This window comes from Eptesicus fuscus, chromosome 23 (genome assembly GCF_027574615.1).
Source record: "Eptesicus fuscus isolate TK198812 chromosome 23, DD_ASM_mEF_20220401, whole genome shotgun sequence".
NCBI lineage: Eukaryota > Metazoa > Chordata > Mammalia > Chiroptera > Vespertilionidae > Eptesicus > Eptesicus fuscus.
In genome coordinates, this window is record NC_072495.1 from 9,404,026 (window position 1) to 9,507,243 (window position 103,218).

Here is a 103,218-nt window from a genome sequence, read left to right on the forward strand (position 1 = left end):
TCACAGCCAATTGGCCTGGAGGTCAATTCCCCCCAGTGATACCAACAACAATCAAGGCTTAACTACAAGACTGTGCACACAGCCCACAACGGGGTGCACCAAGAGTGTCCACCTCAGGTAACTGGGGAGGCTGAGCCACTGGGCCCTATAGGACACCTACCACACAAAGCCACTCTATCAACTCAGGGAAGCAGCTAAAATGCGGAGACAAAGAAACAGGTCACAAATGAAAGAAATGGAAGAAAGCAAACTACTGGATATAGGGTTCAAAACCACGGTTATAAGATTTTTCAAGAATTTTCTAGAAAAGGCCGATAAATTTAGTAAGACCCTTGAGGATATGAAAAAGGACCAACTAGAAATTAAGCATACACTGACTGAAATAAAAAATAATATACAGAGATCCAACAGCAGACTAGAGGATCGCAAGAATCAAGTCAAAGATTTGAAATACAAAGAAGTAAAAAACACCCAACTGGAAAAGCAAAAAGAAAAAATAATCCAAAAATATGAAGATAGTGTAAGGAGCCTCTGGGACAACTTCAAGCGTACCAACATCCGCATTATGGGGGTGCCAGAAGAAGAGAGAGAGCAAGATACTGAAAACCTATTTGAAGAAATAATGACAGAAAACTTCCCCCACCTGGTGAAAGAAATAGACTTACAAGTCCAGGAAGCGCAGAGAACCCCAAAAGGAATCCAAAGAGGACCACACCAAGACACATCATAATTAAAATGCCAAGAGCAAAAGACAAGAGAATATTAAAAGCAGCAAGAGAAAAACAGTTAGTTACCTACAAGGGAGCACCCATACGATTGTCAGCTGATTTCTCAACAGAAACTATGCAGGCCAGAAGGGAGTGGCAAGAAATATTCAAAGTGATGAATAGCAAGAACCTACAACCAAGGTTACTCTACCCAGCAAAGCTATCATTCAGAATTGAAGGTCAGATAAAGAGCTTCACAGATAAGAAAAAGCTAAAGGAGTTCATCACCACCAAACCAGTATTATATGAAATGCTGAAAGGTATTCTTTAAGAAGAGGAAGAAGAAGGAAAAGGTAAAGATAAAAATTATGAACAACAAATACATATCTATCAACAAGTGAATCTAAAAATCAAGTGAATAAAAAATCTGATGAGCAGAATAATCTGGTGAATATAATAGAATCAGGGGCATAGAAAGGGAGTGGACTGACAATCCTCGGGGGGCAAGGGGTGTTGGGGGTGCGGGAAGAGACTGGACAAAAATCGTACACCTATGGATGAGGACAGTGCTAGGTGGGTGGGTAAGGGCATGGGGTGGGGTGGGAACCCAGGTGGATGGGAGCTATGGGGAAGGGGATAGAGGAACAACTGTAATAATCTGAACAATAAAGATTTAAAAGAAAAAAAAAAAAGAGTATACTGAAAGATTACAAGTACCATGAGGGCAGGGACAGCCATTTAAGCTGACCAGTCTGTCCCTGGTGCCACCCTAAGCCTGGGAGGAGGCCACAGAGCAGGACAAGAGAACGGGGAGTTCAAAGTTTTACCCTTTGCTGCATTGTTGTTGGTCATCATCAGAGCTAGAATATGGGTTTGGTTTTAACCCCACTTCATCAAGAAGCAACTTGAGCCCTAACCGGTTTGGCTCAGTGGATAGAGCGTCAGCCTGCAGACTGAAAGGTCCCAGGTTCGATTCTGGTCAAGGACATGTACCTTGGTTGTGGGCACATCCCCAGTAAGGGGGTGTGCAGGAGGCAGCTGATTGATGTTCTTTCTCTATCCCTCTCCCTTCCTCTCTGTAAAAAATCAATATATGTATATTTTTAAAAAGCAGCAACTTGAACTGGACTCGCCTGCTATTGTCAATAAAATCCTGGTTTCCTCCCTGAAACACACTTATTTCAAATATGAACAGTTGTAGAATAATTGGATTTGCATATGCATGTATAATCTAAATGATAAGGCTTATTTGTATCTCATTTTAGTAACATTGTTTTGTTTTCAACATTTATATAATGCCTTCTATTGATTGCAGTTAAATGCTATTTTTTATATAGGGCAATAAGGTTTTTTTAAATTTTTATCTGAATGAGTTGATTTAATAATATAGGTATGTGCACATATGACAAAAAGTGTGACATGCTATTCAAATAAGTCAAATTATTCTTTAGTGGACTGGGATCATTTATCAAGATGTGGCTTACTTGAGTGATGTAAGGCTAGGGTCATCCAATGAGCTTCATTACTTTGCTGACACTGTCTGCAACAATTACACAGAAGATGTTATTTTTCTTAAGAGAGGAGCAAACTTCTCCTCAAATTCTTAAAGGGCTCTGTGATCCAAAGGTGATCACTATCTTCACAAACTACTACTGCAATTCAACTCTTTTTGCTCTGATTCCATTGCTCACCAAGGAATCTTCTGATTCCTAATTTACTAACAGTACAAATTTTGCCAGATCCCTTGACTAAAGGAAGGCAGTGTTCTGGATGGGAGATTCAAAAGGAAATACAGCCCTAACTTAAAATTGACATCTGGTTGCCAAATCAGTCTCGTGAAATGGGTCCAGCAAGACTCTGTGTCCTTTGATCTGATCATGCTTTTCAACTTCAAGCACAGAGAACCAGCTCAGACGTGAAGCGTCTCTTTCCTGGTTCACCCCCCTCTCAGAGAGCAGGGGCTGGGAGTCTTGTGTAGGTGTCATCCTTAGTGCCTAGCACGGAGCCCGCTGCAGGGGGACAGGCCATAGGTGTTTGTTGATTAATGCACACAAACAAAAGCTATTTACCCACAGTAGGGGAGGGGTGTCGTAAATAGTGTGACATGCAAACACAGGGACACATACATGCGTGGCAGCATTTCCTTGGGTTACTGAGACCGAGGAAGAGTCACCCAAAAAGTGCAGAGTAGCAGTGTTTTTAATGAGTTTTAACCCAGAATACAAAACAAGGTGCTAGCTGTGGCCTCAGTGTTAGTACAGCTATACACAAAGGCTTTCCTCCCCCCCTTAAAGGCAAGTTACAAAAGTGTATCAGATGGGATGAGACATTCCAGGCTATTTCTGAAAAACTATAACCTCTTCACCCACCCCCACCCAAAAGGAATTCAAATTCTGGGCCTTTGCTGATCCAAGAGATTGTGTAGGAGAATTTCTTTTGAAACTTTTTTTTCTTGGTTTTGTTGTTGATTCCATTGAACGCCCAGTCACTGGGTAAGGAAGGAAGCCAGTGTGGTTCTTTATGAGTTCTTCTGAGGAACTTTGACTGTGACCTGTAAGGGGATGCAGAGAAGCGGTTACATCTCCGTGCTGACCTGCAGGCACCTTCCGAAGAAAGGGCTTCCTTACTTCTAACATCTGAACCACCATCTGGCCAAACCCAGGAACCACTAGGGCTATGTTCTGTATGAGCGCACACTCTGCCTTCCTTACCCCAGTCACCTGGGATTGTCCTGGGATGGGGGATGAGGAATTCCTACTAGCATCTAGATGCGGGGGGGCGGGGCATCGTATAAGGCCCGTAAAATCATTTGGTCTGACTCTGCCAAGGCAACCACAGGTGGGACTCGAAATTCAATAAATCTAGGAGCTTTTTTCATAGCAACAGAAATTTATATTAAGTGAATTATATTAAGCGAATGATGTTATACTAGTAAATGTCCAAATTGTCTTTGGCAGAGAAAAGGTTCCCCACCCCTGATCTAGAGGGTAAAAGTCCAGGGATGTTGCCCAACAATCCTACACTGCACAGGTCAGCCCCACAACAAAGAATTCTCCAACCCCAAATATGACAGTGCCGAGGCTGAGAGACCCTAACCTAGATCCATATTTTTCCCCAAAAGAATCAAAGGGAAAAAAACAATGTGCTGAAGCTTACAGGTATCTCAGTGTGTTAAATGGGAAGAGTCCCTTCAGATGGCTTTGGGGTTGAAGCCCAACCTTACCCCCTACTGGGCAAGTACTTCATCTCTACATGCCTTGTTTTCTCATCTGTAAAATGGGCTAATAACAGTATCTACTTCATGAGGTTGCTGTGAGCACAAAACGAGGTGACATACCTAAGAAAGTCTAGCACAGATTCTGGCACAACATAAGCACTTAGTAAAAATGAGTTTAAAAGAAGATGTTTTCTCGTTGGTCCTCCCTGCAAACTTGACTCCTATCCTGAAAAAATCCCTATTTTTGTTAGTATCATCACTTGAGTTCCAAATTCAAAATACAGGACTCTTTATCACAAGCACTAAGCACAGTGCCTGGAACAGTGTGAGTGCTGGCAGATGAATCAAATGCTGCCACTTCTTTCTACAAAAGCACATACTCCCCCCCCCCCCAAAAAAAAAAAAGAAAATAATAATAAATTTAAAAAAAAACATGCCCAGGTTTTGGGGTTGGTCCCTAGTGGGGGGCATGCAGGAGGCGACCAATCAATGATTCTCTTTTGTCATTGATGTTTCTATCTCTCCCTCTTTTGTTTTTGTTTGTTTTGTTTTGTTTTGTTTTGTTTTGTTTTGTTTTGTTTTGTTTTAAGACTGTAGGCAGAGTAGTAGTCCAGTCTCTAGTTCTTTCTCACGGGACAGAGCACAGACTGGGTCTTTACCCTATTTTGTAGCTTCTCTAGCTTAAAACAAGAAATTAGTAATAAATACTGATGGTCTGTCATGATGGAGAGGGCTGAGAAGGTGCCCATACTCACGGTTTTCACTTCAGTGTATGCCTGCAGGCCGTACTCTCCCAGCTCCCGGCCATTCCCAGACATCTTGTAGCCACCAAACGGTGACTGGGCCCCAAACACATCATAGCAGTTGATCCTATAATTTGAAAGAAGATTTCAGAAATAACTTTTCGGGGATATGTGTCATACCCCTCAGACCTTTGTTGCTCTAAAATTTTACTGAGGAAAAATGAATGGGAAGAAGAATAGTAATAACCAGCCACATAGGAGTTGAAAGCAATCTACAAGACATAAAGCCGTACGCCATCTTCATCCTTCATGATGTGGTCACAGATGGATGTCAGTATAACAGGGAACACCACGTGACAGCATCTCGTTTTATTAACCCGTTTTTGCTAATTAGATGCTAACCTTTTTTTGTTGCAATTTTTAAAAGTTTAATTGAATTTAAAACTCACCATTTTAAGGTGTCCAATTCAGTGTTTTATAGCATATTTACAGTGTTGTCCAAACCATCACCACTAAGTAATCCCAGAATATTTCTATCACCCCAAAAGGAAACCCTGTGCCCTATAAGCTGTCACTTCCCATTTCCCCCTCCCAACCCCTGGAAGCCAATAATCTACTTTCTGACTCTATGGATTTGCCTATTCTGGACATTTCCTGTAAGTGCAATCACATACTACTAGAGAGGCATGGTGCATGAAATTCATGCACTGGCAGGGGTCCCTCAGCCCAGCCTGCACCGTCTCACAGTCTGGGACCCCTCGCTCCTTATCATCTGCCTGCAGCGGAGGTGGGAGAGGCTCTGGCCACCACTGCTGTGCTTGTCAGCCGTGAGCCTGGCTCCTGCGTTGAGCCTCTGCCCCCTAGTGGTCAGTGCGTGTCATAGCGACCGGTTGTTCCGCCAGTCATTCTGCCGTTCAGTCGATTTGCAAATTAGGGTTTTATTATAGGATGTGGCCTTTTGTGTCTGGCTTCTTTCATTTAGTTTCATGTTTTCACGATTCATCTATGTTGTAGCTTGTGTCAAGACTTCTTTCCTGTCTGTGGCCAAATAATATTCCATTGCATGGACAGACCACATTATGTTTATCTATTCACCAGTTGATGGACTTTTATGCTGTTTCCACCTTTTGGTTATTGTGAATAATCTGCTATGAACATTTGGGTACACTTTTCTGTGTGGATGTATATTTCTACTTCTTTTGGGTATATACCTAGGAGTGGAATTGCTGGGTCCTATGGTAATTCTGTGTTTAACTTATCGAGGAATTGTCAGACTGTTTTCCATGGTGCCTGTAACATTTTACATTCCCACCAGCAATGGGCAAGGGTTCCAATTTCTCCACATCCTCACCAACACTTGGTATTTTCTGGATTTTAAAATTTCAGCCTTCCTAATGAGTGTTAGGGAGATGCTAAACTTTTTAGATCCTGTGAAGGGTCCTTAGCTCTGGTCCCCCACCCTTGTTACAGTTTGGTAAGGAGCCCCCGGTCATGCATCTGCTGCCCAAGAACTGCACAAGCATATGGACTGGAGGGAAGTTGAGTCTCCTGGAGAGGGGCAGGGAAGCTGTCATCTGTCTGCTGTACCACACACTCCCTGAGCCCAGAGCAACTGAGCCCAGTACCCCAAATTCTGGGATGTAAGCACTGGATTCTGGAAGACCCTGGCTTTGGGGATCCCTGCCTGGGCGTGAGGGGCTGCTGGGAGGCTCTTACCACACAGTGCCAGCCTGGAGCGCTTGGGACAGATAATTGGCTTTGTCCAAGTCCTTTGTGAAGACAGCTGCGGCCAGCCCATACTTGGAATTGTTTGCTCTCCCAACGACTTCCTCTATGGTCTTAAACTTCAGGATCTGCATCACTGGCCCAAAGATCTGTGGTGAGAGAGCAGAGTGGGAGGGCGTGGCAGACATGGAACCACCTACTATCCAGCTTTTAGAGTCCCCAGAGGCGCCCTAATAGTTCCAGAGACAACAGCTCCCAAGCTTACTGAAACACAAAAGGAAGGAAGTTAACGGGGTCAGTTACCTCCCATGTGCCACGTGCTTTACATATGGATATTATTTCTAAACAATTCTGCAATGTTTGCATTACTGGCATGTCACACAGACTTAATGTCTAAAATTTAAGTCAGTCATTCAGCAAGGCACACACTTGATGCTGAAGAAACTGAACAAAATACAGTCTCTGCTCTCAAGACATCACAGGTTTATCTTGTACTTTCCCTGCCCTTTTCCTGGAATTAGCCATTTCTTCAAGGAATCCTGGTTCCTTTGTGTGAAGAATGGGATTTAGAAACCAAGATGCAGGAGCTAAGTGTGCTTGTAGCTGTCGGGGTGTGGCTGCTCTCAGCCCTCTCGGGAAAGCACTGGGGAAACTCGAAGTGGTCAAAGTGTCATCAGTAGCCCTGAGAGGAGAGGGACGAGATCAGACGTGAATTGTAAATAACTTGTCCTAGGAACAGAGCCAGGATTTGGCCCAAAGCCAGCTGTTGGGGCACAGTGTCCCGATGTTAGACTGAATTATCCACTTCTAAGAACATTCCCCAGAGCTCTGGCCCCGGGCTAACCTCCTCCTTTGCGATGGTCATGCCATCTTGCACATCTCCGAACACAGTGGGCTGGATGAAGTAGCCTCGGTCAGCAGCCGCCCCTCCACCACACAGCAGCTTCGCCCCCTCCTTCTTCCCAGAGTTGATATAGCCAAGGACCTTCTTAAACTGAGTTTCATCCACCTGCAGGAGAAGGAGCCCAGAGTTAGAGATGCTAGAGCCAGACCTCGCCTAGCTTCAGGCTTAGAACCGCACTGACAAGGAGACAACTGGGAAATGAATAAGCAAGGCTAAGAAAAAAGTTCAAACAACCTCATTGGCCCTCAAAGAACTGCACAGCAAACCCTCTGGTTTTATTTTTCAACTATGAAATTACTAAAAATTTAAAATAGTGAGAAAATACACTGATGGCAAAGGTATGTCGAACACACTAATATTCATACAACTATTAGAAGAACTAATAAATATGTTCTATGTCTCAGTCTTTAAAAAGGAGGACTATAAGCTGGTACAGCTCTTTTGGCAAGTAGTTTATTAATATCAGTCAAAAATTAAATGCTCATACCCTTTGACCCAACTATTTAACTTCTAGGAATTCATTCTATATATGACAAAGGGACCTAAACAAGGACATTCACTGGGGAGCACTTTGTAAAAGCAAAAAAAAAAAACAACCCAGAAATCTAAGTATACATTAGTAGAGGGGAGGGTTAATATAACTCAGGTACATCCGTATATTGAGCTGTCATTAATAATAGATCTGTGAACTGACTGACATAGAAAGATAGCCTAAGATATTTTGTAAAGAGGGGAGAAAGTTTGTAGAACAATACATAGTACATAATCCTATTTTTGTTAAAACATATAGAAACCTAACTCTGTGTGAGTGTGTTTACCTATGGAAAATAGACATGAAAGGGTACAAGGGGGAGGGGGATCTTACATGTTACTTTAAACACTTTTTTACTAAATTGTGTGTGTGTGTGTGTGTGTGTGTGTGTGTAAATGTACCATGGCTTTTTTTAAAATTCTTTATTGTTGAAAGTTTTACATGTCTCCTTTTTCCCCCATTATCACAAGCACTAAGCACAGTGCTCCCACCCCTGCCTGCTCCCACCCCTCTAACACATGCCCCCACCCCATTTGTTTTATTAAATTTGTATATAAATTTGGAAAGCACTTTATAAATTACATATACATAATAAATACTAAATAATTAAATATCCACAAACCACAAAGAAAAACGAGAGAAAAAGAGATGGTGAGATTCATTAGCAGCCCTATTCAAATAGCTAAAAAGTAGAAACCACCCAAGGGTCCATCAATAGATGCGTGGATAAACAAAATGTGGTACACATCCATTCGATGGAATATTCAGCCATTAGAAGGAATGAGCTATCAAGTCATGAAAAGACAGGGAGGACGCTTAGATGCACATTGCTAAGTAAAAAGAGCCAATCTGGGGGCCGGGGGGGGAAGCCCATCAGAAAAGACTTGATACTGTATGATTCCAACTGCATGACCTTCTGGAAGAGACAACACTGTAGGGAATTAAAAAGATCAGTGGTTGCCAGAAGCTGGGGGGAGGGAGAAAGGGAAGAGCAGGTGGGGCACGGGATTTTTGGTGAAACTGTTCTGTATGATAGTGTGATGGTGGACATGTCTTAATTTGTCAAAACCATAAAATGTGAAACATCAAGGGTGAACCCTAAGGTACACCATAGACTGTAGTTAATAATAACGAATTAATATGGGCTCATCACTTATAACCAATGTGCCACACTAATGCAAGATGTCAGTAACGAGAAACTAGGGGGGTGAAGGGGGAGTTAGGGGTATATGGGAACTCTATAGTTTCTGCTCATTTTTCTGTGGGGGTTTTTTTATAGTCTACTAGTAGCCCTGCACCAGTAGCTCGCTGCCGCCCTCCAGTAGCTCGCCGCCTGCTGCCCCCTCATAGCTTGCTGCCCTGCCCCCTCCTGTAGCTCTCCGCCGCCTGCTTGTAGCCAGTAACTCGCTGCCACCCTCCTGTAGCTCTCTGTCCACTGCCCCACCCTCCTGTAGTTTCCCCTTACCCCCGCCCTCCTCATAGCTTGCTGCCCTACCCCCTCCTGTAGCTCTCCGCCACCCACTGGTAGCTCGCTGCCCCACCCTCCTGCTGATCCATGATTCAGTTGTTACTCGGTCGGTCGTTACGCATCAAGGCGTAACAACCATTTGCATATTACATCTTTATTATATAGGATTAATTTTTTTAAAAGGTTCCTTGGCCGTCCTGGTGCCTGGGGAGTGAACACCCGCAGCACAGACACCCTCAGGAGGATGGAGCCTGCAGAGAGGCACCCATGGGCCCTGGAAGTAGGCTCAGGGCCATGTGGGAGCAGGGAGCATCCCAGACCCTGCAGACTCCTTGTCCCTAGGAGGGGTGGCTGGAGGAGGCCAGTGCAGGGCCCTGTGGAGAAGCAGCCCAGGGCAGGTTGGGTCTAAGGACAACGCTGGAAAAAGGACCAGGATGCAGAGGAAATGGTAGAGAGGCGCTGTATTTCTTTTTCTTATAATTATCATGGACTAGAGTTTTATTGATTAAAATGAACACATCTTCCTGGTTAAAAAAATTAAACAGCTCAGAAGAGCATAAAGTGAAGTAAAGACCCTCCCCTCTTCGTGTCATGACCCACGACCCCACTCCCCAGAAATAACCATAGTTAACAGATCTGCGTGTCCTTCTGGTAGATGTATTTCGTAGGTGGCCAAGGTCTAGGAAGCAAGCATTCCCTTTTGCACAAACACTGCTAGTATTTACTGTGTATATGTAATTTACAAAGTGCTTTCCATCATTAATTTCCACTCCGCAGCCTCCTTGAATTATGAAGGGCAGGTGCTAAGGATGAGCGAATGGCAGCTCAGAGAGGCCATGTGGCTTCTCAGGGACGCACAGCTGGTACATGGCAGAGCCTAGACTTTAAGCCATTCCTGCCTGACTCTGAGTCCAAGACCCCTTCTACTTCTCCCTGCTGGTTCCAGACACCCAGACCCGCCTGTGGCTGCCGGCTTACCTGCGGCCCCTGCTCAGTCTGGCTGTCAAAGGGGTTCCCAACCACCCGAGACTTGGCCCGGGCAACGCTCCGCTCCACAAACTCAGCATAAACATCCTCCTGCACAAAGGTCCGGGAGCCCGCACAGCAGCACTGGCCCTGGTTGAAGAACAGGGCGAAGTGGGCCTGCTCCACGGCCCAGTCCACTGTGGAGGCAGAGAGACGGCCCTTAGGAGAGGACGACGACCCTGGCCCCAGTGGCTGCCCACCTCCTTAACCCTTTCACGCCACCAACAGCATGGCGCCTGCTGGGTGCCAGACCATGTGCCGGGACAAGAGGGACCAGATCTCTCCCTTCTGTAAGTGTGGAGACCAAGTGGCAGACAGACACGGTCACAGTGGTGCCGAAACCGGGGGCAGCTGGGGGACCAACCCAGCCAGACTATGGCGGGCAGGGAAGGGCAAGTCTGGGAGCTCCTCAGTAGGACCGGGGAAAGGATGTCATGGAAGAAAAGTGGTCTGGTCTGAGAAAGCGTGGGCACGGCTGGGCACGAAGCGGCTCAGCTGGCTGGATTACAGGGAGCAGAGAGGAGAGAAGCGGGAGAGGCTGGGTCGTGCTGGCTGGAGGGCCTGCTGAGGAGCCTGGCCTTCATGCCAAGGCCCTGGCCCAGAAATGGAGTTGATGGACATGAGGACTGCTAGAGTGAGGGAACACAGCATGGACAGCTAGTGGCTCCCTTCATGGCCAAACCTCCTCTCCCCGCAAACTTACTATCAGCATCTGACATGATGATGTTGGGGCTCTTCCCCCCCAGCTCCAGGGTCACTCGCTTGAGGTTACTGTTCCCCGCAGCAACCTGGATCAGGCGGCCAACCTGCCGGGAAGCAGAAACAGAGACCAGCTCTCAGTGGGAGGAGGAAGAACCAAATGCTCTCATAGACACACAACAGAGGACCCCACGACTCGAGTGAGACGCTAGATTATGAGAGACCTGGAGAATGTCGCCAAATCTGGCCGTTCACGTACCATCGCTGCCCCACCCTGCGCTCTTAGGATGGCAATGACAGTAATGACACAGCAGTCATTGCTGTGTGGCTTTTACACACTGAGCGCCACTTACATACCAGGCACTGTGCTAAGTGCTTTGTGTGCATGGAGTTCAATCCTCACAATGGCCTCAGAGGAAGGAGCAATCCTGTTCCTTGATTTAGAAGTGTGGGAGCTGCTCTTGCCAGTTTGGCTCAGTGGATAGAGCATCGGCCTGCGGTCTGAAGGGTTCATTTCAGTCAAGGGCACGTGCCCGGGGTGCGGGCTCGATCTCCAGTGTGGGGCGTGGAGGAGGCAACTGATCAATGATTCTCTCTCATCATTGATGTTTCTCTCTCTCCTTCTCCCTTCCTCTCTGAGGTCAATAAAAATATATTTTAAAAAAAAAGTTTGGGAGCTGCATCTCGGGCTGCATCTTACTCAAGGTCACACAGCTGGTTAACATGGAGTCAGAATTCACTCAGGCAACAGTCTAGCAGAATTCAAACCCACTACCCTGCCTCCCTCCCACGATGTGTGCAGTGTGGTCCCCTGCGCACGGCACACTGGGAAGGACGGGGTGCTCCTCGCCTCCACATTCTCAGCCTGGCACAAAGCCACCGCTGACCTATCCGTTGGATGAACACATGCATCTCGAATGCATCATCCTTTCGGGATAGTGAGAACTTGAACCAGACACCCAGCAGCTTGAGGTCCTGGGGACGCCTTACCTCGGTGGAGCCTGTGAAGGCCACTTTGTCCACATCCATGTGGGAGGCGATGGCAGCCCCAGCCGTGGGCCCAAATCCAGGAATAATATTAACCACGCCCGGGGGGAAGCCAGCCTGTGTGCACACAACCAGGAGACACCGGGCATCATTCTCCCGCTCCAGGGCCTGGACAGAGGAACACACATCCCTTCCCAGAGACGCCACGGCCGTGGGACCCGGACATAGGTGAGCAGAAGTCGGCTTATGGGGAACCGCTCTGGGATGCTAAACAGTACAGCAAGAAACACGTGTCTCGGAGTTCCCTACGGCTGTTGTCGCTCCCCCCATGGTATTCACTTAGAACCATTTCATTATTCACAGGGGTCTTACAACAAAGCCCAAGGCAGGAAACAGGAAAGATGGGGCCTCTTTGGCTGAAGTGTGGTGACGGGGTGCTTAGCCCCTGCTCCACAAACACCCCTCACTTTGGACTCAGGCCCCTCCTCAGAACTCTTGTAGAGACAGCCTGTAGAAGAGCACCCAGAGGTCCAGATGGACGGCCACACACCTCCTTTATCAAGTTGGCCACGTAGAGGGCGGTGAGTGGCGTCTGCTCAGCCACCTTCATCACAACCACATTTCCAGTCGCCAAGGCAGGGCCCAGTTTCCATACTTGCATCAGGAGCGGGAAGTTCCACTGCAGTAAACAATAGTCACTCCCGAACCCAAGCCACAGAAAGTGACTCCCCAGAGAGCAGCAGTGACTTCCCTGAACCCCTTCTTCTGCCCCCCCCCTTCCCCAACTCAATCGTAGCTTTAAGACAGATGGGTGAGGCAGGGTGAAATAGGGACTCGCTTTCCTGAGTGCTTCTTTGTACGAAGCTAAACTGTTGTATTCAGTCCTCCCTGCCCTTCCACCCTAAGACAGGTCTGTGTTCCCTTCCACTTTGCAGATAAGGAAACTCAAGCTTAGGGGGACAGTGACTCACCCAAGGTCACAAAGCTCATGAGTGGCAGGGCAGGGCCCTGAATCCAAGTTGGCTTTGTCAAAGCCCACATTCGCACTCCCGAGCCTGCTGGAGACTGCTACACCTCAGGGCGCTCCCAATAAACTCCACTCGTTTATTATAAGGCCGACACTCACCGGGATGATCTGCCCACACACACCCACAGGTTCATGGCGGGTGTAACTGAAGAAGTCCCCGTCGATGGGAATGGTTTTCCCATGGTACTTATCGGCCCAGCCAGCATAATAACTTTAAAAGAAAAAGTCCAAACTTAATGACTGTCAGGGACCCCTGTAAGTCCCAGCAGAAAGAAAAACCTCAAACTGTCTACCTGGGTGTTTCTGATAATTGCCCTTGCTCTTGGCTTGTTCCCAGAACAACTTAACTGCTAAGGTCACAATAACCCACTCTAGGGAACTAACCTCTAATTCCCAGATTCACCTGGGATGCTCATAAAAAACACCGAATTCCAAGAGCCCACTTCCAGTTTTCTCAATCTGGCTCTCTGGGGTGGATGCCCAGGAATCCGTTTGTTGTTTTTTAGTCTATTTTTATTGATTTCAGAAAGGAAGAGAGACAGAAACATCAAGGATGAGAAAGAATCATTGACTGGCTGCCTCCTGCACACCCCCCACTGGGGGTCAAGCAGCCCGGGCATGTGCCCTGACCAGGAATCAGACCGTGACCTCCTGGTTCATGTCAACCGTCAACCACTGCACCACACCAGCCAGGCATGGAATGGACGTTTTTAATAAACATTCAGATTTAATAAACCGTGACTGCTGCACCGGCCCAGCATCTGACAACCATGGATCAGATGTGGTAGAAACGTGCAAACCCATCTAACAGAGCAGTCACCAGAAAAGTCATCAACTGGGCCCCAAGCTTCTCAAAGCTAATTACCTGGACACAGGGACACAAGTGACGCGGCAAATCGGGAGAAAAGAACAGCATGTGTTTATGGCATGTGATGGTTAAGTTTCCAAGGAAGTAGGAAAAATGGAAAACAAAACATGTAAAAGAGCCCTAACCGGTTTGGCTCAGTGGATAGAGCGTCGGCCTGCGGACTCAAGGGTCCCAGGTTCGATTCCGGTCAAGGGCATGTACCTTGGTTGCAGGTACATACCCAGTAAGGGTTGTGCAGGAGGCAGCTGATCAGTGTTTCTCTCTCATCAATGTTTCTAGCTCTCTATCCCTCTCCCTTCCTTCCTGTAAAAAAATCAATAAAATATATTAAATTAAAAAAAAAAAAAAAACATGTAAAAGAAAGATGTCTGAAATGACTGTCTGACAAAGTTAGCCTGAGAACAAGGTTGACCAGGGTTTGAGCACGGGTTTGTGATCCTGGGAGAAAACTAGCCAGGGAGTTGCCAACCTGTACAAGTTAAGGCGTCGCTGTTCTCTTCCTCCCAGGTCTGTACTACATGTGTTTTGCACGCCTCAGAATAGTTAATCAGCACAAAGGCACACTGCTGCAACCTAGAGAGGCGAGGGCGCTGCCCGAGACTTGCCAGGCTGCTCTCTCTGGGGCATCAAGGTTCTCGATTTGGGGACTGTTGACATGTGGGGCTGGATGATTCTTTGTGGTGGGGAGCTTTCAGGTCGGCTTTTATTTCAGGAAATCTGGTGCCTTGGAGGATATTTAGCAGCATCCCTGGCCTCTACACACTAGATGCCAGCAGCACCCCTTCCCACCCAGTTGTGACCACCAAAAACGTCTCCAGACACTGCCCACTGTCTCCCCGGGACAAAACTGCCCTGGTTGGGAACCTGTTATATTGCCAACCCCGGCTTTCTTGGCACTGCTTCTCCTTCACCTCGGTCCACATGGTCATGGGAAAACAGCTGTTATTTGCACAGTGATCTCTAAGAGACTGAGAATGCCACTTGGTCTGGCTAGAATCACAGACAGAAGCCAGTCCCAGTGTGGGCAGTCAGATCCAATCTGCAGACTGGCCTGAAGGAGGCTGGTGGTAGTCGAGAAAAGAAAGAAGCTAGGGGTTGGGAGTGGGCAGCAGTGAGACCTAGTGGCTTTAAGAGTTCTGACTCTGGCCCGGCTGGTGTGGCTCAGTGGTTGAATGTCAGCCTATGAACCAGGAGGTCACAGTTCGAATCCCAGTCAGGGCACATGCCCAGGTTGCAGGCTCAATCCCCAGTAGGGAGCGTGCAGGAGGCAGCTGAGCAATGATTCTCATCATTAATGTTTTTCTCCCCCTCTCCCTCTATGAAATCAATAAAATTCAAAAAAAAAAAAAGTGTTTGTTGTTTTTTTTAAAGAGTCCTTACCCTGTGTGGTCCAGATTAGACTGAGTCTCTGCTACTGACAAAGAGCTCTAACAAAGCTCCCATTCCTCATCTTTTATTTCTTGGTCACTAAAATGTTTATGATCAAATTAACACAAAGGAAGGAAATAAAGATTAGGGCAGAGATAGATGAAATGGAGAACAGAAAAATAGACAAAATCAACAAAGCCAAAAGTTGGTTCTTTGAAAACATTCACAAAATTGACAGACTTTCAGCTAGAATAAGGAAAAAAGGGAGACAACATAAATACTAAAATCAGAAATGAAAGTGAGGATATTCTGATCGACCTCACAGAGATAAAATGGGTATTAGAGAATACTATGAACAGTTGAAGCCAACAAATTGGACAACTAGGAACCTTTTTTCTGCCAAGGGCCATTTGGATATTTAAAACATCATACAAAATGATCAACTTAAACATTAGGCTGCTATATTTGGTCAAATATTTAATTAACTCACCCCTAATGCCTTGGCAGGGCCAGACCAAATGGTTTCGCAGGCCTTATACATTCTCTACCCCTGACCTGGAGGATGGACAAATCCAACTAAAACGTAAATTACCAAAACTGACTCAAGAATCAAGAGAAACATGACTAGACTAGAGGCCCAGTGCACAAAATTCACACATGGGTGTGGTCCTTAGGCCTGGCTGGCGATTGAAGCACGAGCGTCTGGTGTGGAAGGGCAGGGCCCAGCTGACCTCTGGGCCCTGGGCAGCACCTAGGCCCCGGGTTCCCCGCGCGCCCCCCCCTCCGCCTGAGTCATGGTGCCCGAGTCCCCATGGGAGATATAGCGAACTCAGCTGGACACCACATGCCAGGGTGCAGTGGGCCTCTGGGCTGCCCCACAGCGCCACGCGGAAGCCGGGCGGGGAGCGCACTCTCTCCCAGCTGGCCTCGCAGACCAGCTCCTGCGTGAACCCACAGGGAGCCCGACTGGCCCCTGCAGTGCCGGTAGCTGCGGCCCGGCTCACCCGGAAGAGGCTGCACAGGTGCAGGGCGGGCTCCTCGCAGGCACTCGGCACCTAAGCGCGTGGGCTTCCCCAGCACGCGAGCCCTGGCATCCCAGGGGAGGGTAGCAGGAGGAGTGAGAGTGAGGTCAGCGGACACCCGCATTCTCACCGCACCTTCGTCCCCATCACCCCAGCCTCCAGGTAGCTGGCAAGAGGTCGCAGCGCATCGCCAACTCCCGCCGTGTCCCGCGCCATCCCCTGGTGGTCAGCACATTATAGCAAGCGGTCGAACTCCCGATCTGGTCAAACGACCACCCGAGGGGACAATTTGCATACCATGGGAGTTCCTCTGGGAGTTCAACCAGGGGGCAGGGTCGGCCAGGGGAAGGGAGGCCAGCGGTGGAGGCAGGTGGCTGGGGGGAAGGGAGGGAGGCCCTAGCCAACGGCAGCAGCAGGCAGTCAGGGGAAGGGAGGGAGTACCCAGCCGGCACCCGGTAGCCACTAGGGACCCTACCAGTGCACGAATTTCATGCACTGGGCCTCTAGTATAGGATTATAATTTTGGTACTGAGGGATTTTCCCAAGATGGAATCCAATAGAACACATTTCTCCAAGTCTCATGATCCATTTACATTATCCTATTTCTACCTCCCCAGTTCTCCCTCCCCTTTGGCACAGCCAGAACAAAGACCAGGAAGCCTGAGGCCCTACCGAAGACATTTGAGGACCATGTCCAAATCCACCAGGTAGGAGATGATATAGGGCTTGCCATTATCCAGGGTCTCCAAGGCCTAAGAAAAGAGAACAAGATCAGCACAGACATGCTGGCACAGGAATGAAACAAAACAAACCAGTGACAAGCAGCACAGAGGCTCAGCAGGGGCTGAGAAGGGCTGTGGCCACTCTGGGCCACTGAATTTCGCAGCATTTCTGGGCCAGTGGCCCTCCCTCTCCAAAGGCAGGGAGATGAGGAGAATGATGCACCAACTTCTCATTCAGTCATTTCACAAACACATTGTTTTCAGTTTCTGCTCTATGCCAGATCCAGGGGCTGGGAATACAGAGACTAACAAGGAGCTTCCAGAGCAAAGAGCCAGTGAAGAAAGACAGGAATCATCAATCACATGGGTTAAGAGTACTAGGAAGGCCCTGATCGGTTTGGCTCAGTAGATAGAGCATCGGCCTGCGAACTGAAGGGTCCCAGGTTCGATTCCGGTCAAGGGCATGTACCTTGGTTGCGGGCACACCCCCAGTAGGGGGTGTGCAGGAGGCAGCTGATCGATGTTTCTCTCTCGATGTTTCTAACTCTCTATCCCTCTCCCTTCCTCTCTGTAAAAAAGCAATAAAATATATTTTTTTAAAAAAGAGTGCTAGGAAGAAGAAGGCCAATCCAGTCTGAGAAACTCCAACCTGAAGGACATGTAGGAGGTGACTGGGCAAAGGGGGAAGGTACAAATGGCGCTGAAGGGAAGAACACTCCAGGCAGAGGGAACAGCATGTGCAACAGCCCTGATGCTCAAAGAAGCTTGGTAGTCGAGAAGTTGGGCGCGGGCAGGTGAGCTGAGCCATGGTCCAGCATGAGTTAGGAGATGGAGCCAGACCAGGCAGGGCCTTGCAGGCCACGTTGAGGAAACAGGACTATCCTGAGGACACAGGATGCCATGGAAGGCCTCGGAGTGGAGCTCCACGATATAATCCGCCTTCTAGAAGGGTCACTCTGGCCGCTGTGTACAGAATGGATAGGCGAGAGGAAGGCATACTGCCTCCTGGTTTCTTCTGCCTCTGGCAGCCAGGGAGAAGGATGCGCAGGAGAGGTGTCCATCCCTGGGGGTTTCTCTCCTGGGAAGGCTCCCCAACATGGCCCTCCTCTCTCCCCTAGTCTCCTCCTTGCTTAGCCAAACCCACTGCATCAAAAGAGACTCCTTTGGTTGGTGCAGCGGCATATCCCAAAGGGACCCAGCCTCTGCCATTCTGACCAGTTACCTGTCAGCACTGTGGCCCCTTCCTGGTTGTCTATGGGATGCTCTGAACCCATTCGCCATGTGGGATAAGAGGGAAGGGGGCTGAGAACTCACTGCCAGGTAGGTCCGGTCCCGCTCAATCAGGTCAGCCAGGCGGTTCAGCAGCCGGCCCCTGTCGGAGGCATCCATGCGGCGCCAGGGCGAGCCCAGCTGGAAGGCGGCCCGAGCAGCCTTTACTGCCCTGTCCACATCTTCCTGGAAGACACCCAGCAAGGGAGCTCAGGCCTTCTGAGCAATAGCCACCCCCAAACACTGCCCACCCCACTGCCCAGCAGTCAATGCCTGTACAGAAACCTGCCCCAACGGTCCGTCCCAGCCTCGAAGGGCTCGCCTTTCCAGGGGTCACGAGGGGAATGAGGACCCTGGCCGTTTCCATTTCTGTATTTTCATTTCAAAATCCCGCAATGAGTTTTGGAGGGAAAGGCACTCCAGGGTCAGTGCTTAGAATGTGACCATGTTCTCCCTTCCTAAGAAAGCAAGCTCCATGAACTTAATTACCCATTCCTTCTCAGACAGTTGGCAGTGCCCAGCAAATGCAGGGTTACCAGCTTCCCTCTCCTTGGGGAAGCTGTAAATCAACCCAGACAAATCAGCTACCACTTTTGATAAGAGAGATCTGTCTCAGGAAGTGGGGAGCACGGTTCTCATTCATCACGTTTGCTGTCAGACGACCCTACCACCCAGAAGAGTATTCACATTTGCTTTCAGCAAAGGCAGCAGGCCTTAATCATGACTGTAGAAGACTGTCTTAAAGCAGAGGGAAGGAGGCATTCTTGAATTATTTGTAATGCCGTTTCTATTAAAAATACATATTTTTATTAAAAGTAATTAACTATTACTATTTAATTACTATGCGTATATATAATGAAAACAAAACATACTACCAACACCAGAGCTAGATCTCAGGAAACCCAAATTCTACTCAACAAGATTTCCATCTAGCTCTGGAGAGACTGGAGTAGATATCCTCAAGTTCAATTCCAAGTCTACAACCCACAACAGTATGAAGTAGTGAATTCACGTACAGTCTAGCACCTTTGTCTGCAAGGAAGAGTTTCTGTTGATTCATTTACTCAAAAATTTTAATTGACTTTTTTTAGTTATGAAAGCAATACACACACGGTAAAGTTTCCATCATACAAAAACATACTAAGTAAAAAATTAAATTATCCTTGCCTACCCCTTCCCTGAGGTAAGCCACCAGTTCTCACCTTGTCTCCTTCAGCTACTTGACAGATGATTTCCCCAGTGGATGGATTGATGGTGGGGAACGTTTTCTTGCTGACGGCATCATGCCACTCATTGTTTATGAAGATCTACAATGAGAAGGCAGAAAGTTCTCAGGACCGGTTCTCAACCCGAAACTGATATTAAACAAAAAATCAGGAAGAATATATAAATTAACTCAATGATGTGACCACGAGGTTAAAAGCCACAGGCCTTGAAGATTATCCGAGCTGGAGTGCCCACTCTGCCGACTGACCTCGGGTGAGTCATTTGATCTTTCAGTGTCTTGGTTTCTTTGATCTGAAAAATGAAGAGTTATCTTCCTACCTATCAGTTGTGTAACATCACCTCAAAATGGTGGCTTACACTGACTTACTATTATCTAACAGTTGTGTCCATTGATTGGGCTCAGGTGGTTGCAAAGTGAGGGTGCCTGGAGCTGGATGTGCAAGATGGCTTCTTCCCTTGCATCTGGCACCACATGGCTGCTTGGGCTTCCTGACCGTATGGTGGACTTAGGCTAGTCAGACTTCTCGCATGACAGCTGGCTTGCCCAGGAAGCATGTTCCAAGAGACCCGGGCAGATGCTGACAAGCTTCTTAAGATCTAGCTCCAGAATTCACATGGCCTCGTTTCTGACACCCAATTTCATTGATCAAAGTGAGTCACAGGCTCAGTCCAGACTCATGGGAAGGGAGAGAGGAGGCCCCACCTCTCCTTGGGAGGAGCTGCAAAGAATTTGCAACCATCTTTCCTTTAATACACTGGTGCACAGGGCTGTGGAGAATCTAGGTAGATTATTCTTTTGTCCACTCAGCAAATGTGAACACCGGCAATGAGCCAGGCACAGTTCTAAGGCTGAGGACACAGTGGAAACCAAACCCAATGAGGACCTTTCTCTCATGGAGCTGGCATTCTGTTGGGCACAGAAAATAAAGCAGCAATCAAATACACAAGCAACCTCAGACTGCCAGGGCGAGTGCAAAGGAGAAAAACCGGATCCAGGGACGGTTCTAGAGGGTGGGGGGAGATAGGGAACTTTAGCTGGGATGACTGGGGGGGGGCCTCTAAGGAGCGGGCATTTGACTAGAGCCCTGACTGATAAAAAGGAGCACCAAGCAAAGCCAAGGTCATAGCTCAATCCAGGGCAGAGATTCGGGGCCAGCAGGGCCCAGGGAGGGCTGGCCCAGCTCCATGCTCAAGAGTAGGGGTCGAGACTAGAACCCAGATGAATTCGGGCACTTTTCCTCCTACTTGTGTCCCATGGGGCAAGGCACATCACCTCCCTGAGCCTTCGGGAATCACTATAGCAACCCTCATAAAGGGCATGTGACAGTTCCCAGTGCTTGCGGCCAGCCTCCCATGGAGTAAGTGCAATGCTGTGACAATGTCGGTGGTGACAGCAAGGAGCCAGTCAGGAAAGGGGCGACCAAAGGTCACTTTCCCAGGCTCAAATTTGGTATCTCAGCGCAATCCCTACCCCGCCATCACGGGGGAATCCGCAGCTGTGCATCTATAGTAAAAGGCTCTTGGCATTTGGCAGGAGAATGTGGGTAAACACCAGTCAGATTCTTTGGAAATATGTTTGTTGTGTGGTTTCAGATTAGTTGATCATTAATCTTAAGGAAAATGACACCTTTTTTCTTCCCAAAGGAGAAGAAAAAAGTGGGTGCTGGGTAGTTTCCAGTGGGGGAAACAGGTGTGGCAGAAAGAGCTCAGCCCGAAGCCAGGTAGACCTGGTCGGCTGTGCCTGGTGGAGCCCTGCACACCCGTCCTCTCTGAGAGTCAGCCTCCGCCCCCTGGGAATATGGAGGAAAGGGATTCTCATGGGAGGAGTAGAGCTAACACCTGGGGAACACGTCTGGGGTGTAAAGTTCCTAAGCCACCCCTCCCCCCGCTCCTAGTGGGGTCTCACCCCTGCACATACACTACTCTAGACCCTGTGGCTGTCTCGGGCGTAAGATTCCTAGGAGCAAGGGCCAGGTCGGTCTGTATCGTTCTGTGTTGTTCCCTGCACAGCAACATACTAAATTAGTTTGTCCTAGAAAAGTTCTCATTGTTATTTTGCAAAGATCATGAAGGATGAAGCAGAGAGGTGGGCCAGTCTGGCTTAATTCCCACTGTTCTCACCCCTGTCCCCCCGGATCTTGGACTACGAAACCTGGAAAGACCACTCCCTGGCACCCATCTGCCTCTCAAAGCCCTGAATTTGCTGGGTCAGTCTCCATGGTTGAATTTTCAACAATCCATCCTCCCTCCAAACTGATAAGATAATCCTGGGTTTGCAGGAACCTGGAATCTTCCTTCTGTTTAGGGTTCCCATTTCCCTTCTGGAGCTGGCCTTCCTCTCTGGGGAGGGGCCAGGGCAGGAAGGTTCTGGAACCGAGCCTCTGCGGAAGTCCTGCTCCCAGTGAGGAGTTTCAGTTATTTCTCTTGAATAAGCACAAGGGCAGAGTCCAAGCCAAAGGTGTCATAATCTCCTGCCAGAAACCCAAAGCTTGACTTACATAACACGCGTAACTCAGTCACCCTGGGAGGGGGGCCTCCCAGCTCCCACTTCCTCATTCGTTTCTAGAAGCAGAGCGACACTCTAGCCACGCGTCGGGATTTGACACTTTGAATCTGGACTGTTGGCAAAACTCGGAGAGGTTGGATTCACTCATCCACAGTCAGTAAGTTTCACTGAGTGCCAGGCACTGAGTGAACGGCCAAGTCCTGCCTCCTGTGCTACCATCCTGGGCAGGAAAGACTCAGTCAACCAGGAAACCAACAAAGTGAGAAGTGGACACAAACAGGCAGGAGTGAGGAACAGACCTCAGGGTCAGAGGGCAACAGAGGGGGAAGGGAGAGCAGAGGGGCCTCTGGGCGTGTACCTAGAGCTGCTAGTGCTGGGGCCTGGAGGGAACAGTGGGCGTCTAGTCTGTAACTCACTCTCCTCCCTCAGGAGGGGCAGGAGGGCTGGGGAGGGGCGACACGTTCTTTCCCATTCCCTGCTACAGGAGCACAAGCTGTAAACAGAGTTTCGTTAATGGTAACCATTCATGCCCTCAGTAAATATTTACTGCGCAACACTCAATACTCTAATCTCAGTGCTAGGAACATAGCTCCTCCGTCCGAATTTCAAACAATCCATTCCCTTGTCCCTGAAATATTTACATCCTTTTCCTGACCATAAAGCCTGGTCATGAGGCAGCAGGTGGCTAATGGCATGCACACTAGAGTTGGTTTTCTCATCTGTAAGATGGGACAGCAGTAACGCCTGGCTCATAGAGTTGTTGGTAGAATGCAAGGTAAAATGTAGGTACAGGCCTTCGGCACATGGCCTGATATAAGTGATCAAAAATCACAGGATTGGGGGATACCTACACATGTGCGCAAGACACACATGCTTCACTTTGTGTACTGAGGATGTATTACTATTGTAATCAGAAAATTCATATAGAGAGATCCTTTCCTAATTCCCTTTTTGTCAGTTTTCTCTTTAGTTCCTGAGTGTTGTGGTCAAGAGGCTAAGAATAGAGACACAAATTTAATTCGCCCCAAACCCTCATTCAGGAAACAAATTACAACTCCAATAGCACCCACATAAAATGGAGTTACATCACATTATCTTGAAAACTCAACAGCATCGTTATCCCCACTGCCATTGAAGGCTGCGGTAAATGTGGAAGGACCAGTAGTCATGAGCTAGGCAGGTGCTAAGGGCGCTTTTAGGATGACACATTTCATCCGCACAGCTTCAGAAGATGTCAGAATATCTCCTTCTGGGGAGACTCCAGACTTCAGACTCCCCAACAACTCACTGAACTTCAAGGAACTGATAACCCCAGGGAAATGTCAGCTTTGTATCCAGAGCCCCTGGTAAAAGGTTCAGTAGTTTAGGATTAGGCCTTGGCATTCTTGCCAGCAAGGTTTGCAATAACTCAACACTGAAAACAGCCCTAGCCAGTTTGGCTCAGTGGATAAAGTGTCGGCCTGTGGACCAAAGGGTCCCGGGTTCAATTCCGATCAAGGGCACTTACCTTGGTTATAGACTCCTCCCTGGCCCGGGCCCTGGTTGGGGCACGGGCAGGAGGCAACCAATCAGTGTGTTTCTCTCACATCAATGTTTCTATCTTTCCCTCTCTCTTCCACTCTGATAATCAATGGAAAAATATCCTCAGATGAGAATTAAAAACAAAACAAAAAACACAGCTGCTAGTGCTAGGAGCTTTAAGAAGAGCATGCCAGCATACTGGGAGACTGCAGTCCTTGGGGAGAATAGGAACATGTGAAAGTACTCACTGTGAGAGAGAATGCAGATACGTTGTTCAATGAGATAGCTTCAGAACAGAAAGTGCTAGAATCTTACTTATGAAAAAAAAAAAAATCTGGTGCTCTCTCTCTCTCTCTCTCTCTCTCTCTCTCTCTCTCTCTCACTCTCTCTCACACACACACACACACACACAAATACAGAGGAAAATGTCTGCAAGATCACAGCCCAATATTTGCTAACAGGAAGTGCCTTAGGGTATGGGGAAGTTTTACAAAACTCTATGCATTTTTATACAGTGAGTCCATGTTACTTTTATGATCTCCAAAAATCAGATAGAAAACAGCCACAGGTGCCCTGGCCGGTGCGCAGTGGTTAAAGCTCAGGTCTGTGGGTTCGGTTCCAGGTCAAGGGCACATATCTCAGTTTCAGGTTTCCCAGCCCCTGTGGGGGCGCTTGCAGGAGGCAACCAATCAATGTGTGTGTGTGTGTGTGTGTGTGTGTGTGTGTGTGTGTGTGTGTGTGTGTCTCCGCCTCCTACCTCCCTTCCACTCTCTCTAGAAATAAATGGGGAAAAAATCCTCTAGGGTGAGGTTTAAAAAAACAACTTGGAAAAAAAAAAGCCTCAGGAGAATTCACTCCCCCAACTTACATTCCCAGATAAATTTGGAGAACAGGACTCAGGTTATCCACCAGACCTGTGTTTGTACCCTTTTTCTCACCTCCATGTGGCCACCAAGGTTCGGGGGCTGAAGCCTCTCCCTCCATGATATTTCTGATTGATCTTTTGATAGTCAAGTGTTTCAAGCATGAACTTCTTACACAGCCTACACCAAGGGAATTAAAGCTGCAGCACTTCTGGCTGGTGTTATACAAAGGACACTTTGTTTTTATTCTCTGGAAACATTCCCTAACATCACGTGGACGTGCCTTTACCCATCACCTGTGTGCAGCTTTGCAGCCAAACTCTGGGCCTGACATGCTATTGAAAGTAGCCACCTGGGGGCCGACTCTCCCTTCAGTGCCCCCCAGAGATGCATCAACAGCACCATAGGATGGTCTAGGTAGGAGCTTCCTCTTGGGCTCTAGATGTGAACCCCAACTCTGCCACTGACTTCAGCCTTGAGGCAAGTCACTACACCTCTTTGCAGCTCAGTCTCTTCATCTGTAAAATGGAGATAACCACAGTACCTACCTCCAAAGGCTGTTGTAAGGTAAATGCTTAGGATGGTTCCCGGTACAAAAGGTTGTGCAGGGAACTAGAAGCTGCTATTTCTGTAAGTGCCTTCAGGAGTGGACGAGGTCCTGTGCTAACCCCCTTCCCACTTCACAGAAGAAACCGGGGCGCAGAGAAGGGCAGCAACTCCACTTGTTGCACACACAAAGGAACTCTCTCTGACTGACTGACTGCCTTCTCGGTGAACTCCCACTTTACCCAACACAGATCCAAAGAGAGCATCACAAAGCCCTGTGTGAACAAGGCATCGCCGGTGGGAATCGGTGTTCCCTGGAAAGCCCCTCCTTGGTTTGGTCCCAGAAAGCCAGCTCCTTGGAAGGCGGACACTACCGGGGCCTGCACAGGGGCCTGCACCGGGGCGGCAGTCCCCCACCCTTTCCCCACGCCCAGCGGTGAGGATGCTGCGGGCGCCCAACGGCCTTGGCCAACGAACCTTAGCTGGAAAGCCCCCCCGCCCCCCGGCCCCCGCCGCCCTGGTGTTTCCTTCCGGAGCCCCTTGGGCAAGAGCATGAGTGGAAGGGGAAGAGATGACCAAGGAAACGACTTAGAAGTTCCTGCAAAGAGGGACGTGCAAGAACAAGAACGTCGTTCGAGTGGGTGACGATGAACACCCTACGCAGACACAGGGGCGACTGAGCGGCCTGGAGGGCAAGGCGGCAGGAGGGAGGCTTGGAACACCGAGGGGGGCGCAGTTCAACCGGCCGCGGAGGCGGTCGGTCACAGCCGGTTATGCAATAGGGGCCGCCCGAGGCGGGGAAGGGCCAGCGGGCTCGCAGGGGGGAGGCGTGCGCCAAGTCCAGCCGCGGCTCACTAGGTAAACTGAGGCCCAAAGAGGCCTAGGGCCTTCCCCCCGGCGGCTCCGTCCCTGGAGAACAAAGCGCCGGCGGCCTCACCTGGTTGTAGAAGACTTCGGGCTGCTGGTTGGGGGCCGGCACCGCCTGGGCGGCGGCGGACAGGAGGCGGCGGCCCAGGCGCGGCGCGAGGCCCGTGGCGGCGAGCGCAGCTGCGCGCAACATGCTGCGGCCGGAGCGGGCGGCGGGCGGCGGGTGGCGGGCGGCGGCCGAAGGCTCCCGGCGTCCACAACCTCTCCCCGCCCCTGCGCGGCCGCCAACCCGCAGGCGCGGAGCGGGGCGCGGGGGGCGTGCTCGCCGCGCCCCCACGTTCGGGGCGGAGCTGCCCCGAGGCCGCAGCGCCCGCGGAGGACAGGTTGGGATGGGGATGGAGAGCCGCTGCCCTCGGCTGATGCCCTCCCTTGCGCGCCCCCTCTGTGCCCCGCACTCCTCCGGCGTGGCCCCGCGTGTGTGGGATGCCCGACCTCGCGCTTACTGCGCCTGAACCTAATGTGCACAGGCCTGAACCGAGCGCCCCTGGCCTGACTTCCGGGGCCTTCCACTCTCGTGGGGGAGACCGAAGTTAAACCGAAGGCGAGCGGTTTCAGAGGGTGACAGGGATGAGAAGGGAATGAATAGGGTGGAGACAGGGTTGGGGCAGAAGGCATTGATTTTTAGATCCCACGGTCAGGAATGACATGTGAGACCTGGGTTGTAAGTTAAAGATCTAAGAGCATTGCAGGGGGAGGGAACAGCAGGTGCATGGGCCTGCAATTGGGATCACCCTGGCACGTGTCAGGGAAATGGAAAGAATGGAGCCAAGTGAATTAAGGGAGAGTGAGGGGAGGGAGGAGAGGGGAGGAGGGGAGGTGGGCGGGGCCAAGGCAGATAGGGCCTTAGAGGTGGTGGTAAGGAGTTTAGAACGGAAGGATGACTTAATTTACATCTTAAACTTACCGATTTCTTAGTCTGCGGAGAAGGGACTACAGAAAGGCAGGGCTGGAAGTTAGGATCTTGCAAGCTGTTTTATTCCATGGACATCCGGGAGCTGAGCACTGAGGATGCTGGGAGGAATGAGACGCGTTGAATAGTGAGGGGGATGGGTACTTGTCCAAAGTGTGCATTCCAGCAATATAACTATCAGCAAAAGCCCAAGGGAGAGGTGAAGAGACCTGGCAGGAGGTTTTGACAGCAGAGGAGCAGAGGAAAGGGACACATCTCGGCAAGTGTCTGAGTTGCTGTTTGAGGCTCCAACCCCTGGACTGAGGCCAAAGAGGTGGACCAAGGCCCAGCTATGAAGTACCAGGCAAAGGTGTTGATCCACAGTCTGAAAGAAACCAGCCGTGTGTGTGTGTGTGTGTGTGTGTGTGTGTGTGTGTGTGTGTGTGTTCTTGTTCCCTTTGAAGCGCTAATGTGATCACCAAAAGGATATCATGATAGTTAACAGAGCTGCCAAACCACTTTGCCATGAAAGTCCAGTGCCTAACCACAATACAGTCCCTGTTCCCATTGAGTCACGTTCCCCTACAGGCAGAAAGGAGGGACCCAGGCGCTTTTCTTAGACCCAGGCGCTTTTCTGATGTCAACACCTGGTTCCCAAAGTCACAACCAGCGGAGAGAAAAAAGCATTAAGGTTGGCACACGGGAAAGTGTTGTGGGCTGAGCTCTGTTTCATTAGCTAGAATTCAGTCGTTTCCATTCCTCCATGTATAGGAGTCTGGGGAAGTCCGTCAGGCTGTATGCCCAGAGGAAGGGGAAATAGGGTTGGAGATCTGTTGCAGAGATAAACTGAAAAATGAGTCTCTCTCTCTCCTCTGAATGCATCCCCAGCCCCACTCCCCCTTTCCCAAAACAGCTTGCTCTTTTCACTTAATACTGTGTGTGGGAGATGGCTCTGTAACAGCACACCGAGCTCCCCTTCTCTTTAACAGCTACACGGAATGCCATCAGATACATGTATCACTTTTATTTAATGAACTTCCGGTGGATGGACACATTTACTTGTTCCCAATCTTTTGCCAATTCAAACAACTCAGAAATGTATATCCTTGACATACTTGAGAAAGTCATAAAAATAGAACCGCTAAGTCAGAGGACATTTACAATTTAAATATAGGTGTTATTGTATTACAAGTCATAGAGGTTTGATTTATGCCCCGCCCTCTGTCATGACTGTTTCCCCACACCTTCACGGATACATTTTATCAGATTATTTTAGCCTTGTTAATCAGGTGAAAAACAGCATTTCTCTATCACATTAATTTACATTTATCTTCGTAGGAGTGAGCTTGAGCGTCTTTGCCTATATGAAGCCACGTGTTCTTCCTCTGCTATAAGCTGTTCATTTTTTCATTGGACTGATGGTTGGTTTCTTTAAAATTTATTTGTAGGTGTTTTATAGATATCAAGGCAATTAACATTGAGTCTGTCATATATGATGCAAATACTTTCTGCCAACCCTCATTTATCTTCTTATTTAGTTTATGCCTTTTGTTTTTGTTTTACAGGGGTTTTTTTGTGAGGGGAGTTGGGGGACTTTTTTTTTTTTTTTTTTTTGCCAATGCTTTGTTTTTGTGGGGGTTTTTTGCTGCTGTTGTTAATCCTCACCTGAGGATATTTTTTCCCGGTGATTTTTTAAAATATATTTTTATTGATTTCAGAGAGGAAGGGAGAGGGAGAGAGAGATAGAAACATCCATGATGAGAGAGAATCATGGATCGGCTGCCTCCTGCATGCCCCACACTGGGAATTGAGCCCACAACCCAGGCATGTGCCCTGACTGGGAATAGAACCATGACCTCCTGGTTCATAGGAAGATGCTCAACCACTGAGCCACGCCAACCGGGCTTTTCCCATTGACTTTTAGATAGAGTGGAAGGGAGGGAAGGAGGGAGAAACATCGATGTGCTGAAGCCCTAATATAATTGTAGCTCATGTGCTCAGTCTGTCCAAATCATTAAGTACAATTTTAACTCTCAATCTAGAGTTCTGACAGTCTGTGTTGGTTCTTTTCTCTTTTCCACCATTCTTTCTGTTTTCTTGCTCTTAAATGTCTTTGTTCTGATTGTTTTTTAAATCTCTTTTTCTCTGGGTTCAACTTTCTCTCTTGTTCTCCACTATCCCTCATCTGTGGACTCACTGCCAGAAATGGAGCTGACAAAGCAAAGTATCCTTAGAGGGCAAAAGAGTGAGCAGAATAGCCACGTGGCACCACAGAGGGCAGTATAGATACAGACCTAGATGTCTCTGAGAGTCTCTCTTTTTTTTTTCCTTTTTTTTATATTAAGGTATTATATGTGTACATATCTTACCATTGCCCCCCCCCCACACTCCCATACATGCCCTCACCCCCCAGTGATTGGTTATGCTTATGTGCATGCATACAAGTCCTTCAATTAACACGTCAGCCTGGGCCTGTGCCGCATTTTGCTCTGACTACAGACAGGCCCTGGCATCCTCAAGGCCTCCCTAGGAAACCCTGAAGGCCTGGGTGGTGACAGACAAGGGCCATCTCTAGGCAACCACAGAGGAGAACACTGGAACCTGTTCTTTCAGCATAACTTCCAGCTGCTGTCCTGAAGGGGCCCCACCCAAGCAAATTGCTTGGAATTGTCTCTTTCCGCCTCTGGGAACACAGGCAGTTTGTGAATGCCAAGACCACAATTCGATGCAGGGGGATGAGGAGAAGGAAGAGCAGGGAAGGATGAACAATCCCGCCAGCGTTGGCATCTCCGGTGGAGCCCTGTGGTCCTGTGACTGGCAGGACTGCTGGGGAGGGCTCAGTCTAGCCCCCTTGTTTGCCACGAAAGCAGCAGAAGAATGTGTGTTCAGTTGTTTTGGGGGAGAATAAGCTGTGAGAGGAAAAGTCGTTAGTATGTTATGATCACATTTTGTTCCTTTCCCCAAGACAGGCTAATAAGGCAGGTTCACAGGGATGGTGCCAAGAGGTGGTGCTCCACAGATAAAACTGGTCAGGCACGATCAGTACCCCAAGCTCACTCCTGCCCAAGCGCGCACCCCCAGGCGCACACTCACTTCCACCCCAGAGAAGCAGTGCCCAGGGCAGCACCATGTTGCTTACCACGCAGAAACGCCCATTGTTTGCTGAAGGTGCAGAGGAGCTTTGGGACCTTTACTCATTTCTTCTGAAGGCCCTGCCCCACCCTTCCTTTTATCTGATTAAAAGTTTGCAGGTGGTTCATCTGGAGCCCTCTGCAGTGTCAGACACTGTGAGCTGGCTGCTGTCCTCGTTATTCCTCTTCGTCCAGGTGAACTTTGAAGAACAGGGGATAATTTTTAAACTCAAGTCAAGCCCTGTCAACCCACTACCTAAACTCACTGTGCTGTCACATTTAGAATCAACGGCAAACTCCTGACCAAGGTCCCTGTGGCCCCTCATAACCGGGCAGCCTCTCCTCTTTCTGCTCCTCGTCCCAGACACCCTGGGCGGCATCCCAGCTCCCCAGGGCCTCTGCATTCACAGGTCCTTCTGGAGCACCTGCCCCGTCTTGTCACGCAGGTCTGGAAAGAGCACTCCCCTGAACCCCCAGTTCCCCAACGGCTAGCAGTGCCTACCACACGGCCCACCACAGTCTCGGGCACTCACCCCCTTCCCCCCCCCCCCCCCCGACACTCAAGATGTGAGCTCTGAGAGCAGCAACTTTACCTGCTTTCGTTTCCTGCACAATCCCCACGGCGAGGACGGTGCCGGGGCCCAGAGTTGGGGTGCGCTGACAGTGTGAGTGGGGCAACTGAACAGAACTGGAGACCTGGCTGAGGGCTGGAGCCGTGTCCCTGTGACTTGACCTTCTGCAGGCAGTGTTCGCTGCCCCACCTTTGCAGCAGAGTATCTGAGGGAGGCGTGGGGTCACCCCGCAGCATGGCTTGTTTTCATCTCGGCAGCCGCACTAGCCTGTGAACTGGTTAAGCAAGGTTAACCTCAGAGACCACAAGAGAGTTTCTGAGGGTCATGTGCCATGTCGGGCACTGGCCAAGGCAGTCCCAACACCCTCCTTCCTGCTGAGGCCTGGAGCAAGAGCTCAGGCTGCTGCAAACGTGACAGGCTTTGAAAAGGTTCTCTACCAGCGTGGCTGGTGCCGTGACAGCATTAGTTTGCGGGTTTGAATTTAACTGGACCTTCCATGAGCAAAAGCATTGTGGCTGGAGAGGGCCTGCCTCCCCAACTTACCGGGGAGCCCTTTCACCAACCCCCCCTCCCCCGCGAGACTCTCCAGACCCTGAAGGCACATGGCTCTGGCTGACGCAGGTGGGCACTCTTGGGTGAAGTCAAGTCTGCAATGCAGCAGACGGGGGACGGTCCCCGCCCGGCTGGTCTGACCTGAAACGGGCCGCTGTTGGCCAGATCCCCGTGAATTATGAGAGTAGCAGACGGGTCCTTACAGCTCGAGGCTTATCTCCGCACGCTACCTGGGCTCCTGGGGCACCCATTTCTGGAAGAACCCAGACCTCAGTCAGTGAGCGTCACTGCTCTTCCCAGGGGAGGACTCCGCTCTCTACATTGCAATGGCGTATAATCTGCCACCTCCCCTCCCCCAACATGTTCTAGCTACGGAGTGGATGGGACTGTGGAAGGCACAGGGGTCCTCAGAAAGCCATGGTCCTTTGGTGACGTTCACATGAGCAGTGGTGGTGGCCCACGTGTGGGCAATGCACTGGGCGGATCCTGTGTAAACACAAGTGTGAGGAGACAAATGACTGAGACAGAGGGCTGAAGGGTGAACCTTTATTCTCTTTGTTAAAATCTTTATTGTTGAAAGTATTACTTGTCTCCTTGAACCTTTATTCTCAATTCCTTTTGTATTATGTATAGACATTCAGGAAGTCTCTGAGATGTATTTCCTTATTCTTTTGTGTTCCCAAAGTCCCTTTACAAAGTATCTTAATTAGTGTTCTGTGTTGTGGATATTCAAATGAAGAAAATCAGGTGGCAGTAGCTTCATGATTTCAGCTTCATTTTCCCAGCAGCCACCAGCCTGGGTCTTCAGATGCAGCCCATCACGGCTGCCCCTCTGCTCAAGGGGAAGGGTCCCACAGAGCAGGAAGCCCTCCGTATCGGGGTGCAAGCACAGGTACACCATCCAGCAGGGCTCCTACTATTTACCTGGATCCCCACACCTTAGCACACACTGCCAGAGGGAGAGGGCGCAGGCCTGCCTGCCAGCACTGAGACTGCAGACCAGCTTCCCAGGCTCTGTCCCGACCCCCAGCCCTCAGCCAATGCCCTTCCTCCTTGCCTGGCACCAGGCTTCTCACCGAAACGCCTCCTGTGGGGACCCAGAAAGGTGTGTGCAGTGACTGTCCCAGGATACAGCTGCCAACAGGGTGCAAAAATCCCATGTACCAGGCCTTTCAAAACGCATCATTGAATGTTTGGGTGTCTTGGCCGGCAGGGTCGTTCCGGGTCCTGCTGTCCTGCAGCCTAAATGCGGTTCTTCAACTCCATCTTGGCTACCGCCGCCCGGTGCACCTCGTCAGGGCCATCGGCAAAGCGCAGTGCTCGGGCCCAGGCGAAGAACTGAGCCAGCGGGTAGTCGCCGCTCAGCCCTGCTGCTCCGAAGGCCTGGCAGACAGGGCAGGAGGGAAGGGAGCCCTGGTGAGCCATCATCTGACAGCCCTGGGAACCGTGGCCTGCACAGAATGGCTCAGAACAGCCATCTTCCCGGGAGTCCCCCACACCTGTGTGACACCCCCGTGGAAGACTTCAGGTGGGGCCGTCCCATGGACACCAGGCCCCTCACACCCCCTCTGGTAAATACCCGGTAACTTCTGCCCCCGGGAAGGCTCTACGTTGGGGCCAGGTGTGAAGCTTTGGGAAGGAGACATCCCGCATGGTTGGGAGGCAGGGCTCTGGTGTAACAAGGACCAAGTTCCCATAAATCTGAGATCAGCTACCTCCAAGCCAAGTAACCCTGGACAAGCCACCTCACTTTTCTGTGCCTGCTTCCTCCTGTTCTAAATGGGAGTAAGAATGTGGCCGTCCTGGCAGGGCTGTCCCGAGGCAAAAACGGAAAAGGACTGCATGGTGAGTGTGTGACGACAGGCGACTGTTGGGAGTTCACAGGAGGTGGGGCAGCTGAAGGTGAGGGCGCTCTGCCTGTGTTGTAAGTGGTTCAAAGAGCCCGCAGGCCACAGTCTGCTCACCTGAATAGCACGATCAATCACGCGGTATGCCATGGAAGGGGCCACCATTTTAATCATAGCAATATCTAACGCTGCAGCCTGCAAGGAAGAGGAGATGAGAGTAGATGGGCAGACCCGGGGCAGAATGCTTAGAAGAACAAGCAGTTTCACGGGAGCTGCAGGAACATTGGCCAGAACAGAGACCTGAGGTCCAGCCGGACCACAAGCTCCGGGAGGCAGCCCATGCCCAGCACCTGGGAGGAGGGAAGGCGCAGTGGTGGGGACTGTGAGGGTGACTCAGGATGTGGTGAGGTGTGAGCAGGTGCCTGGTCAAGGACAGACTCGGGCACACAGATGTCTTCCCAGATGGGGAGCATCACCAGCTCACTCTGAAGGCAGAGTGGGGCGTGGCTTGTGCTTCGATCGCAGTGTCAGCCAGCTCCGTCTCCAACCTGACAGTGGACCTAGACCAACCAGGACTCCGAGACCACGCTGCAAGACTCTGCCCTGTGTTGGGGCATTGGCGCCAGGCCCGAGAGCCTCCACCATACCCAGCACTAGAGCGCCAAGGAGCTGGGGATTTGAGCCTGTGTCATCCCCCCTCATTACTGAGGCCTCTTGGCTAAGGGTTAAAGGCTGTCCCAGGGAGAGCTGGAGAGGGCAGAGGTCAATGTAGGCATCGTGCCATTCAAGGCGCTCAGAAAGCCATTTAAGGAATAATGTCAGGCTTGAAAATAAAGCTGCTTTTGTGGTGAATTCTTAGCCTGCCTGATACCTGCACTGTCAGGGCCTCGTAGCCTGGGCTGGGGCAGAGCTGAGGCCAGAGGGCCGTGTGACTCTGTCAGGCCCACTACCTTGGGCCCAGTTCACTGGCTGAGTAAATGGGAAGCCCAGTCCTATTTTAGTGTGCCTTTTCCATGTTTGAAAAAGTGCCCAAACAGTTCCAAGCAGAGTTGAAGCAAAGTTGTTAATGTCAACGAGCCAGGCTCTTTCTCCAGGGTTTGCTGAGTGGGGAAGGAAGGCCAGTGGTTGTAGATTCCCAGAACGGATTCCCTCGTGTGACCGACCTCCGGACCCATCATCTGTGAGGCCCCTTGGCCTCCTACCTTATTTCCTACCACATCCATGAGGTGCGCAGCTTTCAGCACCAGCAGCCTGGCCTGCTCAATCTCCACGCGCGACTGGGCGATGTCTGCCAGGAGCGTGCCCTGCTCCACGAGGGGCTTCCCAAATGCCACACGGGACTTCACCTGTGGACACAAGAGGCACAGCTTGAGACACCCGCAGAGCAGGTGTGTGGAGTGCACAGGAGAGGGCAGGGAGCGGAAGCAGGAGTGTGTAGCTCAGCCGGTTTGCCAGCCCTCTAGTCACAGTCCATTTCCAGGGAGAAGATCCAGACGCAGACAGCATTCGTGTACGCTGCAGAGCCAGTCTACGCGGTGGCTGCACAGGTTACTTGCAGGAATTCCTTTACTCCAGCAATTCAGCCCCTTCTGGGCGCCAGACAGGAACAGTTCTTTTGGATCTGAGCCAGCATCTGGCCCAGGGCTATTCTGAGAATTAGGTGATGACTGGGCACCTCACACAGGTGAGGGAGGGTGCCCTCTGCTGACCAAGGCCCAGCTTTGCATCTGGGTGCTATGGTGGGCAACTGTTACTGCAAAGGACACCAGCAATCAGAAAAGCTTCTAAGGGATTCTTTTAGGTTGTTGTTAGTTTAGTTTTCGTTTTTTAAATTTGTTTTAACTAAAAACAATTTATATATATATATATATATGATTCTTTTAGGTTGTTGTTAGTTTAGTTATCATTTTTTAAAATTTGTTTTAACTAAAAACAATTTATATATATATATATATATATGTGTGTGTGTGTATATATATATACACACATATATATATACATATACACACACATATATATACATATATATATATATATACACACACACATATATATATTATACCTCATGGCAGAAAAAGTATAAATTTTCAGACAAAAATAGAAACACCTGCTATCCCATCATCTAGTTACTTACAGTGACTATTTGGTGGCTATTCTTCTAGGCTTTTTGTATGCATCCTATATAATAAAGCCTATATGCTGTGTCTGGTCGTCCATTCAATCAATCAAAGCATAATATGCTAATGATATGCTAAGGCCACTCAGCCACTCGCTATGTGATGTGCACTGACAGCCAGGGGGCAGACAGTCGACCAGTCAACCAGTCGCTATGACGTGCACTGACCACCAGGGGGCAGACGCTCTGACCAGTAGGTTAGCTTGCTGCTGGGGTCCAGCTGATCAGGACTGAGCAAGATGGGCCGACCACGCCCTAGAGCCCTCCCACAGTCCCTCCCTGGCTGGCCAACCTCCTGCATCCCTCCCCAACCCTGATCATGCACCGGTGGGGTCCCTCGGCCTGGCCTGCGCCCTCTCGCAATCCTGGACCCCTCGGGGGATATTGGAGAGCCGGTTTCAGCCCAATCCCACAGGCCAGGCCGAGGGACCCCACTGGTGCATGAATTTGTGCACCGGGCCTCTAGTTTTTAAATAAAAATGGAGTCATACTCTATTGCTTTGTAACTTGCTTCTTTTCATTTAAGAGTATACAGTGAACATCTATGTTAAGAAATCGATTTCTACAGGTTCATTCTGGAGTTTCTGTGCATGCCTGTACCAGGGTTTATCTGACCAGGCTCTAATTATTGGTCTTACAGATTGTTCCCAACATTTTGCTATTATGCTCAGTGCTGTGGTGAACCTCCTAGTATCAAATCTTTTGTAGACTCCTAATTAGTCCCTTGTGGCCAAGTCCTGCGTGTGCAGCTGCCATGTTAGTGCCCCACCCCTCCTGAAGACGTGGGACACAGACTGCCCTACAGCAAGGCTGGTCTGCGTTCCAGTGCAGGGTGGGGCTGAAGTGCCATTCTGAGCCCTTAGAGAAGAGCATTTTATTTAGGGAGGAAAAAATTAGTCAGCCTCAACTCAAAAGGCTGTAAATCACAGAGGTTTGCTCAGTAATCCAAATGCACTGCATTGCCTCTGATCTTCATGTAGTTTCTTATCAGAGATTTGTTTGGTCTCAAGGGTTTGCTTCAACTTTGTGAAATCGATACCGCTGATGTAAATGCTCACTCCCAGCAAAAGCTCTCTGTTGTGTGGGCTTCCAGTCCTTGAGGGGGGTTACCCACTTGAGAGGGTCACAGTAGAACAGTTTTCTGGACATGCTCAGGGAAGAGGATGGTGCAGGGCTAGCTGCTAGAACTCCAGGGACATAAGCCACTGACGAGGGTTCTTTCAGGTATCTGATTTTTAAAGATGAGTGAGTGGCAGGAATGGCCCTTGGCAGCCTGTGACCCTTTGGACCTTGGAACCTTGCCCTCTGCTGCTACAGAGCCCAGCCTTTCCCTTCTGGCCACCGCAACAGAGTAAGACCCATTCTACTCCAACTTCAAACTTCAGCAAAGTAGCAGATGCAAAGCAAAGACAGGGACACAGCTTCCTGGCAAGAACATCACCTTGCTTCACCTGCTAAGTCGGCTCTCAGAAAACAGTTAGGATTTAAGGTCCGATAGCAAAACAGACAGCAGGCTCTGGGTCAGATCCAGGCGCAAGGGGAAGCACTCACGCGGGCCTTCATGAGCGCCAGGGCCCTCTCCGAGTGCCCGATCAGCCGCATGCAGTGATGGATCCTGCCCGGGCCCAGTCGGCCCTGGGCGATCTCAAAGCCTCGGCCAGGGCCCAGGACCATGCTCTCCTTGGGGACGCGCACCTGCTCAAACAGGACTTCACCGTGGCCACCTGAAAGATCCAAACGGTTCCTCCTGAGAGATCCACCTACCTATCCATGTTGGATGTGTTTATCCCTTGCCTCAGTTCAAGTCACCTGCTGGCAACTTTCCTGCCTCTTACTCAGCCTTCTAACTGGGGCATGGTTGGGGAGTAGGGCAGGAAGGAGCCTATCAAAGATGGAAAAAGAGATCACTGATTTACAAGATCAAATGAACAGTCTGCCAGTCCTCTTGTAAAACGCAATGACTACTGTAAGCGAACCTGCCTGAGAGTATGGGACTCTAACTGTGTAGCGACCCCTCAGTCACTGAGAGGGGACACGTGAACGCTGTTAGCAGACAGAAGAGGACCTCCGGCCTGGTCCTCCGGGATCTAGAAGTCTGGAGTGCACTTCCTACCACTGTCCTGAGGGACCATTTATCTCACAGATTCTGGCTTACCTTCTAAGTTTAGAGGAGAAAAAGAAAAGCATAAACTCCTGTATGAAATTTGCCGACGTGGTTGATATTTTGGAAACGAAAGGCAGGAGCACGTGGCCCTCCGGATGTCATCATGCCCTTAGAGGTGCCGCATCCAGATGTTTCCCAGGCCCAGACTCACACACAGACGGAGAGGCTTGGGCGCTAACCTGGCGCATCGTCCAGCCCATACACCGTCAGAGGCCGGATGACTTTTATCCCCGGGGTATCCATGGGAACCAAAAGCACGGACTGCTGCTGGTGGCGTGGGGCGTGCGGGTCTGTTTTCCCCATAAACACGCAGAGTTGGCAGCGAGGATCCAGGATGCCTGCCAGGAAAGGAGAGAGACAGACCCTCACCATCTGACGCCAAGGCCAGCAGATCTCTTCACAGACGCAGTCCTGGTCCAGGAAAGCCAAAGCCAGCAGCCGACAGAGCTCTTTAAGATTCACATAATCAGATGACTATGTGCAGGTCTGGACCAGGAATGAGAGCGGCTGGTTTTCGTCCCAGTGAGGAATGAATCCAACATCATAAGAGCAATTTTTTTAAAAAGCGCCACGCAGAGTTGAAAAATATAAAGACAAGAGGCAGAAAACTGGTACTCTGTCCCTGGCAGCCATTCTGCTGTTCCCATAGACAGCGTGAACATAATGGCTTTGGGCACGGGCTTCAGAATCAGGCAAATCCTGAACTCTGGATTCCCTACTTCCTTGGCAGGGGGGAGTTGGTACCTTACATCACTTCTCTGACCTGGTTTCCTCCCCTATAAAGTGGGGGTGATGATATGACCTCCTGGGGAGGTGTGGGGCTCAGTGAGGTGCGGTTCACACAGCACCGATTGGAGGGCCCTGCAGAGTCAGCTTGCGATGAATGCCGGGTTATCACTAGCTTTCTGATGTAGCCCCTGACCTCGCAGCAAGGAGAAGCCACTGCGGAAGTGACCTTCTGCCTCTCCGAGGGCAGGATGAAGAGAGTGGGGGGAGCAGGTGAGACATTCCTAGAACTGTCGCCGGTGCGGTCATCCCGGCCCACACAGAACCTCTGGTTCTCCTGGGGTTGGCTGGGAGCAGAGACAGCATCTCTTTTGCATCGACTGGGAATGAAGCTGCTATCCTGCTTCAGCAGGGCAGCGACAGACATGCTCATCCCACAGACCCACTGAAGTGTGACTGAAAAATGAATTTTCGGCCAAATACCTGAGATCCACCACTTGTGACCGTTGATGACGTAGCAGCCATCCTCCTCTCTGATGGAAGACTCAATGTTGGTGGCGTCTGATGAGGCAACCTGAGTGAGAGCACACTCTGCTTAGGGATGGCAAGGTTCCCCACGCGGAGTCCACCTGGGGCCTGGCGAGGTGGGGCCCGATGAGCCCCTGTGGGTGGTACCTGAGGCTCCGTCATAGCAAAACAGGAGCGGGCCTTGCCCTCCAGCAGCGGAGTCAGCCAGCGGGCCTTCTGCTCCTCCGTGCCGTAGCGCACCAGGAGCTCCATGTTCCCCGTGTCTGGGGCGGAGCAGTTAAATATCTGAAAAGGAAACGCATAAAGGTGACTCCGGGTCCATGTTTAACACTCCAGATACCCAGGAAGTGTGTACCAGGGCATCTTCCAAGTCACAGGCCCTCTGACACCCTGATCGAAACTTCTTCCTCTCCCCAGAGAAACGCAAAGACACAGACGTTCTGCCCTCCCTCACCAGGAGAAGTTACGTTTGTATCTGGGCTCCGGAGTCCAGCCCAAGCTGGAGGAAACGCTATCCGCCCAGGAGGGTGACCCCCAGGCTGTGGAGGACAAGGACATCCTCGCGCGCAGAGAACGTTAAAGAAGGTACCTCGGGAGCATACAGAGACATGCCCATGAGTTCACACAGATGCGCATACTCGACGTTGGTCAGTCCTGCTCCGTATTTTCTCTCGGGATCAGTCTCCAAGGGCAGGAAAAGGTTCCAAAGTCCTTTGGCCTTGGCTTTCTCCTAGCATGGGAAAAGTAAGTCAGGGAAGCACAGTGGATGGCTTAGTTTCATTCTGGCCTGTGAAAATAATGAAAGGGACCAGAGGGAAGAGGAAAGACAGCCAAAGAGGAGGTGTGTGCCAAAAATAATGATGCGAGTCCGCACCATCGGGCTGGATCTGGAGGTGGCATGAGCCCGAGGAGACCTGGGACAGCCAAGTCCTGGCACTGACGTCAGCCATCAGTTCACTCCCCCAGTCTGTACTTCCCAGACTCCCCCGTGCCCCACCTGCCATCACCGTGGGCATTACTAATGTCATGACAAATCTGAGAACATGCTCCATGTGGACAGGAGACTGGAGGTTCCTCAGCACACCTGATAGGGACCAGGCCCAGCACACTTGTCTGCAGCCGCAGTGGCTCTGCTCTGGTGCATGAGGAGAACCCTGAACCAGCATCTACTGTCTTCTGAGGCTGGGTCTTCAGCCCACCCCCCGTCCATGTTAGCAGCTTGCTAACAGCCTTGGCTCCTTAACTGGCCCCGAGCTGGCTTCTGTGGCTTGCACCAAGACTGTAGGCTGAGACACCAGTGTCCCCCAGGCAGGCAGAGGGCAGACAAATTATGGTGCACCCACACTGCAGAACCCCTTGGAGGTCGATCTCCAAGTGCTGGCATGCAAAGGTGATATATCGTAGAGTTAAATAAGCAAGCAGGAGATTCGAATGTATAGGACGACTCCATTAAAACATAGGAATAAGTCCAGCCAGTGTGGCTCAGTGGTTGAGCATCGACCTATGAACCAGGAGGTCACAATTCGATTCCAAGTCAGGACACATGCCTGGGTAGTGGGCTCAATCCCCCCAGTAGGGGACGTGCAGGAGGCAGCCGATCAATGATTCTCTCTTATCATTGATGTTTCTATCCTTCTCCTGTCCTCTCTGAAATCAATAAAATATATTTTTAAACACATAGGAATAATAACATGTTAATATATGACAGAAAAAAGAAGTTGGGAGCCTAATACACCAAATTGTTGACAGTGATTATCTCAGAGGGGGTTGGGTTTTAGAGAACTCTTTCTATGTTATGTCCTTTGTCACGTTTGAGCTTTGGTTAATTTTGCAATAGGTTTGTAATTAGAAAAAAAGTGATAATGCTATTTTTTAAAAGCAGATGATGGGCCGAAACCGGTTTGGCTCAGTGGATAGAGCGTCGGCCTGCGGACTGGAAGGTCCCAGGTTCGATTCTGGTCGGGGGCATGTGCCTTGGTTGCGGGCACATCCCCAGTGGGGGGTGTGCAGGAGGCAGCTGGTCGATGTTTCTCTCTCATCGACGTTTCTAGCTCTCTATCCCTCTCCCTTCCTCCCTGTAAAAATCAATAAAATATATTTTTTTAAAAAAAGCAGATGATGGCTGTATCATAGGCAAATATGTGCTCCTAAAGATCTCAACTTAAAAACTAAGACAAATCAAGACCAATCCTGACAGAACAGGGGGTGTTTCTGTTTTTCAGTTAAAGTGGTGTCGCCATGTGACAAGAGCACAAGCAATTTATAACTGATTTGACCCTTTAGCTTTGACATTATAAACTCTTTAAAGAGAGGCGTTATTAACTGATGTATGTAATATCACTGTTTCAAATTTACTAATTCAAATATGCATAATAAGCCCACCTGCCCCGGGGTCATAAACCACAGACCAGGAATGGTGGTGGTGGACAGCAAAGATAGTTCAGCTCAGCCCTCTCTCTTCACTGCCTGGGGAGGGAACAGATCTGCCCGGTGAGCGAGCTGATGTTCTGCCACTTTGACAGGGTCTTACTGACTCCTGAAAGGCTGCTTTACCTTGAGCTCTTCGACCAGTGGGGAAGGGGTCCATCTCTCGGCGGAGGCCTGGTGACGTCGCAGCTCTGGCTCAGCGGGGTACACGTATTGATCCATGAACTGCTTCAGCTGCTGGTATAGCTCCCTGACTGGTGGGGAAAGGCCCTCTGGAGAGATAACCAGAGCTCCCTTTGAGGCATGAGCTGAGGAAGGTTCTGGAAGGGGGATATAACTCCTCGTTCCTGGGGTGCTCGGCAGGGACCGTGGACCAGCCCACGTGCGGTAGGACCTTGTTAACGGCTTTGTGGCCGGCATCTCTTTGAAAATCCGGAACCCTTCTTTGACTGCAAACTCCCAGGCCAGGTTAGACATAAACTCAGTCATCTTTCCACTTTGTTCAGCAGTTGCCGAGCTTGCTTGCCCTAAGCCAAGAAAAACAGTGATTACTCCCAAATCGCCCTTAATAATACTACTAACTCGTGAGAATATTGTCATTATTTTAGCAGCTACTACCATTTGCTGAGCAATTGCCATGCACAAGACATGGTGTTAAGTGCTTTACATGTGTTATTATAGCTTTTTGGATTCCTGGAGCAATGTGACAGTTTTAATCTTCACTTTAAGACAAGGATTTGCGTCTGAGAGGGAGGAAATGTGCCCAAGCTTTCATTAGTGGGCTGGAGCCAGAAGTCGATCTCGGCTGGCGTATTTCCTGCTCTTTCTCTCTTCTTCTCCTAAAGAAACTAGATCAGTAACACCCCAAATGACTTCTGCTGGCAGCCATGGGCGACAGGAAGCCCTGTGTCACCCTGAGCTGCCCGTGCTGTGAAATTGGTAAAAAGTGTCACCAGTGGTTGGATGAATGGCCAGTTTCTGGGCCCATTCTGTTAGATCAACGCCATCACCACCATCACAGAACTCCCTCTAGTCATGCTCTCACCATCTCTTTCTTTCTTTAATATGCTCAAGACTTTTTTAAAAAAGGATTAAAAATTTTAAAATTAAGGTAAAATTAATTTTAAATTTTAAAATTAGTGTACATACACCCTCTTTATGAAGTGTATAATTCTGGGAGTTTAGTCCGGTAACCACCACCTTATCAAGACACAGAATACTCCCATCATCCCTACTTCCAGTGTCCCTTTGTACCCAACCCTGTACCCCCGCCCTGGTAACACTTATCTCTGTCCCTATAGTTTGTCTCTTCCAGAATGTCACTTATACATCATAGGGTACACGTCTTTTCAGTGAGGCTTCTCTCAGAGCACCGCACAGAGGCCCATCCATGTTGCTGCTGTGTGGACACTGCCTCCTGGTGGCGGGCCCTTTTACAGCCGGCTCTCCTGGATGGATTTCAGCATTTCCACGCTCTAAGACAGCAGTCGCCAACCGGTGGTCCGTGAGGCCCGAATGGTTGGCGACCGCTGCTCTAAGAGACCGTTTCCCTGATTCTCTTTGGACCTTCACGGAGGCCTGTTTTTCTTCTGGCTCCTGCCATGGCCAGCTTCTCAAAAGAGCCATTTCATGCAGCTGTGGTGTGAAAGATATGCTATTCCTTACAAATTAGGAACCAAATCCATTTGCTATGTAGCAGAGTGCAAACCACAGGACTGCATTTCCCCCTCATTACTCAGACTGTACATGCCACCTTGAAAGATGATCAAATTTTTATAAAACTTGGAGAAAGTGAGAGAAGGTAGACATATAGAAAAATCTGGGTGGCCCAAGAAACTCTTAACAGTAGTGTTTAACTTTGAGGAATGGCGCTGAGAAGAAAAGAATTTTACATCATTCTATATGATTGAATACTTATCATGTATGTTTTTACTTTAAAATATTTATGTATGTTATCTCAGAATTTAAATTTTAAATATTTTAAAGAACAAAACTATATGATATATACTCAATGACAAATGGTTGAATTAGCGGAATCTTAAAGATTCTGGCCAAACCTGTCCCTCTGATGCCTCTGTGGGTCTCCAGGGGAGAAGCTGATTGGGACCCTCGGGCTGGCTCTCCCAGGCCACCCCATTACCTGTGAGCGAGCGCCTGTAGACTCCCTGTAGGATCGCGGCCACTCGGAAAAAGGAGAAAGCCATGTAGAAGTTCCAGTTCTCAGTGGGAGGGATCCCCATGTGAAGACAGTACATCCTGAAATACTCCTCTGCAGTAGGGATGCCCAGCTGAGTCAGATCACAGTCACTCAAACCTGTGGGGACAGAGCAGTCCTGGGCAGTCAGTGACCCCCCACTTTCCTGTGGCCACAAGAATTTAAATTCTGAAAATCACTTCCTCTCTTGGAAGTTAGCTTCCCAGCCAGTTCAAAGGGTTAGCTCATTATTTCAAGGGCTCTTCCTCCCTCAGATGGCTGGAATCCAGGCATGAGGCTATTAGTCCCAACCTGGCTCTTGAAAGTTTCAGGCTAAATTGGCAGTAAGAGAAGGAATGAGGAGCTTCTAACTCCATCTGGACCACAGTTCAGTGTGGATGCATATTACTTTTGATCAGTCATTTGATGAAGAATGGTATTGAGAGAAAAATCCCACCAAATTATGAAAAAGAAAATTACAACGCATAAAACATTTTATAGATCTGCTTCATTTGTAACATTTTCATGGTTCTGAAGCATGTAATATATTCCATTCCTAGGAATTTATCCTAGAAGTATGCCAAACACACACACACACACACATATTTGTTTTTTTCATTTTTGTTTTTTTTGTGTGTTTTTTAATCTTCACCCGAGGATATTTTTTCCATTGATTTTTATAGAGAATGGGAGAGAGAGGGAAATGCAGAGAGACATATTGATGTGAGAGAAACACATCGATTGGTTGCCTCCTGCAAGTGCCCTTATCAGGGCCCAGGCTGGGGAGGAGCCTGCAAAACAAGGTATGTGCCCTTGGCCGGAATCGAACCCGAGACCCTTAGGTCCGCAGGCCGACACTCTATCCATTGAGCGAAACCAGCTAGGGCTATAGGTAAATATGTTAATACAAAGTTGTTCACTGCTTTTTTTTTGTGAAGACAAGGGGTAAGATATTTAAAAAACTGGAAACAAATTAAATATTCAAAGAGGAGTCAAACCAAGTGTTTTGTTTAAGTTAATTCTATACAATAAAATCCTATGCCATTATTAAAAATGAGTCTGTAGAAGAAATAGTTAATGACGTGAAGACATGTCCAAAGTATATAATTAAGTGAAAAAGCAAGTCATGAAATCATATAATTACGTTTTCATCTAAATAAATGTATGTATACACGTAGAAAAAAGATGGCAAGAATGAAAAGATTGGCAGCGGTTATCTCTTGTACCACTGATGATTTTTAACTTTAAGTAAACCTGTATTTTTAATTTGAGAAATTAGTTGTATAGAAGCATAAGCAGTGCCCATGTGCATATCCTTCACACTTCATAGTCTCTCTGCACCCACTTCCCCCCATTGTGACAAGAATGCATCCCAAAGGCATTTTCCACCCAAACCACCAGGACCTCAATTTCGGGCACTAGCCCAACCACAGCTGCTTCTGCTGCATGGGGCCCAACGCTTTGGGAATGGAGCTGGCTGAATCCCTCCCTCTCCCCATGAGCAGCTCCTACCTCGCAGGATGGGAAAACTGGGTGGCAGGTAGTGAGCCATGCAGCTGTAGGCCACGTCCGAAAGGGGGTCGCCTAAGGTGGAAAGTTCCCAGTCAAAGACAGCAAGCACCTCGGGCTTTTCTGGATGGAACAGCAGGTTGTCCAGCCTGAGTAAGCCACAGAAGGAAAGGAGAGATGGCGCTAAGAAAAGGGATCACCAAGGGTGTGCCCTGTGCTGGGCATTTGCTCCTATGGCCCCTCTGTGCCTCTGGAGCCTGAGCTGCAGGGGCTGTGGTTATACCCACCTGCTCCCTTGCCATCTGGCTCAGCTGGGCTCAGCCAATGGGGCCCCTGGCAGGAGATGGGAAGGGGCCGGTGGTATTACTCTCCCGCAGGCCATGGCTTTGGTCTGGTAGCCCTCTCTACAGAGCTAACCCCTCTGGGACCTGGTAATTTTTCCCTCCCTGTGACGGTTTTAAAGCAGGTCTGTAAATTCTTTGGCATTCCTTCCACAAAAGAAAGATTCTAATTCTTTGCCTTTTGAAACTACTCACTTCTAACAAATATAATGAGGTGGAAGTGATGCTGAGTGACGCCCCAGACTAGGTCAGGAACAGGTGGCCTCCTGCCCAGCCCTCTCTCTCAGGACACACACCTCTGGAGCCTGAGCCTCCAGGTAAGAAGCCCCGCTACCCAGAAGCTGCCATCCTGGAGAGCCCACGTGGGAAGCCACAGAGAGACAGAGGCCCGAGAAGTCTAGCTGTTCAGTCTCCTCAGCCCGTGCCAGGCATGTGAGTGAGCCTTCTGGGTCCAGCCCCGAGCTTCACAGCCACCTCAGCTGAAACAAGCTCTCTGTCCCCAGACAGCAGATTTGCTAATGAAAAACTGCTGTCATTGTTTGCAGCCAGTGTTGGAGGAGTGGGTTATGCAATAAGAATAACCGGAGCACATGCTTGCACCTTCACACCTAGGTGTGGCAATAACCCCGGCAGTTGCACAAAACAGCCCCCCACCCCCACCCCAGCATAAAGAATGAGCTGGCCTTAAAGGCCAGGCACAGGGAGAGCCTAGGTAATGGGAATAATTCACAACTGTAGATTGGGCCAAGCTGCTTAACTTCCCCTTAAGATGCCCTTGCCATCACTTTTCACATCTAAATACTAACCCCTCATCGCATCTACCTGAAGTCCCCGTGCACCACCGTGATCCTCTCCTGCCTGGGAAGATGAAGTGGCAGCCATTCGATGAGCCTCTCCATCGCCGGGATGGTGCTGGTCTCTGAGGCTCGATACTGCTTAATCCAGGTTTGCACCTGGCGTGGAATATAGTCCCCTGAGGGAAAGAGGGTTAGAGCAGGGTATGCCGTCCCAACAATCTCCAAAGGTTTCAAAAACTACCCAGGGCCGTGAAACCCTTTGCCATGTCCTGTAGCATCATCGTCCTATGATTGGGGGATATCCCACAGGACAGTTCCAGGTGAGAGCCACCGGCTGTTCTGTCTTGGCTCCATCAGTGTGGCCTCTCCCCGGCCCTATGAGCTTCTCTCAGAGGTCCTATGAGCTTCCTAATAGCCTTTAGGAAATCCCTTTTTGGCTAAACAGTGGTTGGCTAAGAGCATGGACATTGGGGCCTGACTACCTGGATCTGAATCCCAGCTCTGCTGTTCTCTGTGCCTTAGTGTATCCTCGTTGATGAGATGGTCCTCAAGGAGCTGTTGGGAGGATAAAATGTGAAAAGCCCTCGAAGCTTTCCCTAGCATGTAGCAAGAACTACATCAGGATTTGCTAAGAAACCCAAGACACACAACAGTTGTCGAACTTGTACGTTATATCTGGGCCTGGACACGGAAAGGAATTCTGGAGTGAACTTGGCTCACAGTCAAGGTCTCCAGTTGATTTAACCTCTCTGAGTCTTCCTCCCTTGCTTCCTCTGTCTGAGCATATTGATACTAAATTCTGTAGACTGTTGGGAAGGTATCTTAAGTACCATTTGCCAGAATTAGAATAGAGATTTAAATGATCTAGTGAGATAAAAGTTGCAGGGAAGAGAGATTCCGTAGCCCATGAAGAGATTCATCCTAGGATAAAATGTCTAGGTAAGCAACCCCTCCATTAAAATGAAAGTGGATGTCCAAATAGGAAGCTAGTAAGCCCACCTCACTGTTAGCAACCGCTTGGTGCATCAACACCCTGACCCCATGCAAATCCCGAAAGCAGAGGCAACAGTGAGGAAACATTCAACATGAAAGACAGGCGACCTCATGCTTACCATGTTTCCCGTAGTCTTCTAGGCCCACAGCCTTGAAATCCACACTGTGAATTTTGCACAAGACTCTGTTCATGGCCGCGTATATGGCCCGCCTCTGGCTGGGCTCCAAGCCTGGCAGAGAGGGGTCTTTGTAGATGAGGCCTGGGCAGTACTCCATCAGGTAGAAGGGCGTGCCAATGACCCTGGGAGGGACACAGACAGTGCTTCAGTGGCTCAGAGGTGGAGGCTGTTGGTCATGGCACTGCTCTTTCTACCCCATGTGTACACTGAGTGCTGGGGAAGGATTCGACGGAGGGTACTGGACATTTCCTTTTTCCTTTGCACATAAGCACAGGGTGGGTTATACGTTCTCCCTCCCAAACCAATCCACACACACACAGCCCTGTCCATACTTCTTGGCCAGCATGCCTCTCTTCTCGTTGGTCTGCATGTAGAAGCCACTGGAATGGGTTTAAGGTTAATGACATCAGAAAGCAGCATGTTGACGGGGGGGGACTTTGGGGTCATGTAGAATCTCTACTCCCTTCTAGCAGTGTGATTCTGAGAGATTTACTAAACCAGGGCTTTTGTTTGTTTTGTTTTTAAATATGTAAAACTTCAAAGAGTAGTTTTATTAATTAAAAGAGCAAATATATATGGAGTGCCTGGCATATGTGTCTGGTTCTAATGAGGGTTCAATAACTACTATCCCTTCTCCCCTCTCCACCTTTTTTTTCTTTCTTTTTTATTGGGCTCTACGTGTGCCACTCACATAGAAGCCCTTTTCTCAGTGTCCCGTCTCCTTGCTATTTGTACTATTATCCAGTGGTCTGAATGGCACATCTACCACCCTACAGGACACACTGAAATGTCGTCTTTTAGCCATTTTTATAAATCAGTTTACTACTCTAAAAAGTTGTTTTGAAACTTCTACCATTATAACTTTATCCTGACTTGAACATGAGCTAGTTAAGTTATACTATTAAATTATATTTAATTATCTTAAGTGTAATAATGCTGCTGTGTTTATAAAAGAAAACATCTTTTTAAAAAATATATTTTATTGATTTATTACAGAGAGGAAGGGAGAGGGAGAGAGAGTTAGAAACATCGATGAGAGAGAAACATCAATCAGCTGCCTCCTGCACACCTCCTACTGGGGATGTGCCCGCAACCAAGGTACGTGCCCTTGACCGGAATCGAACCTGGGACCCTTCAGTCCGCAGGCTGATACTCTATCCACTGAGCCAAGCCGGTTAGGGCATAAAAAACACATCTTTACTTTTAGATGTATGCTGCCTGCAACTGCAAAGGTTCAGCTAAAAATAATTTATATATATACATAAAACATACTTACTTATAAAATAATTACATTTAATTATATTATGATATATTCAATATTTTACATATAATTGTTACTATTTATATAAAATTAATTTATATATATAATCCACATATACATCTATATATGCACATACACACACACACACACACACACACACATAGAAAGGAAATGTGGCAAAATGTTAACAATGTTTTAATCTAGATGAAGTATAAATGGGTGCTCATTATACTATTATTTCTTTTTTTTAACACTATTTCTTCTTTCAATTCTTTCTGTATGTTTCATAATTCTCATAAAGTTAGGAAAAAGGGACAGACTCAAAAACATTACAAAGCAGTTTAAAAAGTTTAGAAATACTTCAATAAAAGAATTAAACAAAAGCAAACAATATAAACTAGATGGATATGTATTTTTAGGATGTTAAAAAAATATATGTTTTTTGCCGAAACCGGTTTGGCTCAGTGGATAGAGCCTCGGCCTGCGGACTGAAAGGTCCCAGGTTCGATTCCGGTCAAGGGCACGTACATTGGTTGCAGGCACATCCCCGGTGGGGGGTGTGCAGGAGGCAGCTGGTGGATGTTTCTCTCCCATCGATGTTTCTAGCTCTCTATCCCTCTCCCTTCCTCTCTGTAAAACAAAACAAAACAAAAAAGATGTTTTTGCCCTAGCCAGTTTGGCTCAATGGACAGAGCATCGGCCTGCAGACCAAAGGGTCCCGGGTTTGATTCCAGTTAAGGGCACGTACCTTGGTTGCAGGCTCCTCCATGGCCCAGGCCCTGGTCAGGGCTCATGTAGAGGCAACCTATGGATGTGTTTCTCTCTCATCGATGTTTCTCTCTTTTTTCCTCTCTCTTCCACTCTCCCTAAAAATCAATGGATAAATATCCTCAGGTGAAGATTAACAAAAAAAGAAAAAAGATGTTTTCTACCAATTCTCACAAAAGCAGGCATTTCTTTATCTTTCAGGATAACTTAAAGATCTGTGAACTTCTGAGGGAGTTACTATAAAGTCTCTTTTCTACCAAATTTATTTGTCCTTACTCTAACAAACTAGAATCTGAGTTAGTGTACTGGCTTTTCTCTTTGGTAGGTTGAATAGACAATGGGAAAAATAAATCTGTTCCGGCTGGTGTGGCTCAGTGGTTGAGTGTTGACCTATGAACCAAGAGGTCACAGGTTCAATTCCCGATCAGAGCACATGCCTGGGTTTGGGGCTTGATCCCCAGTGGGGGCATATAGGAGGCAGCTGATCAATGATTCTCTATCACCATTGATGTTTCTATCTCCTTCTCCCTTCCTCTCTGAAGTCAATAAAAATATATTAAATAAATAAATTGGAACATCACCTTGAATCTTCACAGAGGTCAAGAACTTTGGGGACAGGTACTCCAGCGCTCGCAAGGGCTTTCATGATCCTGTCAGGACAAAGGAAAATGAGCACCACTGCTGGAGGTACTGGTGAGACTTTCTTACAATTATTTTTCTCATTTAAAAATTAGTCCATGCAGAAATTAAAATGTAATTCTAAAAAAAATTTCAATTGACCCAAAGGAGGCAAGAAGAACATAAAACTGATGAAACACAAAAAAGAAATAGTGAAATTACAGGCCTACATCAAACAGTCAGTAATTGCATTAAGTTGAATAGACTAAACTCACATTGTCCCTACCACTCTCTGCATCGTTCCTTCTGCAGGGCAGTGAGAGACTGGGAGGAAGAGGAGACCCCACCCCAGGGCCCACTCCTTGCTTCGGTACTCACTCGCCAAGAGATTTAGAGCGAGTTTTGTGCAAACCTACTACATCTAAATTTTCCTGTCTCAGAACAAACTATCTTATTTGGGGTGAGTTGTAATACTTTTATTATTTTCAACATTTTATTATGGAAAATATCAAACATAAGTAAAGAGTTTCGTATTTTAAAAAACCCCATGTACCCATCACCCAGTTCCAACAACAATCAACTCATGGCCATGTTTGTTGGGTTGTAGCCTCACTAACATATTGATTTTAAGACTAAAGGTTTTAAAACAGATAGGAGGAGGAACCAAGATGGCGGCATAGTTAAACAACTAATCTGCTGCCTCACACAACAATTTCAAAAATACAACTAAAAGACAAAACATCTACCACCCAGAACCACGGGAAAGCTGGCTGAGTGGAAGATATACAGCTAAGAAGAGAAAGGAGCACAAACGCTGAAAAGCTGAGGTACGGAGGCACGCGAATCGGGCCGGCGGCGGGCGGTTGGGTGCGCGGCTTTTCTTCAACCCGCAGGGAGACAAGCTCCCGATCACTCTGAAATCCAGTTTCTGGGGACACTCGGGGGACCCAGACACCTACGGGGAGAAGCTGGACTCTCGGCCATCGGGTCGGAAAGTGAGAGTGACTTTTTTGCAGTGGTGTGCCCAGCAATCATTGTTTACTGCGCTGGAGCGCGGGGCGCAGGGACTTGGAAACGTGGAAAGGCAGAGAGGGCTGACGGCAGCCATCACCGTTGGCCACGCCCCAGCCTAGTGACGCCCTGAGACCCCGCCCAGCCCTGAGGCCCCGCCCCGCACATTCTACTAACCCACCCAGGCTCCACACAGCGGCTTTTGCATATAAATGGCCTGTTCTGTGACAGCTCAACCAAATTAACTGTAGCTCTAGTCAGACTGCTCCAAATCCACCCAAGCAAAGAAGGAGAAAACTAGCCCTTGCTGTAGCTCCTGCTGGGGGACACACAGTACACAAGGGTACACCAAGAGTGTCCACCTCAAGTAACTGGGAGGCTGACCCGTTGAACCAATAGGACACCTAGTACACAAAGCTACCCTACCAACTCAGGGAAGCAGCGAAAATAAGAAGGCAAGGAAACAGATCCCAAACCAAAGAAATGGAGGAGAACAAGCGACTGGACATAGAGTTCAAAACCACGGTTATAAGGTTTTTCAAGAATTTCATGGAAAAGGCCGATAAATTCCATGAGGACCAACTAGCAATTAAACATACACTGACTGAGATAAAAAATATTATACAGAGACCCAAAAGCAGACTAGAGGATTGCAAGAATCAACTCAAAGATTTGGAATACAAAGAGGCCAAGGACACTCCTCCAGAGAAGCATGAAGAGAAGAGAATTCAGAAAGTTGAAGATAGTGTAAGAAGCCTCTGGGACAACTTCAAGCGAACCAACATCAGAATTATGGGGGTACCAGAAGAAGAGAGAGAGCAAGATGCTGAAAACCTATTTGAAGAAATAATGAACGAAAACTTCCCCCACCTGATGAAAGAAATAGACTTACAAGTCCAGGAAGCGCACAGAACCCCAAACAAAAGGAATCCAAAGAGGACCACACCAAGACACATCATAATTAAAATGCCAAGAGCAAAAGACAAAGAGAGAATCTTACAAGCAGCAAGAGAAAAACAGTTAGTTACCTACAAGGGAGCTCCCATACGATTATCAGCTAATTTCTCAACAGAAACCATGCAGGCCAGACGGGAGTGGCAAGAAATATTCAAAGTGATGAATAGCAGGAACCTACAACCAAGACTACTCTACCCAGCAAAGTTATCATTCAGAATTGAAGGGCAGATAAAGAGCTTCACAGATAAGAAAAAGCTAAAGGAGTTCATCACCACCAAACCAGCATTATATGAAATGCTGAAAGGTATTCTTTAAAAAGAGGAAAAAGAAGAAGAAAGATAAAAATTATGAACAACAAATACATATCTATCAACAAGTGAATCTAAAAGTCAAGTGAATTAAAAATCTGAGGAACAGAATAAACTGGTGAACTTAATAGAATCAGAGGCCTAGAATGGGAGTGGATTGATAATTCTCAGGGGGAAAGGGGTGTCTGTGTGGGGAGTATGGGAAGAGACTGGACAAAAATCATACACCTATGGATAAGGACAGTGGGGGGGAGGGGGGGAGATAAGGGCAGAGGGGGGTGGGAACTGGGTGTTGGGGAGATATGTGGGGAAAAAGGAGAAACAATTGTAATCTGAACAATAAAGATTCATTAAAAAAAATAAATAAAAATAAAAAAAAGACTAAAGGTTTTAGAGTCTTTAAGACTAAGGGTAAGACTAAAGAGTTTCTTAATAATGCCTTTTTTTCATCTAGAAGTTCCAAAGAAGTCTAGTCTCCTACAGGTTTAGGTATAGAAGAGAAAACAAACTTAAAAATGAAATTGGGTTACTGTTCTTACTTGAAATAATTTTGGAGAGTCACACTTGTAGTTTTAAATGTCTCAAGGCACTTGATGGAGTGCTGACTGGTGAGCTCAGGGCTGAGCTGCGAAGGGGGAGCAGCCCTGAGAATTTACCTGAATTCCCTCTCCACTGCATGGGCAGATGGAAGGAGTGTCCCTGGGGGTTTCTTTCTCAGAACCAGCTGATGATCAGCCAGCTTGATGTAGTACGTTGGATTTGACTGCCCGTGATCAAACTGAAGGAGTTCCAACGGGCCTGCAAGTTTGAAAACAAAGAAAACTCAAACCAGCTCTGAAGGGCAGACGGGGAAAGACGTTCTTTCTTTCCAATGAGTCCAGAGTTTGGGATGCACTGAAGGAATGGCACCATGCCCCACCAGCTCGGGTCCAGAATCGCATGCCACTACAGTGTGGCGAGGCCACTGGATTTACACCACAATGATATCCTCACTTTGTACTTGTCCTTCTTGCCAACTCCTGCTCCGTGAAGAAAAGCTTTTTAGTTGTGTTTATCAACTACAAGCACAGTCATGGCAACCCATCTTGCTAAATGGAATGCTTGAAGCCGGAAGATGAAAAGTGCCCTTGTGTGTCCCTCAGCCCTTGCTCAGCCCAACCACGCCTGCCACGGGTGCGACAGCTGAAAGGAGCTAAGCAGGGCCCACAGCCAGAGCCAAAGCTGCTTTCATGAGATGTGATCTCCCTCCCCAGCAGGCTGAATGCTTTGTCTCTCTTACAGAAACATCCTAATTAGCCCTCAGCTTCATAATCGGACTGAACTCTGGACATAGAGTCATTTCACTTGCTCAGAAGAGCAGGAAATGGGAGTTTGCCAGAGTTCTCTGTTGGTCAGAAAGGGCCCCTTAGCCAGCGGCCATACTACCCTGAACGCACTGATCTCATCAGAAGCTAAGCGGGGTCAGGCCTGCCTAGGACTTGGATAGGTAAACGGGCCCCTCAGCCTTGTGGAGGCACAATCACTAGGACACGTCATAACACGACGCTCCATAAAAACAGCCTTTTTCAGGGATCAGCGGGGTGAGGCGAAACTTTATCACCAGGTAGAAACGTCTTCAAAAGCTCCCAAGGCACCTGTTTTTCTGAGGGTGGAAGGTAAAGGAGGGTGGGACCTTTGAAGAGAGGGAGACAACTTGTCACATTTTCTGTTTATGCAACTTTTAAGTTTTCTTTACAAACAGGCTGTCATCTCGAAAAAATGAGAAACATTCAAGCGCCCCTGGGCCACCTCCAGTCCCCAGGCTCCTCTCCTCCCTGACAGCTGTCTGCGGGCACGGCTGCCACATCCGCTGTCAGTGGAAGAGCAGGCAAGCAGACTTTCGGGGATCCATAAAAAAGGAGGCGAATGCGTTTCCCCAAGCAACACTGAGAGCAGCGCTCAGATCCACTGGGCGGCCCGGTGGCTGTTTTCCTCACCATATTGCCTCTGTCTCTGGTACATTCCACTAGGGTTTGACAGTGAGAAGCAGCCTGAAGGACTAGGCTTGGGAAGAGTTACAAAATACAAAAACTTAAATACCTGTGGTTTGGGTCCCCAGGAGGTCTTTGAGGTACTTCTCCAAGGAATCTTTTGGAATTTCCATTGTCCTTCTCACAGGACGAGTGTTTGGAATAACCGTTCTCAAGGTAAAACCCAAAAGAGTTTCTAATTCCTTTACTGCAGCCTCTGGGTCATTAACCTGGTTTCAGAGAAAATATTGAACATGCCACCAGTCAGCCTTGACCTGTCTGTTCTCTAAGATGGTAATTTTTAGGAGGATATACCAAGAACTCCATTCTCTGAGCAAGGACTTTGAAGTCAGGATATTCAGCTAATGAGGAAGCCGTAGAATGACTCCTCTTCCTACTTAACTCCTAAATGCAGTAAGATTTCTATCTACTGGGGAGAGTTCCGGTTAAGAGTCCATGACACGGCCTCGTGCCGGGAGGGAAGAACATCCTGTGAGCCCCTCCTCGCTCCTCGTGCCACAGCATCCACTCTGTCCTGTGAGCCCGTCAGCATCAAAAGGAAAACTCAAATGGGGAAAGCTGGACCAAGAACCCTCCCACGAGGCCTCTCGGGCTTCACAGGCTACCTGGGTGGTCCATGTGGCTGGTGCTGCTGGCTCCCCACCCAGAAGAGCCTCACTTGGACAGTCTGACTGCCATCCCGAATGTCCGAAGCCTGCCCTTCACCTCCTTGTGTAACTCTTCTCAAACTGCCTTCCTGGTGTGTTTGTCTCACTTCCATTAAAAATACAAGCAGCTAGTCACACGGATTTCCTAAAGGCAGCTACAGCAATGAATGTAAGAGGACTGCACAGAAATGCTCACACTAGAGCCTGGAGCAGAGTGGGGTTCAAAGACTGGTGACCATTACCTTAATGGTGCGCATACCAAGGCTGGCAGCTGCTTTGACATTCTGTCCAAGATCATCGAGAAAAATGGACTCTGAAGGCTGTAGACCCAGCCGCTCCAAGCACAGCTTGTAGATCCTGTGGTCTGGCTTACAGACACCTTCCACACAAGACTCCACAACCTGAGGGAGGGACAGAGATGAGAAATAAATGTCCCTAAAAGTGGTGCTCCCCCCTGCACGCTGGTATATATTTTTAAAAGTGCAGAAGGAGCCCAGCAGGCGTGGCTCAGTGGTTGAGCATCAACCTATGAACCAGGAGGTTTCGGTTCGATTCCGTCAGGGCACATGCCTGGGTTGCCGGCTCGATCCCCAGTGTGGGGGCGTGCAGGAGGCAGCCAATCAATGATTCTCTCTCATCATTGATGTTTCTCTCTCTCTCTCTCTCTCTCTCTCTCTCTCTCTCTCTCTCTCTCTTTCTCTCTTCGTCTCTGAAATCCATCAAAATATATATTTTTTTAAAAAGTGCAAAAGGAAACAGTTGAGATTTGTTATAAGTAACTTAAGGGGATTATGGTAGAAAATGATGTTGTTTTTTTAAGTTGAGTGATTTGAACATATTGGGGGCAAACCTGGAAGCAAACTCAGGAAACCGAAATTCTGGGTCAGATACAGTGACCTTGTGCACACGGTGAAGCCACGTGGGCCTGTTTCATCATCAGTCCAGTGGGAATACTAATAGCCCTCTTATCTATCTTATGGTGGTTGTGAAACTTAACTTGAATGAGTTCCAAAATGACAAAGCATTTTGCTAATGTTAGCTATTCTGCCTACACCAAGCAGAAGGAAAGCGGTACATGTCTGTTTTAGGGAAAGTCATCATTTTTTCAGAAAGAAGGCACTGTGTACTGTTAGAACAGAAACATGGCTTTAATGTCTGTATTTCAGAAGTTAAAGAAGAGCCGTACTCAGTTTATACGACTGAACCCCACCAGAGGGCTGTCACCAAAGAGCCTGTCGAGGGCAAAACGCTCCCTTCCTTGAAAAGAGCCTCCTGTATCCTATCAGACTGATTTCCACTCTGTCTCTGATCTGGAACCAGAGGAGAGGGGAGGAGAACCCTGAAAAAGCCATCTCAGTGTCAGGCTATCTCTGAGCCAGCACCCCTGGGAAGTCCCCTCTTACACTGTCCCCAGGGCACATAATAACTGCTCAATAAAAATCTGTCCTGCTCTAGCCGGTTGGCTCAGTGGATAGAGCGACAGCCTGCAGACTGAAGGGTCCCAGGTTTGATTCTAGTCAAGGGCACATGCCCAGATTGAGGGTTCAATCCCCAGTAGGGGGCATGGGGGCATGCAGGAGGTAGCCGATCAATGATTGTCTCTCATCATTGATGTTTCTATCTCTTTCTCCCTCTCCCTTACTCTCTGAAATCAATTAAAAAAAGATAGATAGATAGATAGATAGATAGATAGATAGATAGATAGATAGATATGGTCTTCTGTGCCAGAAGGTTTCATCTGTGAAGGATTCCCCATTTCCCTAAGAGAAAATAGATCATTATCCTGGGATATATATAAAGTATTGATAGATGACTTGCTTAAATTTCATTCAGAAAACAGATTTTTAAAAATATATTTTTATTGATTTCAGAGAGGAAGGAAGAGGGAGAAAAAGACAGAAACATCAATGATGAGAATCACTGATTGGCTGCCTTCTGCATGCCCCCTACTGGGGATTGAGCCCGCAACCTGGGCATGTGCCCTTGACCTGAATCAAACCCGGGACCCTTCCACAGGTCAACGCTCTATACACTGAGCCAAACTAGCTAAGGCAGAAAACCGTATTTTGACTCAGTATGTTCTCAGGGTATTTGGATAGTCCAGCACTGCATGCACTATCTATTACAATAGCCCCTAGCCATATGTGACTCTTTAAACTTAATTAAAGCAAATTAAATTCAATTCCTTGGTGACATTAGCCACATTTCAAGTGCTTCATAGCCATATATGACTAGTAGCAACTGTATTGGACATTTCTATTACTGTATTAAGTGTTATTGGACAGCACTGATCTAAGGATTGAAGCTGTAGAAATAGAGGGCAGCATGGTTGGTCTTTGAAAAGAAAAGGTCAAAGTCCCACTAAGAGGGCTGACAGAATTGTGTGTGTTATGTGGTGCCTAAGGTTCAAATCCAGAATGTAAGGAAGTCTCTAAAGCTGAGGTCTCAACCAATTACCAAATCCCATAAATGTTTGACCTTGCTAAGAGCTCAGTGATACAAGTCCTCTTTTCAACCTGTTATATCTAAACCTGACTTAGTCAAGTGTCTGAATAAAAAACCCATTCACTCAAGACCTGCTAAAGGGCAGCGTGAAATGTTGCATCCCGAAGCAAGGACAGACTGTTTTGATGATTGTTTAGTATCACTTCAAACTTACCACATCAAACTGTTTTCGGTCCAAGGGCAAAAAGCTTTTGCCATTGGAAAGATAAAAATTATTGCTCAAGACTGCAGTCTGAAGGCCTTTTGCCCGAATTTGAATTATGGCTTCAGTCATCACTGGGAACTGCTTCGCCACTTGCTCACTGGTCAGCAGAGAGAAAAAGTTGTCCACAGGCACAGAGGTATTTGACTAGGAAAGGAGGAGGGGAAAGAAGAAGCAGCAATCATTAAGAGAAAAGTCAGCTTATCGCAAACAGAGGAAAAGAAATATTCCCAGCTTCCTGTGCTACCTGGCTGTAAAAGCCCCAGCCTTTGGCTTACTGCCTAAAGGAATCTTCTCCCTCAGCCATTGTGCAGGACTTTGCATATCCTATATAACAAAAGGCTAATATGCAAATCGACCGAACAGCAGAACGACTGGTCACTATGACACGCACTGACCACCAGGGGGGCAGACACTCAATGCAGGAGCTGTCCCCTGGTGGTCAGTATGCTCCCACAGGGGGAGCGCCACTCAGCCAGAAGCCGCGCCTCCGTGGCAATGCTAAGGATGTCCAACTTATGGCTTAGGCCCGCTCCTCTAGGGGCCTAAGGATGTCCAACTGATGGCTTAGGCCCTCCCCTGAGGGCTCCCAGACTGCGAGAGGATGCAGTCTGGGCTGAGGGACCCCACCCCTCCAAGTGCACGAATTTCGTACACTGGGCCTCTAGTCTACACTAATAAAAGAGAAACATGCAAATTAACCATCACTCTGCTACACCCACAAGCCATGCCTACCAGCCAATCAGGAGAGAGTATGCAAATTAACCCAACCAAGATGGCGGCCGGACACAGAGCTGGAGCAAGCAGGAGGCTTGGGTTGCCCCAGCAATGGAGGAAGCCAAGCTTCCCACCTGCCCTGGCCAGCTCTGGCCTCCACTCAAGGCTACAAAGTTTCAATTATAGAATATAAATAAATCCCAACAAAAATGGCAGCTGCCAAGGAGCTGGAGAGAGCAGGAGGCTTGGGTTGCCCCTGGCGATGGAGGAAGCCAAGCTTCCCGCCCACCCTGGCCGGCCCTGGCCTCCGCTCAAGGCTACAAAGTTTCAATTATAGAAGATAAATAAATCCTAGATACTTGCTTCTAGCCAGCCCTGGCCTCCACTCAAGGAGGCGCTGAAAAAAAAAAAGAAAAAGAAAAAAAGGAGGGGCTGGGACCTTGGGTCACCGGGGGGTGATCAGGCCAGGATGGGACAGCAGGGGCCGTTGGGGGTAAGCAGACCAGCAAGGGGGGGGGGCAGTTGGGGGTGAGCAGGCCATCAGCGGGGGTCAGTTGGAGGTGATCAGGACAGCAGGGAGGGGGAAGTTTGGAGTGAGCAGGCCAGCAGGGGTGCAGTTGGGGGTGAGCAGGCCAGTGGGGAGGGAAGGTGGGGGCGAGCAGGCCAGCAGGGGGGGCAGTTGGGGGCGAGCAGACCAGCAGGGAGGGCAGTTGGGGGTGATTAGCTGGCGGGGGGGCATTTGGGGGTGAGCAGGCCAGCAGTGGGGGGCAGTTGGGGGCAAGCAGGCCACAGACAGAGTGGTTAGGGGCAATCAGGCAGGCAGGCAGGCAGGTGAGCGGCTGGAGCCAGCAGTCCCAGATTGTGAGAGGGATGTCCAACTGCTGATTTAGGCCCGATCCCTGTAAACTAGCAGTAGGACATCCTTCGAGGGGTCCCAGATTGGAGAGAGAGGGTGCAGGCCGGGCTGAGGAACACCCACCCCCGTGCATGAATTTCATGCACCAGGCCACTAGTAAGATTATAAAAAGTGACTTAGAATTAGAGTTACAATGGTTAGGATATGGAGCTATTTATATCAATATTCCAGTTAAAGGAGTTCTTTATCTTAACCATGGCTTGTCAATTTTAAAAAGTAGCAGGATACTGTAAGAGGATACATTAAACTTAAAAGTGTATTAAGTAGATGTAATTTAATTTTCAGTGATCCAGAAGACATTTAATGGTTTTGTATTGCTTTAGCTCACCATTATGAACTTCAGTTTTTTTTAATTCAATCTGTGTGGGTTTTGAAACTCTTGTTTTATTATGTTTTAAAATCTGTAAAGGCAAACCTGCTATTTTCTTTATACACACACACTCACATTTTACAACAGCTTTAAAGAAATACACATACCATACAACTCACCCATTTAAGCAATACAATTCAATGGTTTTTAATATATTTACAAAGTTACGTAACCATCACCACAATCAGTTTTAGAACATTTTTATCCCCTTAAAAAGAAACCCCATACCCATTAGTATAGTCACTCCCCATTCCCTCCCACACCTCCAATAGTCCCAGTCTGAGCAAATCACTAATCTTTCTGTTTCTGGACATTTCATATAAATGGAATCATACAATCTGTGGTCTTTTTTGACTGTTTTTTTTTTTTTTCCACTTAGCTTAATGTTTTTAAGACACACACACACACATACACACACACACATATCTATATCTATCTATCTATCTATATGTATATATGTGTATATATAATAATAAAAGGGTAATATGCTAATTAGACCGGATGTCCTTCTGGACAAAGCCAGGCCTGGAGTGAAGCCCAGGTCCCGGGTGCCAGAGGGAAGCCAGTGCCAGCAGCCAGGGGAAGGAAGGCCTACTCTTGCACGAATTTCGTGCATCGGGCCTCTAGTATATACATATATATGTATATGTGTGTGTGTGTGTATATATATATATATCTATATATCTATATAGATAAATAGATATAGATATATAGATATATATATATACACACACACACATATTTAAAATTGTGGGGAGAAACCAAGATGGCGCATAGGTAAACACCTGAACTTGCTGCCTCGCACAACCACTTCAAAACTACAACTAAAAGACAAAATGGGTATCATCCAGAACCACAGGAAGGCTGGCTAAGTGGAAATTCTACAACTAGAAGGGAAAAGAAAAGAACACTGAGACTCAGAGGAGCTGTGGAAGTAAAGTGCAGAGGTACGGAGGCGCGAGCACGCAGAGAGGGCTGGCAACTGAGTATGTGGCTGGCTTTTTCAATCCGCAGAGAGATACAACTCCCGACTGCTTTGAACTCCAGTTCCGGGTGAGACTCTGGGGACCCAGATTCATACGGGGATAAACTGGACTGTCTGGCAGCGGGCGGAACTCGAGGGTGGCTTTCTCTCAGAGGTGCTTGCAGCAATTACCAAGAGACACTGAGACCCAGGGGCCTCTTAGGGCAGGGCTGATGGGAAGCCATTGCTGTTTGCTCCACCCTGAGACTCCGCCCCACCAAAGCTATGCGCAGAGGCTTTTGCATATGAATGGCCTGGTCCTTTGAAATCTAAACTTACCTAACAAACTGCAGCTGGGTCAGAGAGCCCCAGAACTTCCAAAAGAAGGCCCAAGGCCCCGCAGCAGCTTGCATTGGTTCATAGCTGGGCCTCATCTGGGCACCTCCAAAACCCAAACAAAGAAGAGGAATCTGTAGATCTTTCCGTAGCTCCTGCTGGGTGGCCTCAGGCAGAGGCTAAATTAGCACCTCCTTGAAGATCCAAGAGCCAGTGTACCCAGGGGTCAGAGTAGGACCATCCAGATTACAACACCTCAGATCCATAAGGGACACACTCAGGGGGAAGACTCAGTGAGCACCAAAGCCCCACTAAAGCAAGTCTTGCCTCATAAGGGTGTCTTCAGCACAGAAGTTCTCCCAGCATAGACACAGCTGATCCTCACAGCCAATTGGCCTGGAGGTCAATTCCTCCCAGTGATACCAACAACAATCAAGGCTTAACTATAGGACTGTGCACACAGCCCACAAAGGGGTGCACCAAGAGTGTCCACCTCAGGTAACTGGGGAGGCTGAGCCACTGGGCCCTATAGGACACCTAGCACACAAAGCCATTCGATCAACACAGGGAAGCACCCAAAATTCGGAGACAAAGAAACAGGTCACAAATGACAGAAATGGAGGAAAGCAAACTACTGGATATAGAGTTCAAAACCATGGTTATAAAGTTTTTCAAGAATTTTCTAGAAAAGGCCAATAAATTTAGTGAGACCCTCGACGATATAAAAAAGGACCAACTAGAAATTAAGCATACACTGACTGAAATAAAGAATAATATACAGAGATCCAACAGCAGATTAGAGGATCGCAAGAATCAAGTCAAAGATTTGAAATACAAGGAAGCCAAAAACACCCAACTGGAAAAGCAAAAAGAAAAAAGAATCCAAAAATTTGAAGATAGTGTAAGGAGCCTCTGGGACAACTTCAAGCATACCAACATCTGAATTATGGGGGTGCCAGAAGAAGAGAGAGAGCAAGGTACTGAAAACCTATTTGAAGAAATAATGACAGAAAACTTCCCCCACCTGTTGAAAGAAATAGACTTACGAGTCCAGGAAGCGCAGAGAACCCCAAACAAAAGGAATCCAAAGAGGACCACACCAAGACACATCATAATTAAAATGCCAAGAGCAAAGGACAAAGAGAGAATATTAAAAGCAGCAAGAGAAAAACAGTTAAGTTACCTACAAGGGAGTACCCATACGATTGTCAGCTGATTTCTCAACAAAAACTATGCAGGCCAGAAGGAGTGGCAAGAAATATTCAAAGTGATGAATAGCAAGAACCTACAACCAAGGTTACTCTACCCAGCAAAGCTATCATTCAGAACTGAAGGTCAGATAAAGAGCTTCACAGATAAGAAAAAGCTAAAGGAGTTCATCACTGCCAAACCAGTATTATATGAAATGCTGAAAGGTATTCTTTAAGAAGAGGAAGAAGAAGAAAAAGGTAAAGATAAAAATTATGAACAACAAATACATATCTATCAACAAGTGAATCTAAAAATAAAGTGAATAAAAAATCTGATGAGCAGAATAATCTGGTGAATATAATAGAATCAGGGGCATAGAAAGGGAGTGGACTGACAATCCTCAGGGGGAAAGGGGTGTAGGGGGTACGGGAAGAGACTAGACAAAAATCATACACCTATGGATGAGGACAGGGGGGCGGGGTAAGGGCATTCGGTGGGGTGGGAACCGGGTGGAGGGGAGCTATGGGGGAAAAAAGAGGAACAACTGTAATAATCTGAACAATAAAGATTTAATAATTAAAAAAAAGAAAGTACTGATTATGTCCCCTGCCTCCACAATACCCATACTGTACTAATGTTAATAATATATTTTAGGTAACCTAATAAATAAATTTATTACTTCAACATTTAAAAAATAATAATAAAATAAAATTGTGATAAAATATACATAACATAAAATTTACTATTTAACCACGTTACGTGTACAGTTGAATGTCATTAAGTATATTCATTGTTGTGTACCCATCGCTATCATCTATCCACAGAACTTTATTTACTATATTTTAAATTATACTTTAGCAAGCTTATTGTGAAAGTTACATAACTTAATATAAAGAGCTTAGAAAAATGCATAGTACAGAGAAAAGGCTTATTAATATTATTATTGCCTCAAATAAGCTTTCTCATTAGGCAGTCAGCACCTGTTCAGTCAGCTGAACGATGGCTGATGGAGGGGCAGTGAAAGAGTATTTTTATTTATTCATATATGTTGTTAAAGTTGAGTACTCAAGGATGGAAGAAATAGCTTAAAAACTTATAATGGATTATTAGATTTTCACTTCTTTATTTGCAGTTTAATAAATACAGATGAGTGTTACATCCATTACTCCAGACAAAAAGAATATGGAAATTCAAGAATGTTTATCGCCCTAGCCGGTTTGGCTCAGTGGACAGAGTGTCAGCCTGCAGCCTGAAGGGTCCCCTCAATTCTGGTTAAGGGCACATGCCCAGATTGTGGGCTCAATCCCCAGTAGGAGGCGTGCACGAGGCAGTCGATCAATGATTCTCTCTAATCATTGATGTTTCTATCTCTCCCTCTCCCTTCCTCTCTGAAATCAATAAAAATATATTTTCAAAAAAAAATGTTTATCACTCACAATTTCAGAGCAGAGTCTCCTAAATTCTTGTAAGAAATCCTCTTTTGTTATTTCTCCTCTCATAAATTTCAGCCAAGGCCCATTTTCGCCACCCGTGATTAAGGCCTTCAATATAGTTCCGGAAGGGATATGATTCTGTACCTCCCATTCTGTAGGAAGAAAAATATGCAATAAGTGAAACCCATTAACAGATGGCTGGAGTTTAGGGAGCTCAGGGGAATTACCATACCAGTTCCTGTGGCATTACTATGGTGCCAAGTGGGCTCTGTTGGGAATCTGAAAAAATTCAGGAAATGCACATCTCAGCCTCAGATCTCCAAGGGAACAGCAGCGCTGATTTGTGTGAATGAGGGAACACTGCTGCTAAGTCTCATATCCTTACCATCTGCTTGAGATGACACCGGACGCTGTAATACAAATTTTCTTTTCTCGTTTTTCACTGGCTGGCTCATATATATTAGGTCATTCACACAGTCTTGGCCACACAGTAAGGAAATCCATAGAGTAATAAGCCAGATACTGACAGTATTAAAAACAAAAAACAAAAAACCTTCATTTTGTAAACAGCAGAACTTTCTACACTGATAGAAATGCTGTATCTCCAAAACAGTAGCCACTAGCCACATGTGGCAACTGAGCACTTGAAATGTGGTAAGTGGGTATTGCAGAGGGGACTGTGTCTGTCACACTGAACACAGTATCCCTTCACGCCTAAGCAGCACCTAGCACATAGTAACTGCTCCATAAAAATCTATTTTCTGACTGAATAAAGTTCAAGCAAGTCATTTACAAAGGAGGCAGGGAAGGGTAGCCGCTAGCAGAGAGAACAGAGTTTGCAAAGGCACCGCACTGTGCATGTGTTTGGCAAGTTTAGAGAACATCAAGTAGTCTACAGCAGCTGAAATGTGGACACACGGTAGGAAACGGTGTGACACAAGGGTGCAAGGCTAATGGGGAGAGGTCCTGAATGCCAGGCAAAAGCTTCTAGACCCAATTTAAGGAACAAAGTGCAGGCACTCAAGGATTTGAAGCAGGGGAGTGAAGACATAAGATCTGTGTTTTAGGCAGGTAATCCTGGGGGCTGTGTGGAGGGTGGCGCAAAACCCAGAGGCCAGAGGCAGAGAGAGCAGTTAGGAGTCTGATGGGATCAGGCAGGTAGGAGGAGACAGGGATATGAATGGGTGGAGGCAGTGGAAGTGGAGAGGAGCAAATAGGTTCTCGAGATATTCTAGAGAAAGTCAAGAAGATCCCTGCCAGGGACCTTTATGTTTTCTATCTGCCAAGTCTGAAGGTTTGGGGTGGGGGAGTATGAGGACTTGGAGGGGGAGGTGTTTGGAACAGCCCTGCGGTAAAAGTGAGAGGAACGAGTGGAGGAATAGAGGCTGAGGGCCCAGCTGTCCCTGGAACTAAAAAAAAAAAATAGCTCGCTTAGCCAATTTGCACGGCTGGTAACTTTTTACCCAGGAGCATAGGAAATCTGTACTTCATTTATTTTATTTTTAAAATATATTTTTATTGATTTCAAAAAGTAAGGGAGAGGGAGAGAGAGAGAAATATCAATGATGAGAGAGATTTGATAGGCTGCCTCCTGCACACCCCCTACTGGGGATTGAGCCTGCAACCCGGGCATGTGCCCTGACTGGAATCAAACCCAGGACACTTCAGTCTGCAGGCCGATGCTCTATCCACTGAGCCAAACCAGCTAGGGCTGGACTTCAGTTCATTTAACATGGAGCATTGCCAACCAGCCACCACAGCAGGTCTGAAGGACAGGGACAGCTGTTTGGCCCTGTTTCCTTCCTGCTGGCTGGAATGAGAATGTAATGGCAGGAGGTGATGCAGCCAAGACAGACGGTGAAGTGAAGCTGGAAATGAACTCACAGCAGAGCAACACAACAGAGAGCCTGAGTCCCTGGTATCACAGAGCAACATACCAGCCCCAGACCACATACCTTGGCTTTCATGCCAAAGAAATAAACCTCTATCTTGTTTCAATCACTGTTTTGTTAGAGCTAAAACTAGTCAAACTTAAGTGAGTTGAACTAAGTAGGAAAAAAGGTAAAACCAGGAGGGGCCTGACAAAGAAAGGATCAGAGACTAGAGCAGGGGTCCTCAAACTTTTGAAACAGGGGGCCAGTTCACTGTCCCTCAGACCGTTGGAGGGCCGGACTATAGTTTAAAAGAAACTATGAACAAATTCCTATGCACACTGCACATATCTTATTTTGAAGTAAAAAAACAAAATGGCAAAAACACCCGCATGTGGTCCGCGGGCCGTAGTTTGAGGACGCCTGGACTAGAGGTTTGCTCTTGAAGGTTTAGAGGAAGTTGGTGCAAGAGGGAAGGCTGGGATCAAGGGTGGGGCTTTCAGAGTTCAAGATTTCAGAAGCGGCACAGTTCTCAGGGAAAGGTAGTTAAATCCTACCAATAACAATGGCAGCTCATCATTTTTGGGGGATTTTAGGTGAGCTGAACACTCACTGGGCTAAGCAAGTGCTTTCCAAACCCCAAAGAGGTAGGTACTCATATTAGCCCTAAGTCAATACTGAGGAAACTAAGACTCAGAGAAGTTGACTAATTTGCTCAACATACTCAACCACTAAGTGGTGCTTAGAATTTGATGCAAGAGCCAGAATATTGCCAAAACCGGTTTGGCTCAGTGGATAGAGCGTCGGCCTGCGTACTGAAGGGTCCCAGGTTCGATTCCGGTCAAGGGCATGTACCTTGGTTGCAGGCACATCCCCAGTGGGAGGTGTGCAGGAGGCAACTGATCGATGTTTCTCTCTCATCGATGTTTCTGGCTCTCTATCCCTCTCTCTTCCTCTCTGTAAAAAATCAATTAAAAAAAAAAAAAGAGCCAGAATATTATCCACCGGGACACACTGTTGACCAAATGTCCCTCTCTGTCTCTCCTTACCACCCTCCACCACCCCACCCCACCCCACTCCCATTCCACCCCCACCCCAGTCTCCAAAAGTGAAACAGAACCAAGAGCTCACCTGCAGCCACTTTCCCTGGAGAAGGAATGAGAACTCCACCCATGTCAAAAATGACCGCTCTGTAGGGGCCGCCTCCAGAATGTGTCCATCGCCAGGGTCCCTGGTGCCCACACTGCTTGTGTTTCAGGAAGGCTGTCCTCCAAGCCCACTGGAGACGTGAGGACCGGAAAAGCCGCCTTATGCACATGTTGAGGCCAAAGCTGTGTGAGAAGGCACAGGGCACAGTTTGCCTTCACTGCCTCCATCCAGACCTCCATCCTGCAGCTCGGGGGTGCCACCTGGACATCACTGATCTCCAACAAACACTCCAAACCACAACCAGAATTGAGCTCTATCTCCGCCCTCCCACCTCCTTTTGGTGGGTTCCTTAGCTGAGTGAAGGGCTCCACCATTCACCCAGCTGCCCGTCTAGAAAACGGGAGTGGGCGCCTGACTTCCCTTAGTCCTCCACCACCCACCTCAACTCCAGTTGTTCTGTGCTTGTCAGTTCCTCCTGAAAATCCCACACCCTCTCTCCACTCTCATTGCCATTCTCTCACCCACAGATCATTGCAACAGCCCCCTAAGGGGTCCCCTTGCCTCTTCCCAAATTTCTTCATTCTTTCTTCATTCCTTAGGTAGAGTAATCTTTCAAAAGTGCAAATTTGATCACATCCTAACCCCATTTAAAAACTTCAATGGCTCCCCACTGCTCTCAAGATACACTTCCTTAACCTGACTTTTAAGATCTGCCTCCCCCTCTTTTTACATATTAACCTGGACGATCTAGACACACAAATCTATATGCAGCTCTCTCAACCAGTGTTCTCATCCTGCTACCAGGCCTTTCATATGATGTTTCCTTGGCCTGTGATGCTCCCTTCTACTTGGTACCTGGCTATTTCCAAACTGTCCTTTAGGTCAGTTCCTCTGTCACTTCCTTCCTGAAACTTCTTCTGGCTACCAGGAAAGACAGATGAGGAGTCTCTCCTGTATATTCCTAAGATGCCTGTACTCAGCTCCTCCTAGCTCTTATGAGGCCACCATCACACCATCACCCTTCCTGCAGATGACTGCAATGGCCTCCTAACATTGCTTCTTTCCTAAACTGATTTTCAAAAGTTCCAGAAAAGAACAAACATATACATGTAACACACACACACACACACACACACACACACACACACACACACACAGATATATACCTATAGATACATGTAGAGAAATAAATAAAATGTGGCTAAATGTTAATAATCAATCTAGATGAAAGTTATATAATGAAGTATATTGAGAGATCTTATACTATTCTTTAAACTTTTCTATAGGTCTGATATAAAAAAATGGGGGGAAAACAAAATAATTCAAGCAAATTCTATTTGTGGTCATTTCCTCATGAAATGACTTTAAGCTTTTTATGTGATTTCTACAGTTAAAAAAAAGCTTACTGAAAATCAGGTTGGTAAGACAGCCTACAAGTTTATGAGAGTCACTTTAGGGCCACCATAAGGTTTCAATAAAATAAGAATCTAAAGAGGAGATTCTTAAGGATTAACTCTTCTAGTTTATATACTGTGTTTTTCATGTAATTGGAAATTTGTTGAATTGGGAAGTGAATTTTGAAATGAAAAATTTAGAGGTTGATTTGTGTTTTCAGTTTTACTTATGTTTCTATGCCAAGGCCAAAGTTTATAAAGGAAGGAGAAAGCTATTTATAGGCTCCTAAAACATCAACACCTTTTGTGTGAGGGCTTAACAGAGATGAAAAATGTCTCTGGGGCCTGAAGGGCTGACTTTCATCCTCACTGAGGACACTGTCCTCCACATACTCCCACTAATGGATGATGGGCAATGCTCCCATGACTAGCTTGCTTATTCTTTCCATTTAGAGGGGATGGTGCTGTTCTAGCCACTTCCCAATACTTTCTTCGGGGAAGGAAAATGCTGTGACTTCTCATATTTCTAGGCCATTGTACCTGCCATGTCCACTGATTGAACCGCCTTTCCCTGCTGTTGGCCTGGTGAACTTCCATTCACTTTTACACCACAGCCTCAGCTCTCCCCTCTGGAGGGGCTTTTCTTTCTTTTTCCAGGTGGGCTATGTTAATTTTTTTTCTCTCCTCACTCTCACTGCCTTTTCTCCATACCTTCCCATTGCCTGGGTTCAAATTCTAGCTCCTCCACTTACTAAGCGAGATCCTGAGCAAGTTTCTCTCTCTGAGCCTCAGGTTCCTCCTCTGTAAAATGGGAATAATGATAGTACCTGTCTCATAAAGTCATTGTTACTATTACATGGGGTAAAGTATGTAAAGCACCCAAGTTTGGACCTGGCACACTATTAAATGTTATCTACTACTGTAATATACTATAAAATGTTCACATGAGGTCTCATGTTATATGCACATACTATGTGCACATGGCACATGCACTTTCTAATAAACCAGTGATTCTTAACAGGGGGTAATTTTGGCCCCAAGGGGTCCTTTGGCAATGTCTGGAGACATTTTGTTTGTCACCACTTGGGGCGTGCCACCAGTACCTAATGGGTCAGGCCAGGGAGGCTGCTAAACACTTTATAAAGCATAGGAAACACACACACCTGAGAGAATGATCAGAACCCAAAATGTCAACAGTGCAGAGGTTGAGAAACCCTAAGATAAGCAGTGTATACTGAATCATATTTCATAGGGCACAGTCACAAGGTGTATGTACTCTATATACCTTCATATGTCCAGGATGTGCTGTGACACATCTAGATATTATAGCATACTTAGAATAGCATCTGGTCATGTATGCACCATATGCATTGATTGTGGCTCTCAATATCTATCCATGTGCTAAAGGCATCTGGAAAGAATGCTGAATCTCAGAAAAACTGACGGACCAAGAGCCACAGACTCTATTCATTTCACCCCCACAGCTGAATGAGGATATTATTCCAGTCTTATGCAAAACCTAGATCAAGGTCACACAACTAGTGATCAAGGGCGACTGCATACGAAAAGGAGCTGGGTGTTGATCTTCTTCACGAATGTATCCCCACCCTGCCAGCAGTGCCCGAGGCTCTGTAAACGTTTGTGAAGTGATGGGGCGGGGAGCAGGACCCAGATCTATAGCCAGCCTTACCCAGCCTACCGCCCAACCTCGACAGAGCCGCAGTCACTGCAATCGAGCCCCTACTCCTCCCCCGGGCCCTCAGAGAAGTGGATTCCCCTGAGTCTCAGCGTACCCGTCCGAAAAGTGCGGCCGACTTAAAGCAACCCTGCCTAAAGCTAGAGCTAGCGGTCAAACATGACAGAAAGAGGCAAGAGCTCTCCGCATAACGCGGGTCCTCGGACACTTCGGGGACCTCGCGGAGCGGGAGCCCCCGCGCCATCAGCTGAGGTGGGCTGAAGGCGAGGCCTGTCGGGTAGGTTAACTTGGGCCTGGGCGCAAACCCACCGATCGGCCCAATGTGGGGGGGAGGGGGTGCCCGAAATGCCCACGCCGTCCCCACTTCCCAACCTCAGCGAGATCCGGTCCCGGGGGCTCAGGCTCCAAGCTGCCACGCCAGTCACGCGGCTGCCACCCCAGCCAATCGGGGCGCGCGCCGGTCCGCGCATGCGTAACCCTGCGGGTCAGCGACGGCGGCCGGGAGGCGGAAGTGGAGGTTGTTGTGGCTCGGGGGGTTGTGTGAGGAGCTGCTGCGCCGAGGCGGCGGCAGCGGCGCTGAGGTGGTGGCGGCGCTGCCTGCCTCGGGCCGCCCGGCCTCTCGGCTCGACTCCCAGCCTCTCCTGAGCCCGCCGGGGCCCGCGCCGGCCAGCGCCTGCCCTATGAGTGTGTCACTGGTTGTCATCCGACTGGAGCTCGCAGAACACTCGCCCGTCCCCGCCGGCTTCGGCTTCAGCGCCGCGGGTAAGTCCGCGGCCTCGCCGCCCTCCGCGTAGCCGGCGCCTGGGCCCCGGCGGGAACTTGTCCTCCCAAAGTACGGGCCTGGGAGAGGCCCCGGGTAGGGCCGTTGCCTCAGGAAGAAGCTGAGGGGTGAGGGGTAGGTTCCCTCTCATTCCGTACTTCCTTAAGGGGCCTTCCCAGGTGGCTTCTGTGGGAAGCCCTCCCGGTCCCTCCCTCCTGCTGCCGCCCACGGGAACTCTGTTTACACCTGGCGCGTCGCTTCCCCGCCCTCGGTTACAGTCGAGTTTTTAAGGTGCTTTCCGTCTAGGCTTTGTGAAGGCAGGGACCCCAGCGACGCAGACGGTCCCTGGTTTAATTAAATCGTTCCTCTTTGGAAAAAAAACAACCTATTCATCTAGGCGCCTTGTAACACTGGTAATGATTATAATTAACGTTGGTGCATTTCTTATATCCCACAACTGTACTGTATGTATTTTATCTTAACCCTGTTCGGTTAGATTGGTGGATGCCCCTTGTCACAAACTGAGAAACTAAAACCCAGTGATTAAATGACTTGTCCACGATTTATCTAAGAGGCGTGAAACTGGGATTCTAACTCAGAGAACTGGACTTGAGAGTCTGAGCTCTTCCTTACCAGCCACATGACCTCCTTAGGTTGTGAAAGCAGCGATGGCTGTTCCTTGGACCTCAAACAATTACCTAACAATAACATTCATCCAAGAAATGCTTACTGGATGCACCCTGTCTGCTGGAGCTTTAGTTTGTGTGCAGAATCAGACGTGGTCCTTACCTTAATGGAACCAGCAGTTCACAGGGGGAGACGGATGCATTAATTACAGAATAAATAGAGAACTACAACTATGAAGGTGAAGAAGAAACAGTTTGGAAAACTATTACAGGAAGAACCATTTGGTTTGGGGAGGGGGACCGAGGCAGGTAGGGATGGTGTAAATTGGAAACTCCTGAGTATGTGAATTTTGGAGCTGCAAATTAAAGATTGAATGTTATTTTATGAGTGAGGAGCCATTTTTAAAGGTTAAAAATGATCTCTGAGTTCTGAGATTAGGCTTTTCAACCACATCTGCACTAGCCACATAGTCACTTCCACATGGCTCAGTCATTGATGCATTTAGTCATTTATTCAGTAAATCTTTAAAGAGCTTCCAGTGTGTGCTCGGCGCTGTGGTGTAAGTGGTGGACACAACAGGCCTGGTCTCTGCCCTGATGGGACTGATATTAAGGATATTTCAGTGAAGTCTCCAAATTCCTTTTCCATTGATTGAAGACAGTGATCAGAGATTTGCATGATATGACTCCAATACAGGGTGTTTAAGAAGGCTACCCCTAAAAATTTTTGTAAGTTTTATTAATGATAATGACTTGATACTTTATTTTGGGTTCAACACACATTTATACTTTACGAGGTATTACAAAAAAGTTGGTTCATCTGGGCATAGTCACTGTCAAAACTTCTATAACCGGTTACTCTCATTAAATTGCTTTAGAAGTGAATAATTTCACTAGAACAGCCCTGCATTTCTGAATTTATTGCACTGGGTGGTATTGCCTGTCTGCTGGCCGCTGCAGGAGCCCCAGAAGGGAGTGAGATGGACACTGCAGGAAAGCAGCAGAAAGAAAAGGGAAACCTATCAGTGGATACATTAAGAGTGGAAAAGAGCCTGTTTTATTATCAGGTATTAATCATTCATGTGTTCTTTAGCCGGGGAAATGTCCGATGAGGAGATCAAAGAGAAGACACTAGCTTCAGCTGTAGCCTGTTTAGAAGGGAAGTCACCAGGGGAGAAAGCAGCTGTCATACATCAGCATCTTGGCCGTCGAGAAATGACAGACGTGATCATTGAGACCATGAAGTCCAACCCAGGTATGCTTTCTAAAACTCTAGACTCTTTTGTAACATAAACTGGTTGCCTGTTTACACATGTTGGTCAGTGAGCCCATGATTTTTACCTTTCACTGACTGTGTACCTTGCATGAGATTGTCAAGCCACATTTCAACTTTCCCAAATATATCTCCTAAATTAATCCTAACAATCTGGGTCAACAACTCTATTCGGTGAGGAGAGCTACTTACCACCTAGGTCAGTGGCAGATCATGAATGAATCCAAATAAGCATGTTGTGTCTCCCCCTGCTCTGCCAGCTCACTCCAACCAGGGGAGTGGAAGGGTGGATGTATACTACATCTCCAGCATGGAAGTGGTTAGAACTGGTAGGGTTGGTTTTCAAACTTAATAGCTCTGAATGTTTGTCCTATTTAAAAGTGCATGATGTAAGGCACCTGCTTTTATTATGATATTAAAAAACTAGAGGCCCAGTACACAAATTCGTGCACATTGAAAGGAAATTAATTAGAAGAAATATTTTAGAAGTCGGGGAGGGACCGTGGAAGGGCTCCAGGGCGTGTCCGTCCCCTCTCGCCCAGTCCTGATTGGGGACCAGCTGTACCCCAGCAGCAAGCTAACCTACCAGTCAGAATGTCTTCCCCCTGGTGACCAATGTGCATCATAGGGACTGGTTGAGCAGTCGACTGAACAGTTGGACACTTAGCATATTAGGCTTTTATGTTTGTGTGTGTGTACACACACACACACACACACACACACATACTAGTAGCCCAGTGCACGAAATTCGTGCACATTAAAAGGGAATTAGAGGAAATATTTTAATATTGCTATTTGCCCTTCCTCTGTAATAGAAGTGTCAGAGATGAAAGAAAATTAGTAAAATGTATATGAAAATCTCCCTCCTGTCAGAGTCTGGGGCACGCTGCGGGTCCCAGAGTCAAGTCCCTGCCCACCCGTGTGCCCCTCGAAATCACGGGAGACCCAGACCCAGCCGGCCCCACCCCCATCAAGTCCCGCTGGGTGGGGGGGCGCGGCCTCAGGTCCTCCAGCCCCTGTGCAAGGGTGCAAAGACGTGACGACCATTTGCGTATTAGCTCTTTATTATATAGGATAGATGTAAGAGTCACCTTGAGGGTGGTAATGGGATTTTTATGGAGGAGAGAGCACTTTCAAGTTGAGATACTCCAAAACATGGCTGTTCTGTGAATATAGTTCTTTTTTTTTTTTTTTTTTATTGATTTCAGAGAGGAAGGGAGAGGGAGAGAGAGAGAGAAACATCCATAAGGAGAGAATCATGGATTGGCTGCCTCCTGCACGCCCCCTACTGGGGATCGAGCCCGCAACCCACGCACGTGCCCTTGACCGGGAATCGAACCCGGGACCCTTCAGTCCGCAGGCTGATGCTCTATCCACTGAGCCACACCGGCCATGGCTGAATATAGTTCTTAATACATGACAATTTCTGTCAGGTTCATTACTCTGACTCTAAATTTTAATCTTATTAAAATCCTTCATATTTCCTATCATTTTATAATCTGCTAATTTTTGATTTGTGAAAGATGAGCTGAAAGCTGCAATGGAAGAAAGAAAGTCTTCAGAAGCATCCCCCTCTGCACAGAAAAGTAAAGATCAAAGTAAAGAAAGTGTAAATGCTCCCGATTCTCCATCCAAACAGCTTCCAGACCAGATTTCATTCTTCAGTGGAAATCCATCAGTTGAAATAGTTCATGGTATTATGCATCTATATAAGACAAAGTAAGAAAAACCTTTTTCCTTTTGAGTTGGTCTGTTTTTGCCTTAGCGAGGAGAAAAATCTTTTACCCTGAAGGGAAGTGTATATTTTAAGCTTCAGAAACATAGTACTTTCATATATTGTGTATTAGAGAATTCTTAAATGTTTTACATTTGGTTAATCTTGTAGATTGGGTCAGAGCTTCTCCTTATAAAACAAATGTGTAAATAGCCTTCCTAGAAAATTTTCTCTGAAAAGGTAGGCATGCAAGGTAATTGGAAAATGGAAAGGAAAGAAGATAGCAAAGAAAAATTATAAATGACCCATAACATCGCAGTAGTCTCACATCCCCACCAAATCTTTATGAAAGAAACTAAGAAATCAGGTAATGGGTAGCAATTTCATCACCTCTTTTTACCCTTTTCTGTGGTCCAAGCAGAAGGCTTACTTACTGGAGGCCAACAGAAAGGAAGCTTTTGACTAAATCTATAAGCTGGACCATCAGCTTCTGGGATAATTAGTAGTTAATTTCTTTAAAGGCTGTCCTTGTCCTAACTCAGATGCTAAGTTCCTACAGGGAAATAGTGAATACTCAGAATATCCAGGTAGCCATGTGGAATCACAGCTGTTAAAGTGAGTTTGCACCATTTCTAAAGCAAATTATGGTGAGGGAGAATCCTCCCCACCCCCATTCCAGCTATTACAGAAAACAACACTTTCTGTAATCTTCAGAGTCACATCTTCATGGTTCAGAATTCTCTTTCTTATATTTAGAGCTCTTTTATCTTCTAAACCCTTAAGAGAAGTCCAGAGTTAGCATTGTGCTTCCAAGTTACAAAATGAGAGATTTAAAATATATATATATATAGATATATATATATATCTATATATATATAAAATATATCTATCTATATATATATATATATATATATATATATATATATATATATATCTATCTTTTATTTCAGAGAGGAAGGAGGAGGGAGAGAGAGAGAAACATCAATGATGAGAGAGAATCATTGATTGGTTGCCCCCTGCATGCCTCCCACTGGGGATTGAGCCTGCAACCAGGGCATGTGCCCTAACTGGGAGAACCGTGACCTCCTGGTTCATAGGTCGATGCTCAATCCTGAGCCATGCCAGCTGGGTGAGAGATTATTATTTAAAAAACTAAACAAGAACAACTAATGAGAATAAAACAACAAACTGCAAATTTGCCTAATGCAGACTTGTAACCATAACAAACTTTTAACCAATGATTAAAAATTTCAGTGGTGTGTATAATGTAGAACATTTTGAAGCTTACCTTAAACTCCATGGCAGATATGTTTAAGGGATTCTGCATTCACCTATGTAGTATGGATTTTCAGATAAAATAAGCTGTTTAATTGATATGTGAAGTATTACATGTTTTATTTTTCCTATTAGACACAAAAGTTGTCTAATTAGTGTTGTGTGAACTAACTATACGTCTATTCAAGACAGTCTAATTATTGTCTTATTAGTAAGATGACCTCCTTAAAAGAAGATGTGAGGCGCAGTGCCATGCTGTGTATTCTCACAGTCCCTGCTACAATGACCAGTCATGACCTTATGAAGTTTGTCGCCCCATTTAATGAAGTAATTGAACAAATGAAAATCATCAGAGACTCTACTCCAAATCAATATATGGTGCTGATAAAGTTTAGTGCACAGGTAAAAGTTAAGATATTAAAAATCTCTTTGCCACAGAAACTGTTTTTGAAACTGTATAATACTATGTGGTTTACAGCATTTTGCACTTAAGATTCGTAACTTCTAGGTTATTGTAATTCTAGAATTACTTCTAAATTCATTAGCAGACACTGAATTTTCTAATTCATACCCATACTTTTTAAAATCAGATTTGGTATGAAATCTAGGGTTGTATTTGTTTGTTTATCCAATAGTAACTATTCCAGTAGAACAATAGTTTCCAAACTTTTAAAAGTTGACAGCAATTATTAATTTGCCATTATAACACTTGTGCCCCTGCTTCTTTTATGCTCTTTTTAAAAGACCTTCTTTGGCACATTTTAGAAAATAAGATCTCTATCTCTCTCTTTTTTTTTTTTTTTAAATTTTGGTGACGAGGTATTTTGTGACATTCCTTGACGTATTAAAGATGCTTTAGAATTCTGATTGGAAATAGAATAGAGAAACAAACACTGAAAGAGTGGTGATATTTTCAGTTTTTAAAAGCACTTGTGCGTTATAACTCATATTTTATGTGTCTCAGTTCTAAAGATGTTAGAAAGATATTCTTAGGAGCATGCATATTTCTATATGAATATAAAAATGAGGTAAGCTTTAGGTATTATCCAGGTTATTAAAGAGCTACCTTATCTGTAGGTTTCATTCAATCTGTGTGGTTTTTTTTAATAGCCTGTTATATTTGTCTACTCATTAGTTTAGAAATGCGGCTTTGTCAAAAATTACTTCCATCTCACCTCATTTGCATAATGTTAAAATGGGTGTTCCTGTAGGGTCAGTTGCCTTTGTCTCTGACTGGTCACTGAGATTGGTGGCTGAAAAGGAGCCTATGACACAAGAGCCACTAGGCATTTCCTTCTTCCTCATTATAGAAAATGCAACGTTGACAGCAGTAGCAGCCATTCATTGGTATTGGGAAGGAAGTTAGAAGTGAGAGTTGGGTTATATGTTCCATGGCCCACAGAAAGAGAACACTTAGAATGGAGTTCTGTGTACAAGAGGGTGCACAATTGTTATATTTAACCTTCCAAAGCACCCTACCATTGAAGGAGACATTTAAAACAAATGTTTCAACTATTCTACAAGTTGAGAATAGAAAAGCACTTAAACCACTGCTTTCATTGTCAAGAGACCTTCCCGAGGTCACTGAAGGGCTTTGCAAACAATGTGCAAGTGGTATGTTAAACCTTTTAAAACTGGTAAGGGTAACAATAAGATAGTGATAATATGCAAACTTTTGACTACTTGTTCTGTACCATTCACAGTGCTAAATGCTTAATGTGAGTTATTTCATTTCATCATCACTAGAAACCCTGTGAGATAGATAAGTACTGTTGTTACCCTTGTTTTACAAATGAGGAAACGAGCTGCAGAGAGAAGTTGGTGATTTGCCCAAGGTTACATAGCTAGATGTAAGTGACTGAGCTGGGATTGACCCCTCACTTTTAATCCCTAGGGTGGTGTACCCCTCTTACCATAGGAGTAGTATGAAAGTGTGGGAAAGGGAAGACAGTCACTGTCTGCAAGAAATTGTGTAATGGCAGTAATTTAGTTACTGCTTCTACTTAACAAAGCCGATCAGTAAAAGGAAAAATCACAGAAACAGGTTGGAGAAAATGTTTAAGAACATAATAGATTTGTTAGTCTGAAGTCTAATAAACCCACAAATATTCCTGTAACAAGTGCTTCGTAGTGTGCAGATAATGCTGTGGGAATTTTCTATTACTGTTAATATATTGTCTTTGTACTCACACCCTGGCTCACTACCTCTGTCTTTTGATCAAGTGCAGGTTGCTCAAGTTGATGAATGTTTTCTGAGACTTTGAAACAGCTTACTGCATGCTCTTCCCCATGGGGATAGAACCCTTGACTTTGGTATCACGAGTTGTATTATGTACTAGAGGCCCAGTGCATGAAATTCGTGCATGGGGCGGGTGTCCCTCAGCCAGCCTGCACCCTCTCCAATCTGGGTCCGCTCGAGGGCAGTCGGACATCCCTCTCACAATCCAGGACTGCTGGCTCCCAATTGCTCGCCTGCCAGCCAGCCTGATCACCCCCTAACCACCCCCCTGCCAGCCTGATCAACACCTAACTGGTCCCCTGCCAGCCTGGTCCCCCCCAACTGCCCTCCCCTGCAGGCCTGGTCCCCCCCAACTGCCCTCCCCTGCAGTCCTGGTTCCCACTAACTGCCCTTCTCTGCAGGCCTGGTCACCCCCAACTGCCCTCCTCTGCTGGCCCAGTCACCCCCAACTGCCCTCCCCTGCAGGCCTGGGTCCCCCCTCCAGCTGTCCTCCCCTTCAGGCCTGGGTCCCCCCCCAACTATCCTCCCCTGCAGGCCTGGTCACCCCCAACTGCCCTCCTCTGCCGGCCCAGTCACCCCTAACTGCCCTCCCCTGCAGGCCTGATTGCCCCAACTGCCCTCCCCTGCAGGCCTGGTTGCTCCCAACTGCCCTCCCCTGCAGACCTGGTCCCTCCCAACTGCCCTCCCCTGCAGGCCTGGTCCCTCCCAACTGCCCTCCCCTGCTAGCCTGATTGCCCACAACTGCCTTCCCTTGCCGGCACAGTCACCCCTAACTGCCCTCCCCTGCTGGCCTGATCGCCCACAACTGCCGTCCCCTGCAGGTCATCTTGTGGTGGCCATCTTGGGTCCACATGGGGGCAGCCATCTTGTGTGTTGGAGTGATGGTCAATTTGCATATTACTTGTTTATTAGGATAGGGTTGTAAATGCTGGATCTTAGGGTCAGAGGCTCATCCTATCAGGGACTTTCTAAAGCCTACAAACACCCTCCTAGAATAAGACTTGATGTTATTAAATTAATATTGGGCCACCTAATGTTGAACATTTACTTACTAGATAGATGCCGGTGCTAAGTGCTTTTCATGCATTAGTTCCTTGAGTCCTCTCAACAATGCCATGAGGTAGATGTTGTTTTGTCACTTTTATAATTGTGGGAACAAGGGTGAATAAATCCCTTGCCCAAAGCTACACTGCTAATAGTTGTCAGAGTTGGGACTTGAAGCCCAGGCAGCCTGACTCCGTACATAGCCTGGGCCGCTAACTATGTTCTTTTTTTTTTAATATGTTTTTATTGATTTCAGAGAGGAAGGAAGAGGGAGAGAGAGATAGAAACATCAATGATGAGAGAAAATCATTGATTGACTGCCTCCTGCATGCCCCCACTGAAGATTGAGTCTGCAACCTGGGCATGTGCCCTGATCGGGAATTGAACCATGACCTCCTGGTTCATAGGTCTATGCTCAACCACTGAGCCACACCGACTGGGCTATATTCTTACTCCTTTTTCTTACCAGAGAATTTTTATTAAGAAATAATGGACCGCCCTAGCTGGTTTGGCTCAGTGGATAGAGTGTTGGCCTGCGGACTGAAGGGTTCCGGGTTCGATTCCAGTCAAGGGCACATGCCTGGTTTGTGGGCTCAGTCCCCAATAGGGGGTGTGCAGGAGGCAGCCAGTCCATGATTATCTCTCATCATTGATGTTTCTATCTCTCTCTCCCCCTCTCTTTTCCTCTCTGAAATCAATAAAAAATATTTAAAAAAAAATAATGGACCTTCTCTATATCTTTTATAATCTCATGAATTTCTTTTGGCCTCGGCTTTATACTGGAGGTATTATAAAGAGATGTGCTTACAAAGTTTATTGTGACCTTTAGGAAATTTAGTCTTTAGTTAAAGAATTTGTAATTCATCAGGACATAGGAAGGCAGGAGGTTCAATTTCATATTTCTTAGGAACAAAACTTTAGAGGATAGTGTGTGTTGGCTCCTTTTCACTTGCATGCTTAGGGCAACCTTGAAGACCCCTCTTTTTTAAAGTATATTTTTATTGATTTCAGCGAGGAAGGGAAAGGGAGAGAGAGAGATAGAAACATCAATGATGAGAATCATTGATCCTCTGCCTTCACACTGGGGATCAAGCCCACAACCTGGGCATGTGCCCTGACAGGGAATCCAACCATGACTTCGTGGTTCATAGGTCTACACTCAACCACTGAGCCACCGTGGCCCGGCAAGACCCCTCTTTTGAGTAGTAAAAATATGTTCTCATTACTATAGTGATCATCATGATAATAAAGGAACCTTGATCATGATGGATTTTTCTTTTTCTCAAATTTATCCTGAGACAGGAACAATAGGAACAAGGACTAGGGAAAAAACAAAAGCTGGGTTTCTTTAAATTTTGGGCTCTATACAGTGCAAACATTTTAAATAAAAGAGTTGTTTATTGTGCGAATTTTGCAGTTAGCTTCATGCTTTTGTGCACTTCAGTGGTGGGTTGAAGTGGGAACCATGTGTATTTTGTTTTCTACTCTTGTCCTAATGCTTAGCGCAGTGCCTGATATATGCTAGGTGCTCAGTAAATATTTGAAAAAGCAAAGCTACTTTTCCAATACCAAGATTTTAAAGAAGAGATCAATGTGTTCAAAAAAATACATTTCTTCGGTATTATCAACTCCTTCAAGAAAGGATTAATTTATCTGGTGCTGAATAGAATTCATCACATGCCCTGTGTCACACAAACCTTGTCCCTTCCTCTGAGGAGGCATAGTTTAGTGAGCATTTACAGAGCTGGAGGCCGAAGGATGGGTCTTCCTTTCCTCACTTAGCCTGGCATAGCTGCAGCCAGCGCCTGGTACTTGGGACCCTGAAGAGCTGACCAGTGGCCCTCATTTCCAGCCCATCACTTCCCTCAAAACATGAATCCATTTGCTCACTGTGCTGCTTCCTCATCTATAAACATTTCAAGAAGAAGTCATTACTCTTAAAGAATGGGGGAAACCATTAGATTGCCTCTTCTTAGTATTAAAGAAAATGTATTATCCAAGAACTAGCCTTTAACATTTTGACGTCAAAACGAATTGTAGTCAGTACACTAGGTTGTTTCCTGAAGGAAAACCTCCTCCCCCACCCAACCGCCACTAAATATAACTGTTCAGAATTGGTTGTCCTTTATCAGCTGTTTAGCTCCCTTGCTCATATTAAGAAAGCATAAATAATCAAGAATCCACACTTGATTACATTATTAGAATGAAATTTAAAGCTGTGAAAAGCTTATTGTAAGCTTTTGCTGTTAAAGATTCAGGACCCCATGAAGGTAGACCTGCAGGACAATTTTTGCCTGGTACAGACTTGAGTCTCTTTAGATGATAACAATGTGGCATTTCCTCCCCACAAGCAGCCTGTCTACATTGATAGGGCCAAAGCACACAACTTCCTATGTTGGGGCTAATGGCCGTGTGGGAGTGAAACCCAGACAAGCTTTGGCCTCTAGCTGCCTCTAAAAATTACTGAGTTTAAAAACTGAAATCATCTCTTTGTTACTTTCTACTAAGGCTAGTCTAGGTTTGATTTACTTGTGTCCATATTCACAGATGCACTTATGCCTTTGCAAAGGACTTTTTCTTCTAATTCCATCTGTCTTTCACTCCAAGGGAAGGCGGCTTAGCATTTCAGAGGCTCATTCATCTTGATTTTAGCCAAGAGTTTTGCTTTTGGTATTACACACTGGGTTGTTTAAATTTCCTTATGGGATCCTTACATATCATTATTACTTGGCTTATTGAAGAGATCTTAGCTTTTCATTCCAGTTCCACATGTCCTTTATTTATTTATTTTTTTATCATAGATGCTGACATATTTTGAAAATGACTATTCCCTAACAATCTTCCATTAGGATTTGGTTCCAAGCTTTGCAAAAATAAGTGTTTTGCTTTCAGCTGCTATGAAAGTGCTGACTAGAGGGGGAAAAAATACTGCTATCAAGGGAAATGTTGACCATTGCTGGTCGAATATTAAAATTATACGAGCTGTCAGCTTATTACACATCAGTAGCTGCTTCTTGTTCCAGTAAAATTACCATGTATCAGGAAACATTGTAGAGAGGTAGGATATTGAGCTGCAGAGTTCGATTAGCCTGTGAACCTGCTTCCTGCTTCTGTAGATGTTACTTTTGGCCATTGATTTCTCTCTCTCTTAAGTGTAAGTTTTAAAAGACAATGAAGAGAATAATTGAAGCTATGCATCTTGAATATAAAGCACGTTTTCAGGCTCTCTGAATTTTTTCCTTTTCCCCATTGGTGTACCTAGGCTGATGCAGATAGTTTTTATATGGCATGCAATGGCCGCCAGTTCAACTCAATAGAAGATGATGTTTGCCAGCTGGTCTATGTGGAACGGGCTGAAGTACTGAAATCTGAAGATGTAAGTATAAATAATGCTTATATTTGATATACATATCAGAATGGTATGAAATTGAATGTTAAGATATCTATGGAAATGTCCAAAATAGGCCAATCCTTAGAGACAGAAAATAGATTAATAGTTGCCAGAGGCCGGGGTAAGAGGAGAGCAACTGCTGATGAGTACGTGGTTTCTTTTCAGGATGAAATGTTCTAGAATTAGGTTGTGGTGATGGTTGTTCAAACTTGTGAATAACCAAAACAAAACAAAACAACACCCACTGAATTGTATACTTCGGTGAATTTTATGTCAGTTTTTAAAAATTGTCCAAAAATGTAAAAAAATACAAGGATATTATCTGTATCATTGAAAATTAGTGTTCATCTACTAGTATTCTAGATCAGTAAAACATTGCCTAGGGCCTAAAAGAAGTGTTTTTATTTTATTTTATTATTTTTATTTTTTTATTTTTTTAAATATATTTTATTGATTTTTTACAGAGAGGAAGAGAGAGGGATAGAGAGCCAGAAACATCGATGAGAGAGAAACATCGATCAGCTGCCTCTTGCACACCCCCTACTGGGGATGTGCCCGCAACCAAGGTACATGCCTTGACCGGAATCGAACCCGGGACCCTTGAGTCCGCAGGCTGATGCTCTAGCCATTGGGCCAAACCGGTTTCAGCTTATTTTAAATATCAACCCTTAATCCCCATCCTAATTTTTTTTTAAATGTTTTTATTGATTTTAGAGAGAGAGGACTGCCGGCTGGGTTCTACTGCTTTTCTTCATTTGTATTCTGTTCTAATCATAGACCTTTACAGTTAGAGTTAGGAGTCTGGTGATATTTTAGATTCTCTGTTAAGCGTTGGGGGCAGTCTCCCTTCCTAGAATGTCAGCTCTGTGAGGGCAGGGATCTTTGTCTGCTTTGTTCACCTCTGCATCCCCAGTGCCTAGCACAATGCTAGGAAGGTTGGAGGTGCTCAATCAGTATTTGTTGCTTGAATGAAAACTTTTATCAATTTAAATTATTTGCACAGATCAATAATGTTGAGAATATCCTTCCAGTAGTCAAAAGGAAAACTGTTGTTTTTAAAAAATTAGAACTGGTGGATGAAGAGTGAGGCTTATGTGAGGTGTTTCACTCTAGGGTGCCAGCCTCCCTGTGATGGATCTGACCGAGCTCCCCAAGTGCACCGTGTGTCTGGAGCGCATGGATGAGTCCGTGAATGGCATCCTCACCACGTTATGTAACCACAGCTTCCACAGCCAGTGTCTGCAGCGCTGGGACGACACGACGTGAGTACAGGAGCGAGCTCAGCTCCCACCCTATTAAAGCCCACTCTTATCCTTTCCCAGAATTAAAATAGCTACCACCAAAAGTGAACCAGTCCAAGTATTTGACTTTAAAAAATATATATATTTTTATTGATTTCAGAGAAGGAAGAGGGAGAGAGAAATTGAAACATCAGTGATGAGAGAGAATCATTGATTGGCTGCCTTCTGCATGCCCCCTAATGGGAATCAAGCATGAAACCGGGCTTGTGCCCTGACTGGGAATGGAACGGTGAGCTCCTGGTTCATATGTCAACGCTCAACCACTGAGCCACTCAGGCTGGGCTCCCTTTTTCCTTTTCATTCTCACGGTCATACTTATAGTTCAGAAAGGCCATTCTGACACAGTGGAGAAAATTAGGTTTCAGAATTAGTTTGTTGTTTTCTTATCCAACCACTACTACAGCTGCCACACAGAACATAGGGATGGCAGAGGGCTAAGTTTCTACCTTTGACAAGACGTCTGCTGCTTACCAGCTGCCATCCATTTTGTTATTTCTTCAAGTTGTCTTCTGTCTTTTCTCGTGATCCTAAAGAAAGACACAGACTGGCCCTAACCAGTTTGGCTCAGTGGATAGAGTGTCGGCCTGTGGAGTGAAGGGTCCCAGGTTCGATTCCAGTCAAGGGCATGTACCTTGGTTGCGGGCACATCCCCAGTAGGGGGTGTGCAGGAGGCAGCTGATCAATGTTTCTCTCTCTCTCTCTCTCTCTCTCTCTCTCTCTCTCTCTCTCTCTTCTTCTCTGTAAAAAATCAATAAATTTTTTTTTTAAAGAGACAGACTGGATCATTTAGCTTTCTCTTAGGAAACACAGATTTTTAAAAACATATATATTTTTATTGATTTTAGAGAGGAAGGAGAGGGAGAAAAACATAGAAACATCAATGATGAGAGAGAACCATTGATTGGCTGCCTCCTGCACGCCCCCTACTGGGGATTGAGCCCACAACCCCGGCATGTGTCCTTGACCAGAATCGAACCTGGGACCCTTCAGTCCACAGGCTGACATTCTATCCACTGAGCCAAACCGGATAGGGCAACACAGACTCTTTTTCTGTGAGAAGAACTCTATGTTCTTCCTGCTGATTTCCTTTTGTTGGTTTTATTTATGCAGTTGGGTAACAAACTGATACTAATTGTTTCTTGAACATTCTTTCTTCTTGTGCCAATTCAGTTAGCTGCAATAATAATTCACTTTGTATCATCTTTGCCCATCTGACAAAAATATTAATGGCTAGTACTTAACTCAGTTACTTTGTCTTGAGTATAATAGAAAGGGTTAATGGATTTTTTCAGTGTCCCTTTTTTCAATTTTATTGAGGTATAATTGACAGAAATTATATATTTAAGGTGTATGACTTGATGACCCAATCTACCTATACATTGTGAAATATTAAATATTCACCACAACCAAGCCAATTAACATAATCCATCACTCATACTTTTACCATTTCCTGTTTTGTGTGTGTGTGTGGTAAGAACACCAAAGATCTACCCTCTTAGCAAATTCCAAGTACACAGTATAGTATTGTCAACTGTAGTCACATGATGTACACTAATTTTACAGACTTACTCATCTTACATGACTGAAGCTTTGTATCCCTTGACATCTTCCTATTTTCCCATCCCCTGGGCCCTGGTCACCATCTTTCTACTCTATGTTTCTATGAGTTTGGCTTCACTGTCGTTTTTTTGTCTTTTTTAAATATATTTTTATTGATTTCAGAGAGGAAGGGAGAGGGAGAGAAAGATAGAAACATCAGTAATGGGAGAGAATCATCGATCGGCTGCCTCCTGCACACCCCACAGTGGAGATTGAGCCTGCAACCCGGGGATGTGCCCTTGACCGGAGTCAAACCTGGGACCCTTCAGTCCGCAGGCCAACGCTCTATTCATTGAGCCAAACCGGCTAGGGCTTCACTGCCATTTTTATTACCATTTTGTAAATTAAAACTTGAGACTCACAGAGCGCTGGTATCTTTCACATGATGTTCCCTATATGAGAAAGCGTCATATGCATTTCAGGAAGTAGATTGACTTACTTTATTTTTAATTTGGTGAAATTTACTAGAGTTTAGTTCCAACTCTTAGAAGCAACCTTGAGAGGACAGGATTCATTTTAAATAATTTAAACCTTTGTGAAGTGGGGATAAGGTAGACTATTTAAAGTAAAAATACTTTATGGGTAACCAGACATGAAAAAATTAATAACTTGTCTCAAGTCCCTAATTCTAACCCATTATTTAATTCTTTGATTATGTAAGCTTTGGACAGGAGAGTGGGAAAAGGTGTGTGGCAGATCAAAATTGCTCCCTTTCCTCTGCTTTATCAAGATTTTGTATTTTTTTTTTTCATGTTGTTTGCAAATAGCTCAGAAGTTTGAGTGCTATTTTTAGTTATGATAAAAGTATATTAGAGAAGGAGTATTTAAAATTCAGTTTTTTACTGTTGGGTTATATCACAGCTGTTTTCTATTTAATCTGTATCATTATCTTTTGGTGTCCTGGATAGGTGCCCTGTTTGCCGGTACTGTCAAACTCCAGAGCCAGTAGAAGAGAATAAGTGTTTTGAATGTGGTGTTCAGGAAGTAAGTAATGAGTGGTGGGAACAAATAATGACACCGCTTTAATGTCTGGGGCTTTCTTCTGCCCTTCGAGGCTTAAAATACTGTTGTGGGACTGATTTTTTTCTTTTTGTCTAGTGTCAGGCAAGAAATATAACTATGAAAACTATTTGACACCTAAGCAAAATACTTTCTGGTTTTATTTTTTGTTCTTTGAAAAAGCCTACACTTTTATTAAGTTATGAATTTTTTCCTTGGTATTTGCATAGAGTTCCATTAAAATCAGAACAAGAAAATGATTGACCCATAAAAGCATCCTTACTTTTGGGTTTTAAACATATATTTATTCAAAGCTCCTATAGAAACAACTCTAAATCTTATTCTGTGTCAGCCCCCTTCCTACAGTGAGTCAGGCAGGTCATGTATTTTTTTTTTTTTTTTCTTCATAGAAACATAGGTTTATTTCGATAGAGACATGCTGAATACAAAGGGCTGAAATAAAAGCAATCCTTAACATAAAATAATAGAACATTTTAATAAAAATCAATATTTTTTCTTGAACGTTAACTTACCAGACACTGAATAATTGCACAAATTAATAAGCATAACGCAAATAAACCTATTTTTCTTGTTTTCCAAAAGCGAAATATTTCCTGTTGTGCACACCAAACAGCTTAGTACAAAACTAATGACGTGGCAATCAGCTGCTAAAATATTTGCTGCTAGTATTAGTGGAGAGAAATGGTACACCTACGCATAAGGCGAATAAGGGAAATGAATGCAACATGATTATAGTAATCAGTCCTTAGCAAACGTTGTAGTTCGTTATTAATAATTATGTATAACAGGATATTGTAAAAATTAAGTTACGAAATTTTTATTAAAACGTTTCTTACATACTGTTATATTGGCTGAGCTGCAAAAATATTCGTTGTGGGCCGCAAGTTTGACATACTTGATGTAGAGCCTTATAGACTCAAGGAGTCTGGAGTTTAAGTATAATGAGAAGGAAAGGGAGTTTTAGTTATTGTATTTGAAAAGTTCAAACACAGCGCTGACTATGTCCTTGGACTGCTCTAAGTGCTTTACAGATACGCACTCATTTAATCATTTAACAAGCCTATGAGATATTTGCCATTACCATCCCTATTTTACAGATAAGGGAACTGAGGCCCACAGGGATTTCATGACATCATCCCAGCTGCTTGGATATAGCAGAGCAAGGACAAACTATCTGATCGATTAATTTTTAAAGTTCACTCTGGTTGCAATGTGGAAGACAAAATATAGGTGGGCAGGAATAGTCCAGGCCAGCGGTCATGGGGCCTTAGATTCAAACATGACAGTGGAAGAAGTGAGAATGGCTGGTGTCTTACTCTGTTCAGATTGCTGTAACAAAATACCAGTACTTTGGCTTCTACAAAATGAAGCTTCTAACAGCAGAGGTTATCTGTCATGTATTTTTATATAATTAAAATCATACCTTCTTCTTGGCAGAACCTTTGGATTTGTTTAATATGTGGCCACATAGGATGTGGACGATATGTAAGTCGACATGCTTATAAGCACTTTGAGGAAACCCAGCACACGTATGCCATGCAGCTCACCAACCATCGAGTCTGGGACTATGCTGGAGGTGAACACCACTCTCATTCTCTAATTTGGGTTCATTCTGTATGAAAACTTCTCTGTCAGAATCTCTATTTTCTCTCACAGCTTGAAACCTTCCTGACAGCTGTGGCAAACTCAAACCCTATAGGGCACTATTTCCTATGACTGGCCTGAATTGCACCTTATAAAGAAAGTTAATATTTCCACTCTTGCCCTTCACTCTTTTTTAAATTCAAATGCTTTTGCTCACTTTTATTTTTTTTTATTTTTTAAATATATTTTTATTGATTTCAGAGAGGAAGGGAGAGGGAGAGAGAAATAGAAACATCAATAATGAGAGAGAATCATTGATCAGCTGCCTTCTGCACGCCTCCCACTGGGGATCGAGCCCACAACCCAGGCATGTGCCCTTGACCAGAATCAAACCTGGGACCCTTCAGTCCGCAGGCTGACGCTCTATCCACTGAGCCAAACCAGCTAGGGCTAGCTCACTTTTATTTTATTTTATTTTATTTTATTTTATTTTATTTTATTTTATTTTATTTTATTTTTAGGGCTAGCTCACTTTTATTTACTTTTTTTTTTTAAATATATATATTTTATTGATTTATCACAGTGAGGAAGAGAGAGGGATAGAGAGTTAGAAACATCGATGAGAGAGAAACATCGACCAGCTGCCTCTTGCACACCCCCTACTGGGGATGTGCCCGCAACCAAGGTACATGCCCTTGACCGGAATCGAACCTGGAACCCTTCAGTCCACAGGCCGACGCTCTATCCATTGAGCCAAACCGGTCTCGGCAGGGCTAGCTCACTTTTAAAGAAATACTGCAATTTAGATCTGTGAAAACAAAAATTTTGTCAGTTAAAATAGTATGGAGACCCTTTTCATTCTGAGAGAAACATAACTTGGTTGACTCATTCTTTTCTTTAGATAATTATGTCCATCGACTGGTTGCAAGTAAAACAGATGGAAAAATAGTACAGTATGAATGTGAGGGTGATACTTGCCAGGAAGAGAAAATAGATGCCTTGCAGTTAGAGGTAAGATAAGTTATTACTAATTACTAAATAGCTTTGTGCCATTCTAACTTGATGGGTGTTTTAACCTTTTGCACTCAGATGTCGAGTGTGACTCGACACAGCATCGGTAGCAGCTCGTATGTCGAATTTTATTGAATGTATCAATAATTTGAAATAGAAAAAAATCCAAATAAATAAGTTTGTATGAAAAGAAACTCCAGTTTTTTATTCTACTGCCGCGCTTTGTAAAATCTGGGATATTTAAAAAATTAAATCCCGAGTAGAATAAAGGAATCGAGAAAAAGCAAGCGAGTGCAAAGGGTTAAGTTTTTAATTTTGCCATTTTCTCTGTATGTCAACTTTATTTTTTTAAGTTCTATTACTGCTATAAATGATTATTAAAATATTTTTATTCTGATTTTCTTCTTTGAAAGTCTAAGTTTCACTGTGCCTTATTTTCAATGTGATGTTCTGTTTCAGTATTAAGGTTGCCCTCTGTAGCTGCTCTAAAACTGGAAGTTAAGAATCTTCCTGTTGGCATGATAGTAACAATTGGAAATTGAGCAGACTTGGTCGGAATGAGGAAACCTCAATAGTATCTTTCCCAGGAGCTTTTTCCTTTATATTGGGCTGGCATTTTATGAATTTGATGCTTATATACATAAAGCCATTTTTGGGTACTCATATATTTGAAGAAACAACAAAATGAGCACAGTCTATGTTTTCTCCATACTAGTAAATCCCATCTACTATAAAATTGATGTCATGTGCATTTTATGTTAATGAAGAAGTTTAACACAAGTCCTATTTTATATAAATTTCAAGATAATTGTTTTAAAAACAAATACCTTAACCTTGGGAGGAAATGGACATTTAAAAAACTTGCTCATCTCTAGACTTTTAAGGTCTGATAGGTCAGTATAATGGCCTAAAATAAGGCTAATATTGTTACCATTAATAAATTATATTGAAAAAAAGTTATATGGATACTAGAGGCCTGGTGCATGAAATTTGTGCACTTGGTCGGGGATGTTCCTCAGCCCGGCCTGTGTACTTTCGCAGTCTGGGAGCCACCGCTGCGCTCACCAGCCGTGAGCCCTTCTTCTGGCTGAGCAGCACTCCCCTTGTGGGAGCACACTGACCACCAGGGGGCAGCTCCTGCGTTGAGCATCTGCCCCCTGGTGGTCAGTGCATGTCATAGTGACCATTTGTTCCGCTGTCAGCCCAAAACCGGCTCTCCGACATCCCCCTGAGGAGTCCCAGATTGTGAGAGGGTACAAGCCAGGCCGAGGGACCCCATTGGTGCACCATCAGGGCCGGGGAGGGACTGCAGGAGGGCTCCAGGGCGTGTCTGGCCTGTCTCACTCAGTCCTGATCTGCCGGTCCCAGCAGCAAGCTAACCTACTGGTCGGAGCATCTGCCCCCTGATGGTCAGTGCATGTCATAGCGAGCAGTTGAACGGCCTTAACATATCATTAGCATATTACGCTTTGATTGGTTGAACGGCCAACTGGATGACCAGACACTTAGCATATTAGGCTTTTGTTATATAGAATATCACAATAGTTCACATCCTTTACATTAAGTTTTTAGAATGAGTAACCCTTCCAAATAGTTAATAATAGTATGTCATTCAATGAATATTCATTGAGGGTTGCTGTCTGTCAGCTAGTCCTCCTGGTGGTGGGAATGCAGCATTAAACAAACTCCCCTTTTGGAGTGTACATTCTGGTGACACACACACATTCTCCCAATTGTCCTTTCCCTCTGTTGCGCTTTCAGTCTCTTTAGAATGTGGTTAGATCTCTGCTAGTCTCCTAGAATAGTCTTTCCAAAATGCAGGTGTGATCTGACCAAGCCTTGGCCCACATTCTCAATGTGATACCCCAGAGCCTTCCATAGACCCCCAACTCTCCATACCCGACACCCCAGCCTTATTGGTACTACTTCGCCTCTGAAGAGACCTAAACATCACAGCTCACATCAAGGTTCAGTAGTTCTTTGGAACCATACCTCTCTCTTTATCTCCTCTTCCTATCTGTTAAGAGCCCTCTCAAATCTCTTTCTTTCAGAAGTCCTACTATATCCTACTGTCAGAAGCCATCTATCCTTTCCCTGCAGTTACACAGCACTGTTCATTAATCCATGTAGTCAGGTAGCAAATGTTTCTTAACATCCAGCATGTGCCGGGCACTGAGGAGATAGAAATAAAGATAGAACCCTTGCTTTCAAAGAGGCCAGTCGTGGAAGACAGGCAGAAAAACCAGTAATTAAGTGCTAGTGTTGTAAGTGCTATTATTGATAGGCATAGTGCTGTGGGAACTGAGAAGGGGGGCACATAACCAAAGGCTGGGAGGGATGGGGTAGATGGATAACCTGATTTGAGTTACCCTTTGATTTAAAAACCATGTGGTTCTTTTTTAAAATTATTTTTTATTGATTTCAGAGAGGAAAGGAGAGGGAGGGAGAAACATCAATGATGAGAGAGAATCATCGATTGGCTGCCTCTTGCACGCCCCCTACTGGGGATTGACGCCGTAACCTGGGCATGTGCCCTTGACCAGAATCAAACCCAGGACCTTTCAGTCTGTAGGCCTACTCCTCTATCAGGAGTATAATTGTGGTTTAGTGAGTAGAGTGGAACCAAGGTGTAATATATATTTGATGGTTACTCTTACTCTTCTGTAGGTCATTAAAAGTAAGGTTTTAATTGGATTTCAGAGACTGACAACAATGACTTATGTTTTATTGTTTTTGTTTCCAGTATTCATATTTACTAACAAGCCAGCTGGAATCACAGCGAATCTACTGGGAAAACAAGATAGTTCGGATAGAGAAGGACACAGCAGAAGAAGTAAGTTTCTGGTTTAGTGACTGATGAAGTGCCACGTGGCATGGGCAATCTGATGTTGGTTTGGGAAAAGGCAGAGTACAGAGACAAAGGAATCTTTGAATCCTCCTTCTTAGTCTGGTAGACAGGTAAAGAACTGTTCTGCCTCTAAAAAGAAACCTTTGTTCTATGTATGTCAGTTATATTGCAGTAAAGCTGGAGTTAGGGGAAAGAAGAAAAGAAAACAATTTGGAATCATTTGGCTCACCTCAATAACCTAACTCTAGGTAAGGATTCCAGAGAGAAGTGGTAAACACCTGAGTCTTCATTATATTAGAGACTTAGCCTATGAAGGCACTATTGTGGGACAAGCTAGACCACAATGAGAATGAAATTAGTCAAAAAGGAAAAGGAAGAGAAAAAATGCAAATGCAGTCAACGAGGTATAGTATAAGGGGAGAGAAGCAAACATGTATTCTCATCTAAGATTACTAAATCAAAAGAATATATTAAAATATTATTGTATGCTGAGCTCTATAGCAAACTAAGTTAAGGAAGAAATAAAATACTTGGCATGTACCTTAAAAAAACGAAAGGAAAATAGAAACCTTGCATTAAAAAGCTTTAAATTTTGGGGTGTGGGGTTTTGTTTATTTGCTAATTTCAATAAAGTTTTCTAGTGCCTTGTGTAATTCTATTTAAAAAATAGAAGTATATACATGAGGGTTTGTAATTTGAGTCAGCCAGCTGGTTTGTGAACTTGGGAACAGCTGCTTTGGGGAGCTGAACATGGGCCTCTGAGCAACAAGATATTACTTCTAGAAGTTGGTGGGAACAAAATTGGGCAGAAATGCTAGAACTTCAGCAGTCACCATATTTCCGTATTGGTCTAGGACAGTGATTTTCCACCAGTGTTCCATGGCACACCAGTGTGAATTTTTAAAACATGGAATACCTGACTGTTCAGTCAAGGGCACGGACCTCTTTTCCCTTAGATTGTCAAATAAAAAAATGACAACAGCCAATACAACAATAGCTGCCTGGTGTGAATGAATCAAAATGTATACCTTTTTTTTTTTTTTTTTTTGGTCAGATCGCAAAGCATACATTTTTTGGTGTGCTGCAGAATTTTAGTAACTAGTTCATGCGTGCCATGAGATGAAAAAGGTTAAAAATTACTGGTCTCAGGTATTGTCTTCAGATTTTAACAAAAATGCCATTTTTAAAAAGATGCCACTCACTACAACATTTAAAAGAGAAAAGTGGTATGATTTTGGTTGAAACATAGATGTAGGGCCCAGAGCTCCACCTGCTTGGTTTTCCCTTTGTCTCCAGCATGTACAAGGAGTCCAGAGGGTTCCAAAGAAGGAGTTTGAAAACCAGTGAGCACTGCAGGATTCATGTATAATTAGGATGCTAGAAACCATTTTCTGAATCTACAGACAATGTTCTTAATTCATCGATTCCCCTAGTATTAAATACAGGCTTTGAGATTTTTTAAAATGATTGTCTTAATAATTTTGTGAATCCCCACCAGTAACTGGGCTTTCAGATGGAGAATGCAGAGCTAGGCTTGGGGCTCACCTCCGAGTAGGATTATCCTGGAGCTTAGCAGGCAGGGCTGAGCTCTCACTTTATGCCAGGCCCAGGGGCCCTGGTTTCTGGGTATGCCTATAAATGAGGAGAAACTGGGTTTTTAAACATAAGGCTTAACACCAACTTTAAAATGACATTTAGTTCAAAGTTCTGGATGAAATTCTCTAAGACCCTTCCAAGCAATGGAAATGCCTGTCCAGAGGCACTCAAGTTCTGAATAGGGCTTGATTGGGTACATGGGGGAAGGACACACCTCTGACAGCACTCAGGAGAGTCGCTGCCACTTGATGTCAAGTTATGGGCTTGCAGGGAGGAGGAGACTGGCAACCTGAGCAGCCTCACTAATGGGTTTTTCCACGGGCTATCCCAGCGTGACCATGAAGTGCTTCATGCAGACCCTTAAGAGCTAAGCTCAGGATTCTCTGCCTTTTAAGATTCTTTAGGATTAACTGCATTCTCTAACACATGCCCATGAAAAGTCCAGGGACAGGGAAGCTAAAAACTGTGAAACTTGTGTTTCCGTTTAGGAAGGGGTAATATGGAGGCCCTAAACGAAAAGCTTGAAGGGCTTGAAAAGAATGCTTTGTTTTCTAATAATAAATGTTGCTTATCCATAAGGTAATGGATGGTGCAAGCCTTTTGTTCCTGCCACTGTCCTCCTTTTGACCAGTCTTCTGTCCATTGGCACCTCCAGCATGTGCAAGGATTAACAGTAACCGACGTGGATCTCACTGACAGAGATTCTTGTTCTTGGGCCTCATAAAAGTTAATGTGGGGGAGGGGGAGGGTGAAGGTTGAAATTGATTGTGAACTTCAATTATAATAACTATTCCTGACTCCAATGCCTTAGGTAGTACAATTATTATAGCGTATCAGCAGAGTCTGTTCTAAAAACTGAAGCTCTTACCCACTGGAAGGTTCTTAGTTTTAATGGGGCCACATATGAAGAACACAGGTACTGTCAGGACAGGTGAATTCCCCTCAAGGTACCGCTTTTCTCTCTGAACCTCTAGATCAGTGGTTCTCAACCTTTCTAATGCCGCGACCCTTTAATACAGTTCCTCATGTTGTGGTGACCCCCAACCATAAAATTATTTTTGTTGCTACTTCATAACTGTAATTTTGCTACTGTTAATGAATCGTATTGTAAATATCTGTGTTTTCCGATGGTCTTAGTCTCTACAGCAACGGTTCTCAACCTGTGGGTCGTGACCCACAGGTTGAGAACCGCTAGCAGGGTCGCATCACATTTAGTATTGTTTTCTGAAACTCCTGTTTCAGTTGTGTGTGTCTTTTTTATGTTCCTGGGTGTTTCTTACTTTGAGCTAATGATCAGAAATGTTTTAAAAAGCACTAATTTAGCCCTGACTGGTTTGGCTCAGTGGATAGAGCGTTGGCCTATGGACTGAAGAGTCCCAGGTTCGATTCCAGTCAAGGACATGTACCTTGGTTATGGGCACATCCCCGGTAGCTGATCGATGTTTCTCTCTCATAGATGTTTCTAACTCTCTATCCCTCTCCCTTCCTCTCTGTAAAAAATCAATAAAATATATATATTTTTTAAAAAAGCACTAATTTAGCCCATTGTAACATCATCTATAGCAATATTAGAAAGCTTCTTGGTGTTGCTTGACATTTTTCATTTTGATTTAAATGTGTTCGGCTTAAGTCTCTTTAGTAACCAAAACATTACAATTTGATTTCATTTCTGTCCTTTCCAATTCCCCTAAACTAACAGGAACCAGTTTAGGAGAAAATGTCAAAGGATCTAGTGGTCTTTTATGTTAAAGCAATATTGAGGAGAAAATGAATACCAAACTAGAATTAAAGCAATTTTAAGGCTATTTTTATTTTTATGACATAGAAAAACTGTCAGAAATCTCCCTTTAATTGCATACTTTTATAACTTAATGGTAGTTGGCTATAAAGTTAATTTCTCCAAAGCAGTTATTTTCTTATTATTCAAAAAGGGGGACAGCCTAGCCAGTTTGGCTCAGTGGATAGAGTGTTGGCCTGCAGACTGAAGGGTCCCGGGTTTGATTCTGGTCAAGGGCACATGCCCAGGTTGTGACCACGATTCCCAGTAGGGGCATGCAGAAGGCAGCCAGTCACTGATTCTCATCATTGATGTTTCTATCTCTCTGTCCCTTCCTCTCTGAAATCAATAAAAAAAAATTTTTTAAGGGGGTGGGGGCAGACAGTGCTTTTAGAGACCTGTTAGGCAGGCCATATGGCAAGTGTTTCAAAAGGAAGTGTTAAAAGCCATGGCCCTTTCTCCTGGATCTCTGCTGAGTTTAGATCTCACCCGGAGGTCACTTTTCCTTGGCTATAGAGAGGTTTAGAACTTGGCTTTGGACCCAGACTTGGGGTCCATTCCTGGACCCACCACACTTTATAGCTGGGTAAACCTTGGGTGTATTACCTTACCTTTCTGAAAGCCTCCATTTCTGTAAAAAGTTGACATAACTAATCATAGGTGTATCATAAAGAGATACTACTTATGAAACACCTAGCAGGTGCCTGGGCCATAGGATTTAAATTCTCAGTTACTTTCAGTTCCTATGACTATTGCCTCACGATTCACCCAGCCTCACTACTTCCCCTTCCACCTAATCTTCTCGTGTTGTTAGACCCGTAGAGTTGAGGCATTTCCCAAATCTTCACACCTGAGTGAATCTAGTGTCTGCCTAGCTAGACTTCAGTAGACTTGGCTAGGACTGCTGCCATCTGACATAAAATGGCAGAATTTTTCTTTTCTCATAAGTTTTTAAAACAATGTAATATGAATTAGTTCCATATATATTGCCTTTATAAATGAACTCAATAAAACAAGAACTGATTCATGTACCATATGGCTTTATGGTACATGAGAAATTTAATAGTGAGTTGGGGTGGGGAACCCCAAACAGAATCAGTTATCACATCGTGCTTAGATGAGTTTCTTGGATTATTTGGGTAATATTTCTGGGAATGTAATCTCAGGAGGAGAAAAACGATGGTGAGTGGAGCATGGGAGGGGAGGCCCCGTTCCAATGTCTCTGACAAACCATCTCCTGCTCTATTGCCTGGAACTCTTCCTTTACTTCCGAGCAGTTTCACTTGACCCTAGCAGCTCCTGATCCTTTGTTCATCCTGGTATGGAAAAATAGTAACCAAAAAGAGAATTTCTCAAATATTTTATTCCTATTACAGGAATTCTTTAAAATGATTATCTCACCTTTTCTAAAATTGGCTTGTCCAAGTTATACACAGGTAATTGGAAAAGATGTTTTTGAGAAATTAGCTCCAAATGCCATACAACTTTGTGTTTGTGAAATGAAACTGATCTCTGTTTGCTTTTTCAGATTAACAATATGAAGACCAAATTTAAAGAAACAATTGAGAAATGTGATAATCTGGAGCACAGACTAAATGACCTTCTAAAAGAAAAGCAGTCTGTGGAAAGAAAGTAGGTATAATTGGTCTGTTTTTTAAAGGAGGCATTTTATTGTAACAGGCAACATAAACAGATAACTTCCTTCACTCCTAAGGAAATACTCATTTTCAAGTGTATCACCAGGTTTTCAGGGGTCTGCCTATATGTAGAGCAAACTTACTGTGACTTCCTATTAAAATCATGGTGTTTCATGCCAGATGGATGCCGTAGGGAATGCAGTGTTCTCCTGATACCTGTATGTGCAAATATCTTCCACATTTTCCTGTAGAAAGCAATTTCCTTGTGCCCAGAGCCTGTAGCTTCTCTGAGCCATGGTGGCTGAGAAATGATAGGAAAGAGACCGTGTCTAAGCTGGAGATGGCATGTGTTCTGACCTTATTTGGAATGAAAGGCCAAAGATGTTGAATATGGAGCAAAAAACTCATGAACAGCATGGCAAGACCATCACTCTACCCCTGCTTTGTGGGAAGATGGGTATTGCTGATTGAAATTGCCTTTCTCGTCTAAGTTATACTCAAAAAATAACTGGATTTTTACCTCCAGTTAAATGGATAAAAAAATGTAAGGGGGCTAATTGTTCCTTAAAAAGTTTTTTAATAGACCTTTTATCTTGGAGTAAACGTAGATTTACAGAGGTTATAAGGTAGCACAGAGTTCCTGTATACCCTTCACACATTCACCCATTGTCAAAAGTTGCATTTTTAAAAATAGTTTTTTGTATGTGTGTGGTAAAGATCTATATAACAAAAAACTTTTTACCATTTTTAAGAGTACAGTTCAGTGGCATTAAGTACATTCATAATGTTGTACAACTGTCACCACCATCTGTTTCCAAATGTTTTCATCACCACAAACAGAAACTCTTCACCAAAGGTTTAAAAAAAAAAAAAAACCACTGTGATAAAATCTCAACATTACTAGAAATATAAATAAAAAATCCTCATATACTTTTACCACCTTAATAAATTGAACTGTATTAAAGAATTAAAAAGTGAAAACTGGAGGGGTTTTTCTAGATCCCAATATCTGGAAGTAACCATTATTAACAGTACCAGTGAATATTTACTCTTACAGATCTTCTGCTGTACCTGTATAAACATCTCATATACACAGTCTTTCTTTTTTTCTTTTTTTTTCCTACACAATTAGAATAATACTACGTATTCTGTTTGGTAAAATACTCTGGTTTGGAGATTTTTTTCATGCTGGCACATTTAGCTCTATCATGATCTTTGTAATGGCTGTGTAGTATTCCATTGTGTGTAGGTCCCATAATAATTTTTTAAAATATATTTTTATTGATTTCAGAGAGGAAGTGAGAGGGGAGAGAGAGATAGAAACATCAGTGATGAGAGAGAATCATCCATCAGCTGCCTCCTGCACACCCCCCACTGGGGATTGATCCCGCAACCTGGGCATGTGCCCTTGACCAGAATCAAACCTGGGACCCTTCAGTCCTCAAGCCGTTGCTCTATCCACTGAGCAAAACTGGCTAAGGCAAACTTTTTGTTGTTGTTGTTAATCTTCACCCGAGGCTATATTTCCATTGATTTTTTTAGGGAGGGTAGAAGAAAGAGGGAAAGACAGAGAGAAACATTGATTGGTTGCCTCCTACACGAGCCCAGGTTCTGTTTGGGAGCCTGACACCAAGGTACATGCCCCTGATTGGAATTGAACTCGGGACCCTTTGGTCTGCGGGTCTGCGGGCTGGCTCTATCCACTGAGCCAAACCAGCTAGGGCGGTCCCATAATAATTTCAGGCAGTTCCCATTGATGGACATTTAAGTTGTCTCAAGCCTTCCACTATTGTAAACAACATTGTGATAAACATCTTTTTCTGTGTGTCTTTCAGCGCATTCCTGAGTGCCAGTATGTCTATTTTACAGGATAAGTTCCTAAAAGTAGAGTAGCTGTGTCAAAGGACCATGTGAAGTTTCTACTTTCTAGTTAGCTCCAAGTTAACTGAGAGTTTGTACCAGTTCCCACTTCAATGCCATGTGTAGGAGTGCCTCTTCCCATGTGTGTGAGCTCTTTGGCATTCTGATACATAAAAATGGTGTTTAAATTTGTGGTTCTTTACTTATGAGTAATAAATGCAGTGAGGTCAGATCACTTGACTCTCCAAGAATGTAACTTTTCCTCATAACTTCTTTATCACTGTTGTCCTCTCTGACCACCTATTTAACCACTACTGCAAAACAAGAGAAGCAGTAGAAGTTTTACCATGAACCATGAATCACAGAATAGTTTCTGCTATGGAAAAATTTCTATGCTTAAAAATGAAATATTGTCTTAAAGCTATATTTGGGTTTAAGTAGTGCAAAAGTCTTGCTTTCTGTAGCTGTTGCAGTGGTAGCAAACCAGTCTCCCTGAACAGGTAGGGTAGAGTCCACCCTAAATGATTCTGAGATCACGGCTCCTCTGTTCAAGCCCATAGTAGATACAGGACTGTGTCAGCAAATGAAAAATGTGCTTTTGTCTTCCTTTGTTTTGTAAAAGGTGCACTCAGCTAAACACAAAAGTAGCCAAACTCACCACGGAGCTCAAAGAGGAGCAGGAAATGAACAAGTGTTTGCGAGCCAATCAGGTCCTCCTGCAGAACAAGCTGAAGGAGGAGGAGAGGGTTTTGAAGGAGACCTGTGACCAGAAGGATCTGCAGATCACCGAGATCCAGGAGCAGCTGCGTGATGTCATGTTCTACCTGGAGGCACAGCAGAAGATCAACCACCTGCCTGCTGAGACCCGGCAGGAAATCCAAGAGGGGCAGATCAACATTGCCATGGCCTCAGCCTCGAGCCCCGCCTCTTCCGGGGGCAGTGGGAAGCTGCCCTCCAGGAAGAGCCGCAGCAAGAGGGGCAAGTGACCTTTGCAGAAACAGGTGTCCCTGAGACTTTTCCCTGGCACAGCGAGGGTGTGCTGGGGCCTAAATGTGAGGGTGGGCCCGAAATAAGTACAAGTGAGGATCAAGCTGCAGTTGTTTGGATCTTTCATTTGCTTAGTGTTTGGTGTGATGAATGTAGAGGGTTGACAACTAGAAGAACTGATGGAAAGGGGAATGTTCTAAATGGTGGCTGCTTTTTCAACCTAATAGTTCACTAACCTCCGACATTCTAATGCCCATTTTGCCTTCCTACTTGATAGATGCCCCAAATCTGCTGTGCATTTTTCTGTTGTATTTATTTGAGTTAGTGTTTTTGACATTCAGTTCTGGGGTCAGTGGGTAACATTCCTAGTCCTAAAGCACCAAACCTCCCTGATGTCATAGAAGCTGCCTTAGAGAGAGGTTTGCATTGGCTACTGAGGATTTATGGAAATTCCTGAGCATTAGTCTCATATCATTGTCATCCCTCCCTTCCTCTAGGGAATTGAAGAACTGGTCGAATGTTATATGAAAAGAGGCTGGGCCTGTAACCCAGGCACTGGCTTGTCTCCAGCAGCCATATCTTCTTGCTCTAGGGCTAGCCAGGAAAAACAACAAACCGGGGCAGACTGAGTAGAACCAGTGTAGGAAAAATGGTGGTGTTTCCACTTTGTTTATTTTTTCTTCCTTTCTTTTTTTTTAAGCTTCCCCCCCCACCTCCCCCAGAAAGGAAGGGAGAGGGAGATAGAAACATCAATGATGAGAGGGAATCACTGATTGGTTGCCTCCTGCACACCCCTTACAGGGGATTGAGCCCCAAACCCAGGTATGTGCCCTTGGCCGGAATCAAACCCAGGATTCTTCAATCCACAGGCCAACACTTTATCCACTGAGCCAAACCGGCTAGGGCAACTTGGTTTATTTTTGATGATTCTACACCTCCCCATGAACCTCAAAGAAGGAGGAGACTTAATGGTGACTCTAAGAATCAAATCTCAGAGTGAATTTCCTTGCCTCTAGCAAGAATGAGCAGGCAGATTTATCATCCATGTGAAAATGTAGAGTGAGGCCTCTGACTAGCTGATTGTGTATTTTGCTGGAATCAGTATTTTTTGAATGTTTACAAAAAATTGGGCTGCATGTTCAGGTTGCGGCTAGAGGGAGCTTGGGCAGATTTTCAATTATGCTTTCAAGCTGTAACCAAAGGGTGTTTCTAAATCCAAAAATTAGAATTTTAACAGAGCCCCCTTTAAAACAGTCATGTAATGCTTGTTGTAGGCCAACAGAGGGGCTGTGTACTTTCTCTAAAAACATAAACGCCAAATAATTCGTAATATGCAGTAATGAGCAAAATTAAAATAAGAGCTGCTTGAATTTAGCTTCCAAAAGTGGTAAGTTGGATAGGTTAACAACACATATTGTTACACGATGAGTTTGTTTTCTGCTTTATAATTAGCCAAAGTTCAAATTATCACATTTCAGAATTTTTTAGCCAGCCTATGGTTAGGCCTCATCCCCTTTGACCTAAATGTCTTACAAGTTATTTGTTAGCACACCAACTGTATCGCTAATCACCATCCATTGTTGTGGGATGTGCTGCAGCATTTCCCAAAGAAGCTTACCTGTAACTTTGCAAAATGAATGTACTTAGACATTCTCAATTTTTACATAGGGCAGACCGACTGTAAGTCCTCTTTGGACTTACCAGATATCTCAGATATCTTAGAGCAACAGTGGGAATGTAAAACATAACCTAATTCTCTTTCCTATAGAGATTCTATTTTATTTAAAATCTATTTTTACACTAGTTAGAATCCTGCTTTTTTGGTCAAGTACTTGTCTTGCATGTCTGACCTTGCAGAAGCTGGGGTGGATTGTAGCATACTAATGAAGAGAATTACAAGTGCTTTACAAAGCTTGCACACTCCTCATTTCTCTGTGATCACCTCTATCAAGCAGCTCTGCCACCAGCTGGGAAAATGCAGATTTTCTGCATAGGTGGGATAAATGTTCTGAAAGCCTGTACCCGGAGAAATGAGCAAATAGGCAAATGTTTCCAAACTACTTGAAGGTTTCTAAAAAATGTTGCTGAAGACACAAATCTTATTAAAACATGGAAAGAAAATGTTTTTTAAAAACCTGTTTGAATTTGACAAAATTACATAAGATAGACGCTGTCAGTGTTTTCTTCAGGGTGGAAATGAACCACTTAACATATCCATACTACCTTGAACAATGACATTGCATTAAAGTAACCAAACTTTGAAATGATTCTGTTTCATGTGAAATTTGTGTGTCTCCTATTGACATTTGCTTGGGAGTTTATATCTAAATAATGTAAGAAAGTGTCAGTGGCCTGGATTTTAATCTTGCAACAATATAGTGAGCAGCTAGATTATATTCATTTTTCTGCCCCTTTGCTCCAACTTTGCTAACAAACAATAAGTACCTGAACAGATACAGGATAGGAAAAATTATTTCAATTTGGAGGCTTGGGGTAGGAGAAGACCCAAGGCACAACCCTTGCAAACCAAAAGCATTGAATTTATACACCTAAGACTTTTTCCTAGGCCCGACACCATGCTGAGATTGTTTTATTTTTGGAAACTGTCACAAAATAGGACTTCCTAGGATACACTGGGTAAGATAAAGCACTGAGGCAGCCACCCCCTCCTTGCTTGCATAGTGAAAGTGTCCTCATCAAAAGGGCTGAGAAACTCCTAAATAGCCAGCCAGCTGAGTGTGGAGAACTTGGCAGATCACAAATGAACGACCGTCTGTCATCACTTGGAAATCCCTCTCCTAGTGCAGTTGGGATCCACAATCTACAAACACTACCCTTAAGATTTGGCTGCTTACTACCGATGCCACATTGCTTGTGATGAAGTCCATGGGCTTATCTAAAAAAGGAAAGCCACTCACAACATTTGAGGGAAGTTACTTTGTTTTCTCCAGGATAAAACTGAATTAACTGTCGAGGTGATTCTGCTGTGGTACTTCTTTCTTGGCAGCAGAAGGGCATTTTTCAGGAGTCTCCAGCCCTGACTCCTGCTCCTTCATGGCGCTGAGGGACGATTAAACCACTCAAAGACATCACCTTTGGCAAGTTCAGGAAGCCACCAAGTAAGTGTTCCCTGGCAGGCCTCCGCGCTGGCCAGACTTCATTCTTGCCTGCGAAAATTTCTGAAACGGGAATCCCAGAATATCTACCTAGTGGCCTCACCAACAGATGGAGCTTTTAAAGTTAAATGTTTAAATGACAGGAAAGAGCAAAGTGGTAATAGGGAGAAAAGCCTTTCCCTTCAGGAACCCCGAGTTTTATCCCAGAGCCAAAGCCACGTGTGTCCTCTGAAGTTGCTTTTCCCCCAAACGCTGTACTGCGGTCAGCTCGGAGCGAAGGAAAAGACAGTCTTTGGATTTGTGTTTTTGGGGACTTCAGGGGAAGTTATATAAGGCTTCTTTTATTTTTTATTCTTTATGGGAGGGGTTGTGGTCTGTTTATTCTGGCTAATCTCATAATCTATTCTTTTACATGCTCTTTTCATTTTTTTAGAATTAATGGTAACCCTTTACCACTTAATGCTAACCCTTTTTACCTTGGATCCCTGAAACTCGCATGCCCACCCTCCCGGAATGTTCCAGACACTTTTATCAATAATGGGCTCCATCAAATATTAATTTTGGAAGCTGTCGTTCCAGGAGCCAAAACTATTTCAGAGTCATTTTCTCTGGAACACGTTTGGAGCAGCCTCTCACTGTAATTCTGGAAGCTTAGGAGAGCGTGAAAAGGGGGACTGTATTGGTTCTTAATCTGGATTTTGCATTCTTGCTGCGGTAAAGAAGGCCGGGGAGAGATGAACAGTCTGCTGTTTTACACAACATGACTGTGGTCCTTGGGGCCTAATGTTGAATTGCTTCGGGTCAGAAAACTTCTCACTGGAATCATCTGGAAAATGTGGTTTGGTACTTGGCACGGGGCTGTGCTGGTGCAGATAACATGCCTTACTCCAAGGCTAATTACCAAGCGCACTAAGTGAACTAAAGCCGCTTTGCTCTTTTGCAGACCAAGTTCTAAATCCCCTGACCTGAGACTCCTTTCAGATTCAGCCTCTCAAAATAAATGCAGAGAGGTTTGTCCAGTGGGTGAAGCCAGTCAAAGTGTGAAATCACCTGCAAGGTCTTGGAGCATGAAGGTTTATGATACCCAGCATAAATCGACCCTAGCACATGACTGGTGGTGCAGTTCTTTCCAAAAGATAACCCTACAGCACTGCACATAAATGTTGAATAGGAAAAACAGTTCTGACTTGGCCTCCACATTTTTTAAATATATTTTTATTGATTTCAGAGAGAGGGGAAGAGAGATAAACATCAATGATGAGAGAGAATCATTGATCAGTTGCCTTCTGCTCACCCCCTCCTGGGGACCGAGCCCTG

At 45.7% G+C, this 103,218-nt stretch overlaps 3 protein-coding genes across 4 annotated transcripts; 1 reads left to right on the top strand and 2 right to left on the bottom strand.

Annotated features, from left to right (window-relative positions):
* Window positions 1–2,888: 2,888 nt before the first annotated feature.
* ALDH2 (aldehyde dehydrogenase 2 family member) lies at window positions 2,889–26,064 on the bottom strand. Its single transcript, XM_008142728.3, has 13 exons — window positions 25,885–26,064; window positions 19,487–19,591; window positions 18,330–18,470; window positions 16,966–17,045; window positions 13,135–13,246; window positions 12,559–12,687; window positions 12,012–12,125; window positions 11,026–11,128; window positions 10,275–10,459; window positions 7,237–7,401; window positions 6,384–6,541; window positions 4,680–4,794; window positions 2,889–3,258 (listed from the first exon to the last, which is right to left on the bottom strand). Exons 1-13 carry the CDS (start codon window positions 26,005–26,007, stop codon window positions 3,226–3,228), a joined length of 1,563 nt encoding a protein of 520 aa, XP_008140950.2. The 5' UTR covers window positions 26,008–26,064; the 3' UTR covers window positions 2,889–3,225.
* A 5,496-nt stretch (window positions 26,065–31,560) lies between these two features.
* On the bottom strand, window positions 31,561–69,697 carry ACAD10 (acyl-CoA dehydrogenase family member 10). The gene is made up of 21 exons (XM_008142727.3): window positions 69,616–69,697; window positions 66,136–66,335; window positions 63,137–63,285; window positions 57,159–57,353; window positions 54,742–54,900; window positions 53,902–54,061; window positions 52,479–52,620; window positions 49,510–49,578; window positions 46,840–47,021; window positions 45,753–45,903; window positions 44,593–44,738; window positions 43,027–43,200; window positions 41,013–41,413; window positions 39,049–39,189; window positions 38,607–38,744; window positions 38,415–38,505; window positions 37,385–37,543; window positions 36,593–36,765; window positions 34,068–34,211; window positions 32,983–33,060; window positions 31,561–32,401 (listed from the first exon to the last, which is right to left on the bottom strand). The coding sequence occupies exons 2-21, from the start codon at window positions 66,320–66,322 to the stop codon at window positions 32,261–32,263; spliced, it is 3,180 nt and encodes a 1,059-aa protein (XP_008140949.3). The 5' UTR covers window positions 66,323–66,335; window positions 69,616–69,697; the 3' UTR covers window positions 31,561–32,260.
* A 52-nt stretch (window positions 69,698–69,749) lies between these two features.
* BRAP (BRCA1 associated protein) lies at window positions 69,750–101,052 on the top strand. Of its 2 annotated transcripts, XM_008142726.3 has the most exons (12): window positions 69,750–70,005; window positions 71,723–71,884; window positions 73,426–73,621; window positions 75,104–75,293; window positions 81,437–81,550; window positions 82,679–82,827; window positions 85,374–85,449; window positions 86,923–87,061; window positions 87,971–88,080; window positions 90,824–90,913; window positions 95,830–95,933; window positions 98,421–101,052. In XM_008142726.3, exons 1-12 carry the CDS (start codon window positions 69,924–69,926, stop codon window positions 98,782–98,784), a joined length of 1,776 nt encoding a protein of 591 aa, XP_008140948.2. In that variant the 5' UTR covers window positions 69,750–69,923; the 3' UTR covers window positions 98,785–101,052. The 2 variants fall into 2 exon arrangements, with proteins under 2 accessions (XP_008140948.2, XP_028003039.2); XM_028147238.2 differs by lacking the exon at window positions 90,824–90,913 and having other exon boundaries at window positions 69,852–70,005.
* The last annotated feature ends 2,166 nt before the right edge of the window (window positions 101,053–103,218 follow it).

Coding starts and splice junctions, on each gene's coding strand:
- ACAD10 (XM_008142727.3), bottom strand. CDS start 66,322: ATGTGCATAAGGCGGCTTTTCCGGTCCTCACGTCTCCAGTGGGCTTGG. Junction 54,901..57,158: donor ACCGAAAACAGTTTGATGTG/GTAAGTTTGAAG, acceptor TCCCTCCCTCAG/GTTGTGGAGTCTTGTGTGGA. Junction 32,402..32,982: donor TGATTGATCGTGCTATTCAG/GTGAGCAGACTG, acceptor CCTGTCTGCCAG/GCCTTCGGAGCAGCAGGGCT.
- BRAP (XM_008142726.3), top strand. CDS start 69,924: ATGAGTGTGTCACTGGTTGTCATCCGACTGGAGCTCGCAGAACACTCG. Junction 75,294..81,436: donor TGATAAAGTTTAGTGCACAG/GTAAAAGTTAAG, acceptor TGGTGTACCTAG/GCTGATGCAGATAGTTTTTA. Junction 95,934..98,420: donor AAGCAGTCTGTGGAAAGAAA/GTAGGTATAATT, acceptor GTTTTGTAAAAG/GTGCACTCAGCTAAACACAA.
- ALDH2 (XM_008142728.3), bottom strand. CDS start 26,007: ATGTTGCGCGCAGCTGCGCTCGCCGCCACGGGCCTCGCGCCGCGCCTG. Junction 17,046..18,329: donor GGGACCGGACCTACCTGGCA/GTGAGTTCTCAG, acceptor CTCTTTTCTTAG/GCCTTGGAGACCCTGGATAA. Junction 11,129..12,011: donor CCTTCACAGGCTCCACCGAG/GTAAGGCGTCCC, acceptor GCTTCCCGGCAG/GTTGGCCGCCTGATCCAGGT.